The 144,179-nt window shown below is 35.7% G+C and overlaps 3 protein-coding genes across 4 annotated transcripts in view; 1 reads left to right on the top strand and 2 right to left on the bottom strand.

The window, feature by feature from the left end:
* Positions 1-20,272: 20,272 nt before the first annotated feature.
* Positions 20,273-87,461, bottom strand: LOC145671879 (putative sodium-coupled neutral amino acid transporter 11). 2 transcript variants are annotated; one of them, XM_081741108.1, is made up of 9 exons: positions 87,241-87,461; positions 57,334-57,399; positions 53,011-53,095; positions 45,016-45,225; positions 38,583-38,826; positions 33,178-33,248; positions 32,642-32,803; positions 23,474-23,721; positions 20,273-20,944 (listed from the first exon to the last, which is right to left on the bottom strand). In XM_081741108.1, exons 1-9 carry the CDS (start codon positions 87,307-87,309, stop codon positions 20,675-20,677), a joined length of 1,425 nt encoding a protein of 474 aa, XP_081597234.1. In that variant the 5' UTR covers positions 87,310-87,461; the 3' UTR covers positions 20,273-20,674. The 2 variants fall into 2 exon arrangements, with proteins under 2 accessions (XP_081597234.1, XP_081597233.1); XM_081741107.1 differs by having other exon boundaries at positions 87,223-87,461.
* A 9,982-nt stretch (positions 87,462-97,443) lies between these two features.
* On the bottom strand, positions 97,444-105,786 carry LOC145671563 (uncharacterized). Its single transcript, XM_081740751.1, has 3 exons — positions 103,728-105,786; positions 102,582-103,379; positions 97,444-97,451 (listed from the first exon to the last, which is right to left on the bottom strand). The coding sequence occupies exons 1-3, from the start codon at positions 105,784-105,786 to the stop codon at positions 97,444-97,446; spliced, it is 2,865 nt and encodes a 954-aa protein (XP_081596877.1).
* Positions 105,787-123,447: 17,661 nt separating this feature from the next.
* The window catches only part of LOC145671147 (potassium/sodium hyperpolarization-activated cyclic nucleotide-gated channel 2-like), a 169,344-nt gene continuing 148,612 nt past the window's right edge, over positions 123,448-144,179 (top strand). Inside the window, exon 1 of the mRNA XM_081739968.1 lies at positions 123,448-123,644. Coding sequence (XP_081596094.1) covers positions 123,599-123,644 — 46 coding nt within the window. The 5' untranslated portion in view covers positions 123,448-123,598. The remainder of the gene's footprint in view (positions 123,645-144,179) is intronic.

Raw genomic sequence — 144,179 nt, forward strand, 5'->3', positions numbered from 1 at the left:
ATTTTGCTGGTATATGTACAAGGAAACAAACGATTTGTAAGTTACGAGGGCTTCGACTCAAGTTCTATTGATTATTTCAATAATCTTCAACATACATCAATAAATAATAGCTGCCAGAAAAAAAACAGACATTTGAAAAAAAACATGAAAAAGAACGATGTTTTTTATTGAAAAAAAACTTCACAGAAAAAAAACCGTTTTTTTACAACACTAGTTCAGACTACGATCTGGTGAAACGTGTTAATGATGGAATGCAATCCATTTGCCCGTTCACAACCGAAGTCGGTAAAGAGTTTCCAAAACTGTATTGCGAAAACAGTTTATCGAATTGTGACTGACAAGCAGGGTCCCATCAGAAATTATGTGCCAAAAATGCTGACAGTCGCTTACAGAGAGCAAGGAATGACGTCGTTTGCACGTTATTTTTTGGTCCGTTGAGGAATGACTTCTTACATATTGGGTATGAAACGTGGATATCGTATGCCACCAAGAAATCGAAGCAGCAATCAATGCAACGGCGACATTCTGATTTTCCTGAAGTGAGGAAATTCAAACAAACACCATCAGTTCACAAAATAATGGCAACCATATCTTGGGACCAAAAGGGTGTGATTCTTGTAACCAGGGCGAACAATTACAGCAGATGTGTAGAGCCAAACACTGAATAATCTGAGATATGCCATCCAAGATCGGCGGATAGGAATGCTACGCTCTCGAATTATGATCCATGACAACGCCCGCCTACACACAGCTGCTCGCACTGTTGAGATAATTCAAAGATTTCAATGGGAACTATTCAATCATCCCACTTACAAGCCTGACCTTGAACCAGCGATTTCTTTCTTTTTGTTCGCCTGAAAAAGTGGCTAGCATCGAAGAGTTTCAATGACAAGAGTTTTTTTTTTTTTTTTTTTTTTTTTTTAACTGGCTGCTATCAGATGGCAGATATTTATACACAGGATATATAAAAGCTTGTACACTTCTGGTCTCAAAATGTGGGACTTACCTTCCAGAAACTTAAGTTCAGAAAGTTGAATCTAGATTCTTACATCCCTCGGATCATCTTACAAGGAAAATATACTATCTGGACAGACTCCAAGTAAATATTTAAGTCGCATGTAGAAGAAAATCATAAAATATGACAGAAAAGAAGATTAAAAACTACAAGATATGAGATTAAAGCCTGTGGAAAGTACACCGTCAACAGAACTATAACAGAAACAAACGTAAAAGATCAATAGTCATGTGGTCTAGTGGATAATGTAATGGATTCACATGTTGATGTTTAATTTTAACATGCGTTCGAATCCTGGCTAGGCATTTTTTTCTTTTTGTAAATAAAGAATTTGCATTTACTGGCATAGGGTATTCATGATTGAATGCAAGAAATTTACAAATATATATTACGACTATGCGATATAGTACATTAGAACATATATATTAAACAAAATCATATCTCCCTCTCCTCTTATCTGTAACATTTACTCCGGTAGGTCCATATTCGATTCCCGGCGGGAGCTCATGTGGTTCGGATTCCACGTTAAATATTATGTCCAGGTCTTATATAACCTCGGTGTTGAAAGAGATGCTAAACCCCAATACACCACAGGCTAATGTTTACTCAAACAGAAAGCAATGGGGAAAGATGATCATCCTTGAAACTAATTCGCGCAAGCACAGGCGTCATTTCTGGCGGGCAATTGCCCCCTCCTGAGTTTGAGATTATATATATTTTTAATCAATAGCATAATAAATATACTAATGAAAAACTTAAAACTATCTATAGTGGGGAGTTTCCCTGCCCCAAAAACCTGACACTACTATTGTGAGCAAGAGGAATTATTGTGTAAAAAAATAAATAAATAAATAAATAAAAATAAATAAATAAATAAAAAATAAACAGTAGCTAAATTTTATCAATACTAACAAAAGTGTCCTTTCTGCGTACAGGAAGATGTAACAAATATAAACCCGGATATTTGAATATTGTAGAAATTGTCCTCCTTTTCCATTTGAATGGATTTTTTAAAATGCTCAATCACGTATTTTTAATTAATAGACTATACCGCAGAGCACGCCCCCAACTTAAGCAAATCCTAATATTGAATACATTTGTAATAACTAGTATGGGCCACTTCTTTTCGATACTACTGTCACCAGTAAAGTGTTACCAGGTATTGTTTCATGAATTTGTGAACTAGTTGGATAACGAGGAACTAACACTTGATTCGTGCCAGCAAGATGGGGCAATATTGCCACATGTCTAAAGCGAGTATGGCAGTGGTAGAATCATTTTTCCCCTGGCAGTGATTTCCAAAGGACTATGACCCCAAGGTCACCTGACTTGCCCCTGATTTGCAAAACAATGTGTATAAGTAGAAACCACACACTACCGACGAGTTACGTGAGAACATCCGCCAATGAAATCCAATACTCTGCCAGCAATATTCACGAACATGCAGCGTCGTGTTGAACTCTTTATACACGTGGGGGAAAGTCACTTCCAGCACCTCTTGTAATGTACTATCATTTTTCAACCACAAAGGTATGTCATGTACAAATTTAGTGTCATATCCTTTTTTATTAAGATTTTTATAACACTCTTCCCAGGACCCCTTACGAGCGGGACATGCGTACTCTCTAAATCGAAGAATTCTAGTGCGAAAACTTTTCTTTCTTTTACACTAATCTCCTCCACTTCGACTGTTATTAATTTTGCACCCTGGTACAAATTCCTTTGCCTTCAGGAAACACTACGAACATAAAGCAATAAAGCCACTTATATGATCTAACTAGATGGGGATCAATGGAAATCTTAAAAGACCAATAAATATTTGTAATCATTTATACATACACTATACATATATTAACAGCAAAAGTTCACAACTTACAATATATATATATTTTAGTGGAATAAATTTTACATAGTTATAAATATACACGAATAAACATAGAAAAACATTAACATTATTGTCTTTAGAACCTGAACAGTTTTATTGAAACATCATCAAGTATCATGCATACAATCTGTGTCAAATACATACGCCTCAAATGTTCACAAAATTGATACAAATTCGGTATGTCTGATAGTAAATTTCTTTCTTTTACTCAAAATTATTTTAACAAGCACATTCGTTACTTTATAAACAAACAATTGTACGAATTTAAAATAATAATATCTCTAGATGAAGTAAAGTAGCGAATGTAGTATGTTATGTGATTTTCAAATATATATATATTTATATTCAGAAAGGAGATTTATGGATACATTTGTACTAATTGCTTCGTCACAGTTTCTTGTTTTCCTTAAATGTATCCCAAACTTATTTATTTTTAATTCATTAGTAACAATGCATAGTAATCAAAATAATGTTAAGATATAAACTGTGCTTGTAAGAACAAGAAATTTCAGCTTTTTTAGTGTATTGGACGAATTGGAAAGATTACTACTGTTTCTCCTCGTATAAGTTCGTATTCTCTAGAATACTGTTAATTTTAAATTGACAAACATAAAAAAGAGAGGACAGACATTAGAAATGGATACATTCCAAATTATCCATGTGCAGCGCAACCTTACTTCTTTTTGTGAAAAATAAAAACAATCACCGAGTGAAAAATATTCGACCGGAAATCAAACTGAAGTCTCCGGCTTATGGTACTAGTACATGAACCACTACTTTGTTCGGTCCGCCTCCTGACCAGTCAAACATTTTTCACTGTTGAAGTGTGTACTCTTCCTAGTGGATGTAGTACTTATAGAGGAGATACAGTTTAAGAAAAAAAAAAAAAAAAAAAAAGATTGTTTCCTTCATTTACCATAGAGAATATATCGTTAGGAAAAACCTGTTGTTTCCTCCACCTACCAAAAAGGATGTAGTGTCAGAAAACGTCAGCTGATTCCTCCATTTACCATTGACGATATAGTATGAGCAAGTTTGTTACTTCTGCCATTTAAAATATCACGTTTTTTTTAATACCCCAAGACAACACAGATACCGAACTTTGTCTTTTTGTAACTTCTAACTACTTCACTCTTCATGATCTCAAACTATAATAATTTTCCATTTTTAGTGATTATTTATATAAGGAGTGGAAATGAAGTAGATTGTGATTAAAGATACTACTATTCCAGTACGGAGTAACAGTAGCTACTACTACTACATATCTCAATAAATATTCCACCGATATAAGGCTCAGACATTTTACGATAGTAAATAAATAAAAAAATCAGATCCTTGAAGTTTTTCTATGGATGAAAAAGTAAAATATATTGGGTAATTTGTCTCGGAATAGCTATGAATACTGTTGGTTTAGTTTGTGCTTTTCAGCACCACGAATATATGATTTGTTGAATTGATGTTTAGTGTTCCTTTTAGCAGTGAGGCTATATGCGACTGGACTTCCAGTTAGCATGGGATCCGAATCACACGAGCTTTCGCCGGGAATTCAATTTGGGTCTCTAGCTCAAAGGGCGTTTACGCTAACCATATAGCTAAAAGTGAACTCTCCGATGATATACAATATGCAGATTTATAGTTTATATGACAGTATTTCATTCACAATTAACCCATGTTTACCGCACTAAACGCCAGAATAACAATTAGCCACGAGGAAAGGAATACATACCGTACATAGGATTTGTTTTTGTGTACTTGATATTTGCAGTTTTTGTACGTTTACTGTATAAACTGACATAATATATAGATCATCGTTGTCATTCTGGATATTCAATTCATAACGCAATTATTAAGAAAAGTTCTCATATATTCAAGGTTTCCACAAATTACTGTAAATTGTTTTCCCTGACAAAGGTTTACCTATTTCCCAGACAAAAGTTTGATTTTTCCACTTTCTCGTATCCCAGTAGTTTAGTTAGTGTCTTTCCTTTAGTTTAAGTGACTCCCTATGAAATGGGTCTACCTAGGAAACATGCGTGACCAAATATTTAACATACTTAATTTTTAATCGGTCTACGAGATACGGAATTATACATGAACAGACAACATAGACAGTATTAAGACTATTAGTTGTTGACTATTAGAATTAGGAGTTTCGTGGTCTAGCTCCGATATCACTGGATCCTAATGAAATTCATAAGAAACCACCATAATTTTTCAAGCAAAAAGTAAATCAGCAAAATTGATGCAGTTATATCGAAATTGTGTGAGATCATACACATAAAGGGCATGGGGAAAACACTCGTAACATTCATTTTAAAACCAAGTGAATTGTTTGGAGAAAAACAATGATATTCATTTCAGCTGAATTGTGGAAAGAGTTCACAAGTTTGTAACAGCATGTTCACCATGCTGTTGTATCTAACTTGAACTGTTTTCACAACCCAACTCTCATAAGTGCTATCATTTTTCTGCAACCAATTCGCTCGTTTTTGAAATCAGAGTTACTATTGTTTTCCCCCATACCCTTCAATTTTGATATGAACACTGTCAGTCGTTGAGGAGCTTCATGGTCTAGTTCCGAAGATTATTGTTAGGTCCTTATGAAATTTATGCGGAACCACCGGAAAAGAATAAACTTTCAAAAAACGGTGAACCTATGTCGAAATTATAAGTGAACAAACATACAATATATTATATATATACGAGGGGCGTACTGTATAATGATTTGAGTTTTCTTTTCTTGTTCCAGGTGCAGTGTACTATTGGAGTTGAGAAGGCAGTCACAGGCATCTAGGTCCTTCATCCACCAAAATTGAGTGTCACTGGCAACGGGGACGACAGCAGTGCCATATGCAGCCCATTTTTTTGAATTTTTCTGAGTGTTTCTAACAGACAACATGGAAGGTGATTATGGAGGACAGCGCTGGACGTCATGGTTCCTGTGGAAATAGGGTGTGGCCGCCACTGAAACCCTACGCGATCTGTGGCAGTGTGCGGAGAGCATACAGCGTCGCAATGAACAGTGTACAACTGGATAGAAGGTTGAAAAATGTGTAGCACCTCGATATAGAGGAGGAACAGTTCTGGAAGGAAAGTGGCAATGACAACGTGAGCCATCATCGCTCTGGTGGAGAGGACCATTCAAGAGAACAAATGAAACGTATGTTTATATTATATAGAGAAAACTTTTTTTGTTAAATTGGAAAGGCGTATGTATTTCATACTTCAGCTCAGGAGATCAAAGACACTACGCTGTCTACGTTAAGGGATTCAAGATGCTGTAGCTCAACTGACTTCAGAGTAAAGAAACCTAATCACAAAATCATGGCACAACACATCTTATTATATCTTAATGCATCTGTAACCTATTATTCTACATTATTGTGTTGCATGATCTCTAAATCACAAATAACTTTACTGCTTCAAAGTTGCCTTCATTATCTAGAACGACTACTTTGTTACCCTGACAAAAATCAAATCCCTGATATTCCTTTATTTTCCAGGTCTGTGGGGAACCCTGTTAACTCAGAAAACCCAGAACACCAAAATGACGGTACAAAAGTAAAATACAAATTAACCTGTCCTTCCACCAAAAGAAAAAGGAATTCACTTCAAAGAACATATTACTTCTAACTTTACTTAACGTGATGCTACGACAAATTAGGTAAATTATGCTTTACACAAAAGTAGTTCTAAAATAAAGTACTAAAATTAGATTGTGCACGAAGTATATATTCAGTGGAAACATCAATATGAAACTACCAGATTATTCTTAGGATTACAGATGCCTCTAAAAGCTATCGTGTCCTAACGTTCAATCATGGTCAGCTAGGAATGTATGCATTCTCATAGCATCAATTAACTGGTTATCAGAGAATATGAAAATACTTAAAAGTATATCCCGTATACAAACATCAACCACCCAACATAAAAACACTTAGACCATGAATATAACATGGAATAATGCACTCTACGTTTCCATTCATTTGGAGAGCATGAATCCCTGACTTTTCGACAAGCTTCCGTAGTCATGATTTCCAGATTTTCAGGTTTATATATAACGTCAAAAAGCAACTATATTTTTCGGGGCTAGGGGGTTCCTCATCTACTATGCATGTATATTATATATATGCCTCTTATAAAATACCTCTTACCAAACAGCTGGGTAAGGCAAAAAGGGAAATGTGTTCTGAGAATAAAGATCCATTTCTTAAAATTCCCTGACTTATTTTTTTCAGCTTTCCATGAAGTTCCTTGACTTCTCCAGGTTTTCCAGGTCAGTGAAACCCTGAGACTTTAGCAGTTTCGAGTTTTATTAATGCTAGTTGCTACGAGCAAAACAATGAATACTTTTGTTCAGAATAAAATTGCAGTACGTATTCTGCTGATAAATTCTATGTTTAAAACTGCAAGTCATTAAAGATCTATATTTCATGTTATAACTTCGAGGATTAAAATTTATATCATACCTTTCTAGAAAAGGTACTTGACATCACAAAAGTGAAGACAGTTTTGAAGCCATTACGAACAAAACTGGAGATCAGGTTCCTGCTACTGAATTTATTTTTTTCTTTTTAAATAAATCAATTGTTCACTGGGGTCGAATTGAAAGTACAATTGCGGGGACTAAACCTTGTAAGAACCTAGCAAAAGGTGAAATATTATTTAGTTGTATTGTAATTGCTGCGTACGAAAAGAACAAACGTATTAAACGTGATCAATAAAGTATATCATGTAACGGATTCTGTGTGTTCACTTTTATTTTTGTCCCCAGTTTACCAGCTATTTTATCATACACAGTAAATGTAGTTAAGTTCCAGATATACGTTTACACGATTACTTTTAGACTTCCAAACTATGCTGTGTGCGTAAGTGTTAGAGGTCTTACAGCAGACTTGGTCCGCCAATCCGCCCCTCCGTCTGTCGACAGGTATCAAAGCGAAAACCGTAAGAAATAACTCGATGCGGTTTTTTGCAATCCATTCAGCATTTTAAGGCAAGCACCATGACTCCTGAACACATTACTGAAACCGGAAGTCATTCTACTTTAATTACTTCTGGTTTTAATAATGATTTCCAGAGGAAGAATGGTACGAGATATCAGATGCAGTTTTCTGGAATCGATTCATGTCCCAAAAATATATTCTTAACCCTATACACCCTATGCTTAACCCTGAAAAAAATATCTTCCTTATTAACCTTATATTCAAACCGGAAGTGGTTCAAATTAACCATTCCCGGTTTCAATACTCATTTCCATAGAGCAAAGACGAGGATAGCTAAATGTGGTTATTTGCAATCGATGCAGCATCCAAGGGTAGATCCCCTCTCTTCCATTAAGTCTATTAAAACAAAGTAATTCAAATTAGTCATTTCCGGGGTTTCAACGTTTATCGCCACAGAACGAAAACGGCAACAGATAACGAAAAGCGGCTTTTGCAAATGATTCAGCGTCTCAAGACAACGTACCATGACTATCCCAAACGCACTACCAAAACCGGAAGTGGTTCAAATTTAACAATACTTCTACTTTCCATATTGATTTCCGTACAGCAAAAACTGTAGGAGATATCGAGATGCAGTTTTTGCAATCGATTCAACTTCCCAAGAGTAGGTTCTATCTCCTCCCTTAACCACTTCCGGTTTCACAATTTATCGTCATAGAACAAAAACAGTATAACATAGCAAGTAATGGCTTTTTGATTGATTTTGCGTCCGAGGAATAAGTTCTATCTTTAATTTTATTAATCTATTGCAACCAGTACTGCTTGAACTTTGAGTATTGAATTCTCATAGTTCGGAAGTCTACTGTAGTTTCACACTGTGAAACGAAGCTCACTTGTTATTTTTCTATGGGATGAATCACTATCTAGTTTGTCACTGAATTTTCTTAGCAGCTGTGTTCTTATGGAAGCTAATTACATTGTATTAAGTCCCGAATTTTAAAGAATGAAACAATAAATCAGAATATATTTTACCAAATGTTTAATACTCAAGAATATTTACCATAATATATCATTGTATACTATTGTCCTGCTCGTATACATGAATCACCTCTGTTAACTACTATTACATATGTTGTTCTTAAATAAAATAATCAATACCCAGAGTGTTATATTCCAGTAAATACAGAATTTCCACCTTTTCTAAGCTAAAATATATATATGTGTGTGGTTTAATTTATTTGGTTGTTTTGTTTGACTAGCTACAGTCATACACAGAAAAAACAACATACAGAGAATATCACAATATACATTCAAACATGACAAATAAATAATAGTTATGATATGTTTTTGTTTCAACACGTGGTAAATTAAACAGCCAATAACTGTCATGAAAAAAAAATTACCTTTCTAACAGCATCTAAATACATTCAATTTTAATCTTCAACAGCAACAGAGTTCCAATATTATCTACGTAGGAACAGTTTTTTCATAATATACTACCAATAGTTGTACATTAACAGAATTAGGTACCGTAAGCTCAATAAATGAATATCTATCACAAAGATTTAATAATGGCAGGAAACAATATACACATGCTAAAACGAATAAAAGGCATCTGGAGCATTACACAACACGGCGTGAGAAATATCCTAATCAACGCAGATACTTTTAATCAAAGGTATGCACATGTAACAAATCACAATATCATTTGATTGACAAACTGCTAATTCGAAACATTATAAGGAACCTGCCTGATGGCCCAGATTTTGGAAAGTTTGTCACAAACATAACAAATGATCATCAATGGCTTTACAAAACTAAATATGGTTTCAGAATATACATAAAATTATTTACATATTATCAAGATTTAAACAAATAGTTATTAATAATATATAAAGCTACATGGACTGATTGACTCATTGCCATACTTCCGGTACTTCCGGTTGACGTGGAAAGTTGAAATTTGGCATGCTTAATCTTGAGAGAAATCAACAGGAAAACTGTCAAAAGTATAAGTTTCACATTTTCACGAGGTAAAAACGGGAGATGGAAAAATGCTTCATGTTATTTAAATAGTTTTTTTTTTTTTTTGGTTAAGAGGAGAGAGAGGGGGGGGGGAGGATCTCATGTTTTAGGTAACTGGAATTGAAATAAAAACTTGAAATTCAGTATGCTTGTGGTTTTTGATAGTGTTATCTATTTTTTTTTTTTTTTTTTTTTTATTTAGCGGAGTTTAATTGGGAAGTGAGAACCCTTCCATGTTATTTAAATGGGACAGCTTCTGTACCCCATAATTATTAGGCACTTCCGGTACGACTACAATGCTGAAATATTGAGTATTTGTAGCCTTCCGGGACTAATCCATAGAAAAAATGCCGAAAATGAATATTTTTAGTTTCTATGGCGTGTAAGGAGCATAAAAATTTTTTCCATATTATTGAAATTGAACAAAAACGTTTTAGGTTCTTCAAATTGGAATTAAAACTCAAAGTTTGGCATGCTCGTAGATTTTTAAGAGTAACAAACAAGAAAATCGTCAAAAATAAAGATATTCTGTTTTAGAGATTCTAGTTCTTTTTTTTTTTTTTTTTTTAGCGGTTTCTATGATTATTTTTTTTAATCGATTCAATGTATTGAAATATGAAATATTGATCTTACCAAAATGATACATGACATGTGCATTTGCTTGGTAGAGCGCTTGGTTTCATTTGTTTGGCACCTACATACCCCAGTTGATTCAAATGGCGGCCATTTGAAAATATAAAAGATCCATAACTTCCTTGATATTGATGCTAAGAGAAAAATGAAAAGTGTTTCTTAATTCTTGTAAGGATCTCTGTAACTTTTGTTTCGATACATGTTTTTTTTTGCATTTTCAATGCTAAATTTAAAACATCCCTAACTTCCTTACTAATGACTGTAGAGAAAAAATGTAAAAAATTGTTTTAACAAAAAAGCAGAAATTGTAGCAAAAAGCAACTCGCAGCGAGGCCGAGCAAACGCGAAGGTCTGAGGACGAACCAGCAACTAGCCGAAGGCTATTCTAAATATATTTCATAAAGAAGATTTTGTTATTACTACACAAGTTGAACAATATTTACTAAACATTTTATTCAAGTGGTTGAAAAATCTAAGACTGTAAAACTCTTATTTCAATTGAGTAACTGAAAATTATTATTATTATTATTATTATTATTATTATTATTATTATTATTATTTTAAACATACGGTAACTATCAACATTTACATACAAATTACAGTATTAGGACGACCATACACTAGCAACTAATAGCCTATGAATTCACTGGAATTGATATGGCTGAAAAGTTTCAAAAATTACGGTTAATAGAATTATTTATATATTTATGATTCAAAAATGACTATACGTTCGGACTATTCGTCCAAGATTTATATTTTTCTTGCGTAAATACCGAATAACTACTTACAGAAGCTATAGGGAACATATTTCTAAGAAAGTGACTTATCTTAATAATCATTTGTAATACCCTGTAATAACTAGATTCCCGGTGACACAGTAATAAGAACTGTGCTGATTACGTTTCCGGGAAGAAAAAAATATTCAATTAAAGTGATAAATACGGAGGCACCAGATAGGCCACTTTTAAGGAATGACTAGTTTTCTCTACACTCAACACTTGTAAGAACCCTACATTCAACATAACACCTCCAACCCCTATAGAAAAACAACCATAACTTAAATTGGTACGGCAGGTTAGGAAATTAATACATCCCTTATAAACGTTACAAAAGTTCCAGAAATCATATTCATTCCAAATGTAGAAAAATTAATTATAAAAATAATTTAAATTTTTACTTACGAAGAAAATTGCAGCAAATTATTTGAAAAGACTAAATATTTATACAGCAATTCAAGACAACGAATATTATGTTCATCTTTGACGAATGCAAACCTTAACTTGAAATAAAATAAAACACAATGTAACTAAAGATTCGAAGTTATTGATTCCAATGGGAAAGAATAAAAATAATTGACTAATGAGTAACAAAATAAGTTCTTTAAATACAATCAGTAATTTGCATTAACCTATATCATAATAACTGAGTCTTACAAGTAACTTGGCCACTGACATTGTTTTAATTAATTGACTGATGGAGGTTTAATGGGAAAGTCACTAACATTCTTTTAAGGATACACAGAGATAGCAGTATCTGAAGGTAAATTCCCTTGCTTACACATACTTTCTTTTATTGCCAAGTTAGTTGTATCAAAATCTATCAAAACGCGTACTGAAGTTCAATCTTTTGGGTGAAATATAGGATATCAGACAAAATCACGAGTCTATAGATAAGATTTTGAATTTCGATTTAGACATAGTAATTTATTTATTGAACAAATTCCCAGATACAGCATAACTTTGCCATTTTACACAGGGACATGCTAATAAAAGAAAGAAAGAAAAAAAAAAAAAGACAACAACGACAACATAGAAAAAAAGTGTGTAAAAGTAAAACTATTCCGTCAAAACTCGTTTAATTGCTCTTTCAAACACTTGGTAGCTCGAAAAAATGTCCACATCAGTTGTTACTTGATCATAACAGTTTGGTATTCTATAAAAAAGAGACCTATGTATAATAGCCAACCTAGGACGGGCAAGATGGAATAGGTGGGTATTCTGGGTGATGCGGGAACGGACACGTAAGGATAGTTCCTGAAATAATATTTCCGATCTTAAGTTTCCATTAACTATTTTATGTAGATACTTCAGGTCAGAGATAATTCTGCGTACTTCAGGAGTCTGAATATTAAGATGTAATTACAATACCCATACAATACCATTAACAAATCTGAGTACTTTTGAGCGAAATATTAGTCCATGTGGTTTCTGAGTACACAAAAAGCAAATATGGACAAAGATTTACGTCAAAGTTTATTTTATAAATATAAAACAGAATTAAAATTTCAGATTCTTTAAATAGTTCGCTGACCACGTAAAATAAATATAAAATAGAATATTTACAAAGAAGGGTATCGCTATTACACATGTACCCGCACCTTAAATATGGAATCAAATCTTTACTCATCTTTACATGTTCACATTGTACTAAAAATAAACATAAGAATGTAATAGAATATTTTCCCGATTACTAGTTCCACGGTCCACATGTAGATATTCAGCTATTGCCCATGAAACTAGGGTTAACACAAATTTTGGAAAAAATCAACATTACTCAAACTTTACTCAGTATTTTTTTTTTAAAATATGATAGGAAGTAAAAAAAATCAAGGTTAATTATTTCATTATATTCTGATAGAGTACGTAGTCGGTAAGGCGCCTAAATACCAACTGAGTGATTCGAGTTCGATACCCAGTGAGGTGTTTTTCTTTCTTTCTTTTTCGCTCTACTCTCGTCCTAATGCCGCTAAGAGGTTCATTCAGCCTCTGCAAAATGGGTACTTAGAGGGGTGAATATGGACTACATTACCTGTATATACAGAAATCTAAAATAAAATGTGGAGTCTTACCTTCATCCAAAGCTTAGGATTCATTTGGCCTGTTCCGAATGAAGGGTAGATCTTTCTATAATCTAATTATTACATTTATACAGTGAGATTATGCGATATTGATTTTGAGTTTTACAATCCTCTTTTCTCTTATAAGCAGCCTATCCACATTTTCATGGGCAGTAGCCATATACATTGCATAGTATGTCTCATTCACAGTTTCCTTTTTTTTCTTGATAGCTACTGATATGTTTGTTATGAATGTATTTGCAAACAATCGTATGCTATCTTACACGATTGCATAATCACACAATAAGCGTTACAATAATTGTGCATATTTTATCAAACAACATTATTATTATTATTATTATTATTATTATTATTATTATTATTATTATTATTATTATTATTATTATTATTATTATCATCTTAATAGAATCTCAACACCATGTCAGATGAAACAGCATGATACTCGATTAAAATTATCACAATCACATTCATTGAAACTGACAATAGAATTCCATGTGTAAATCTAGACTTAAATCAATAATCTCAGCATTGTTCATATGATAACTCCTGGAATTCGAAGACCTGCACCACGCTCAATTTGTACGTTGGCTAGTTCATAACTTGCCATATCCACTACCTGGAGAGATTTTGTATATACTCTTCTACGCCAGCAGTCTAATCAATTTTCTTTAAGTTATGAAACATTATTTTGGAAACATTATCATGGAATTAACACAATAACAAATGAACAAAAATTTTAATTACTGTTAAGATTCTGAATGGACTATCTTCAATTATATTTTCATAACAATGGAGATTATACTTTGTAATTTAGAGAGTCTGCACCATTACACATCTGTGCAAAATAAGACCAATCCTGATCAAGAGGCATCAGATTCCTGAACACGAGGTATTATATATATATAGTACGTATCAGTCCATGGAATGTATTAGATAAATTGGTTAACTGCCTAATATAACAATGCTTTCTGCGACTGATATTACTTTAGAAGACAAAGCTTCATTATCGATTATTTAAAAAATAGAAGTTTGTGCGTTATATATATATCATATTTTTTGACCACAAAAATTACTAACTGTTACAGAGAAATTGCTGTTTTTTTTTTTTTTTCTGTTCTCAAATCAGAACAAATACTTTCTGTTTGCTCCTCCACGTTATCAGTTTATTATAATAAAATAATTTCTGGACTAATTCTATATATATATATTTTTTAAAAGGACTAAATTCACCATTTAAAATTTCAATACGAATTTCATTGTATACTCCCTGATCACCGTAACACGCTTACACAGAGCTGCCAGCTCCCAACAAGTGTGCACGCTTTCCAAGTTCCGCAAATAAATCTATTATTGTGTTTCAACTTTCGTCCAGCTTTATTGCAAAACAGCTTCGCTACGTACAGAATTATTGGTTTCAACAATTAACAAATGTAACATTTGAAATTATACACCACAGAACCTCAATTTATATTATGCAGCAGTCGAGTTCACGTTTGGCATCAACTGATGACGGTATTGCTAAACTCCCAGATAGACATCAGCATTCAGCAGATGAACATTGTGTTATGGTGGAAAGAACGAACAGCATGTTACAACAATATCAAAAAACACATAACATTATTAAGATTTTTCCGTATGGGATATAAATGATATGTTTTATTTGAATTGAATATTATCATGACAATAAAATTGATATAAAACAACAGCGTTAATTAGCATATGCCACGTTATTTTCATTCACATTCCAATCTCTTTGACAACAGAACCTAAGATCCCGCACATCAATGCCGTATTAGGTTTATTTGTATTTATTTTCAGCCAAAGAGCACTTCACACAAAAACGAATTACGTGTTATGTAACCAGTTCATAAAATATGAATATACGGAGACACGATGTTTCAATGGTAAATCGCTCTTTGGTACTTAACTCGCTACTGGTTTGATTCTACTTCGTGTGCGCTTGTGGTGCATAACGTGTCTGGATTTTATCAGAATTTTCCTGTTTATTCTCACACTCTAAATTCCACTAAATTCTTCGAAAATCATTTATTTTCTATTACCATTTATATTCGTTACATAACCATCGAATATTACTCTGAATATCGAATTTCATTTCATAATTTTTTAAATTCATATGTGATTTACGAAAAAGGACCAATCATAGGTATCAAATGTGTCATTGAACACAGCACAAAATCCCCGCAAGCCAGTCAGGACAGTACAGAGCAGTTTGATTACTTATTATAAATATATCTAAATATCCCCAATCATGGAAACATTACTTCGTTTTGAAGTTTTTGCTTGATTTCTGTTTTCTTTGCCTTGTACTATATGGGTCCAGGAATATGTTCACAGGGTTAAACCACACGACAAAGTGACATTTAAAAACTTTTACGTGGATATTTTATCGTAAGAATTTCCGAAAGACTGAACATTGTGAACAATAAGCTTTGGCAATTGGAAAAATTAACGTATTTACATGTCACTCCAATTGGTATTAATCAACTTTTATATTTATGCAATCTACATAAGGAAATCACGGTAATATTGAAGAGATGGATTAAAGTTCTTGAATTGGACTAGATAGAAGTTGTTCAGTAATCATTCATCTGTTCTGAATGTTAGGAGAAAGTTTACGAGTGCTCAAAGTTTTATTTATTTATTTTTCTGTCTAGCTGTCATGACTTATTGACAATCGATTGTATGATGGAATATATGTAGCATATGACTTTTAGCACGATCGAAAATTGTTTATAAGCTTACGTGCATGATCTAGAAGATCGCAGAAAAAAGTTATACAGTGAAACCCCCTTAACGGACACCTCTATAATACGGACATAACTTTTTGTCCCGGCAAAATTATATGTTCCCTTATGGAACAAAACCCTCCCTTTTACGGACACTCTCCGATACGGACGAGGACAGTTCTTTTTTCCCCAGACGTTTCAATAACCTCTTCATAACGGACAAAAATTATTCTCAGTTCTGCGATATAAAATTCCTCACAAGTATATCTATCATGAAGTCTAGACCTGGTGCATCGTAAGACAGAACAGCTTCAAGCTGAATTTGAAATAATTCTTTTTTCTGCCCGCAATAAATTGCTTTCTGGTGGAAATCCTAGGAAACCTTTAATACCTTCGTGCAGGGTCAGTTCGTATGGCCCAGAATTCTATGCGAACAATCTTCTCTTCCCTAACAAATTTAATCCTTTTGCCTCTGGGCCTTCCATCTTTCTCGACAATTTCATAGATAAAAAACAACCATTGTTTTACAATAACTTTTTCAATGAGCAATGTTTCCTCTCTTAAATTTTTAGAAAGCAACATTTTTCTTTTACTTATGATACTGGAACAAGTCTGGGTTGGAATTTTCCCGGCTTCTTTTTTTATTTTCTCTAAGAAAGTATTCTTTGTGATTGGGGCTGGATCAATAAAAATATGCACTCCCACATGCCTTTTCATTCATTCCGCCAACGAAGATACCGCGTCAGTACACAAACACACACACATTTCTTCTGCAACCTTACTGTGGATTCTCAGAGGATACTTGCTAATAAGTTTTATTACCCTTGTAGAGGAAAAAGTATGCATTTTTCATTAAACAAATAAGAGTTTAGCCGATTATTTGGTTCCTAACGCATCTTTTCAGAAGGTTCTGAGAATTTGAAATAAATGAGGAATGCTTACAGGGTGATGACATGTACTTAAGAAAATAAACATACCCGCATTATCTTTTGCAGTACCGGTATACAAATATATTAACACATCCCACAGCAATAATATTATTTAACAAATGAATTTCTCCATCCCTCCCAGTAATTCAAGTACGTACTAAATAGAGTATTTGCATACCGTTGTGAGATTAAATTTCTATAACCTCTGTGTAACGGACACCTCTCAATAACGGACAACAATTCATGTCCCATTGGTGTCCGTTATTCCGAGGTTTCACTGTATTTGGTAAGTTAGTGTAATAGCAGTTCTGAATGTTTTTCAATAAAGAGGTCGAGATGTTACGCAATTACATATTTCCGCCTAAAGTTAAAGTCATTGAAAGTTTTTATGAGTTCAGTGGCTGCTACATTCCACAAATGAGCAATTGGTGCTGGTAGCAAAAATGTTTTCAACAGGCAATATTAATCTGCTGTAAAATAAGAACTAATAAAACCAGAATCATGGCTGTTCTACCTATATCCGCAGGAAAGTATTTCCTGCAAACCTCAAATCATTATCTCAGACTAGAAGTTCCTTGAATGCAATATCTTCAGTCGAAACAAACTTGCACATGATAGAGGTGACCACATTGCTGTAGGCGCATTGATCGACGTGAGAGAAGCGCTCCAGTTCAAACGTCAACTCGATTGCCGCACACAGATATATACATTATCTAATACAATAATCAAGTACAAGAGCAACACAGTTTAATATATACTAATTTATATTTCTTTGTCAATTCGTTTTGTTCCCTTTACACATTTTATTGTTCTCATGAAAACTAATTTCCTTGCAATAAGTTTATGTTATCTTCGTAGATCACCTCTCTATTTAACGTCTTCATTAAATGCCTGTCAAATTCAGAATAGCAAATACAGATTTATCTTTAAGTACTAAGTACACCATTATATAGTCAGAAAGTTACATGAATAAAAATGTAAAATTGGGTAAACTGACTTGAGAAATGCAAGTTTCTTACACACAATTACCGTCAATTTACAACGAGATCGAACTTTACAAGATTTGGAATGTGTAAAAATATGACTAGTATATGATATAAAAAAACTCGTAATTAAAAAATAAATAAAAAACATCAAATTACAAAGGATTTTTTTCAACTGCAATAGGAATTTTGAAGCTCATGTTACTTCATTCCTTTTTTGCTTGCTCAAATAAATGGTTATTAAAAAAATCAACTTATAACCAAATTTAACTGGGAAATGCACATCCAAAATATCGGATTTTTCCAAAATGATAATCATTTACATAAATATATTGTAGAATCATCATAAATTACTCCAGTTTATACCCAACATTATATACGAGGATGGCAAAACATAACACTTCTTGGTCATTTTCTGACTTTTTGTTTCGGCAGTTGGTTACACTGAGATCTATATGCTAGAAAAACTTGATATGGACTTAATTAACATTTCCCTATCTAGCAGGATATATATAAGATTTTAATTTGCTTTCTTGTAAAATATCCTATCATGGTTTGGCATCCTTGTATAGATATAGTGTCCTTAACTTTTCAGGAAAGATACTAAGGAACAAAAAGGAACTTTGAAGCGTGAACGTGAACGGCAACGTGAATGCAGTTCAATGCTGAACACAAATAACAAATACCGAAACATTAGAATCTAAAACTCTTAAGAGTTCTCAAAGCGTGAATTCTTGTAACAGTGCCCAGATTGCAGTTCTCATTATTTCCATATAACGATACGAACTTTTTATTTCATTAATTATCTCATTTTGAACTTTTCAAAATTTCATAAACAATAGAATGAAAGTCTCGTTTGAAAAACCATGCAAACTAATGTTCTAAATATAGTACAGTTGACCAATTTACTGATTTTCAATTTCCAAAATAATAGTTACTCTCTACTCTAATTTTAAATACCGTAATACTATTCAACATATAAAAATAGTACTAGAGAAAATATATTGCTCATTATGCATTTTTCACCTAGAATTTCTTACTCTGTAGTTGGTGTGGTGATATGAGGGTTTTGATGTTTAATTCATGCAAATTCTCAAGAATTAAAAAGTTGAGTTCTCAGTGAAGGCTACCATTAAATGTTACTTCAAGTATCAATTCGTCTTAAGTTCTTGACTTTTAGTTTAACAGAAATAATAACTGACAAATTCAAAAAAATCATATATTTAAAACAAAACTCTTACGAAATTTAATGGAATCGTTCCCTCGTCTCCCGTCTTACTTACATAGTAATATCAACCATTACAAAGTACAGAGTCTGCTTTCTGATTGTTCAATAGAAGATATACAACTATACAATAGTAAGACTATTCATGGCTTTGGATTAATTGTTTTAACAAAAGAGACACTGACCAAAGGTTAAAGAATTTAAACTCTGTTATAACAACATTTATATATATGTCTGTATTTTCATTAATTTAGATCGTGTCTGAAGAAGGATATGCTAGATATCCGAAACAGTTACAAATTATAATTTAAAATAAAGTAAAATTTTAAGCTTTGGTCAGTGTCTCTTTTGTTAAAACTATACAATGTATTGAAGAAGGAATAGATCGCTATACTTACGAAGTTTTATCATTCAGGAATAAAAACTACTCCAAATTGATAATATTAATCAAAACTAAGAAAAAGAAACTTGCGCAGATAATCTAAGTAGGCTCCACGTCACAGAAACAGCCCACAATGAACGCTTGTAAGTTGTTACCCGAAGACAGGTACTGTATTGCTCATGCCTTTCCACAGTATGAGAGGATACAGACGTTATAGTAAAGTGTACAAGTAGTAAAATTTAATTACTATAGATCTAACAAGGAAGCTGCACCTACGATCACTTTCCTTTGTAATTAATTATGAATATTTACAAAGTTTTATCTCTGAATACGATAGAGGCGAAATAACATTTTCTACTGAGTCAGAATCATACTTGATCACCTATGCGCTAATACACATTCGATTGGTATAAGAAAAAATATTTCAAAATAAACTGGGAACTGAAGGTAATTTTTAATATACTGAATAACATTTAAAAAATAGGACTTATTCTATTATCTATACAACACTCTTAACACTAATTTACAATTCTTATAACTACCAAAAAACAATAGAAACAAGAAAATAAATACTATATATATATATATATATATATATATATATATATATATATATATATATATATATATATATATGCACATTTTTTGCATAAAATTAAACTATAGGATATTTCTCAAATAATACAAGTCAATACAAAAATAAAAACTTTTTTTTTCAGAAGGATGTTCGTTCTATCACAGAACATTAAATAGCAGAAACATTCCATCAAAATTATACATCTTTGGTATAATTTTTCATTTGCATAAATGCGAATACTTATCACTTCATATACATGTATATATATATATCACAAGGCATTGTGCATACACACACACACCATGTATTTACCTATCTATTATATATAAATAAACATCCATAAATGCAAATGTAGATCACAATTTCAAGGTCACATGAAAGATTATATATATTTTACACTGGGAAGATAAAGAATTTGTCATGTTTACAACGTAACTATATACTTTTCTGTTTAAAGAAGATCCCTTAGTTTAAATTCTGTAAAGAGATGAATTATAGTTAGTAATATTATACAAATTATCTGTGTCTAAACAGTAAGGCATTGGACGTCCATGGCTGCATTGACTCACCTGATCAAAGTTCAAAATTAACATAGTAATACCTATGACGGCTACTAATATACCAAAGATTACGGTTGCTAGGGCTGGCAACTTACGTCCAGAAACCCAAGATCCTTCTTCTAACTTACAGTAGCAAAGCGCTGGTAAGATATAAGCTAGAGGAACAGCGGCTAACACTCCCTACAACAAAAGAATAAAAATATTATTAACATTTCAAAGTATACAGAACAAGAATAGACAGTTTGAGTACAAAAACAGTTCCTGGTTTGGAAAGGGTATAATTAATACCAAAAGTACTATTCCGCTCAAACTTTGACGGAAATTACATAAACTCCTAAAGTTTTTGGTGATATTGATTGGATGGTGGATTGGATTGGATGGTGATTTGGTGGATGTGCGGGAAACATTGAGACGATAATCCAGCTCTCCAAATACATGTTATGAAACGTATCCGGTGTAACAAAGTTTATAGCTGGACTAATGCATTCCTGAAGATCTGGTTTACGTACCTCCATTAACCACAACCCTGAATAATCTTCATGGGCGCACCAGTACAGGTATAAACTCCATAGAACCCCGGTTACGTTTCAGAAGGTGCGGTTGAAGCTGGATTCTTATCTTGATGTTTTCTGCGTAACAGGTGATATTAGAGTTATACCCTTTTCGAAACCAGGGACTGTTTTTACGCTTACCCAGTATAAACTAAAAATATATACAACTAAAATATTTGCATTTAAAGTTATTCTATAAAATTAATAACTACTTTCATTCCATCATTGTCTGTTAACACTATGTTCCATTGTTTTTGTTGCACCGTACAAAAATAATCTGTTCGACAAAGGTATCTGTTCGACATGCTGCTCAGCTTCATCGCAAATAATGCCAGAGAGTAGCGCTATCTTTACCTAAAAAGTTACCTACTCAAAGCAACATACCGTAATCGTTTCTGTTGGGTAATTTATAGCACTGATGTAAAGGTCGGTGGAAAGCTTAGTATGTAGTAGGATATTTAGCTTCCTCTGCTACATTCATTTTCTCCCCTCAATTTGCTTTCATTTAATAGAAATCTAAATAGTGACCATCAAGACTTAATATTTGTTATTCTTCAAGTTATCGTTTCTTATCGCGATTTATACTGGTCAAAGGAGATGCCATGACTCTAATGATAGTTCTCATGCCTAAGTGCCGAGTTCATGTGGAAAATACGAGCTCGATTGTCGGTGGGAGCTTACATGATTAGTGTACCAATTAAACTGTACGCCCGTATCTTAAGTAGTTTCAGTACTGGAAAAGAACATTAAAATTGAAGTGAACGAAAGGTAGTTTGAAAACTAGCTTCATTTGTAGTATAACGTAAAATAATCAGACATTCTAGTAAATGAATTAATGGACCCCAGATTTTTAAAATTAGCTCCAATCTTATAAGAGAACATTTCGAATTGAATGGATCAAAATATTTATTCATTCAAGGTGATTCCAAATATAGATACGAGACAATTTTACGTTGAAAATGTTAATTGATAGAAGCAGAGTACCAAGACATTCGCCTAGTAGGACTAAAGGAAAATCTCAGCCAGGATAGCCGGCCGCGGAATTCGAACGTGGCATATCCTTATCATGAAACAAGATCACTAACAATCCATATACGCTGCTCGTAAATACAAGCACGACAAGTGCCCTGGAACAAATTTTAAGCAAATAAGCATAATGTTCCGTGGTCCGTAATATAAAATTTAGAAGCATAGATGAACTGAGGATATAGTCATATATATATATTGCAATATCCCACGTGGTATTGTGTACAAACAACACTTTACGCTTGTTTATAAACACCACCACATGGTTTTACGTCAAGATACTACGCACCACGTGGATCCACTACAACTAACAGACGACGGACTTCTGGCTCCTCCCACGAAGCAGACGACGACATCGGAGCAGCTGCGACATCACCGTCTGGGGACCTATAAATTCGGCAGCCGACAGTGGACCAGTACCAGTTCTCTGGTGTACCTCCTACTGTTTGCTTCGGAACTTTAGGAGTAACCTAACCCCAAGCCTCTAGTCTGCTTCGGGATTCACTTGGCTAAACCTGCTTCGGGGCTCTGTCGGGAATCCTATCCCCAATTGCTTAGCCTGCTTCGGGGCTTTGTAACCACTAACCTCCTCACTGCTTGCCACGGAGCTTTGGGGAAATCTTCGCCACTCTGCCTAGCCTGCTACGGGGCTTTGTGGAGATTCTGTCTGCGACCTCTCGGTCAAAGGACTATCTGTTTCTAACCTCACAAGTATAGAGAAAATATCTTTGTAATATTTCTGTAAAATAAGTTTTTTTAGTGAATTTTACAATAAAAGGCTGGTAGTGGGAGTCGATTCCGGACACTTTTTATTACCTCGCTCTACCTACATCCTATGTGGGACAGAGTTTTACAATATAATATCTATGTGTCTATACGAGGTCCATACAATTTCCTTAGTTAGCAATTAGCAATTTCATCTACTTAAATTTACGGCTACACAATCATTATTTAAGTTGAAACAAGAAATTATTATTTACCATGTTAACTAATGAACTTAAGCATTTATAAAACACTTTATTATTTACCATGTTAACTAATGAACTTAAGCATTTATAAAACACTATCTCAAAATGTAGTATTTTATTCATTCCAAATAGTCAAGAAAATACGATAAATCGCTTTTACTTACATTTAGTTCCAAAACAATTCCCAAGCAGTCTGTGGTCATCGATATAAGATAAGTCAAAATTATAATAAACAGTGTTACTCCAGTGTGGCGGTACCAAGTATCTTGCAAATGTAAAAGAACAGTGTTTTCCAAAACTTCTCGACAGACGAAACATTCGATTGGATATGTGAGCAGAATGGTAGTGCAAAACATGACTCTTCCAACATTCATTAGATCATCATTCCAACAATAGTTCTCCATTAAGTCTCCTGTAACATGACATTTGATAGCAAATTTAAGTCATTTAACTTAAAAGTCATTTAAGAGCAAACTTACTGTTACATGACATTTAACAGCATACTTTGTCAGTTGACTAAAAGAGTGATAAATAAATTTATATAAATAAATACTATGTTTAGATCTACAGGAGAAGTTTCCATTGAAAAAAGCCTTAGAAGATACTCATAATACTCGATTAAATTAATAGTTTATACTTTGCTTGAAATATCATGAAACTATTTCGCACTTCTGAAATACTTAAAATTTACTACAAACAGGTTAGACTAATAATATTAAAGCGTATGAGTAAGCTAATTAATTTAATTTTACTCATACGCTTTAATATTATTGCTCGGTTACATGTGCCGGGTATTCTCAATCTACACGAAGGTATGTTTTTGGCGTCCTCCTTAGCTTCATCTGTACCAAATTGTGGTAATCACATGTAGACCATTGCATTTATTTTTGGAAGAGTATGAAAATAATTTGTGAAATAATAATTATTTTTGAACATTAGTTGTAAAAGATGCTGACATTGTTGTGTGAAAAATTACATTTACATTATACATTTAAAGTTACATTTCATTTATCCCTTGATGTTTAATATTTATTTCTGACATCTACAGAAATGTGTTCTTTATATTAAGTACTTAATTTCACGTTTAAAATATTCAAATTCCAACGTATTTAAACTTATTTTGCAACAGATTTATTTAGAAAACTGAAGATTTGGAACAATTTTATAACATCAATTTCCTGAACGTAACCGGAGGTTACATATTATTTGATATGGCAAAGCAATTGGAATTCAATCTACGAAGATTAGTTAAAACATTGTGTATTATTCTTCATTTGTTTGCTATGATACATATATACCGTGTTCTAAATAATAGTATTAATATTTATTAAGGCTGTTGCTACCTCTTTGTCAAGTCGAGTTTTCCCATATCTAATAACATTGGAACTTTTTTCGAATTTTTCTCAGTAAGCAATGAACAAATCCCTACAAAAATTTGCATGGAGTCAGGTCAATAATAAAGGATTAATTATATGAGCTTATAATTTTACTAAAAGCCTCCAATTAAGTTATTCATTCCCCCTTTTTTTCATGTGAAGATTTGCAACAGTGCGATCTCTCCTTCTTCCTGATTGTGTTAGCAGCGTGCGAGAAATTCGGGCTAGCCATTTAAAACAGGTTTTAAAACTCTGTCCATAACGCATCTGCGGAATGAATGTTTCTAGCCCTGTCGCCTTTTTCGAGGACAGATTTATGGCACTCAGGAAGAGTGGGCGCTCTATTTTCTTTGCTGAACCTATTGCTTTTAGTATATTCGTCCAGTCTTATTGGAAGTTTTTGTGGTTACTTTCAAACCTAGCAAGGTGCCTCTTGCATCTCGTGTATTTCAAAGTCTTAGATTTAGTGATTGGTTATATAAATATAAATTAACAGACGGCTGTGATACCATATCAATCTCCTGTGTGAAATATTATTATTATTATTATTATTATTATTATTATTATTATTATTATTATTATTATTATTATTATTATTATTATTATTATTATTATTATTATTATAGGGAATCCGTAGAACAAGAGCCTGTAAGGAGCAGGGAATCTCGGTGCGGCTTTGACACTAGTAACCTAGTTAAAATGTGAGGTCACCACATCGGTTCTCCCTTGCCGGTAATGCTCGTTTCCCTGCCGCCTTTAGCGTGGGAGATCCTTATTCGATTCCCGGCGGGAGCTCATGTGGTTCGGAATCCACGTTAATCAGTAGTTTCGTTTCATATAGCCTCGCTGCTGAAAGGGACGTTAAAATCAATTCATTGTTTCCGTGCTGACACCAGCTGGGTTTTCACATTGAATACACTAGCGCTCTTTCACTTTTGTAACCTCACGGAAACAGGTAAACCAGTTAAGGTAGCATTTTGGACTAATAATTATAATATGTATCGCTTTAACAACTTTGAATACTATTATAGAATTTTTATGCTAAATAGTACGCATATGGTAAAAAAAAAAAATGATAAGAAAATTTAGAAATAAACCTTCTTTTGTTACACAAATTTGTTCTTAGCGTGAATGCTGTCGAATTCTATTCCTAGTGATGACAAATTTTTCAGTATTGATTCAGTATCGCGAATCAATTGGGAAATTGAGTAACTGACCACACATTACCCTTCTTACAGAGCGCATTTGTAGGAGAAAGTGAACTATAGTATCAGGGATTTTTTTATTACACAAGAAAGACATCTATACATAATGAAATAGGTACTTTTAATGTAGATACAAATATTTTCTATTATTATAACTTTTCGAAATATGAATATGGATTTATTTCTTGGTTACAGGATATAGTGTAACATGATAATAATAACCTTGAAACTTACGCATTCTACACATGGAATATTTATTTCCAAACAGTGGAAGTGAAATTTCATATAAGTATATCACTTGGAACTCGCCCCTGTGATCTTCGAACCACTCTATCCCACTCCCGGCCTTGTGGCATGGTGCATTATCTTGTCGAAAAATGCCACTACCGTTGGGAAACATGGTCGTCATGAAGGGGTGTACGTAGTCTGCAAACAGTGTGACGCCTGGGCCGTTGTGGTCCCTTGCTCGAGCTCCACTAGACACATGGATGCTCCCAGAAATTGGTTTCAAAACTGTTTCTGAGTGAATACTTTCTTCAAAATAATATTACAAATTATAGAAAGATTTTCGAGACATTAGAGTCGAGTCGAGATTTTTACGAGCAGTCTCGACTCGACTAGTGTCTCGAATCGGAAATTCGAGTCGAGAAATAAGTTTGTCTCGACTCGTCTCGAATTTTACAAAGTGTGTCTCGACTCGAATTCGATTCGAGATTCGAGACATGTCTCGACTCGTGCGCATCCCTAGCTAGTGCCGTTTATAGCTTGTTTCGAGTGTTATTTATGAATACAGTTAGGGTAAACTTTCTGCTTAAGTACAAGGAAGCCCGTTGGGGATGATTTGAACGTGGCAAGTATATAACATGCTATTACCCAGAAATCACATCTATGGTACATTCTTTTTTCAAAGTTTCATTTCTTCCGCGTATAACGCTACATGCAAATAAGATCTCTGGTTCAAGGAAAATTCGAAACACCATCTAAGTAGCAAAGTACGTAAAGCAGCGATCCCTACTGTGAAACATTTAAACTTTTGATAGATAACCAACAAGGAGCTATGCTGTTATTTTTTTTATTTCGTTTTGTAATATGAACTGGCCCTTATTTGTTATAAATTTCCTGAGTTTTCCAGACGGAATTGTCTTTCCATAAGAAAATAATAGGTTATCTAAAGCTCAATGAATCCATTTCAACTGGAATACAAAATTATTTGCAATGTCGTATAATATTGGTAACGTTATGTTCAAAAATCACTTACAGTTGACATAGAAACCAAGGAACACTACTAGCGTCTCTCGTATTTTTGGGAGAATTAGTTTTAATGAGCAGCTTTTCCCTCTTTCTACCTTTGATTTATTGACCTTTGAAAACAACAGTAATAGATGTTCTTCTCGTACAAGGTTTTTAAGAGATGAAGAAAATATTATACCGTGTGCCCAATATAAACGTAAATAGGAGCCCAAAGGTAAGGAACACCCGAAAATGAGACTGCTTCAATGCGGCCGAATTCCAAGATAGATAGATAATCAATTTACACGGTAGCATGTAATCCATGTCTTGATCAATGAGAAAATGAAACTTCTACAAAACTAAGGTCAAGTTGGGTAAATGGCCAATTTTAGGGTTACCATATTCTGAAATGTCAAAATGTGAGCATACTTCTACGTGTACTCCCCTCCTTACCTGGGTAATATGCGGAAAGCTTATACTAAACACAATAGTAAGAAGTAGAGTCCCGGTGTGACTAGATTTAGCCATGTTCAAGACAACGAAACAATTTGGTCAGAAAATGTATGTGGATGGAAATTTTAACTCTCAAAATGCTGACATGTCTGTAAAAATGCTAATGTATGGTAACCTTACCCAACGTACTTAGAAATGTGGGCAAATTAACAGTTTTATTTCTGTAATATGAAATCTGTGGTAGTTTCCATTAAGTTTCTTGGAGTTTAATTAGTATAAAAGTGCGGATTTTTTTTTTTTTTAAATAGTATACGAAGTTGTGACTATAACTGCAAAGGCAGTTATGTATACTTATGCAGTAATTTATATTATGCATTTAAAATTTGTTTCAGGTGGAAAGAAAAGACAAAGAACAGTTACCGGATACAGATATAGTGATTATACATAAAAATCTGCTCCTAGAAACGCTTTAGTAAATAACGTTGTTCAATATAGATTTTCTAATGGAGTTATGAATAACCATTTTTGGACAATTTTAGAGTGCTAAACACGAAAATAGCACTGAAAAAGCGAGATTAGTTTTTGTTTTGAATCGTTGCGGAGAAAAGGGTGAATCTAAAAATTACACTATTCTCCAAACTTTAGTAGGTATTGTGTAACGGAGACATAAGCAGACATTATTGGATAAGGGTGCTGAAGACGAAAATGGCAAAGGGGTATCTTGTTTTGATGTTACAGAGAAAAGGGAGAAAATGGAAATAATGGAAGGTTTATGTATTTTTCCGACTTTCATGTGGGAACTTCACAAATTCTGCACATTTTTCAAAGCCACGCATATTATGGCCTTTGTATTATTTTTGTGTGTTTTGTATGACTTTATTCAAAAAAGTTATAATAATAATAATAAAGTGATATTCGCTTTCGTATACACTAAAGGTATCTTTATTAAATAGAGACAGTTCGCTTCTAATTGCTTACAACTGTCTATCCATGAACGGGAGAAAAGCTAATGTAAAAGAAGAATGGATTTGTTCTCATTGTTTTTATTTCTTTTTTTCTGCTTTCAGCAAAGAAAACGTACTCCAACAACTCCTCACTGAAATGCCATAAATATGTCATTCTTGAAAAGGGTCCCCTCGCAGCTGTGGACAATGTTAAACCTCAAAGTAACCCTCCGCAACCCGCTAGAAGAGAGAACCGAGTGTCGTCAATGCGTTGTTGCGAATCTTCACATGATAAAAAGGGGGAATGAATAACTTAATTGGAGGCTTTTAGTAAAATTATAAGCTCATATAATTAATCCTTTATTATTGACCTGACTCCATGCAAATTTTTGTAGGTATTTGTTCATTGCTTACTGAGAAAAATTCGAAAAAAGTTCCAATGTTATTAGATAGGGGAAAATTCGACTTGACAAAGAGGTAGCAACAGCTTTAATGTAGCTTTATTTATGTTAGGCTATACATCCTCCGAACATATATATAATAATATGTGCGCTACAGAGTTTATAGGCCTGGCATGTCTTCAATATTTTTGTCCATCTATTGACTTATCCTTCTGTAAAAACATTACTAAAAACGTGCCATATTAAATATCTTTTGATTTTCTTGTCACATTTAAAATATTTAATTTCGATTATGTTGTAATTATTTTCGAATGAATTAACTAGCTTTATATAAAATAATCAAATCAGAAATATTTCACATACTATTTGGCATCCTACAGGGTGGTCCGTAAGTGGGCGTACCCCCCTTTAGATTCAATAGTATAGTGTTAGTTATGGTAGAATGTCTGTACACAGTTACCTTGAAGTCTTAAGAGTCATAAACATCAGTATGATCACCATCCATGTCAAAACCAGCTGAATTCTACGCCAAGTTCTCGCAGATGTTTTGTGGAAATACTCCGGAGTCACGAGGATGAAGAAGTGTTCCACAGCTGCTCCTAATTCCCGCGTTGTGTGATATCGAATGTTTCTTACTTGTTGCTTTATGAAACCCCAGAGAGCATTGTCTGGTGTCAGATCGGGACTTGGAGGCCAGGCAAAGGAAGCTGGTGAAGATTCACAACCTTCCAATCCAGCGGCCAGGAAACATCTGATTCAGGTAATTGCGCACGTGAATCGCAAAGTGCGCTGGTGCTCTATCCTACTGTATCACAACAATGTCTTTGATACCATTCTCTTCCAGTTAAGGCACCAACCATTCATTAAGCATCTCCAAGTAAGAATGTCCATTAACATTGTCTTCGAAGAAGTAAGGCCCAAAAATGTGTGTTGCACTCATTCCAGCCCACACCATTACGTGTGGTGAGTTTCTCTCCATCTCTTTGTAAAACCGAGGGTTTTCCTTACACCACATTACAACGTTCCGATAATGCATACTCCGGTAGACAGCACACATGTCTGTGAAAAGGACTGCACCTCGGGATCGTTTGGAAGGGAACGCCTTAAGGAGAGTTCTGCATGCCTCTTTCCGTGCATCCATGTCGGCGTCACTCAGTTCATTCACATGCATTGGACGATAAACCTTCAATTTTAGATTTTTTTGTGCCTCATCATGGTGGTTCGAGGAATATCAAGCTCTGAAGACCTTTTACGTGTTCATTTTGAAGGCGACTGCTGCACTGATGCTTCCACTTCACGGCACGTTTCCCCCGTTTTATCGGTCGACTGCCTGGGGTAAGGACTTTCACACTGCCGGTAGCAAATGCACGTTTTCCCCAACCGCAACACTGTTGCTTTTCTTGGTGGATTAATACCAAAGCAGTCTGTAAATTTCGCTGTAACACTTTCCATGGTGTCACCTATGTAACGCCTTTCGTGAAGCCAAACCGCAACAACTAATCTTTGATCACACATTGTTGATTACTTTAACTTCACTGCAAATAACTGTTACCAAGCAGAAAACAACAGAAAACATGGATAGCAATGTTACCAAACAAATGTGGGTAAAACCTAAAACCGTCAGAAAACACCACTTAGGGGTACGCCCACTTCCTGACCACTTCCACCGTATGTATTTATCAACTGACTTGTATATTTCATCACGTGACTAGTGAAAAGCCTGTTCTGTTTATAAGTTCTTGTAAACCTTTTGAGAAACAGAAATTACAAGAACTTGTGAAATGAAGAATGTGGGAGGAAACGGGAGAACCCCGAGAAAACCCACGCACACGGTGCTTGTCTACCACAAGGTTCACTTGGCGGGAGCAGGGTTTGAACCCGGGACCCCATGCACCAGAGGTGAACGCTCTACCAATGAGCCACCGCGGCCCCGACATCAATCTGGGTAAGACAATAAGCCTATTACAATGAGCAACTTTATTTACATTTTAAAAAAAAAATCAACAATTACAATAGCTACATAAAAAAAGGTATCTGCACCGGTGTTTCAAAAGAATATATTGCATCTCTCTTCCAGTATACTTCAGATAATAGGACTTGCTAATACTGAAAAATTTGAAGGCACAACTGAAACATAAATAGCGACATTTTTATAACTCGTGTTAGCATCTACAAGTAACTTATAGATTGCAGAATATTTGATATTGTTGTATTTTAACATAAATTAGTGAATTAACAAATTAGGAACACAATAACGTCAATACAATAATTATAAATTAAAATATACTCTTTGTGCACAATATTTTATCATACTTGGTCAAGTTTCTTTCCGAGTTTTTTGAAGATTGCTGGTTTCAAAGTAAAAATGAAAATGAAATCTTTCAGTTCAAAGTCCCATTACGCCTTTTAGGGTAAGGGAGACATATGATTAAAGCAAGTGAATGATGAAGAATTGGTGGTCTGAGAATATGGGAGAAAACTGGAGTACCTCAAGAAAACTCACGGCAACGATGTTGTCCAGCACAGACAAACTTCCTTGGCCAGAGATAGAACCAGGGACCCCACGCACCAGATGTAAGTGCTCTACCACGACTCACCGTGTCCCCCTGTTTTCAAAGTAAATGAGGAAAACTGTTTTTTTACATTTTCGACCAATCCAGAATACAAAAGGAACACTCATCCATTTTCGTCCCACAGATTCTTTCTGCTTGCTATTAAAGCCGACTGCTTAATATCCTTCAACTACTTTCTAATGTTATTATCCCTATATTGTTTTTTTTTTTTCCTTCTCTTATACATGAACTGTACTACTTGATGCAAGTTTTTATTTAATTTAATTAATTTTCCAACGAAGATTGTAAGCCTCACGAAACAGATTCCAAATGTTCGACTTTATAGTGTAATGGCACAAGTAAAATGCAAATATTGAGTCCCTAAAATGATTCTTTGAAGATCTTAAAAGAAAGCCAATTATTTTCTTTTATATGTTGTAAAATGCAGAAAATTATGAAGATTTTAATTTTCAACAAAGACTTGATGTTGGGACTAATGGAATCAAATTCATAGATTGATCTCTGTAAAGAATGAGCGTATATCATCATGTCTATATCTGGAAAAACTTTGTTTTAATTACATTTTTAACTTTTAGCCAAGAACAGCGAAAGGGAATATTACATACCTAATATGTTGGTTTGACCGTAGATCTTGACCTCGAGCTGTTTTTTTTTCTTTCTTTTTTTCTTTTTTTTTCTTTTTTTTTTCTCCTCCTCCACTTCAAGAGAAGATTCTGATATTTTAGTAATGACAAATTCATGTATTCCAACGCCAGATCTAATGATACAGAAGTGTTCATATCTAACTTTTGAATAATTAGCACTGAACGCGGAAATAATTTTATCCCTAACCAGGATATTACTGTAAACTAGATGAGAACATAGGAGCTGTACAGTTATTTTACTATCTCTTTTGACAGCACATATCCTGAAAACAAAATTTATGCGTGAAAGTGTAGATCGGATGATGAACGTAGTTCTTTATGTACTAGTTTAAATGTTTTCCTGGGTAGAAATGAAAACAAATTCAGAAGTTTAATTTAAAGTGTAATGAAATTATACTGCGAATTACAGTAATATCCTCTTCCATCAAGAACAACTTTTCCCTATATTTTCCAATGTTGTACTTTTAGAGTTATTTCCAGTTCATCTAAAAATAAAATCGTTTTACCTTGCGAATATCCTGTGAATGTGCTGTATCCAGCTACACCGAACAGCAAAGCTACTACTAAGGAAGTAAGCACTGAAGCATGTGTGACTGTGTTCCAACGCTGTTGATTTGGGTGCTCAATAGATCCATAGATCAAAAATGTGTTATGGTGACACATAAATGCTGCAAATAAATAACATACTGTATGTAAAACTATAATTTTAAAAAAATTAAATGCAGGTATTTAAAATATTAGCTGAGCACTTAACATTTAAGAGAGCATAAAATATAGTACTATTCCTAAATTGTAGTTTTGTTTTTAATTAGTACAGAGCCCAGATCTGTACAGATCTAACAGAGAGAGAGAAAGAGAGAAACTTAAAATCTTGAACGAAAGAACATTTTTATGTCAGCTATTAGCTACTGACCAACATTTCAAAACTTGTTAACCCACTAACCCCTAAATGATCCAAGGTCACTAAGATCTGAAAACGATATTTACTGTCTACTTCATATCTTAATAACAGAGGGACTTTAATTCCTTGAATGAAACTTACCAAAAGCCATTATACCCATCGCTGGGAGAACTTCTGTGTTCGCAAAACTCCATGCATCATCTGACTGCGGCCTTGAAAGAAAACAACAGTAACATGTGTTAAATTAAGTTTTCAAAGCAATGTTACGCAGTATATTCATAAAGATCAGCAATCAAAGGATCATTATAGCCTATACAACGTATTATACATATACACACCTACACTAGTCTAATGAAACATCATTTCTTAGTTCGATTGTAAACAGATATTCACGTTTGTATTTTCATTTATTTAAGAAAAAAGTTTAGTTTGTTTTTGTACATATGTAAATTACATATATTCAATTACATAAAATAAAACTTGATCTATTATTGCAAAAATTAGGAATACTGAGATAAACTGGCAGAATAACTTCACTGCAAGTATTAACAAATGTGACTTTACAACACACATGCCTCGTTTATGATTTTAAAAATGATCTACAGAAAAACAAAATTACAAATAAGCGTACATAGAAGCAACGATTGCGTTTAAAAAAAAAAATGCGATTTTTTCTTCACGTCTTGTGAACATAAATTACTTGCTCTTCCCGCCAGTTTAGCGGCTAGTTTGTGCGCCTTTGGTGTACGAGGTACCGGGTTCAATTCTTGGTGAAAGCCTTAAAGATCGAACGCATTACGATGGTTCGAATTCCAACTTAAACTCTAGGTCCATGTTTCATACAGCCTCGGTGTTGAAAAGGGACGCCATACTTCAACAAACAATATTAACTCTCACAATCTCGTTTCACCTTGTTTCTCATTACTGTTCTACTGAACCCTTTGCATTTCCTTTATAAATTCGATTCATCTGGGTTTAATTACAGATGGAAGTCTATATAATTCGATACCATGTTTAACTACAAATAAACAAATGTTTTTGCCTCAGGCACTTACACGTACAATAAATCTGATATTGACCAAAAAAAAAAAATTATACCCAATATATATATTTTGCCAACATACTATATATATACGAAATAAAAAGAAATCTGTCTAGGCTTAATATAATATAAATCACCAGCACTGAACCTTATTTACAGAACGTAAAACAATGCAGAAAAATAAAATATCGTGCACAAATTATAAATTTCCACGACAAGCATTTCTTGCAATAAGAAGACATCTCGTGAATCTACTAATAGAAGTTGTCGAATGCAGAAGGGTGTTGATATTGGAAGCACGCTCAAAAACATTCTCTTCGTTTCTCACCTTCCTTGAGCTACTTGAATAAATCATACCCAGTATTTCTGAACTTCATGCTATATTCAAAAGGACCTATATAATGCAGTATTGAAAAACCTTGCTTCTAGGAACAACTTTGTTCTCTTCTTGATGCCATGAGATTTGGCTTGCAAACTATTCAAAAAACTTACATTTAAGACTATTTGTGCAGTACAAACTTATGTCGACAAAAATATTTACCTAAAGTCACAAAAGTAATCTAACTCTCAGTCCCAATTTTGTAGAAAATCTGGATACTCATATGTAATGAGCATCTCGAAGCGAAATTTGATGGTTTGCAACGTCTGATATATATATATTTTATATAAGATCGCAGGATGTCGGATTGCGGTATGACGAGTTGGATATCGCCAAACGCCGCTGAATGGTGTTAGTGTATCGGAAAGTGATAGATATATATATGCCTGTATGTTAGCAAGGACTCGGTTGATTGTATAAAACAATACAAACATAAATCAAATACACTTACTTTTTTCCGTTACGAGTTTAAACTTAGTCACACAGGAGAGACGGCCAAGAACATCAATAGAGTATTTAGACCTGACACAGGGACTGAACGAATCATACAGTGATAGTTTAAAAAAAAAAACGATCCTGCAATATACCCTTTGAAAGCGAACTGCGTTGATATTTATCAGCAGTTATCGAAAAGCACTGCGAACCCTACGGGGCTCAACCTCATCCTAAATTTTTCTCCCCTGCCATAGTGCAACCAAGGTGAAATAATCACGAGTTTTCATGTACATTTTAGAATTAAACATTTTGTTTCCAAAGAAGACAAAATAATTCAGCACTTCATGGCAGGGATGAAAACTCCTTTTGTTGGATTGAGAATTTCAACAGTTATATTATTAAAGTTTGACTATTATGTACTGATGGAAACCCATTGCTGACTGATGCTGGGAATCCATATGCATCTTAATTAGGATTGGCCCTTTCAGAATATGCATCACATTCCGCCATTCTGGATTCAAAGGAGCGAAGTGTTACTTGTAACATCACCAGACTTAGTGCAAATACTACTTTACAATAGTACGCTTCTTCTCAAGGTGACGAACACAAGCCTTCGCTCTCCAACCTAATTTTCACTGTAGGGCGCGGCAAAGATGCGGAAGTGGAATTGCAGACCAGACTGATTGATAGGCTTTCCAAAGGATCGGTGGTGTGGTGGGACGTCTTCGTGCGAGTTTCCACTTCAGCAAGCCAAAGAAGTCCACTGAAGATGCACTTGGGAACTTCAAAGGGATAAATTAGGAAGTGATAACAGACACCAGTCTAACTCTTTATTCGGTGAAAAGTACGCCACTTGACTTCGAGTGATGTGACTGAATGGGGGGTTTGAGGATTTTACAAGAGTGCCATAACCTCCGTCTGGAAGTGGGCTGCAATTATCTGGCCTTAAAATGAACACGATAAGATTGGCAACTACCCGCAGGTAAAAAAAACTACGCACCACCATCTGAAAAGTTCTCACGACATGTGCTGACAAACTCGAAATAGTGGCCCTTCGCATCAGTTGAGGAATAAAAAAATGACCCTAAGCTTATTGGTATAATCGAAGTAAATCCAAACTTCATCAAGAGTGACATCTCATTGCTATCTTTCACATGCAATATACTGTACGTGTGATTATCGTGCATTTGTGAATCTCTCTAGAACATACATGGGTGCTAACTTGTGACGTTTCTTCAGGCCTAAATTCAAAGTGCTTATTAACTAGCTGTACTCTGCGACAAATTACATCTCGCGGCAAGATGGCATTGGGTGGGTGGGGAATTAGTTTCCATGAGGACAGTTATAGTCCTCAAAAGTGGTTTACAGTGCCTACCGTCATGTACATTTCATGCCTTTGTCTTAGTATCTGGTGCCGGTGATTTTACAGCATTAGATAACCCTTTCCAATGTACGCCTGGTGATATTATCTCTTCTAATAGCACATACTTTGACAGTCAATGCTGCACTTTACGTTACATAGGAAAATGCACATACTCTCTTTTCCCAAAATGGCATTACTTGCACTCATGATAACCACTTCCACAAGCACTACCCTTACCTCACTACGTTACAAAAACGTTACACTTCCCTGCGGGAGTTCATGTGGTTTGGATTCCACGTTAACCAGTAGGTCCCGTCTCATATAGCCTCGCTGCTGGAAGGGAGGTTAAACTCAAAATCAACTAAAGAAATGTTACTTATACATTGTACCCGTGAACAACTGAAATTTATGGTCTCTAAAGCGAATCAACCCTTCGTAGGATAGTAAATAAGAGTAATCCCAACATAGTGCCCATTGAACGTCTCAAATATCGACAGGGCGTTCAAAAAACTTGCATAAGACCATATCTTCATAGCACGAACAGCTCCAAGCTGCCACATAAGCAACTATTCGAGCAAGTATACGGTCGGGCTGAATGTCTGTCTGGGGATATTGGATGGTACGCTTGCTATAGATTTGGACAGACCTGGGCAATAGTCGTTAATGAGGTCCAGCCGGCAGTCAGGCGCCGTCACACTATCCCATATACGCACTGCAGGTATAATGACGCGCATTATCCTGGTGGAAGATAGGGCTTCACTAAGTGTTTAGGTAAGGTCGCTCGGCAAGATTAGAAACGTCATGAATATACGACGCACGAATCATATTGCTCTGCCTGGAAACCAGGTAGGAGTTTGTGTATCAGGGAAGTGTAACCCATTGCCTCTATGCCAAAATGCTGTGAGAGTCCATATGGCGCTGCAATTTGAAATTTCCCGCTCACCTGCGTGTCCAGGAACATGCATACAACAGTTACGGTGTTCGAAACAGAAATGACTCATCGTCACATACCAGTACTCTCCGTTTGTCTCACCACTTTAGTCTTTCCCGACACCACCCAAGATATTCTGGGCGATCAACACGTGTCAGAGGCGATCGTACGAGAGATACGAAAGAAAATATATCTATCCCCAATAACCAATTGCCTGGAGTTCGTACGCTCACATGGCAGGTAGGAGAGCGGTCGCCAGTCAGTTACGGCGGTGAAAATGACCCTTCTGTCGGAGATCCATCGTGCGTCGCAAGGGTATTAGGGAACTTTTCCTGTAGGAACTTTCCGCCTCCCACCGTGTACACTATCGATGAACCACGGACGAAGGCGGTAATTGTGTTACCCCACTACAGCTACTTAATTGCATAATATAAGTTCACTAACGATATCTTAACATTACAAACACAATCTGTGGTCCACACACAACTATACTCGTCGTGAAGCCCTACGACCTTCGAACTACAGTTTGTCCTCTGCGATAGCTAGTGTGTTGAGACCTCTGCTGGTAGTCACTCATTCTGCTGCGCAAATCGTTTGAATCGACTGATGTGGACAAGTTGTTCTTAAATGAATGAAAAGATAAATAAATCAGTATACATATGAGTTATGCAGCAACTCAATCGAAAAATCTAGTCTTTGCTTCCATACTGAGTTCCACAATACCCATTTACAAAAACACAATCTTCCGAATAATTTCTATGCACATACAGTCTTATTGACTGATTTGGAGGCTGGTATCCGCTGTTTTTTTTTTTTTTTTTTTTTAAACACTTTTTCTTCTCTTGGGTACACTTTTAAATTAGTAGAAGAACAAATACCCAATACAGATTCCTTCGTAGGAGAGCAAATACCCAACACAGACTCGTATTTATTGAATTAACTTTCCCCTTTCACAATTTTAAACGGAGTATTGCAAGGGATAAACTTAAAGCTAAGATCAGTTGTCATTCTATTGGCAGTTGATTTCAATGACAGTACTATCATTTATATCGAATGTTGGCCTAGTTAGAACTAGAACCCATTTAACACCCTTCGATGCAAGCACACACAGCGACCTAGCCAGGCGTCATGCAGTTTCTTATTAGAAATAAAGAGAAGCTTGTCGAAATTTGTCCATACCGAAGTTTGACGTTAGAATCTCTCATCAGTCCAACATGCATATTTCCTTCCTCTTGACATTTTCGGTTTCGTGCTTCAGAAATGGCGTTGATCAATAAACCAATGCAAAGCGTAAGCAGGAGTACAATCAATCTACCTTTACATGCAGTTAGGAAGCCAAGCTTATAGAAGTCACACTGCATGCAGTAAATAAATGTAAAAAACGAAAGTTACTTACACAACGGTCCTCATGGGACCAATCCGAATGAAGATGAAAACAAGAATGAAACAGACGAAAATGAGAGAAGTAAAGGAAACTTTTGCAAGGCGGGCAATATTTCGATAAAGAGAAAGAGGAATAGTTAAGAAGAGAGTAGCTAGACCAACAACAACTTCTCTATGAGCAAGGAAACTTTGACCAAGCAACCGGATCAACACTTTTGTCACAGTATCTCCAACGATTATGTTGTAGCTAACCATAGCTGCAAGAAAGAGCGTGAAATTGAAATCACATTAAATAGTAATAAACTTTACATCTATAACATTTTGTATCAAGAATAGAAGTGCTTGAATGTTATTTGCTTATGCTACAACTGAAGCGTCTTTCATAAAACAAGTATAGCAGTGATGTGAAACTTTACTTCTACATAATTAGCGTTTGAAAAAAAAAAAAAAAAAAAATTCAAAAATCGCAATGTACTAATTAATAAAGGTTACTAACAAGGGAACATTCCAATTTTGTGAATTCAATTGCTGAAAATGACTGCTAGCACTGGATTCAGCACCAAAAGAAACAGAAAATTCGAGTATTTAGTGGCAGACTGTATACAGGGTGGGAGATAAGTGAGGTCAAAGTGCTGCCCTCATGTCTAGAAATGCCATGTTAATTTTGAAACTAGTAGAGGCATTGAGATCAAATGTTGGATATGAGGAATGCACGTAGAGATCCACTGAATAGGTGTAATGTGAACCATGGAAAGCCGCCATGTTGGAACTAGCGCAAGAAGAATATCCGGGAAAGGGGTCATGTGACAAATGGCTCTTGTCGCACACCGTCTATTGAAATTGTGACCAATACAGTTTGAGACCTCTGTAACAGGAAGTGTTCCATGTTATGGCAATGTAGCAATACTGTCGTAAAGGTGATGTGAATAAGGAACAATCACAAAACGTCCCGATCCACCCAATATTCGTTCACATGCTGGCAAAAGTGCAAATATGACCAAAGTCAACCTGAAAGAGTTCATGACTGACGTTTTCTGGCCTGCTGTACAGTAGATAAAACTGTTGCTTCTTGTTGATTCATGGAGAACCAATAAAGATGAAGAGTTGGTGCAGAAACCGGATAATGTTGAACTTACCAGACTCCTAATCCCTGATGGTTGTAAGTCATTCACACAACCGTTGTATGTGTTCTTTCGTCCGTACAAGAAGTTCGTAAAATATATAACAGACACCGTTTTTCTGTCATTTGACTTCAAAATATGACAACCGGACAACTTCATTAACTTGCAATCACTCACCATTTTCAGTCTACAGCACCAAGGTTCTAAGTTATGATTAGATACTCTTTCTACAAAACTGAATTTTTGCGAACAGCACCTGGCACATTCATGACACCTGCCGACTACTGCTTCAATTTCAATACCAACAACAGCTGTGACGAGCCCGATTGTCCATCTTTCTTTTTTTCAAATGGGTCCACTGTTGTCTTAATTTTTGTATCAACCACAAAATCATTCTTAAGATCCATAACAGTTGCAATCAAACAGAGGTCTCAAACCGTATTGGCTACTATTGATATCAATAGACGGTGTGCGTCAAGAGTCAATGTTACATGGCCCCTTTCCCGGATATTCTTCTTGCGCTAGTTCCAATATGGCGGCTTTTCAGATGTCCCCAATGATTCATATTACGCCTATTAAATGGAGCTCTACATGCATTTCTCATATCCAACATTTGATCTCAATCCTTCAACTCATTTCAAAATTAACATGGCATTTCTAGACATTTTCTATGTTCTATCTTCACACTTTGCCCTCACTTATCTCCCACCCTGTATACGGTCTGCCACTAAACACTCTCTTTTTCTCTGTTTCTTTTGATGCTGAATCCAGTTGTAGCAATCAGTTTCAGCAATTGAATTCACCAAATTGGAATGTTCCCTTGTGAGCTGCATAAATGACAGGACGAGGATAAAACCTCACGCGAAGTTTAAGAAATGGAGAAAACTAACTTTATTTGCAAACTTAACAACTGACGTACGAGGAACATACCACTTATTGAGGCGAAATTGACAATGAAATATATTCTCATTAAACTGTTCATTATGACACTAACAGGACGCGAATATACAGTACGGTTAATGAAATTTAGCCAAAAATTTTCATTAACTCTTAAATATTAATTCCTGGTTAACTAAAATATTGTTCAAAGATAAAATTTACATCAATCGATAGGTCACATCAAGCTGAACAAAATAATATGTTTGAGAGGAAATTATCATGCGTAGTTAAAAAAAAGCCGAAAAAAAATTTTGTAGTGCTAAAAATTATAGTTTTCAATAATAATTTACGGTTTCTATTTTCCTGGAGGAAATTGCTATTTATTTATGTACTTTATATGTAGCAAAATATACTATCATGTAGCAGATTGTATTTGTCGTATGCTTTTTTTCTAACGGTGACACATCTACTCCTTTATCCCAAAGCAGAATGGTTTTCAAGAACATACGTAAAACACGACAAACATACGTTTATACGATCACATGTCTGGGAAGATTCTATAAAATAAGAAAAATTATTTTATGTAACGTAAATCAAGTGTTCCGATATCAAAATTATTGTTAGTTTCGGCAAATCACGCACTGATTTTATACAATAACCCTCATGATGCAGATTTTTAGTTTAATAAGTATTCTGCTTACAGCACTTAACATTCATATATTGTTTTAACTGAGACCCGTTTTAAAATTAACAGAAAAAGAAAAATGTTACTTGAATTTCCACAGATATTTCTTAAAAGCCATAAAAAGCATCGGCACCAAAATATTTCTTTAAAATCGTTTCACTTTTCGTGGATTAGCAGGAACTGATCCTCTCAAACTTTACGTTGCAGGCATTGAAAACTATTATCAACTGTTTACTTTGATGCTTGATGATTTCCATCCCGTTAAGCTAACGTCTCTCTCTCAATATATAAAGTAAGCAAGAGGCTTATAATAACGCGTCACAAAAGAAATTAACTTCTTTGTCAAGAGTTTGTACTTCGCACATTTTAAAATAAAATCAAAAGATCATGCCAAGATGTGATCTTCATATATTGCGTTTAAAAAACTTGCGTAGAAAGTCTTAAATAGTGGTATACAGGTGTTCGTTCGTTTATGTCCTAAAGCAATCCAATGATTTGCTGTAAGCCACACAATCATCCTAATGACTGTATTTGTGTAATATTTGAATTAAATACGAAAAATAATCTAGCAAAAGCAATTTCTACCACATGATTCCAATTTCGAAACTTCCGACCAAAATAATAAGACTTTATCCACCGCAAATCCTGAAGATTTGTCGTCAGAATCCGATTATGGAAATTTACAATCTTTCAAAATTATGTATTAGTCTCAACCAAAATAACACTTTTAAGTCTCTAAAGAATGAGAGAAGTCCACAATTTTGTGCGTAGACGAAGTGTTACTCTTCACAATTTGTACGAAAGCTTAGAAACAAATCACTGTAGGTGTTACATAACGTTACGTATTAAATTTTGTCGATGTTTACTACTAATATCTGGTGGGAGAAGTATGAAAAACTTTAAATTTACGCGAAATGAAGTATAATTAATAGCATATTTATAGTTAAGAAAAAAAAAATCATTTTTGAGTTATATATGCAAATTTCTTCCTGCTTTTTAATACAGTCATATAGTCAAAATATTTGAGGATTTCGACATGTTAATGAAGTATGACACAAAGATTAGAACTGCACTGTTTTTTCTCCTCATATATCTTATTGACACATTTTAGCATAAAAATATTTCTTCACGTTTTACACAAATCTGTATTGGTAAGATAGAAATAGCTACTTAGAATGGACACATCCCCTCCTACATTAATAAAATAAAACTAATTATAAAACTGCAAGTATTTATTAGTACTATACTGAAAGATTTTTAAAAAATGTAATCCACATAGAGCATTTTTGAAGATATGCAATGTATGGCATTAATTCTGTGTGTTTCTCAGAAAATGAAACGACACTTTAGTAGAAGTCATATGCAACAACACGCAAATAGTAGTTATTCCTGCTAAGAATTACACATACAACTAATGCAACGTTAGTAAATGTTAATGGGCTTTGTTAATGTTAGTACAGAGTAACAAACTAAGAAACAACACAGAAAATATACAAAAATCACAAAGGTTTACAAGTTACTAACAACTAGAGAAGCCTATATTATGTTTTATTATTATCATTTATCTTTTAACAAATTATGCTTTGTTTAAATTTGTTTTTTAACAAATAATAGATCGCAAACCAATATGAAATAATAATTTTTCTAAATATCCTATTTTTAGACTATTTGTTAATCATATATGTAAATTTCTTTCAAATGAATGGGCTGGAATCAAATACTTTTTATCAATGTTATAAATTATCTGTGACAGTAAACTGCGTGTTTGTGATAGCGCAAAGTTTATACAAGTATACACTAATGCAATTACAACAAACTAATGCTTAAGAATGACAAACGCGTCACCTATGTTACTTTCAGTTTCTTCATCTGACCTGCACCAATTTGAAAAGATTAATTGCAAGTTTTATGCGAGCCTGAAGATTTTCTTATCAAACAGGATCTTTTACAATTCAAAATTCAATTGAGCGTGCAGAAGTTTTTCTCAAATGAAGCGATGGTAAACTGCTGTGGTTCGAAGTGGCCACTGACCATGAAATCACAAATTTTACAGACTGTAATACAATTTTTCTGTGTCTTATCGAACCGCAATTATAACAGGTCATCCCATAAGTAATGTAGTTTTTAGGTGACAGCTACAGTGACGCAATTTGACAAGTTAACAATGAAGTAGACGTTACGTGCCATAGTTGTGTCATATAAGGCACTTCATTGTGCAGCAGTGTTTAGAACGGTCTACTCCACGTTCTGAAATTGTGGTTTGTGTTTGGTCATGGCAGCGTCTGAAGACCGCATACGGTATGTCATGCTGTATGAACTTCACCGGGAACATTCAATCAGCACGGCGGTACAAAACATCAAAGCCGTATATGGTCAGGGTGCTGCAGATAACCGGAAGTGCTAAAAGTGATTCCAGAGGTTTCGGACTAGGGATACCATCTCACCAATAAGCCACGAGAAGGAAGACCTGTGCAGCTTGCTGTAAATTACTTGTATAATAACTAAAATGGGGTGCAGACATTGCAAAACCACACTCAAGAATTGTAACCATCATTCTACTTACAGATTTCTGTAATTCCTGAATCTTTAAATTTCCAAGCTTTCGACTCTCCCCTGGAGTCTTGGTTACGGAGGTTAAAAACAGGAAGAAAAAGAAACATCAAGGAATAACACGAAATGGACTTGCCAAGGGGAAGAGCTGTGTGTACAAAAAAACACGTTGTCAAGTGCGTCAGCGATCTGCAGATGATGTTGAAGCAAACTCAGTCAATTTGTCTCAGGCGGAGTCAATTTGTGCGCCTTTCCTGTTTTTTGTTGGAAGGTTGCCAACTCATCTTATTTTTATTGTCATGCCAATGATGTGAAATTTTTTTAATAACCGCATCCCATTCGTCACATAGCCATCCCTTGTCTAGATTTAATTTTATTTTTTTAAATGAATAAATAAACTGTCAAAAACCAGTCTCTCTACTTCATTTCTAGCTTCAAATAAATTTTTTGAATTTTCTAACCTGTGTTGCGTTTCTTTTAAATGTTTTGATAAACCTGACGCCGGATTTTCCGCTTTCGAATATCTAATATGTTTCTTTACTCGGCCTTTTAAATTTCCTATATAACTCTGCCTATATAACTCTCTTGGGAACTGCATTTTATTTCGTAAATATCAGATTTTTCATTGGAATCCGTGTAATAACTTTTAAATTGGGAGATGTTCTTTCTTAAAGTTTTAGATGGTTTTAAAGCTGTACGAAAACCATATTGTGTATAGATTCTATTTAATGCAGTTGTCAATCTGGAAAAAATAGGCAATTTAATCCATTTTTTGTCCTTTACCTTGGTTTAAGGTTTATCGAAAAAAAAGAAAAAAAAACTTAAATTCCTTTTAACCTGATTATACCAATTATTTAATAATGAAGCTGGGTACCCGTTCAGACTACCCAGTTTCATCAGGTATTGAATCTCTGTTGGTAAATCTGTTTTTAAGGAAGTAAGACATATGGCTCTTTTTGTGTGCCTTACAATTCCTGACTTGAAAAATGCCTTAGGTAAATAAGAGAATGAAATTATCAATAATAATAATAATAATAATAATAATAATAATAATAATAATAATAATAATAATAATAATAATCAGCAGCAGCAGCAGCACCATCATGATGTTGGCATCATCATTTCAGTCAACTTCTCCCGGTTTATACTATAGTTTTACAATCCTGATTCCTCGTACATTGATAATCATTTTCATAAACTAGAAAACTTACCTATGAATGGATAAATGAATTGCAGAATGGACAATAATACAAAACCAATCCGTCCAAAGGAGGCCTCCATTAGTCCTTGATAAGAAAATGAACCACACAGATGACCACCTCGAACCATCAATACTAGCGAATAATCTGTTACTAGTGCTACCAGCAACAACAAAAGTAGACCCAAACCAAAACCAGCTTGATATAAAGCGTAAGGCATTCCTGTGAAATGAAACAAATATGTTAAGACTAATGTTTATATATTTTTTAACAAACGTACGTTTGTTAGTACCTTTTATTTATTTATTTATTTATTTACTATTGAAAAATTCTTACTTTTCACAATTCAGTTGTATTACCCATTCTCCCTCTTAACCGCGGTGGCTCAGTGGTAGAGCCTTCACCCTGGTGCTTGGGGTCTAGAGATTGGCAGTGGGAGTATTCCCGGTGGGAAGGAATATAAAAATGGGAATATTTCCGGGTTTTTTCCCTGACACATAAATTACCGGGAAGGAATTTATTTCCATTTCTTTACTTTATCTCCCAAATTATAGGAACCATGTGACTAACTTTTTTATTTTAATTTATTATTATTTATTTCTATATTTTAAATAATTTGGAGGTTTAAAAAAGTTAAGTTTTTTGACAGTAATTTCTACAACTAATAATATATTTTAAGTTCCATTTCCACTAAAGAGTAGCAAAGTACTAATTTACAAATGATGAAGAGGAACCAGTTTGTAAAGTAATAAAGAAATTATGTAGAAATAGAGATGAAGTACTGTTAATACACCCGAATCACCGTTAGTAATAGACGTCGATCTGTCTCTTGTCTCTGACTTGAATAGCTGAAAAGATGATCGGACTTCTCTTACATGTGAATTAACGTATGAAATTTCGAGAAATAGGTAGGAAGAAAGGTCGTGTGTGGCAATGTTACGTGCAAAATTATAAAACTAAGTCAGTATCCTGCAAATATTGTGAACATAAATATGTATGCGCAAATTTGTCTTCTGAGACATGGTGAGACATGTGTCTTCTGACAGTTACCAAACCTAATTTTTTATAACATTTAAAAATTTAATATGTTTATAATATCAGTATTAGAGACAATTTTAAAAAATCCACTTACATATAAATTTAAACTGTTTAGCTTTGTAAATGTATGTGGACTTACTATACCAATTTTTCCATATATTTACTTGCATAGAACATATTGTAAGTAAATATACATTTATGCGTACTCTATAAATATAATAAAATATTAATAAAATAACATAATCCTCTGGACATAATAGTAATAATATATGGCGATAAGAAACGAATTTACCTTTGAAATCATAATATAGTAATAGAATTAAATTTTCTTTGTGTCTGTAAATAAATTCCGGGAATTTTCCCGGGATTCCCATTTTTGGGAATCTTCCCGGGAATTTTCCCGAAAAATATCTTCCCGGGAATTTACCCATCACTACTGGGGTCCCGGGTTCGATCCCAGCCCCTACCAAGTGAACTTTGTGGTGGACAAACACCGTGTGCGTGGGTTTCCTCGGGGTTCTCCCGTTTCCTCCCACTTTCTTCATTCCACCATTTCATTCATTGCTCATCACCACCGTCTCCTTTAGCCTAATCGGCATAACCGTGGGACGTAAAACTCAAAGATTTCATTTCATTTTTTCTCCCTCTTAACTCAAAAGTTGAAATAAGGAATTGTAACAATTATATCCGAATGTAATATGTATGATCGACGTAAGCATAGAAAAAAAATATATGGATAAGCATCTTTTACGTGCGCAGTGGGAATCAGTTTTGATAATCTGCACGGCGAAAGAACCAATTAACGTTGTATTGAGTTGCAAGGAGTTAACGCTGCCATCGGTTTTCACTCGTGGCTTAGTGAGTTGTCACAGTAATCAGCATATTTTCATATGCTACGCTTGTTCGTGAGTAATAAATTCACTGCTGGAAGATCCAACAGAAAATAAACCCTACTCGTTTGTTTGGTATTGTAGCCACTACCAAATTAAAAGCAACCATTTCTGTTTCTTGGACTACTGTATCTCGGTTTGGACATTAATCTTCCTTCTCATTTTTTTGTCTGTGAACACTACGACTCCTTCACAAAATACCAGTCAACGGTAAGGTTCAAAGCTTCCACACAGCTAAAGTTAAGTCGGAAAGTAGTTCTGAGTCGTGAAGCAAGAGGTGCTACAGTACCTTCCATGTTGAAAATATCCCACTCCCGGAAAATGTATTAGGTACCGCATACCGGAAGTGGTTAATTCCGATACCGATCACTTTCTTTCGTCAAGACAAGTTGATTGATATATATTTTGCGTGTGTGCAATCGATGGACATACTTCACCCTTGAAAACTGTTATTCCCATATCCGCAATTGTGAAACTAAGAATAGAACCAATTAAAGTATATCTTTATATAAGACCAAAAAATAGACTTGCTTACGAATACATACGAATTAGACTATTAGTTTACCAAAAACAATAGGAAACAAAATAATATTCTGTAGTTCTCCAGAATATTTTTTCTTCTACATAGCAAGTTTATAATTTATTCAATTAAAGACAACAATTAATTATGGTAATAGTTTTCTATTTGGTTACGATAATGAAACAAGTAGCAGTGTCATGTGTTCACCATGTAAAGAAGTTTTGTTTGTATGGCGTGATATTTTCTTTATTATTTAAACCGCAAGTGATAAGTTTATACCATTTTCGGTTTTAACAGAGATTAGAGTGGAAATGGAAACTGCACCGATCGCTTTCTTTCAAGATGAGTTAATTGATATATATGTTGCATGTATGCAATCGTTCGGAAAAAAAAAAACCGGAAACTGCATTAGTATACCAGAAGTGGTTGACCGGAGGAGACCAAATCCGGTACCGATCGTTTTTTCCTCAAGATGAGTTAATTGAGATACATGTTGCATGTGTACAATCACTGGAAATATCCCACCCTTAAAAACTGCATTATTTCCATGGATATTAGTTTTAAAGATATATTAAATTTTCTTCTTCATACACAATAAAAAACTATATTATATATATATATATATACAATGTAAATCAATATATTAATTGAAAAAAAAATGAAATGAAATCTTTGAGTTTTACGTCCCACGATTATGCCGGTTAGGCTAAAGGAGACGGTGATTATGAGAAATGAATGAAATGGTGGAATGAAGAAAGTGGGAGGAAACGGGAGAACCCCGAGAAAACCCACGCACACGGTGTTTGTCCACCACAAAGTTCACTTAGTAGGGGCTGGGATCGAACCCGGAACCCCGAGCACCAGAGGTGAACGCTCTACCACTGAGCCACAATATATTAATTGAAAAAATAATAATAATAATAATTAACTTACGTGCAATAATGTTTATCATTTTACTTTTTCACCCTAAAAGTTCCTATTAGGTCAGAAAGCCTTTCTAAATGATCTTCAGAAAGCAGTATCATACTCAACGTGCAAATTTGGAAGGTTTTTCGTCTGACGACCTATTTATTGAAGTTTTGTCTACAACGATATTGTCTATCTTTGTAAATACTTTCTGAGTATTGTTTATAGTTACGGGCAAAAGTGTTATTTTGAAGGCACAAGCACTTAAGAAGAAGGAAGATATAATTTAAATGTTTGTATCTTATTAATATATTTCTTAATTTGGTTGCTATGACTACTTTTTTATCTTTTTGGATGTCGCTGTCATGGCAATTGAGAAAGACAGAATACAACGAAGTGCCATATTGTGTAGATTGATTGTATGATATTGTAATGTAACAATACGATATATTTTGAAAGTGAAAATATATGTTCTAAAGTGAATAACTGTATTGTGCAATCCAGAATAATTTCGTAATCCGTAAATATACATTAGTAACCAGGGAAAGTAACCTTAGCAAAAATAATTAACGTTACATATTTTTATGGTGCCGAAACCGGGAAACCTTGAGATTAGTCAGAAGTTTAGTAAACTATCTCATCACGGATTACATTTTACTGCGTAATAAAAGAAAGATTTATAGAAAAGCAAAAATGAGTACCATTACAGAAGTTGAAGATGTCATTATTCCAGCTATGAAGACTTCAACGAATGTAGTTGATCTTTTACGACAGCTTGGATAGCAGATGAATTCCATGACACAGCAGATGGATTCCAGATTCCAACACGTGACACAGCAAATAGGACAGCAAATGGATTCCAAGTTGGATACTAGATTGGAACAAGTGGCACAACAGGTGGCACAGCAAATAGGACAGCAGATGGATTCCAGATTGGAACAAGTAACATAGCAGATAATACCAAATTGGAAATAGCCAACAACAGGATGGAACAACTTATTCATAGCTTTGCAGTAGTGAAAAGTACTGTTGATGTAGTTGAAACGCAAGTAAACGAACATACAAACCAAATTCGAACACTACAAGAAGAGATTCATTCCATCAAAGAGAAAATCAGTACGGCCCAGTGTAATCCTGAACCTACCCTCAACGTTGTGTATGAAGAACATAGGAGACCTGAGTCAAGACCCTGTGAAGAAGACAACAACTCATCAGAAGTCTATTCTGAAAGGGGAGATACCATCTCAAATATTGAGGACGCAGAAAGAATACCACGTCGCAAGAACCGTACACACGTAAAACCCCGACATCTAAGGTAATTTAATAATAATAATAATAATAATAATAATAATAATAATAATAATAATAATAATAATAATAATAATAATAATAATAATAATAATAGTCGCGTGAAATTCAGTGAAATAAGATCATTAACTAAATTCAGCGGCAGATCTGAAGACATAACAGCGAGTACATTTTTAGAGAAATTTGAGAAAGAGTGTGAATTAATTGGAATAGATAAAGCTAACTTTCTCAAAATCTTACCACATTTTTGTTACCACCTTGTTCGGTATGGTACAAAGCAATCAGAGGTAGTCTGCGTAATTTTCCGATTTTAAAAATGCGTTGTTAGCAAATTTCGAGAACGATTTTATGTTAGCAGACTGGGATGCCCAAATTAGAAACCGATGTTCTGATTCTAAAGTAGACAAAAGCCTTACAGATTTTATAATCTCTGCGTATAATGACTTGACACAGATCAATCCATATCAGCAGGAATCACGTTATTATCGCAACAATAAGAATATTATTACCGTTTAGGTTACAGCAAGTACATCTCTTCGCAATGTATTAATTTTAATCACTTAATAATGATAGTCCAAAAATTATGAAAGTCAGACTAGACTGCAAGGTAATAATAACAGAAATCAAGCTAATTATCTTCCTATTCGAAATATCAATGCTAGAGAAGACTGTAATCATATAAGAGGTAATGTCAGACTTTCTCGTACTGGCAATACGACCGAACCTAATTTCAGAAGAAACAGAAATAATAATCGTACCATTTTTAGGAATAATGAAATAATCGAGCTAATTTTTCACGAACTGCCAGATTTCGTAGTAACTACATAGATGACAGAAATTTTCAAAATAGGAACCGAAGATCTGGTGAAGTAAATAACATACAGGACTTTACTCAAGATTGTGCTATTCAATGCAACTTAATCGAATCTTTTGATAATGTAACTTGAGCTAAAGTTATGGCGTCTGCCAAAACATATTAAATTAATTCTTGTTTTGTTTCACCTTGAATATTGTTGATTTCATTTGTAATTCGTACTTCTGAATTGTATGCAATTACATCTATGCATCAATACAAACATTATCTACCAAGATATGCTAACTATGCCCGAATAAGTGAAATACGTTAAGTTGTATTTTAATTCACACCAACTTTATTGTTAACGAGTATAAATGACACTGAGTTAAAGAGTCTATTTAGGACCTAAAAATAACCAACAAATTTGTCATATTTTGAATATGCCTTTCTCGTCGGTAATTTTATAGAATTAAAAGAAAATTGATTACTAAATAAATATAAAAATGATGAGATAAAATGAGAATAATATATTATTTTATGGATTGTAATTTTTATATATACGAAGGCTATTCAAAAAGTAAGGCAACTGTAGTATATGAAATGTCTAACGGTCCAGGATTCTTTAATTGTAATCCATTTAAAGGAGTCCCATAGTTCGAGAGCCATTATACAACGATATTGTCTATCTTTATAAATACTTTCTGAGTATTGTTTATAAAGGGTGGTCCAACTACAATGCACGATGTTAATTATGTGTCACACCGTAACGTCAAGGTTTTTGCCCAACTTAATTTGACATTTCTTTGTTTCAGGGTTTGGCAAATTCAACCATGGAGAGGTACACAATTGAGCAACGCGTGAAGATTATTGAAGCCTTTTACGAAAATGGACGTTCAAATCAAAATGCATTTCGTGCACTTCGTGATGTTTTTGGTCAGCATAATCGACCAAATGTGTCAACAATCGGGAGAATTGTGCGCAAATTTCAGAAAACAGGGTCTGTAGGAAATGTGAAGACAGCTGTGCATGCTGGCCAAGTTCGTTCTGCAAAAAACATTGCTGCTGTTCGCGATAGTGTGGCAGAAGAGCCGTCAACCTCGACTCGTCGTCGTGCCCAACAATTGAACATCTCACGAACATCACTGATGCGAATTTTGAAGAAAGGTTTGAATTTACACGCTTACAAGGTTCAATTGACTCAAGAGCTGAAGCCTACTGACCATTTTCAGCGTCGTCAATACGCCGAATGGTTGGTTGAACAGACACAAGTGAATGGTGACTTCACAAAGAAAATCATCTTCAGCGACGAGGCACACTTTCACCTCAGTGGATTCGTTAACAGGCAGAATTGCCGCATTTGGGCAAATGAGAATCCATGAGTGATTGTTGAAAAGCCAATGTATCCACAAAGAGTGACTCTTTGGTGCGAGTTATGGGCTGGCGGCATCATCGGGCCGTACTTTTTTGAAAATGAGGTCGGCCAAGCAGTTACCGTGACTGGTGTTTGCTATCGCGAGATGATAACGGGCTTCTTGTGGCCAGAAATTGAGGATATGGAGCTGGACGATATGTGGTTCCAACAGGATGGTGCCACGTGCCACACAGCCAACGAAATATTGGCTCTTTTGCGCGAAAAATTCAATGGCCGTGTAGTCTCACGTGGTGGCAATGTTAACTGGCCGCCACGATCATGTGATTTGACACCATTGGACTTTTTTCTGTGGGGATATTTAAAAGAAAAAGGGTACGTCAATAAGCCAAGAACAATTCAAGAGCTAAAGGATGCGATAATTCGGCACATTAATGATATTGAACCTCAATTATGTCTCAGAGTCATTGAAAATATGGACCATCGGATAGAAGTCTGCCACCGAAGCCGTGGCGAGCATTTGGCCGATACTTTGTTTCACACATAATTGTCATAGATTCTTCTATCATAATAAAAAATATTAAGATTATTCTCTGAAAACTTTGCGTTTTGTTTACAATTAACATCGTGCATTGTAGTTGGACCACCCTTTAGTTACAGGCAAAAGTGTTATTTTGAAGGCACAAGCAGTTAAGAAGGAGGAGGAAGATAAAGATATAATTTAAATGTTTGTATCTTATTAATATATTTGTTAATTTGGTTGCTATGGCGATTTGTTTATCTTTTTGGATGTCGTTGTCATGGCAATTGAGAAAGACAGAATACAACAAAGTGCCATATTGTGTAGATTGATTGTATGATATTGTAATGTAACAATACGATATATTTTGAAAGTGAAAAAATATGTTCTAAAGTGAATAACTGTGTTGTGCAATCTAGAATAATTTCGTAATCCGTTAGTAACTAGGGAAAGTAACGTAACGAAAAATAATTAACGTTATATATCCTACTATTCCGTAAAATATCCGATTCTTTCCACCCTGTACTCTGTGTTTCCTACGAGGTAATACTGAGCTCTATGATGCATCGATGAGACGCACAAGTCGGAATTAAGACAAGTACTTTTCGTATATTTCTATAATAAATGTTTAATCCTAACATGCCTATTACTAGTGCTTACCTATAACTCCACTCCCGATTATGGAGTTGATAAAATTGAAGCTCGCAAGTGGCAAACTACTTGTCTGCTTCCCATCCATATCCATCTATAATTACAAAGAATTTCTTTCATTTAAGTCAGTTCAAACATTCTATGTATTATATCTTCATAATGAACGTAAACTTAATCGTATTTATGATTATACAGCCTCAGCCAAAAGTATTGAGCACCCTACAAAGTTTGCAAGTGTGCGAGAACCATAGCAGTAAATAATCCCTGTTATATAGGAAGTATTTTGTCGGCATTTACAAAAGGGAAAAATAATGACCCACGTCAAAGCTACGAATAAAGTACCTATGTGATACAATGTGTAATTTTGAACGTTTCCTATTTATTTTGCAAGTCGCTACTTTCGCTCGTTGTGGACACATCCTGTGATCTAGTGTGCTTTTGGTGCTTCGATCTGTGACACGTAGGGTTATTGTTTCAATGCCTAAAAGAAACTAACTGAGTATAGACAAATGTGTGCAGATACAAGTTTTGCAGGAGCAACGGACATCGCAGGTACAGATTTCGAAAACTGTGGAATGTTCGCTCTGATCTGTACAATGTGCTACTGAGCGATTCGCCATGACCGGATCACATGCTAATAGGCCCAGCACCGGGCGCAAACGAATCACGACAGACCGTGAGAACCGATAGATAATGAGAGTCGTTAAAAATAGGAAGAAACCGTCATCAGACCTCGCTGTTAAGTTGTCAGAAGGTTTCAATAAAACAATATCTGCTCGAACCACTCGTAGACAGCTTCAAGCAGCTGGTTTCAAAGGTTGTAAAGCCAGGACGAAGCCATGGCTATCCAACAAGAATAAAAAGGCACGATATGACTGGGCTCTAAAACACCGAAGTTTTACCGAACAAGATTGGTTAAACATCGTGTTGTCCGACGATGTCAAACTTTCAGGTAAGTTAGTCAATTTGATGTTCTATCAACTGTTAAAAATTTGATTCGAAACTTAAATGTATTAACAACAAACAATAATGCGTGAAGTCTGTACAATATTTTTCCCATTTCAGATTTTTGGTACAACGGGTGTGATCTATGTTCGTCGCCGGGTAGGCGAGGAATGCCGACTGTGAAGCACGGCGGCAGCGTTATGATCTGGGGCTGCATGAGTGCTACTGGAGTGGGACAAATGTTCGTGTGTAAAGGTCGTATGAACTCGAGACAATATATAAACAATCTCGAATCTTCATTACTGTCCTTTTTTATATCACTTTTGGCGATACAAATATGAAGGGCATTAAGTTCCAACAGGATAATGCAACCTGTCAAAGCTGCTCGCACAATGGCTTGCTTGGTTTTGGGAAAATGGTTTTGAGCTCCTGGATTGGTCTGCCCAATCACCGGACCTGAACCCCATTGAACATTTATAGATTTTCTTAAAGCACAACGTCAGGCGTCACACAATTACTCCCACAGAAGATTAAAGAATCGTTTGCGCCTAGAGTGGAACGCTACAAGTCCCGAATATTATAAGAAGCTTGTAGGCTCTCTATCAAAAATAATTTCTGTTGTAATTAAGGCAAATGGTGAGACCACTAAATATTAAGTTTTTGTGCTTAATACACATTATAAATCTATACAAGTTGTTTCCATTTCGTTTCATTACTTATTCTTCCTACAGTTCAAAGTTAACCTGGATGCTCAATACTTTTGGCCAAGACTGTAGAAGATAGTTTCAGGTTTACGGTAACGAATTTGATAGAAGCACGGAGAAACACGCCCAAGAAGTTACTGAAGGTAGTATGTTGAATTGTAGGGAGTGCCATTCTGGTCACAGCGAATGTTATAACTATTGATACAATTTTTTGACATGCAACAATTTCAGTCCATAAAACTGCATAGAGGAACTTGGATCTAGAGCAGCGACTTTAAAGTTAATAACCTGTAAGTAGTGATGTGAGGTGGAAAATTTTCCGTTCTAAACAAGTATCAGTAATCAAGTAACAATTCCTTATTAACTATAAAATTTATTGACCTCATGCACAGAAATGTTAAAAAGTAGATCGTTTAAGAAGTCTGAAAATTTTCATGGCTTAGATTTCCGGTACTGCGTAGGAAGAAGTGAAAATTTTTCGTGAATCGAAAAATTTTCTGTTGTGTATGGAAAAATTGAAAAACTTTTTATAAGTCGGAAAATCTTCATCATTTTGAAGCAAAAAGTAAAACAACTTTTTATGAATCGGAAAGTTTTATTTCTCTGTTGAAACAAATGAAAGGAATTTTCATGGATCGGAAACTTTTCATTACGATGTAGAAACAAGTGGAAAAACTCTTCTTAACCCGGACAATTTTTAATATTACGTATAGTGATGCTAGGTAGAAAATTTTCCATTACATTTAACTGCATATTCAGCTGTAAAATTGAATTCCTGCAGAGGAAAGTTAGACAGCAACAAATTATAATTTTCCAATTACCTTCGGGAACCAGAAAATATTTTGAGTTCGCAAGTAAATACTTACATAGTGTTTCTCTCTGTGTGTAAAGTTTAGGGAACATAAATCGAGTTCGCAAAATACAAATATTCCATCCCATTTTTAAAATGTTACAACAAAGCGAAAAGAAAGCTTTGTGAATTTATCAATTATTTCAAAACCAGAAAATTCCACTAGTATTTCTTCACACATACGTCTGCCTATGTAATGAAATAACTACATAAAACATAGGTTTCATTTCCTTATGAAGATTATGTTTGTAACAGAAAATAAGAAGAAATGCTTTGATTTTATTGTGTTTAAAGCTATGAGAAAACATCGTCTTACGCGTATTAAATTAACGAAATATGATTTTTTGAGATCAAAGATGAATTCTGAGGGAAGAATATATTGGTCTTCGAAACATTTTTGCAGAAATGAAGAATCGTTAGATTTTAACTTCATGAAACTTTTTTCAGACAATATTTATTACAAATAAATTTTACGGCGAAACAACGATGTAGGAATAGGCCTAAGAGGAGCATGTTTTTTATGAATCGGAAAATTTTCAGTTTCAAAACTTTCCGGAAAATTTACATCACTGCCTGTAAGGGTTGAGAGAAGGTATACTGTTATGTGTAAGTGGTCATATTTCAAAAATTAAAGCCTGTCAATGTCCATACATTTTACGTAAGACCTTATTAATTATTATTTAACCCCAAAGGTTTTAAAATACCAGATTTGGAACTTTCAGTATTGCCAGGATATTGTAAACAATCATATCAACTCAGAAGTAGTAAAATGCACCTCGAAGGCTACTTTTGATCAGAAATATTTTCATTATACAGTGAAACATCCCTTAACGGAACGAAGTTTTTTTTATTTATTTATTTTTACCGGCAAAATATACACTATTACAGAACATAACCCTCCTTTCTACGGACGCCCTTACATGCAGACAGAAAATCTTTCCTCCAAACATTTTAGTAACGTCTTCAGAACAGACAAATTATTTTCAGCTCATATTATTTAGCACAGAAAATATCTTCTGCAATTTGAAAATAAATCTGTGATGGTACACCAAATTTCGAATAGAAACAAATGTTCTTTGCAATACACTGCAGCAATTATTAGACTTTTTCTCTCGAGAAATTTATATACCGTTAAGACGGGTGAACTCAATCTATCTTTTCAGTATTTAAAATTAATGTTGCATCTTAATCCAACATTTACTTTTAGTGTAGCCAGTTTGCGAATTAAGGGTTTCACGAAGGAATGAAGTACCTGAGGAGAAAATTACCATACATACAGTAACCCATACACTATTTTACAGAACATGCGCATATAAACACATCTTCCAGTGATACTTTTGTTTCTTTCTTTACAGAGAACATTTCTTTGTTATCCTATTAGTGATTCAAACGCTGAGTACAGTATTTCGATATTAGCCTACATTTGCATTTATAACATGTATTTCCTGCATACTGTACGCAATTATCACATGAGCTGTGATTAACCCAATATCTATGTAACCATTCTGTAATGGACGCACGTCCATTCATGAACAAATAATCAAGTCCCATCGGCGTTCGTTCTTCGGAGGTTTTACATATTATATACTATATTTTTTTCATTTACTTGTTAAGTTCCATGATATTTTATTCCACCTAAATCCTTAAAATCGTGGCTGACCAGGATATGCAAATGATTTAAAAAATCGTAGTAGAAATTTAAAATTACAACACAGAACTAACAGGCAGGCGACATAAGAAATATATTTAAGCGGTTAGTTCCGAGATTTATTTTTTTAAGCGTATATATATATAAAGAAGAATATTGAAACAAAATTATTGACTTAAACTTACGGATATTAGCTCTTTTGTATCCTCCATTACTGGTGAACCTGATGCATCTCCTTGTGCCACAGATCTCTGAAAGCAAAAAAGTAAAAATGGCTGTAAAATTTATAAAATAATCGTCAAATAATTCAGGAACAAATTAATTTGTGGACTGTGTTATACCTGAAATAATAAACCCAATTTTACATTTTGTAAGGTCCGTAAATGCAATAATATTGTTTCGAAAATATAGCGGCCTAGAATGCACGAATTACTGATCTGAACCATTTTTGGTATAAGGTTAGCCTAGGAATGTTTCTTTATATATATTTATTATGGTGCGGTGAGTAAAGCGAGATACGCAATGGAGGGAGCCCGAAATTCGAACTTAGTACCACGCACAAATGGTCTGATCATTTGGAGAACTTTTGTTAAAAGATAGTCCTTTAACCTTTGAAAATTTACTTGAATTTATTTTGGCGCAAGGAACAAAGGAGATACCTGACAGGCAACTTAAAATTCAAATTCAATAGTATCTTGCACACACTTTGTGCGATTTTGCATATTCTTGGTACAAGAATGGAGCGGGAAAGTTGATACGTGTAAACGTTCATGTTAGCGTGGGAGTCAAGAGTTGTCCTAAAAACTCCACATTCAGCATCATCATGTAAAACAGACTAACATGATTTGCTTCCATCACCTGGTTCCAACTCAAAGTAAGCACGTCTCTTATGCCTAGATGTTCGAAGGGATATTTTACGTAGGTAAATTCCAAACAAAATAAATAAAACCCAGTAAGTATTATTTCTGCTTTCTGCAATAGAAAAACATTCTATATTATAAATATCTTTCTGTTTTCACCATTTGCACAGCATGATTTAAATGTAATTTCAATATGCTAAAGCTACAATACATTCTATACACGGTACGTGACGTTTGGGCGCGGTGGTTTGGGCACCGCCGTTTGGGCACTGGACGTTTGGGCGCGAGTTAAATTAAAAAGTCATTATGTTAGGCGCTGAGTACTAAGTTCGAATCAAGATATCACAGGTGTCTACTGTAGTGGAAGTCCTTGAATTATACTAGATTTTGTTTTACATACTAGAAATACTGGAATTTCAAAATTCTAAAAACTGAATTAACAATTAAATTTTGTAAATTTAAGTTTCAATCAAAGTTAAGTGTGCTTTTTATTTGATAACTTTTCAAGCCAAAGATAAGTAGACCAGACTAGATATGATTGATTACATTGCATACATAGTGAGCCTATTCCTTAAAAAACTTAAAGCAGGCCTTCTACTGTAGTTATGCAATAAGTGTGAATGCCAAACACATTTCTAGTGGCTTAATGACCAATATATGTACACTTAACTATAATTTTTCACTTTGAAATCGTTTTTTTTTTTTTTTCCTTTCGCCACTTTCTTTAATGCAGATTAAATGATTACAATAGGACGAAAAAAAAAAGTGTGTTAAGTTTTGATTTTTATATTGGAATGTTAATTAAAAAAAGTGATACCAGAAATACGGCATACTGCAGTTCCTAAACTCAATGTCAGACACCCTGTATGCGAAATATCTTTCCCTCAACTCGATTAGGATTTAGGATTTTTAGATTTCTGGGCTCTCGGCATCTAAGGCCATTTAACTCATCGCGTTTAAGGGAGCACACTATCCGGGGAAAGGGAAGGAAGGAAGCGGCCTGGACCTATAAATTAGGTACCACCCCGGCATTTGCCTGGTGTGAATGAGGAAAACCCAGGAAACCCAGGAAAACCTCATTCAGGGTGGCTGGCCTGAAAGAGCGTGTTACACTTTTTCGAGCGAGTGCCCCCACCGGGAATCGAACCCGGGACCGCTCGCACCGAAGGCGAGAGTGTTAGTGACTATGCTACGCGGGGCCACTTCCCTCAACTCGAGTGCGCGGAAATCTTTTAATGGTAGTTCTTTATTGGACTTAAGGAACAGAAGAGTTTGGCAAACGTAATACGAAAGAAAACAAATTTTACTATTCATAAATATGTAATTATTAACTTTTTAAAACATACAAAAATTAAATCAATATGGTTTAATTAACATTAAGAAAATTATTAACAGTTCGTCTGATTCCTTCATTTCCTAGCTTTCTTATATAATACAAAAATTAAATCAACATTAGGTCAGAAGTACAAGAATCGTGAACAAGCGAAAACTCAATCCATGACAAGGTTAGGCAACAAAGGCCACAAACGCATTAAACTATTTAATTTAGATCAATAAATAAGATAGAGAGAAAATATACAGATAAATGAGGTGAGATAAAGATAGAAGTGTAGGAAATGTATATATCTTGATTCGCGCTTAGTTTTCAGTGCCTAGCTTACTTTATATGTCGTAAATTGTGATTTTTACTATGTACCTCGCGCCCAAACGTCTGGCGCCTAAACGGCTTTGCGCCCAAACGGCAGCGCCGAAACGTCCGCGCCCAAACGTCCTGTCCCGTTCTATACACGCTATTCTAGTAGCCAGCGCGCCCTTTTCGATTCTCGGTTGGAGCACATCGAAATTTGCACCTATTATGGTACAGTGATACCTGTCAACTTGGCTACCTCTCTAAGTTGGCCACCTGCTTATCTTGGCCTACTTCGTCTTGAACCTGCATTTTTCCATACGACATTCGTTACTTATTACTCTATAAGTTGGCCACCTGTCTATCTTGGAAGTTGGCCACACTGAAGCAATGTTTACCCTATAATTGATGATAATGATAAATTTACCTGTGTATCTTGGCCACGCAAAATACAGTTTTGTTATTTTTCTTAACTCTCGAATTCCCATATGAGAGGCAGATGTTCTGTATTTGTGACTGGACACAAAGAAGCATGATTCGCACGATTTGTTCTTGGAGGTCAATAGCCAGAACACTACCCTCATAAAGGGGTAGTGAAGGAAGGTGTGAATAAGAAAAAGCACGTACAGGAATTCAGGAAATGGTTTTACGTATTTGTTTACCCTGTCTGTTTTGGTAAAACCATTAGCTATATCAACTCCTCTCATCAGTGGGAAGCTTGAGTAATTCCGCAAAATTCTCAAGGTTAAAACTAACCATCTCAATTGTCAACTATTGGCACCTGTCGGATTCTCAAAAGATGGCGGAGTTTTTGAGATATGAATTCCCTGAAGATTTTCTCAAAACATCTTTTGCTCCGAGGGAAACACTTCTAGCTCATTAACAAGAGGTAGTTAACTACAATATTAGAATGTGCATATCTGCCAAAAAGAATAAAACAAATGCGTCTAGAATTAACCATCATTCAGTAACAACTGAAAAGAAGCCATATAAACTACATATGAATTTCTCAATTTATAACTTAGCTTTTCTTGTTTTCAATCTGCATAACTCGGTGTGCTATAATATCAATTTCAATAAACTGCGTACATACGCTTCTATTTCATGGTTGTTTGTGTTATTGTGTTTTCAATCCGAATAATCCAATGTACCAGACTAGTTTTCAGGAAGAGAAAGGTATGCACATATATTAAACATACGTACTATAGTAATATTTTCTAGTACTGTATATTTTTATGATTACTCTATATATATTATTTATAAGTAGCTGTCGTGCCACTGCTTATTAAAATTTTACAATCAAGTAATACTAGAAATCCTATTCTAAAAATACACAAATCACACTTATTTTCTGCAAGTTGGCCACCTGTCTAAGTTGGCCACTTTTCGATGGAACCGATGGTGGCCAACATAGACAGGTTTCACTGTAATTCGGATTTCACCTAAATTTGAGTCTAGCGCAAGCTCTGAATATTGCTTCGTAGACTCGTTAATGGCACTCATTTTAAGGATTAAAAAGGTAACGAACTAAATGTTATATGAAATGCAACTATTGTTATTATTATTTACTTAACATGTTTTCATTGATCGTTTATTTATTTATTAAAAGGTAGATGACTGGGCATAAGTCTGGAACAGGGATGTGAAGTAGGAAGAATGGTAGGTGTGTAACTACATCCTATTAATCGTAATGATCAATAACAGCTTCGGCTCCGTACTTTATGTTTTCCAATACGAAAAAAAAAAAAAAAAAAAAATCTCCAGAAAGGAAAGAACCCACCTCCATGTTACCACTCTAGCAGTGAAGTGAAGACATAATTAAACTGCCAGGAAGCATCAAAACTGTTTGGAGAGGATTCTACTCCCCGGATAGACACAAGGTAAGTATGTTTTTCTAAGTTATTTAATATTAACAATATAGCTATAATCAGAAAATATTATTTCAATAAAATTTGATGTTTCATTTGCAAATGCATTAACAAAATTAGGAATAAAGTGATCCGAGGAAGAATAAAGTAGAAAAATGCAAGAAAATAGGCTTAATGGTTTGGGCATGCAAGAAAATCTTTGGAATAAGTGGTTTACCAAGTGGATGCTATAGAACTAAGTGGGAAACGAGCGCGAGTCATATCCAAGGCATATTCAGATATTGCGAAGGATGATATGGTGTAGTGTGGTAACACAGCTGATATGACAAGATAAAGATGGAGGACAGTGTTTCGTAAAACCGACTGCAGCTAACTGGGAAAAGGTATAGATGAAAAGACTTGGAATGACTTTAGTGTATAAGTTTGTATTGCTACAAATGACCTTAGCACTGCCTTAGAAATGTTAAGAAACTTCGAGGATTACCTTACGAAGAGTAGATCTATACTAATATTGTGAACACCACAATTAAATTTTAATAACAAGATCACAAGTGATATTATAACAAGAATACATGCATTTAGCGGATGTGAATTGTACGAATAATGTAACACATATTCGTGACGAAAACGAGATTAAAAGCAAGATTATGAACTACACACACGGGGCCGCGGTGTTTCAGTGGTACACCGTGGGGTCTAGTTCATTCCCAGCTCGTGGCAAGTGGACCATGTGATGAAACATCGTGTGCGTGGGTTTTCTCGCGTTTCCTTCCACTTACTTCATTCATTATCATCATTGCTTCCCTTAGCATTCATGCATTCTAATAGAACGTTAAACTAAAAAGTATACCCACTAAGTAACAATCTGTGCGGCAAAAAAATCCATGCCAATAAAAATGAATGTAACAATGTTTGTCCGCGAACTTCTCGACAGCGGGACCGATTTTGACTATTTTTAGTACATGAGTTAAACCCGCGGTCTTGCTTAGATAGTTACCCATTTTCGACATGGGTGTAAGATGGGAACGGGATGAAATGCGAAAAATAATCGAAAACTACCAATACCAGTGTTCAATATTTAGTTTTCGGGTCGCAGATATGAATACTGATTCGTATCATACCGATTTCGGCGGAAGGAAGGTGCTTAACTCGAATTAAAACTTGAGTGCTGTTTGTATTGCACTTTAAAGTCTTCTTTTATATAAAAATTGCATTGGAAATGGATATTAAATCCCAATGAATGAACTAATCACTCAACTTAATACAGTGCGTCGTTGAAAAGTGTAGTATCAAGTATACGTTAAGTCAGGATTTCCTAATATAAGATTCTCTAAAAAGCATTGAGCATTTGGAGGTCAAAATTTATTGTCATTTGAAAATAACATTATGAAACCGCATATTCACCATTTTATTCGATGATGTTCTGTCAGAGTTCCGGATACATGAAAATCCCGCCAAATATAAAACTTCTGTTGTTTCTGGTATTAAAAAAATGTGGAAAGTAATATTTACCAGCTTCATTTCAAACTAACTTAACATCATTCAGAGACTCCAGTAGAGACTGAAACAAATGATAGTATGGCAGTGACAAGTCCGGCTTATACGGTGAATGCATTAAAACATCCCAGCTAAGATCTCGCAGCTTCTGACGGTCGTTGGCGTTGTCAGCACGGTATACAACACGCTTTCTGTTGAGAAGTTTCGGGCCCTTCTTTGTAATGGTTAGTAGCACTCGCGGTTATCCACGGTGAAAGTCCCCATCTGTGAAACTTAAACCTTACACATTTCACCAGAAAAATTCACTAGGATATGGGCCACCTTCTACGAGTCACTACAAACTAGTACTGCATCTTATCCGATTTAGTGGAAGGAGAAATTGGTTAGCGCCGGCGTGCATCCTTACGGAGAGGACATGTTAGCGACGATAAGAGTGTTAACGAGAAATTGTTTCTAATGTTAGTGTCGCATTTCTGCACGTGGAAATTCCATATTATTGTGTTACATGTATTCTTGGTATAGAGTAAGAAGGGTAAAATGGTCCGTTGTTGGTTATCGACATGTCACTTTAGGGTCATTCCACGTCAACTCAACACAGTCGTCCAGACTGACCTGTTTGGATTTCGATGAATTTTGATACAGTTGTTGGCCTCATAGACCTATGGAAAAATATCAAATTATAGGTCTCTTGCTCGATTGGTTCCTAAGTTATTTAATTTTGAAATTAGAAAATTTCGAGAAAATTGGACGCGTTTTGAAATCTTTAATGAAGTGCAAAGCAGCAACCAATTAAGATACAGACAGAGTGGTAGCGTTTTTTTTTAATCAAAAAATTTGAAATTTTTAAAATTATATTTTTCAGAAAGTGACAATTTTAAAATTTTGAACAAATTCTCAAAATAAGTTTATAATGTCTGTTTACACCACCCAAAGTATTGTTCTGGGATTTCCATGGAATCAGGAGTTACAGTGCATAACTCTCAGACATATTCAGGGAAAAAATGCAAAATATGTACATATTGCTTTGAAAAAAATTAAATTAGAAAATTGATTAAATTGAAAAAAAAAAAAATTAAATATTCACACTTTTATCACTATCTCTGATGACGCCTTGAATTGCTGGAATTTCTCCACATTTTTTCCCTTCCTTTTCTGGTAAATTATATGTTCGACCAGTTGTTGTGACTGGATTGACTGTGCATATCACATCTGCAGTAGGAATCCACAGTATATCAGGTGCTGTAGGAAAGGAAAATGAAGGCGATGGTCCTGAAGGGTGTAGGAAAGACACTTGTATCATCTGTTGTTCTTCATCTTTGGTCAGAACATGGATCATCCACCACCTGTCACCGTAGATGGAAGTTACATATCCATTTATATCACTAAAGGCAACCCCCTTTCCGTCAGTTGTTACAGAATAGATGGTTGTAATGGTTGAATTGGAAAATAATTTAACATTTACCTTTGCCTCACCCTGTAGGGGTATGAAAGCATGGAATTGTTGTGAACCTGGAATAGCTATAGCTTTACTGTATCGGTTGACCATTTGTTCTGCAGTTGCAATGTATTCCTCAAGGCTTACTTACGTGAAGTCTATATTAGCGATACTCTTGTCAGCCCATTCAAATAGTTGCCTGGGAGTTGCTATTTGGTCTTGATATGGCCTTTGAAGGCTTGCCCTAGCTGCCAGTCTTTTTAACTGTTCCCCCAAGCCCATCACATGGGCCCTTTCCATGAGCTGTGGCTGCAAAATGCCATTTAGCTTCAACTCCGAAGTCTTCTTTATGATGACACAGGTTGATTTTTATTTTCTCTTTTCTCTGTTTTTTTTTTATTATTTTTATACTGGGCAGCCAACCCAGTATAAAAATAATAAATACAATAGTATTAGTACATTTTACTAGGAATTTATAGTATTAGTATTAGTACATTCTGAATATTAGTACATTCTAGTACATAGTATTAGTACATTCTGAAGAATAGTACATTTTACTAGGAAATGATTCAAACTTTGATTTCAGGAACTGAATTAATTTTGTCTGGAATAGGTAAACAGCAGTAGTGTTATGGTGGAGGCAATTCGATACGATTACGTAATTGAAGTGTTTTAATCCATCCTTTTTAAAATACACAACAAAAGTGTGAATTGTGGCCTGTATATTTGACCAGTGGTATGACTGTGCTTCATCTTGCAAAACAAATGAGTTAACTTTCAGAAAAATCACAAATAATAATCACCTCTGTGTCCAGTAAGTGTTCCTTCAAATTACTCAAAAAAGAATTCTGTTGTTTAGCGATGAAGTCATGACGAAGTAGTGCAGGTAGCCTCTCACGAAATAAGTCCACAAATTCGAGAACTTTTTTTTTTTTTTTTTTTTTTTTGAGTATTTCCAAGTTACACCTATCGACAGAGATCCACTGACGGAAGGTAAGTGTCTCAATCCCTTTTTCATCAAATGCCTGCTCCAAAATCGATCTGGTACTGTTTGCACCTGAGCATGAAACACATTTTGAAAAGTATCAGTCTACAGAAGCTGGACTACAAACCATCATCTGTAGACAGTCCTTGTATGTAGTTATCTTACCGCTAGTAATTTATTTCATTCTGCTGTTTTCTATCGTGAGCTTTACATTTTGATGTGTGATGCTGTAATGTGAGGAGGTAGAGTTATGGTAGAGCATGAGATAAAAATATGTATAAATAATATATGCAAATGAATTGATTTGAATACTATGCAAAATAATGTATTAATTATGGAAAGTCGGCAGAGCAAAGAATTGAATTCGGTAGAGCAAAAATGTAAAACAAGTGATACATTGATTAACCGAACAAAATGAATTTACTAAAAAGTTAAATTTTTGATGAGACTAAATTACAGGGTCCTCCTGTGGGAAAAAAAAAAAGCTATCTGCAGAAAAATGGAAAATTGATTGACAGTTACAAGAGAGCCGTTTGGCATTGTAGTTGAAGATAAAAAAACTTACTTCGGTTTAGCATCAAGTCATTTCACAACAAAATTTTATTCAGTTTTCCAGTAGTTCACCTCTAACATGCTAAGGCTCGCAGTCAGGGGCGGTCTTAGGATTTTAATTTTGGGTAGGCTTCTTCCCTCGCGTATGGATACATATGCATATTTGATTGATTAATGACAATACGAAATTACTTTTACAGTAGTGGTTGATGCTGTTTATTAATTATTTACCATTAATATAAAAAGTGGAAAATATATTTACTTTTTATTGTATCTTTTAGTGTTTACACATTTTTCAAAATTTTTGGACAGGCCCGTGCCTACCCGGCCTACCCGCTAAAACCGCCACTGCTCACAGTACGTAAAAGGTGCCACACTTCACATCCTCAAGACAACGACGCGTAAGATGGCCCTTATAGCCTAATATCTGAGCTTTTGATTTGATTGAAACTACAGTACAAAAATCATACTGATATCAATATTGATATTCTGTATAGTTGCTATTTACATTGACAATATAAATATGAAAATATAAGTATATATGATACTATTTCATATAGTATAAAATCTATCTATATTATAAAATTGAAAGTAACCATGTTTGTGACTCTTAATCTCTTGAACCGCCCGACAGATTTTGATCAAATTTTCAACGTAGATGCAGTTCTGACCTGGAAGTGTTTTTAGCTTTTTTTTTTTTTTTTTTTTTTTTTTTTTTGACGGTAGAACTTAGGAGGGTGATAGAATCAATACTATCGCCCACACACACACACACACCTAACAACAACATAAGTGTTATTGTTTATCATGTCTTGCTGGTTCAAGACAACACCAAAACAGCTGGAAGAGAAACATGTTGCTAAAACTGTTAACATAGCTGACAAGATCTCTTGGAGTAGAAAGAACGCACATGAGTTTCACTTGGATGGACAGCTTTAATTGACTCACAAGCACACGTTAAATATTGTATACACTTTTTGGTACACGAATGAGAAAAAAAAAAAATGTTGAAATTTTGAATGTTTTCGCCGAAATTCTTTTATATAGGCCTTTAAATTTTGAAATGTTCGTGCACGTTATTTATCTGATGTCACCATTGGTTGTCCTTCCTGGTTCCTTTGTGCTCCTGTGTTGACTCCATCTCCTGTGTTCCCTCGGTGGCCTCGCTTCTCCCATTAACGAGACGTGCGTCCCTCATTGGTCTCGTCTCTTCCCATTGACGAGACGTTTTGTTGATCTGGTAGATTGCCACAACGACCTTCTTCACTGCAATATAGCTTTCTTACTGCTATAACGAGTCCTTCTTGCAGTAAGAAGCTAGTACTTTGAGAACATATTTGCTTTTCCCAGGTTCTTTACCCCGGTGCACATCTTCTATTCTTGTTATGGTAGTCGAGATGCGTATTTTCCTAACTACCGCGATCCAGCCTGGTAAATGGCTTAAATGCGTCTAACTAACTTCATCCTCTTTATAATAAAAAGGAATATGACACTGTAATCGTGTTAGTCCGTGAAACTGTCGTGAATCTTGATTGCAGTTTCTTTTCAATAAAAATAAATAAACTTTAGCGCACGTGGTACAAGTATTACAACACTGATGAACTTTTATAAAGTTTTCTGAAATGTCTTGATCAAACAAGATCAATCAACTGAAACTATCAGTTGCCTGTAAGCACTTTCCAGTATACAGCACATAATGGCTGTAGCTAATATAGCTTTGCACACCGCGAACCGACCACGAACAGTACAACTGTACTTCTCGAAGTTACAATAGCGAATCTGCACGAGATTCCCCTCATTGTCTTCTTAACACAACACTTGTTGTTGCCAAAGTTTGGGGCTCGCCTCAAAGCTGCCTCTTTTCTTATGATGGGGGTGTTTCCGTGAGACAGGGTTTTCACCACAGGTCGTTGGCCTGCTTAACCTAATTACTACACCTTGCTTGTTTTACACGTTAATAGCACAAATATGTAACTTTATATTTGAATTTCGACAGTTTCACCATTGTCTGCAAGAATAAACCTTTCTAGTGATATGTAACACTTCCTATATCTTGATTAAATAAATACAGAAATTAAATAGAAACACTATGTATAAGCTTGTAAGTTGAGTTCTCCGCACTCTCTCTCCAGGCTAAGCACGTGCTGCCTCCTGGTGGGTTTTCTGAAAGGTATCTAACCGGCATGAGGAGTTTTTGTAATTTGTTGTAATCACCAAATTTTTTATGCTTTTGGGTAAACTAAACATTTGTTTTCATGAGACACATTAATAAAAGTAATTATATATATATATATATATATATATATATATATATATATATATATATATATATATATACACTTTATTATCATATGCAGTGCTGCCATTGCGTCGTTAAATAATTATAAATGATTTTGTTGTGTTCAATGCTGATTTTCTACCCAGGACTAGGGCTGTGCGATATCGAAATTTTTCTGATATCGATATCGAATAGATATATCGATATCAGCATCCAATATTGATATCGACAACATCAAATGTGGATATTCAACATATTGATTGGTCTTGAATATTCATGTTGATGTAGACAATCTGGTCTCAAAACGTTTCAATGGCGGATATCTCAGAATACTGTTATTCACAGAAAACAGATTTGTGTACCTTCTAATCCACCACTATTTCCTCAGAAAAATTTAATAAAAATAGTCATTTAATTTCTTTCCCAGCTATCATATTTGTCGTCATTGCGGAAATAATGAGAGTGAAACAGGGTAACATAGAATATACGTGTTTTATTTGTGTGTAGGTGTTTATTTCATGTATGTGCACGTGTTGTGGTATGCATTTCAGAGAGAGAGGGGGAGAGAGAAGTTTTTTCTATAACATAACACGTGCGTGCGTTGTATTTTAAGTTCACCCACAAACAATACTTGATCCAGATATGGACGACAGGGGCCGCGGTGGCTTTGTAATAGAGCGTTCACCTCTGGTGCATGAGGTCCCGGGTTCAAACCCTGGTCCCGCCAAGTGAACTTTGTGGTGGACAAACAGCGTTGCGTGGGTTTCCTTGGGGTTCTCCCGTTTCCTCTCACTTTCTTCATTCATTTCTCATTATCACTGTCTCCTTTAGCCTAACCGGCATAAGCGCGGGACGTGAAACTCAAAAATTTCATTTCATTTCAGAGATGGACGAATGACGTACCCGATCAACAAAAACAAAATCGGGGAATTCCCGTTTCTCTTTTGTGCTAAACATTTGATGTCTTACTGCAACAGGAAATCGATGTGTATCTTTCAGTGCCATCTAGACAGTGGTGCTATTCAGCCGGTTCGCTAGAACAGGTTGTTAATATATTTCAAGTCTGCTAAACCGTTTGTTATACCCAGACATAACAGTAAATTTTACCGTTATACCAAAGAACGAGCAAGTTTCAGTTTGTTTAGCTTTGTTCTTAGAAATTCTTACAGCTACAGGGTTAGATATATGATCTCTCAGAACAAGGTATAAGCGATTTTTTCTTAATTTCAAATGGGCTGGTTAGATATCAAGAATGAAAACTGGGATCACATCAGTGCAGTGGTGAAGGTTATTTACATTTGAAACGCATACATACCATTATCAACAATTGTTGAACCATTGCCACGTTAAGGTGTTTCCAATACTTCTTGACAAACATCTATTTTGGATAATTCGTTTCCAAGATATTCGCAATGCTACCTAATTTCGTCACAACACTTTATATTAGGTTGCTGTGTAGGTCTCTACTTGTCACTTGTGGCATCCAGTGAAAAATTTGTTTTTGTCTATCTTATATGATTTGCTTCCTAAGAGAGAGGGAGAGAGACATCTTTCTATGTATCCATCTACTATCTCTTTCTCATATATATAACCAGTTGTTAGAAAATTAGAATAGCACCCCTCCCTACAGATATGGAAGAAAACCTCCTTCACTGGAGGAAATCTCATGATAGTGATTTTCTAAAATGAGCTCTTCTGGCTCGTAAGTGTTTGTGTAGGTACCAGCGTTCTATCGGAAAGAGTATTTAGTTGTGGATGCAATATCGTAACTGATGCTCATACTTCACTTACTGCAGAACATTCGAAACAACTAATTTTCTTTCCATGAATAAAAAAGCTCGTTCCTAAATAGCAGTGTCATGAACTTCAATGCATCATACATTTTTAGTTGAAAACTCAGTGCTAATAGGCATATTTCTAAACAAGACAATTATTATTAATTTTTTTCCTGCGTGTGTATGTGTTCTAAGTTCATCCGTTGGCTTTACAAATTTAACACTTGGACTTATTCTTTTGTAGTGTTCTATTTTAATATTCAATTAAAAAACACGTGATCAATCGAGATCTCTTTCATATTATTATTACATTGATAATCTTTTGTATTAAAGAGCTTTACGCAAAGACGTGACATCTCCCACATGAACTGGAGAGGTTTCTTGTTACTGGTTTTGTGCAAACTCATATCTAAAAGTGCTGATGTTTTCATTACATTTAGGATGAAGCTTACGTCTTATACCATTATTCAGTTTTGCTTATGAAATCAATTTAGAGAGGTTCTAAGTCATTCCTAATAATAGTGCACCTAATAATGCATATTCTAATACTTAAATCCAAAGAAATAGAGAAGTGTTGATACTACCTAAACAGAATATGTAGGTCTGTGTAGTGAAATGACAGAATGGAGATTTTTGTTTGTTTTAGTGGGCTGATTTATGTGGCTCAACTTACATCTAGTAACCACATACAAATAAACGGAAAATTACTACTTTGAAAAGAAAACTAGTAAATTCTTGTTTCCCTGTCTGTTTAGATGTAAGCACAAGCAGCACAAACATTAATTGTAGTGAGCATATCAACTTGACTCGGTTAAGGAATGCAGCCATGTTAATGATGAGAAATATTTTGAAGGGCATAGTTCCCCGGCTCAGCACTGGTTTTGGCTTAATCTTTGAAAGGAACATCATTTCTGCCCAATACAATTCTTGCACAAGTTTGGTTTGATTCGGTGAAGAAGTGCAGCCGATAATGTAAGTTACATATACAATATTTAGGTGGATTAAGTAGACGTAGAAATATCCCTACCCCACTATCTACCCCACTTCCCTGCCGATTTGGACTATCTTCAAAAGGAACCAAATTTTTAACCCATTCTAATCCTGTGTAAATTTGGTTTCATTCTGTTAAGAAATGAAGTCAACAAAGAAAATTAAATATTAACATGGAATGTTGGGAGGGCATAGTTCCCAAGCCCTACATTAACTTAACTCATGAAACGGGGCGTTTTTCTGCCTCATACGAGTATCGTGCAGTTTGGTTTCATTCGGTTAAGAAATGCAAATGCAGCTGCTATCGCGGGTCTACAGTATATATATATATATATATATATATATATATATATATATATATATATATATATATATATATATATATATATATATATATAGAGAGAGAGAGAGAGAGAGAGAGAGAGGCCTATAGCAAAACCCGCCGCGATTTTTTCGAGGCAGTGTCAAACACCAATTTCGAATATCGACAATATCAATATCGAATATTGATATCGACAACATTGATATCAATATTAAATATAGTTATCGACGATATCGGAAATCTATATCGACATATCGCACAGCCCTACCCAGGACACTGTCTGCTTAGGCATGATCTATGTCGCTATTACAGGTAGCATGCATCTCTTCCAACTTAAACTGCTGAAGTTGTCACCACAAATTGAAATAAGCCTTAATACGACTAACCTATACTACATGCAGCTATTACGGGAAATTCAAGAAAACTTTTACATTAATAAAGAATTATTTGCGGAAGCATATTTACAAAGAGGGGTGAAGGCTTCTAGGAGGAATAGCTCCCTCTCTATATCTCTCATACAAAGCAGCTAGGAAGTTCAAAATTATAGATCCGCCCTGACTGGCAAAAGAAAATGTTACAAACCAAGCTAACGTGGATATATGTATGAAAACTGGACAGTTTCGTACTTTTGGACACTTCTTTGTATTGAGGATTCTCGCATGTATCCATGAACTTCTGCAGTACTCTTGTAACAATAGCTGCTCCAGACATCAGGTCTCCACGTTACAATGTTTCCTACCATAGCAATATTGTCGATCATTCTTTCTGTATTGCTTCAGGTATCCCAGATGCAGCCATGAGTACTTATAACTTGGATGTTACAGATAGCAACTATGCTCCATATGCTTCGATTCAGGAGTACTGTTCTCGCACAGGACAAAGACTCTTGTCTTTAAACTTTTTTTTTCTACGCTGCGCTTTCAGAGAGAGAGACTTGAAACTTCATATAGATTAAGAAATAATATATACTAGTTAGCGTAAAGCATTACATTGAATCTATATTGGAATTAATATTCATCATTAATAAAGTATTAGCTTATTTACATCCTTCACACAATTATCATTTACATACAACATAATAACACCTACATAAATCAATCTAAATCTAAATTATTGCTTCCACAACTAATCCTGTATTTTAAATACCTATACCTATAATTAAACTATCAATATGCAAATTATGTAATTACCCTATATGTAAATTAACGAAAATATTAATATGCAAAATATATTTAAATACGATATTGTATGCTCGATACAATGCACACACAGACTAAATGTGTACCACTCTTACCAGCAAAAAACAGTTTTTGGGCCTCAATTCCGCAAATTTGGATAAACCCACCTTGAGTGGGAACTTTTCTTTGAACAGTTTGTAGGTTTCCTGTAAACTACAAAACATCCGTCTTTTCGATACTTTAACTTTAGTACCTGTGTTGTCTACCACAGAAATGTAGTCCTTAATTCCTGGCATCAATCGACTGACTTCGTCACTTGCATAAAAGTCTGACACAGTTAACAGTTTCCGTTGGTAGGTCTTCTCCGGGTTTCATGTCAGGGCTCGACAAGACACTTTTTTCTTTCAAAAGTGTCTTCGTTTGTCTTACAATGTAGTTGGGGGCCTGAAATTCCTGCATTATACTTCTTATACTTCAATTATCGGGCACAGAGTTCAGTAACATAACCTTCTTTTTTCTACTACTGCAGCTTACATATATCTTTTTGACATGTTTTAGGAAATCACATTCAGTGTCACTGTCTTCATTGGTAGAAGGTGCATTCCGCAATTTCCTATTCACTGCAACCTGATCTTTACTGCTTTCTCCTGCGAGTATGACCTGTAACCAACCTTCCTTTTATCCACAGGTGACTGTCCCATCCCTAATAGAGAACTGTTTAGAGATTGAAGTGCCTCTGTTGTATTTGAATAAGGTAAATCACAAAAATCTGCATCTTCCTGACTGCTGCCAGGTAGATGAGAAGCGGTATCTTGATCTTTCAAATTGGAAAGCTTCTTCCTGCAACTAGCACACACTTTAGAATTGTCACCTGTTCCTGGCATCAAGGCACACATCCACTGGGTCACAGGTCTGAATCCTTTCCTAACGTGTGAATGGTTAGGTTTATTAAAAGGATTAAAACAATTCAAACTCTGTCTCCTGTCTGAAGGATCCATTCTGCAGATTTGTAATACAGAACTCACTAGGACCAATCACTGAACACAATGCAATCACATGAATCAACTACTATCTTTCAGGTCTGGAGCTCCACTGTCCACTGACTAATTACAGTCGAGTACGATTGGAACAAGCAGTTCATAATCAGGTGCGGATATGCATAAACTTGTCCAGACTTACCATTGCAAATTCTGCAAAGGAGAGAAACTTAAGTCTTAAACAGTGGCAGTTATTGGACGTTAAAAGTGTGTGTGTGAGGGAAGAAGGGGGGGGGGACAAGGCAATGTATCAATGTTAGTTTTCCTGGTTGTTCCTAACACTTTGTATCACGAAAAGTTATATAACTCATAGGATTCTATCTTTTTCAGTTAAAATACTATATAGCGTATTTCATATGTTATTCAGTAAATTGACAAGAGCAACGCAAGTACATACTAGCCCTTTGTACTCTTATACAACGAAGGTGTAAGAAGAGATTTGATTCCTTCCTCATGAACATCTTAAAATTCTGCCTGGAGAATTGTGTGATCAGATTATTTAATAGATCTAATAATTTGGAAAACAAAAATAGAAAAGATAATATTAATCATAGTAATGAACAATGAGGCTTGTTTTGTACAAGTTATATTGAAACTGGGGATTAATAAACAACTTAATTTTTAATTCCACACATGCCATTAAATGTATGTCATTCTCTTAGAAAATGAAAAACAGTAAATACAAGCATATGCTACGACATTTAAAGAAATACGTCAATTGCAATACTAATTGCTTTGAATTGAAATTAAAACGCAATTCCTGTAGCTTTCTCAACTCCACGGGAAGACAAATAACCAATACGTACTTACGCAACGGCAAATATCATATGACACCATTTTTTCTATGAACCAATCTATCTATTAAAATGCTACAATACCAACAAAAGCGCCTGAGCTCCGACTTATAACTTTTGATTTCAAACGTTTGATTTACGGTTATTTGTGATTTCACGTGTACAACGAAGACAAATATTTTAAAGTATGAGTACCAGGGTTGGCTGGTTTAAACCAGCTGGTTTTTTTCAAAAACTGATTTAAACCAAAAAACAAAAAAATGTTCGTAAAAGTGTAAGTGTTTGTAAAATCTTGATGAACACACATTTGTGGGTTATCACGTTTCACTCCCGTATATTATTCGTATTATATTCAGACCTAAATTCCCCATTCATTACTCAAAAAGATTATACATACAAAAGCAACTTTTTTTTTATAAGTTTATAAATGTTTATTTTGTGAATTTTGTAGTTGTTATTGTTATTTAATTGCAATCGAAGAAAAATTCTAAATATTGTTTCGTTTCAATGTTTACTATTGATAAAATATATCGAAAATGCCGTACTTTTTGTGTGTGTGTGTGGGGGGGGGGTTATACAGACCCCACGAGAGGTATTTAGTGAAATAAGTATCTTTGGTATCTATTTATGTATAAATGATTGATTGATTGAAAGGGTTTATATGGGCGCGTCGACATCGAGGTCTTTTGCACCCTTCTCTGACAGGAAAAATGAAGTACCCAAGAACAAAAAAGCATAGTATCACAGATATAATAAAGTAAAACCAAAGTCTGGAGTACGTAAAAGGTGTTCGGTCATTTATGAATTAAAATGTCATAGCATTCAAGAAATGTGCAAACTCGATACACAAACACAAGGACGGGTTAGTACACAACAGCATGTTAATCTTCTCTGCCGGGGCAGCTCGACAATAGGTGCACACACGTGGGGCAGCCCATAATTAGTAATGAATATGACAGTGCAGTAAAGAAGATAAAAGCAAGGAAATGCTATGACAAGCATAAAACCACCATGAAAAAACACAAACGGTAGATAAAAGCAGAAATAAATTAATTAAAAGAAATGTGAGAAATGCACTCACAGATCACGCAAGACGTGCAAAAGCTGCAAGTAGGTGAAAACTTGCTGGATCATCTGGACATCATCTCCAAGCAAGGTAGACAGATCAGCTGGTAAGCCAAGGCGGGCTCGCTGAGGAGCAAGAGGAACACATTCCACAAAAAAGTGGCGGATGGTCAGGAATGCACCACACTGGGTGCAGGAAGGCGGGTTCTGACGACGTAACAGGTAGCCATGGGTCAGATGGCTGTGCCCGATACGTAATCGTGCCAATCGTCGTTCTTCCAGTCTTGAAGGACGAGAACTCGTGGCCCAAACACCAAGTCGCGGCTTGACAGCATGCAATTTATTCTGAAGGTGCTCATCCCAATTTGTCTGCCAGCGCTGAAGGATACTCAGGTCCTGTAAGGGCAGCTTCTTTGGCAACACGGTCAGCACGCTCGTTCCCTGGAATACCAGCATGGCCAGGCACCCAACAAAATTGGACATCGCAACCTGCAAGTCGTAAGGAATGGCAAGAGAGTAGAATTTGCTGAACTATACGGTGCACATATGACACATCCGTGAGACTATGTAAAGCGCTGCTGGAGTCAGAGCACAGGAGAACATGTCGGAGATGGCGTCGACGAATATAATGCAGAGTCCCCAGAATAGCAACCAATTCAGCAGTGAACACAGTGGAAGTAGGATGGAGCTTCAAGCCAGCGCTATGATCATCCGTGACGAAGGCACAGCCAACAGAATCTTTATGCTTCGAACCATCCGTGTAGAAGACAGCGTAGGTACGGTACGCATCCAGAAAAGAGAAGAACTCCTGACAAAATTGTTGATTGCTGGTAACAGACTTCTTAAATTGCGTTAGATGAAAGCTGACAACTGGTGGAAGAACTGTCCATGGAGGAATGGGCAGGAGGCCCAATGGATAGATGGCAGGGACATCGAGTCCAAGAGAAGCCCCAAGGTCTATAGCACGAATGCCAAAAGGCCGGGTAGCAGTAGGTCGTGCTTGATATCTGTCATAGCGAGCACCAGCCTCAAGGGCAAAGGCCGAAGGATGGTCAGGTACGGCACGGATATGAATGCAATAGCGCAGGAGCAGGCAGTCCCAACGGTGGGAAAGAGATGGTTCATGAGCCTCGACATAGAGACTAGGAATAGGGCTAGTTCGGAAAGCTCCAAGCACCAAACGAAGGCCAAGATGATGAACAGAATCCAGATGACGTAGGATGGAAGGTCGAGCAGAACCATATGCAACACAGCTATAATCCAATTGGGAGCGGATGAGGCTACGATATAGACGCAACATCACCACACGGTCAGCACCCCACGAAAGATGGGACACCAAACGTAGTAAGTTCATGGAGTGGAGACAGCGGTACTTCAGGTCTCGAACGTGAACAGCCCAGGTAAGTCGTCGGTCAAACTCCAAGCCCAGAAAACGAACATGATCCACATAGGACAATCGAGAACAGCCAAGGAACAGCTCAGGATCATAGGCACAGTGACGAAGGCGACAAAAATGTACGCAGTGTGTTTTGGTGAGAGAAAAGCTGAAACCAGTAGTGGTAGACCATCGGTGAAGGCGGTTGAGCGCTAACTGCAACTGGCGAGTAACTGTACGGAGATCACGTAAGCGACAGTAGATAGTAAAGTCATCCACATAAAGCAATCCATGAACAGAAGGGGAGAGCTGCGACATCACACTGTTGACTACAACAGCAAACAATGTGACACTCAACACACTACCCTGTGGAACGCCATTCTCTTGTGGAAACGGAACAGAAAGAGTAGCTCCAAGCTTGACTCTAAAAGAACGTTGTTGGAGAAAATTCTGGATGAAGAGAGCCAAGTGGCCACGTAAGCCCCAGAGATGGAGTTGCCGCAAAATGCCATATCGCCAAGCGGTGTCAAAGGCCTTTTCAAGGTCAAAGAAGATTGCTATTAGATGTTCTTGATGACGAAATGCATCCTGAATATCACTTTCAAGATGCGCCAAATGATCAGTAGTGGAACGGAAGCGCCGAAAGCCACACTGAAGATTGGAAATGAGGCCATGGTGTTCAAGAAACCAGACTAAGCGGTTATTGATCATCTTCTCCAAAATTTTACACAGACAGCTAGTCAAGGCGATCGGGCGGTAGCTTCCACTGGACGTGGCAGGTTTAGCAGGCTTCAAAATAGGAATAATGTATGCTTCACGCCAGGCAGCGGGGAAGGAGTCTTCAAGCCAGATGCGATTGTACAATTCGCGGCAAAAAACCTGCAACATGAGGATGTAAGTTTATTGTGAAACTACGCCTAACAGCACAGGGAATGAACATAACGTCTAAGTGGAATTAATCACGCCAGCATAATCCTCGGCCTCCTCCCGTGCACATTTATTTTGGAACAAAAGACTTCGTCATTTCACAATAAACTTATATGCTCATGTTGCAGGTTTTTTGCCGCGCATTGTACAAGTCAAGAAGATGTTGCTTGTCATCGTCAGGCAGGTGCCGTGTCCTTCGTAGAATCCAAAACAGCAGCAAGTTCAGCAGTAGTAAAAGGCAGATTATAAGCTTCAGCGGTTGCAGAGCGGAACTGAAGTGGCGTACGTTCGGTGCGTTTTTTATAAGTGAGGAATCCAGCTGAGTAGTGAGTAGAACTGGATACATCCGCAAAATGACGACCTAATGCAGCAGCAATTCTGTCCTGATCAGTGACCATTACACCATCGATAATAAGGGATGGAACCGCAACGGAGGAAACATGTCCCTGTAGACGACGAATTTGCGACCAGACCGCTGTCATGGAGCTGCCAGCAGTAAGAGAAGAAACATAAGTGCGCCAGCTATGACGCTTAGCTTGCCTAATCAGATAGCGGGCTCGAGCACGAAGAAGACGAAAATGAGCCAAGTTATCAGCTGTAGGAGCACGATGAAAAGTACGTAGTGCTCGACGTCGGGCCAGAATAGCGTCACGAATCTCCTCAGACCACCAGGGAACGGTGCGTTTACACCGGGAACCAGCATAGATAGGAATAGAGTCGTGTGCAGCTGCCAGGATACTCTGCTGAAAGGCCTCACAATGACCATCAACAGTAAAACGAGGTTCTAAAGTGAAATGAAAAGTGGCGGAAAAATGATCCCAGTCTGCTCGACGTAGATTATAGGAAGTGAACGGAGCAGAATGGATGAGCGGAAGACCATGCACAAGAATAGGAATGGGCACCAAGTTGAGGACTGCAAATGGAGAGGTCCAAATGAGAGTAGGTACCAGTAGCAGTAGTAAAATGTGTGGGACTGCCATCATTGAGGAGGAATGAGTTTATGTTGTCAAGGAAAGTGACAATCTCTTGACCTCGCGGCTCAGTACGAGGAGAGCCCCACAGTGCATGGTAGGAGTTAAAGTTACCCACAAACAGAAATGGGGATGGAAGCTGTTGGGCAATCTGTTCAAGATCGACAGCAGTAAAGACGTCATGACGCGTAAGGTAGATACAACAAAAAGTAACAGGTTGTCTTAAGAAGACACGAACAGCTATAAGCTGGAAAGCACTATTCACATGGATGAGAGCAGAATGGTAAGTATCAGAGACCCCGATTGCTACACCACCTGCTGCACGACCTGCAGTAAGCTGATCATGACGATATACAGTGTAACCAGAGAGAACTGAGTTGCTAGTAGAGGTAAAATGCGTTTCCTGAAGACAGAATATGGTAGGATGAAACAATGTCAATAACTGCTTAAATTCCTCGTAGTGAGTGGAATAGCCATTTAAATTCCATTGAAGAAGAGACATGTTAAACGAGCATCGAGAACAAGAAGCGAGGTACTGCGTTTGCTTTTTTCATGGCCTTCCACAAGGGTAAAATTATCGAGCTGCTCCTCCACCATATCATTCATAAGAGACTCGTCATCACTAGGTGGACTACGTGACGTATGCTTCTGTTTCTTCGCCCCAGGTGGGCTAGAAGACTGGGTGCGTGAAGATTTCTTCGATGCCTTGGTAGAAGCTGTGGAGGAGGGAGAGGCAGTCTTGAAATTTTGAGCCTGGAGCTGTTTTTTCCGTTCCTTCTTAGTGAGGGGTTTGGTAGGAGGCTGGCTGTTTGACTGCTTCAAAAACTGGGTTATGGAGTGATTAGGGGCAGACGAGAAAGAGCCAGCTGCCGGAGCGGCAGCAGGCTGAGAAGCAGGAATTGGCTTAACGATTCGTGGAGGCGAATGATCATTCAATGGAAGCTTAGGCTGCGAAGCGGATGATGATCGGTGCTTCGTGCGGGATAGTCCTGGGTTCACAGAAGAAGCAGTGGTACGGGACGCCTTGGAAGAGACTGGCGAACTGGGAACCTCAACGTTAGTTTGGGTAGCAGAATTGACTGTCTGAGTACCTTGTGATCTGCTGGTCTTTAGAAGGGAAGAGAAACTGGTGCCGAAGTTGACTTTTGGCTGTAGCCTTCGTTTAGCCTCAGCGGCAGAGATCTTCTCGATTACCATCAATTCACGGATCTTCTTCTCAGCCATAAAATTAGGACAGTCACGTGACCAAGCTGGGTGGTCACCTTTACAATTAGTGCACTTCGATGGGGCCGGACCATGAGCTGCAGAACTACAATTGCCACAGATGGCAGAGGCATGACAAGAAGGGGCTGAGTGGCCAAAATGTTGGCAATTAAAGCACCGTAAGGGTAGTGGTATATACGGGCGGACCTTCAAACGGTGGTAAGCAACGTTCAAATGCGTTGGAAGGTCAGGTAGAGCGAAAGTAATGATATAGGAATCCGTGGGCTGTACTGTACCATTTCTCTTCGTAGTAATTCGATGGACGTCTGTCACATGGCTATCCGTAAGTTCGGCACATATTTCCGCCTCTGGTAACTCTCTCAAATCGAAGCATGTGATGACTCCTTTGCTAGTGTTTAACTGCCGATGAGGCTCAACCAGAATAGGAACAGGTCCTAACTGCGTACTAGCTAGAAGTAATTGTGATTGTTTGTCTGTTGTCGTTTGTACAAGGAGCGTCCCATTCCGTAATTTACGAATATGTCCAGGAGGAAACGTTCCTGTGGCAATGTGATGAAGTTGACGATGAACTATAAATGGCGACAATTTACTTAATGCTCCAACAGTGTCAGTTGATGTCTTTAATAATTAAATATCTTGGTGCAAGACCAAGCTTTTCCTCTCTCTCTCTATCCTGGGTGGGTGGTTGATGCGTAGCCATAACTTAAGAAAGCCCAAAATCCTCTCAGCTTCCCCGTCATGGTTCGAAGCGGCCAAAGAGGCTGGCAGGTCCTACCTGCATGACCCTTGTCAGCAAGCTAAGCTGTGACACCAAGTCAAAATGACAAGGAGGCAGAGCCACTTGCACCGCGACTGATTGGTACTTTTGAGAGGACCCACGTCCCACCGTGTAAGGGGAGGAACCAATGGTTCATTGGAGATTCCCGCACCGCAGACTCCCAGCATTCCCTTTCAGGGCATCACTCCTTCCGGTCCTGCTGGGTGCGCATGCGCTGCACTCCTCCGTCCCACGGCCCCGGGTCCAGCGTCATCCAAGAAAATCAAAACCAGTCCATAGCAAGGTTGTCTTCTACAAAGAGCAGTCCATATCCGAGGCTTATATTTTTAACGACGCTCGATCGCAGGTTTTAAATGCCGGGTGCTCGGCCCGGCACAACCCCCAACCTGGAGGACCAGTGGCTGATTGCAGTTCCGAAGAACTGGGCGATGGGGGCGCCACATCCCGACGCCGATATTAGGGGCAGACGAGATAGAGCCAGCTGCCGGAGCGGCAGGAGGCTGAGAAGCAGGAATTGGCTTAACGATTCGTGGAGGCGAATGATCATTCAATGGAAGCTTAGGCTGCGAAGCGGATGATGATCGGTGCTTCGTGCGGGATAGTCCTGGGTTCACAGAAGAAGCAGTGGTACGGAACGCCTTGGAAGAGACTGGCGCACTGGGAACCTCAACGTCAGTCTGGGTAGCAGAATTGACTGTCTGAGTACCTTGTGATCTGCTGGTCTTTAGAAGGGAAGAGAAACTGGTGCCGAAGGTAACTTTTGGCTGTAGCCTTCGTTTAGCCTCAGCTGCGGAGATCTTCTCGATTACCATTAGTTCACGGATCTTCTTCTCAGCCATAAAATTAGGACAGTCACGTGACCAAGCTGGGTGGCCACCTTTACAATTAGCGCACTTCGATGGGGCCGGACCATGAGCTGCGGAACTACAATTGCCACAGATGGCAGAGGCATGACAAGAAGGGGCTGAGTGGCCAAAATGTTGGCAGTTAAAGCACCGTAAGGTAGTGGTATGTACGGGCGGACCTTCAAACGGTGGTAAGCAACGTTCAAATGCGTTGGAAGGTCAGGTAGAGCAAAAGTTATGATATAGGAATCTGTGCGCTGTACTGTACCATTTCTCTTCGTAGTAATTCGATGGACGTCTGTCACATGGCTATCCGTAAGTTCGGCACATATTTCCGCCTCTGGTAACTCTCTCAAATCGAAGCATTTGATGACTCCTTTGCTAGTATTTAACTGCCGATGAGGCTCAACCAGAATAGGAACAGGCCCTAGCTGAGTACTAGCTAAAAGTAATTGAGATTGTTTTTCTGATGTCGTTTGAACAAGTAGCGTCCCATTCCGTAATTTACGAATATGTCCAGGAGGAAACGTTCCTGTGGCTATATGATGAAGCTGACGATGAACTATAAAGGGTGACAATTTACTTAAGGCTCCAACTGTGTCAGTTGATCTGTCTTTGATAATTAAATATCTTGGTGCAAGACCAAGCTTTTCCTCTCTCTCTCTATCCTGGGTGGGTGGTTGATACGAAGCCATAACTGAAGAAAGCCCAAAATCCCCTCAGCTTCCCCGTCGTGGTTCGAAGCGGCCAACGAGGCTGGCAGGTCCTACCTGCATGACCCTTGTCAGCAAGCTAAGCTGTGACACCAAGTCAAAAGGACAAGGAGGCAGAGCCACTTGCACCGCCGACTGATTGGTACTTTTGAGAGGACCCACGTCCCACCGTGTAAGGGGAGGGACCAATGGTTCATTGGAGATTCCCGCACCGCAGACTCCCAGCATTCCCTTTCAGGGCATCACTCCTTCCGGTCCTGCTGGGTGCGCATGCGCTGCACTCCTCCGTTCCACGGCCCCGGGTCCAGCGTCATCCAAGAAAATCCAAAAGCAAAACCAGTCCACAGCAAGGTTGTCTTCTAGAAAGAGCAGTCCATATCCGAGGCTTATATTTTTTTAACGACACTCGATCGCAGGTTTTAAATGCCGGGTGATCGGCCCGGCACAACCCCCAACCTGGAGGACCAGTGGCTGATTGCAGTTCCGAAGAACTGGGCGATGGGGGCGCCACATCCCGACGTCGTTATGTATAAATGAGTCTGAGCCAAAGTGGACTCAAATAATTCGTATCTTTATTCACTTTTCTTATTGATATGCAGATTAAGTCGGTGTATTTCTTTAATTTGGACCAATAAAAGTCGTTGTTAACTAACTTGAACTAAATTAGTTCTTCTGTACTCTGTAGTACTTTGAAATTGTTCATATGTAATTCTGTGTAATGGTTTCACTTGTGCAACTGTTTATCTTTTTGTCCTTCTGAAATGACTCTTGACATTTATATTAAGAAGCATGTAAAGATCAGTACAACGTATTTTTTTTTATCAGGATTCCTTCGTGAGTCGGCAGACGTATCGCATTTGTGGCCACTTAGTCCTGGTTCCGAGTTCAAATGGAGGACAATTTCTCTAGGATGAAACAGTTTTTATTCCGCTTTAAGCTTATGTGACCCCTTCCAGCATAACCCGGTTGTTGCATAATAACATCAAGGCGAAACAAACTTATTTCTGTCCATATATGATATGAATATATAGAGCAAATTGTTTAAACCATAAAAACCTGGTGTAAACCAAAAAAATATGGTTTAAACCAAAAAACCGTTTTTTTTTTTTTAAATAAAAACCATGGTTTTTGCCAACCCTGATGAGTACTTTAAATAAATTTCTTAAAAAGATCTTTTCAATTATGTTTATCCTTTTAAACTATTGTTCAAAGCCTTTGCATTTTAATAAGCCTTCTCCAAAATAAAAGTAAATGAATTGTGCTGTAATCTCTGCAGTTTTTTAAACTATACTTTTGTGGCATATCCTTTCGACAGTGAGATCTTGGAAACTACAGGTTCTAGAAAGATGACGTTTCCACTGATGGATTGCAAATTTTGCGTAGATTGTCCAGTTCTACCTCAATATTTAAAAAACATGGCTATTATTTCTTTATTACATTTTCACGGGTGCACTGGAAGTATCAAAATTTAAAAAAAAAACTAAATCATAATCTATTATATATTCCAACACCACATAATTGTATATAGGGGTTGCATATTTCTCAGGCGTTTGTTTCATGGCTAAATTATAATGAAAAACGAAGGATAACCATTTCTCTAGACCACGTTGAATCTTTATTGTTTGGAGTGTTTTGCCCAATGAACACTAAATATCACCGACATTATAATTGATTGTATGTGTAATGTATGAGCTTATTTTAAAATATATAAAACGATAATCATGCCTGTTGTTTTGTATGGTTGCGAAACATGGTCACTTACTCGGAAGGAAGAACATAGATTGAAAGTATTTGAAAACAAGATCCTGAGACGAATATTAGGACTCAAGAGAAACGGGAATAGGGAATGGCGGAATCTACATAACGAGGAACTACATAATTTATACGGTTTACCCAACTTTGTTAGGGTCATCAAATCTAAGAGGCTCACGTGGGCAGATCGTGCAGCCAGGATGAAAGAAAGAATAAACGCTTACAAAATCTTAACTCGGAGACCAGTCGGAAAACGACCATTAGGAAGACCTTGACGCAGATGAGAGGACAATATTAAGATGGATCTCGGAGAAATAAGAATACAAGTAGAAACTGGATCCAATTGGCTAAGGATAGAAGTCAGTGGAGAGCTTTTGTGAGCGCGGCATTGAACCTCCGGGTTCCATAGACCATAGAGTCAGTTAGTTAGTTTATGTATTTGCTTATTACATACTGTATGGAAAAAGAAAGAAAACACTGATCATACATGAATTAAAAACTTCAACAGGAATAGGCTCAAATCTTGCAAGCGGCGCGAGATATTTAAAAAGTAATCGAAAAAAGTCTCCCCTTTACGGTATCTCTTGCCGATTTTTAACAAGACGTCCTTCACTTGTGTCTGCAAAGGAACATGTACAGATGTGAGGAATAACAAGGAGATTCATGCTCATATATGAATGATGCGCTGTGTAGAGAGCTCAGGCTCAGCTAGTAATAGATACAAAAACTTTACATTCCCAAATAAAACTATATGCATTAAGAGATCACTTCAGAAAGTAGGGGACAACTGCCCCCTCTTACCCCCCTAATCGCCGCCCGTGGTTTGAAGAAGAGAATAGGTACCTTTCTTCTAACTTGATGATCAATAGTAAATTTGATGAGTAAGTTATAAAAGTGTAAATATTATACTATTTTTTGTTAAAAAGCAATATGCACATATTTCGCATTTTTCCTGAATATGTGTGAGAGTTACGCATTATAACTCCTAATCCCGTGGAGATCCCAGAACAAAACTTTGGGTGATGTAAGGAGACATTATGAACTTATTTTGAGAATTTTTTCAAAATCTTAAAATTCACTTTTTGAAAACTATAATTTGGAAAAATTTTAAAAAATGGATTATTTTTTTTCAAAATAACCCCTACCAAGTAGCATCTCATATGAAAGCTCATTGAAAGAGCTTTTAAACGATACCACTCTCATGTCTATATCTTAATTGATTGCTGATCTGCAATTCATTAAAGATTTCAAAAAGTGTCCAATTTTCTCGAAATTTTCAAATTTCAAAGTTAAATAACTTAAGAACCAATGGAGCAAGAGACGTAAAATTTAATACTTTTCCATAGGTCTATGAAGCCAACAACTGTACCAAATATTTTTAGAATCTGAGATGTCAAGTGCGAATTTCCTCTGAAATTGTGTTTAATTGACGTGAAATGACCCATTACTATTCTTACATAAGGTACAGATAATACACATTACATATAGATAGGATCTTCACCAACATTGCAAAATATTACAGACATGATTAATGAATAAACTGTGACATTAATACGGTACCGATAAATATTACGAGGATATGAATGTAGTAAGTTTTGCACCAGTGTTCTGAACAATTACCACAAATTGTGGTGTAGTTTTGCAGGACCACATTTGGAAGATTTGCAGGTAAAATTGAAAACTTTGAATGAAAAGACATACTTAAAAAAAAAAAAAAAAAAAAAAAAAAAAAATCTGCAGGTGACAAAATTAAATACAAAGTAATACAGCTATATTTTAGGTGACAGAAGCGTAGGGTTACTAGTAGTAAATCATTACAAGTGCTTTACAACGGATAAAATAAGTGAGTGCGCATGAAAGATCGACCGTATTAAACGCTCTTTCCACCGGCAGTAGTTTTGCGCAGTGTATAGGTGCTGTAATTTACAAGTGGAGCGTTACTCGTATGAAGCCATGATAACTGCTATTGAAACTCGTATCATTGTCAAAACTCACTTCTTTCGGCATTTTTTCCTAAGTTGGACGTCCGCTTTCACCACGTTTTTTCGCTGTCATCTTTTTTCTACATTTTCTGCAATTTGTTATTAGGTTCATTGGTCCATGTTCCAAAAAAACCTAACCTAATATATCGTTATATTGTGTAATCAAACGAAAATCAATGGAAAGAAGTGGAGAAATTGCAAATAGCGTGTGGAAAAAGTTACTGGACTCCCTTAACGGAACATTCACCGGTTCATTAATCTGTGCTCTTTACAAACTTTAAAAGATCTTGCTCGTTATCAACGTATTACACCACAAATGTTAAAACCGTTAGTTCACAGTCCTTGTACATCCGGCAAGTTGATAACAAAAATGCTTGCTACTTCCCCACAATGCAACTGTTCGGTTACCTTGCGCCAAGTAGTTCCCCCCGCTTGCCGTATAGTCCCATGTTTATATATAGCCGCTTATATATAACAAACAGATTTTTCAAGACCCTTATATATTACCAAACGCACAAACGATCAAATTATCTATATATTCCCTGTAAATTCTCAAAAGTTTGCTGGAAATGGACGTCCAACTTTGGAACTTAACCCCTCCTTCCCACTACTCATTTATACGTATACCCATCATCGCTGACGAGTCTGCCCCCTTCGAATGCACCTTTTTGTATTATCGCACGAGTCCATCAGCTTCGCCATGCCCTGACTCGGTTACATAGCATTCGTTTTTTTGTGGCCACATAGCACTGGCTGGATTTCTTTTTTCACTGTAGTTTTTTATTCCATACATTCGGAAGTCGTATTTATACGCAAATCGTAAAAGAATTGCAATTTATCAACAAATACTTCTGATATCACCCTTAAATTTTATATACGTCAAATTAGATATTTTCATATCGCCTACCTCGAATCTTTTAGGGGACAATAAGAAGGATATTAGTTAAAAGAATTATATTTTTTAAACAAATATTTCGGGTGGTGCGCAAAAGTAAACCTGCGCGCAAATGGTGATCATATATTATTAATGCTACTTTATATGCTTTCAGCTTGAGGTATGAAGTAGTATGCATGGAAATGACATCATTGGCTCCTACTTCCTACCTGGATTTATAGTATCACTAATAAATTTTTCACCTACTTAGCACCAAGATCTTTAATTTATAACAAAAGCAGTGCTATATACTGTGTGCATATAAGTTTGTTTACTTTACTTGGGCACTTGCGATCCTGGGTTACTTTACCTGTTGATCAGCTCCCACCTGTTTCTGTCCATCCAAAATGTAACTCCTTTCGTCTACTTCCGCCTTAGGAGAACCAACTACACCCATTTTGACTGAAGTTATGATATATAAAATCAACCAGCCTTACGTCAGTAAAAATCTACGCCTTAGCTTCTAGTGCCAAGCTTATTGAATACAACTAACAGCTGCTCGCTACGCTACTCTACTCGTCTGCAATTGCAATGAGCAGAACGTATGTTCCACATCAGGGTTGCCACACTTGAGACTCGCGATGATGCCAAATACGGGTCTGAATTACGCTAGATTTTGTAAATTATGCCAGATTTTCAAATTATCTTTCTAACTAACGCATGTCACGTGCACGTGGATGCTTCTTACTGTTGCACTACGTATAAAAATGATTTTATTTGATGTAAAAGTGGTAATGGAACACATAAGAAACGCAGATCACGGTGTATTCACACTTCATGTTGGAGTGTGAATACAACATGATCTGGGTTTCTTGCGTGTTCTATTACCACTTGTAAATGTAATAAAATCATTTTTATACGTAGTGCAACAGTAGGAAGTATCCACGCGCACAGAAGATGATGAGGTCCCGTTATATACTATTACCCTAACTAATTTTAAAGACCCGCCCGTACTTATCTTCATTATTTTAATGAAGAGTTTCAACTGTATTCACGTACCAAGCTAATATGACGCTGTCAGGAATGATAATCAAATAAATTGGCAAATGGCACATTATAGGGGAGGAAGGTCGAATTTATTTTTTATGAATGGATAACACTTTAAGAAATATATACACAACATGCCACTTCCGACACAGGCCTGAATCATTTCTTTTAGTGTATTACTAGCTGTCCCCTGACGTTCATATCCCTCCGCTCTCAAGTTGTAAATTGAAAGGGACAGAAACTTTCCAGATAACCAAACATTCAGGTTTTAGTTTATAGTAATAAAACTATGGGTAAGTAAATGTTTTGTAGAGTCATGTTTTGCTATTTTTGAACATTTCTCTGAATTCAACAACAAATTACAACCGCGGAAATACTGACAGGTCTCATTGTTCCAACCATCGCTTCAACTAAGAAGAATAATTCCCGACGGTCCTTGAACCATCAAAATTTTTGTTCTTTTTCTGCTCATCAGAGGGAAGAATGAAATTATAATAGATTTGGCCAAGATGCTAAAGTCAATATGCTGAATGCTGTGCTGTGAATTATGCTAGATCTAGTACTAAGATGCTAGATATGGCTTCACTGTTCCACATTCACGTTGTTGCCAAGTCCATATATAAACCGATTGCGAAACGCAAAGTTTGCAAGAATCCCATTCTTTTTTTTTCTTCTTCTTTCTTGCAATGGTCTACCCAGGATGTAGCGAGGGCTAGTATGGAATGTTTATTTCAGCGCTAGCCATAATTTGCAATTTCGTCTGCGATAAACAAGAAAGCAATATATATATATTACAACTTTCCCATTGCGTTGCTGCACAAGAAATTTATCGAAGACTGGTAAGGAATCCTGCCCCTGGGGATTAATTCCGTATCATGTTTCCCAAAAGTTTAGGAGTATAATGCAACGTGAAAACTGTTGGTCCCATTGACCCAGTCGAAAGCTTTTAGTCACTCGATGAAGCACAAACACAACTGTTTCTTTACGTCAAGAACCCGTTTTAATAATTCTCATCAACTCAATAGCATCTATGCTGCCTTTTCCTTTTCGGAATCAAAATTGATTAATCTTCAACATCTCTTCTAACACAATTTCTATTCGCTTGTTCAATATATGTACAATAATCTTTTTTTTTCTAGTGTGGAAATTAAGGTTAATGGCTCTGTGATCACTGCACTTCTTGACTTGCTTTTTCTTGGATAATGCAACCATTGTAACATCAAGGAAATCCTTTGGCCATTCTCCACTCAGGTAGATCTTGTTGAAAAGTGAAGTCAGTACTTTCATTCATTATTTCCTTATTCCTTGAGCAAATCTGTGGTATGTCGTCGTGTCTTTTGGCCTTCTTCCTTTCCACATCTTTGATGTCTTGTACTACTTCACACTCAAAGGCTTTTATGCAGAATGAGGACTCAAAGGTCCTTATGCAGAGTCGTTTTGACGTCTGATTAACACCATACTACGAGGCTGACTAACGGATGGTTATCAAAATTGTATTCAGAGATTCTGATTAAGACGTAATATGGGACTAAGTTAATCACAAGTGACTAATTAATCTAGAGGAGAGACTAATCTTTTACCCACGGTTTAGCGTGCGACACAACATTTCCTCTTCCACTTCCACTTCTGGGGGGGAGGAGACGCTCCCCCTCCTATGTTCCAGCACCGATAACATGGGGTGTAGTAAGAAAGGTAAGTGCACGGGGTAAATTACATAGAAGGTTAGCTTAGTTTAGGAAGTCATGTAGCGTAGATAAAGATAATGGGGGCTGCTATCAGTGATTACAGATCAAGGTTATTAAGAAGAAGAAGCTGAAGGAGATGATAAATCACTGTGGAATTGTTGATAGATAGAATGGTGCACACCAGCATGGGACCATAACCAAGTAAAGAGTGCAAGGAAGAAAGAAACACTGGTCGGTAATGCTGGGTGTATGTACAGGCATAGATTAGATGATTCAAGGTACCTAGATCTTCCTGGCAGTAGCAGAGTGGATTATCCCGTAGTCCCTGACGATATTTTTGCACTGGAGTCTGTGCGGTGTTGAGTCGAAGTCTGGTGAACAACACATGATGAGCATGAGTCCATTTAGGGTGATAGATAAAAGAACGCGTGGTAAGATTAGTTTCTATTCGCCAGTAATATTTACGTGGTCCACCTCGAGCTTGATGTTGATAGTTCCGCCATTCGCTCTGCTGTTGTTCTCCAAGTGTTGGGATAAATGATGTAGCCGGTAACTTCACCGTTACAGGCGCTAATAAAGCTTCTTGTTTACCAAATTGGTCGGCCTCTTCATTACCTGGTATCATTTTATGAGCTGGTAAATGTATGAAAGTTACCTGTAGTCCTTTGCTTTGTATTTGACATACCTGTTGTAGAATATTGAACAGAATCCAGTTGGAATGAGCTGGTTGGGCTGTGAGAAGAAGACGACGAAGAACACCCTTACTGTCACTACAAATACAGCTAACAGGTGGTTGGAGACATAACACACGTTGCAATGCGGCTCGAATAGCGAACGCTTCGGCCATGTTGATTGATGTGTGGGCAGGCAATGCCTGATGAAAGCGCCAATTGTAATGCGGTATAAATACGCCAATGCCCAACTTCGATTGTCCAGCCTTGACCTGTTTAGAAGCATCCGTATAAATTAGTAAAGCGTCTGCATGGTGTTGGTTAATATAGTCTTCCCATAAATGGGATGTTAGAGAGCGGGGAGCGTTATTTAGCCAGTGGGGCGAAAGAGATGGAAATTCTACTTGCGTAGAAGTGATGTGCGTGGTGTATGAGGATTGGTAGGATGGGAGTTTAGGCGTGCGGTAGATAAAATTCAGCCATTGTTTTACACGAATAGCATACATACATAGGCAGCTGGCGATGATAGGGTAGGGTTTTGCTTCGGTTAGTAGCATATAGGAGTTGTGTTTTGCGGATGCTGGGTGACGTTGTAATTGCCATACGGTTCAAGATGAAAAGTTTAGCTACATGAAAAGCTTGGATATTGTATGGAATGATACCTGCTTCTTCCAGAAATGCCCTGTTGGGTGAGTTTCGAGGTTGCCGAAGTATTGAACGGAGTCCTTGCACTTGTAATCGAACACACAGTTCACTGAGACGCCGAGGTAGTGGAGAAAGAGCTGGGCAGCCATATAGAAGCCTTGATTCCAAACACTGGCGAAATATACATAACTGTGGTCTAATATCCAATCCCCATCTCTTGGCACTGAGTCCGCTGATAAGGTTAAGAACGGGTTGTACTTTGGTGTTAAGTGTGTCGAGATGTGCTTTCCAAAAGAGTCGAGAATCCAATGTCACTCCGAGGTAATGGAGATGAGGAACAGGCGAGAGTTGGGCATCTTGAAGTATTAGTGGCGGAGCGATTGTGCGCCTTTTCCGGGTGAAGATGATGTACTAACTCTTACGCCAGTTTACACTAAGGCCATGATCTCTGCACCAGTGTTGTAGGTTGTCTTTGGCTGGTCGAAGTTTATTGGCACCATGGATCACTGTGGAGGTTGGAATATATAACAAGAAATCATCGGCGAACTGATTTACTCTGACCAACGCTCGAAGCTGCCTATGAAGCGAGATGGTGAATAGATTAAATAGAAGCGGGCAAAGAGGAGAACCCTGTGGCAACCCTTGAGTTACTATCCTCGGGTCTGTATAACGGTGACCAACACGCACTGACACTTGACGGTGTATGAGCCAATTATGGATGAAGCGGAGGTATCCAGCTGGAATCTTAAGTGAAAATAACCCTTGGATGAGCACATCCAAGGGTACACTATCGTACGCTCGTGCGAGGTTAACATGAACTGCCGTAAGATATTCCCTCCGTTGAAAAGTACTTCATATGTCGGTGACGAGACTAGTAAGAGCGTCGTGTTTGCTGCGAGATCGGCGGAACCCGTCGAGGGTTGGGGGAAATATATCGTAATACTCTGCCCACCACATAAGACGTTGTAGGAGAATCTTCTCAAAAATTTTAGAGATGCAGGGCAATAATGTAATCGGTCGGTAGCTGCTAGGGTCCCAGAGGGCACATTAGGTTTCGGAACTGGTACAACAAGGTGGTATTTCCAGGACTGCGGTACGTGTGAAGTTTGAAGTACGCTGTTGTACAGTTGCAGCAGGTAGTTGAAACCGCTGGCAGGAAGCAGTTGAAGGTGACGAAACTTGATTCCATCAACACCAGGTGAGGTAGAAGGAGAACTCTGAAGCACTCGTTGAATCTCTGTGGCTGTAATCGGAAGTAAAGGAGGATCCTTATCAGAAGGGGCCAAGCAGTGCTGCAGGTTTTGCCGAGCCGGTAATGGAGTGGCCGGAGTGACCATCGCATGAAACGAAGTAAGCCATTCTTCATTAAGTACCGTTGGTGGAGACCTCTGAATGTACCCTTGATATAGTTCCATAAACGTCGAGGTGTGGTGGAGAGAGTTAGAGTACGGCAAAACTGTATCCAGTGAGCCTTTTTCTTGGAAGCTGGTGTTCGTCAAAATTTGGCATGGGTTTCCTGACATCTAAGGTAAGTTTCTCGGGATCGACTTCGCAGGTACTCCAGTTGACAACTCTGGACTAAGAATGGTGATGTCAGGAGTACTGGGTCTGGCCTGAAGAGATGGCAGCCTAGTAGGAGTACCGTCATTTGCTAATAGATAAGTACATTGGCGGAGAGCCGTAAGCAGGTCCGTACCAGCCGTGTTGGTAACTGCATTGCCCCACAGAGGGCTCTTCGTGTTAGGATCTCCTCCGATGACAGTGGAGAGTGGGAATTGGTGAAACAAACGGTTCCAGTAAACGGTAGGAATAGGGTATTCCGGAGGTGAATAAACATTGATGAAATTTATATCTCCTAAACATATACCTTGTAGTTGCGTATGGTTAGACGATAAAGGTGGTATCCCAGTGAGGAGAGTATATGGAAATCCACGTCGAATCCCCAGAGCGATACCGCCGTATTGATCCAGTCGGTCTTCCTGTATTAGGCGATAACCTGGGATGCGTAGTCGAAAATGATGAAACGACCAGACCTCTTGAAGTAGGAGTATGGTTGGTTGAAAAATAGCACACAGTCGTTGTAAAGCCATTTGCTTGCCCTGTGCTTGATGAATGTTCCACTGTAACATGGTAATTACACTTGTTCCCGCCATCCTAGGATGTGTGAAATTGTGGTAAGCGCAGGTTCCAGGTCACTATCATTAAGAAGACTGGTACTCACTAGTTGTTGAAACAACACAGTTCGAATGGCTTTGTATTGATTTTTGAGAACAGTGGTAGAAGTGTCCTTAAGTGTGCAATCTGGTATTTTAGGTTCAGAATGAAATTGGCGCACTACATCTCGTAACGGTTCTCTGCGTGCACGAGTAGAAGAAGCTGGTGGGGTAGTTGAAGAGGCAGATAAGGGAGAAGTCCCCGAAGAGAATAGACCTTTGCGCCTCTTGGAGGAAGAAGGTTCTTGCAACGAACCAAGCTGTGCGTCACGATCCGCTGGTATACTGGAAGTAGTCATGGATCGAGCAGGGCGTCTCGACGATGTAGGTGATGGGCGCTCTGCACCGGGAATTGTTCCAGTAGAACGAGTAGCTAAACTAGATGTGGTATCGGAACGAGGTGAAGCCTGTACCGTTCGAGCGTAGGTGGCTTGCCTTGGGTGTAATTTTCGTGCTTCATTGTAAGATAACTTGGATTTAACCATAATTTCTTGTAGTTTTTGTTGGTGTTGGCGTTCTGCACAAGTAGGATCATCAGCCACGTGGGATGCACCACAATGAAGGCAGATCGTAGGGTTAGAGCATTGATCAGAGGTATGGCCCTGACCACACTGACGACATCTGGCGGCTGATTTGCAAGTTTTGGCGATGTGCCCGTATCGGTAACATTTGCGGCATACTTTTGCTAACGGTACATAAGGTGTAACTGAAACGGCAAAAATATAACTTACACTCGATTGGAAGTATTTGGCTGTCAAAAGTGAGGACGATGTACCGGTGGGAAGACGAGTCGGCTGTACCGGCGGGTCAGTAGGTATGTTAGAAGCATCTGATCCTTGTACTACTGTAGTGATCGGATTGCGGGCCATACGTTCTATTCTCCGTGCATGTACAACAGGAGTTCCAGCACACTGTATATCAGCGAGTAGATCTTCCATCGAAACGTCGACAGGCACTCCTTTAATAACACCCATGGTAGTAACTGCATAGTTAGGTATATACGCCGTCCAACATTGTTGTTTGAGAATATCATTGTTAAGCAAAGCATTAGCGTGGGTAGCACTGTCACAGGTTGCCTTTATTAAATTGCGCCCGATGATGTCAAAACTGGTGATTCCTGTCACTTTGGATTTAAAGAGAGCACCTCCTAAAGCCATGGGATGAGTTTTACCCACAGGCTTGGAATAATCTTTTGCAGTGATGTGCACTACATAAGGAGCCAGATGATGAGATTTGTAGGTAATGTAAGGCAGAGCAGCCACAGGAGAAGAGGATGGATCAGTGGTAATGGTGACTTCCATAGCCGGACTTGGAGGCTGCTGCAATTCTGATATAGGTAAATCCAGTATCAAGGGGTCAGGCTGAGAGCCAGATGGTGAAATCAATGGCTTTCCACCCGATTGGGCGGCCATGTTGAATAATTGCCCCCAAGGAGGCAAATATAGTATCACTAAACACGACACACAGTGAAAATAACACAAACACTAATCACAGCACAAGTAACAAACGGAAAGTCGGTGTAATAGGAGAATTCGAAGATTATTCGAGGACAGGTACCGATCGCCACCAGGTCTAACTCGTGAATCACACAACATTTCGTATTTCGTAATTCATGTATTTTCATTTTTACAGACTACGCATGCGCTCATCTACTTTTCCGTAGTTGCCACATTTATTTACTCACCGATATATTGGGGTTCTTTAAGTTAATCATACTCAAATCATAATTTATTTTTACTCAAAGTGGACTCTGAATACCAAAAAGTGCACCTTCCTTAGTAAAGAGTTAGTATTCTTACTAACTAGACTGTGACTAATCTTCGATTAACGAATTTTCTCTGAATACCGCCCAAATATTCTAATCATACAGACATAATGGGCGGTATTCAGAGAAAATTCGTTAATCGAAGGTTAGTCACAGTCTAGTTAGTAAGAATACTAACTCTTTACTAAGGAAGGTGCAGTTTTTGGTATTCAGGGTCTACTTTGAGTAAAACTAAAATGATGATTTGGGTATAATTAACTTATAGTAATGTGAGTTGTGAGTAAAATAAATGTGCCAACTACGGAAAAGTAGACGAGCGCATGCATAGTCTGTAAAAATGAAAATACATGAATTACGAAATACGAAATGTACCGCACGCTAAACCGCGGGTAAAAGATTAGTTTCTGATCTAGATTAATTAGTCACATAAGATTAACTTCGTCCAATATTACGTCCTAATCAGAGTCTATGAATACAATTTTGATAACCATCCGTTAGTCAACCCCGTAGTATGGCGCTAATCAGACGTCAAAACGACTCTGCATAAGGCCCAATATATACAGTATTTACGGTATATTTTTTATTTTCGCCCTTTTTAAAATGTATATTTAGACTTCATTTACTCAGATCAGTGCCGGATTTACGTATAAGCTAAAGAAGCTATAGCTTAGAGCTCCAGTCGCCCCCCCCTCAAAAAAAAAAAAAACAAAGAAAAAACTTATTATAATGCAATTTCCAAATAAGAAGTAGCAAATAAGATAAAACGTAGATACAACAATGGTGTTTTGTATTGTTATGTACTAGGCTTTTATGAAACAAATAATAGCGCTCTATTTCTGTCTCACTTGAATGAGGTCCCTATTATCCAAGCCTACTTATAATGGAGACCCCGTTTCTCAGCTCTGTTTGTAATGGGTCCTTGTTACCATTTAGATATCCATTACAGACGTGGAAAATTATTACCAATTTTTTAAAATTCATATAAATTTGTGGATTTATTATATTTCCTAAATTTCTTGATGAGAGCTAGTCATTTGTGAGACACCACATGACAATGTTAGTACTGATGAACATTTATAAGTTGTGTACGAATTCTTAAGTAATAATTGATCATTTAATCTGACACAACATGAGGACACGTGGTTTCGAGACTAGAATATTTGAATGGAGGAAAAGCCCAGGGGGCAAGTAAACTCGTCTTCGGAGATAAAATTGCTGATAATGTTCAGTTAAAAGCCTTTCTTGATAGGAAAAAGACTTGCAGGAACATAACTACTGGTTCATGGAATATTTTTTATATATGTATGGTGGTTCAAGTGTGATTTTTTGTTTGCTTGAAGAGGACTGTTGGAATTGTTCTGAACTATGGTTTTGGAGCAATGGATAAGAGAAAAGATATTTTGCCAAAGAAACGAGCGACAGTTTTTACTCTCTTGAATTTGAAAAGCATGTCCAAGTTAGAGATTAACAGAAACGTAGGGATAGTGCATCGTATGTTACAAGATTTGCACCAAACTTAAGCTGTGGGAATGAACTGTCACCAAAACGTAAAGGTGCCTGCGGCCGAAACTCACTGCTATCAGCCTATGCAGACGCATTGCTGGTAAGGGAATCAAGAAAAATCATCGAGCAAGTTCAACACAACTACATGGAATGCTCGCAAATGCTGGTGTCCATGTTTCATCGAGAATTGCTCGTCGCCGATTGTTTAAGAAAGATTGAAACCTAGGCGTCCCAGCAAGAAACAAAAACTTATTTCGGCGATGGTGAAGAAACGATATCAGTGAGCCAGAGATCATCAGGATTGGACTGTAGATGATTGTGGAAAGATAGGTTAATATTTAATTTGTCATTTGAATGTAATAATACATCATTTAAGATTGCAAATGTACACGATGTCTGTATTGTTGGTTAGTAAACGAACTTTAATGTGATTCATGTGAACTTCAGTAATTTTAAAGTAATTAAAACGTTGTCATTTGTCCATACGTTGTATTTAGAGATGGGACCATAATTCCTGTAGAAGAGGAGAACTTCCAGTATGTGAGGAAAACCAAAGGCGAAGCCTTTAGGGCAGATTGTGTAAGACAAAGTGTGAAATATCCAACACGAGTGATGGTATGCAGCTGCATTAGTGTGAAAGGAATGGAACGTTTTTATGTAGTAGAAGAAAACATAAAAGCAGGGCAATATCAAAAAGTGATCACAGAACATCTTTTGCCACAGTTGCGTCAATGGTTTCCATCCGGGGACCCGAGTTTTATGCATGATGGTGCGCCGTGCCACCTTGCTAAGGCTGTTTCCAAGACGTTGGAACAGAAAGTGTCAGAGTCCTTCCGTGGCCAGGAAACAACCCAAAAATGAACCCCATAGAGTCTTTGTGGGCCTTCCTGAAGAAAAAAGTTACGGAGCAGCATCCAACTTCAAGAAACCAGCCGATAGAAGTGGTGAATAATGTATGGTACGGTGATCCAGAAATGAAAAACTTCTGCTGTATACTTTAATAAACAAAGTGCCAAAGCGAATCCAGGCACTACGTCTAGTCCAAGGTTTCCATACAATGTACTAAAATACTGTAACAGTACGTAGAATGTAATGAAATAGAAAATTATTCATATATTAACACGTATTCTTTCTTTAATTTGTAATTTTCTTTAATTTTCGCAAGAAAATCCTAAAATTGCTAATTATTTGTCCACATCTGTAGGTCCATAAATTAGCACATAGCATATATTCAAACCTAAACAACGGCAACACAACATTTTGTATCTGAGAAATGAAGCTTGACGTATAAAGGGCCCCTAAAGCTTCTCATATATAGGTCCACTTTCAATAGCTTAGGGCCCCATGAAACCTATATCCGACATTGACTCAGATTATTATTTCTTCGAAAAGTTGCTTCTATAGGCATTTTAGGCATTGAAACTTCATCGTCTATTCCAGATGACACATGTTCACAAGAGTTCGGGGGGGGGGGGAAGTCCCAGCATGCTTTCGTTTGTTCTTGAAATTCGTAATCACATTAGGATCTCGTGGAGGTGTCCTATCTACAATCGATAATCAAAACGGAAAGTGCAGATTTATCTGCTTCCTGGTGCACATTTATTTAGGTGAAGAGCCAGTGCAAAAGAAATGAAATCTTTGAGTTTTACGTCCCACGGTTATGCCGGTTAGGCTAAAGGAGACGGTGATGATGAGTAATGAATGAAATGGTGGAATGAAGAAAGTGGGAGGAAACGGGAGAACCCCGAGAAAACCCACGCACACGGCCAGTGCAAAAGATATACATAGGTTATATCCTTGTCAATCCGTCCTGATTCGTGCTAGGTAGGCCAATGCGACTCGACCCGAGCCGTGCTATTCAGTGCGAAAACACCTTGGGCCTTGTGCAGAGTCGTTTTGACGTCTGATTAATGACCTACTACGGGGTTGACTAACAGATAGTTATCAATAGTGTATTTCGAGTCTCTGATTAGGACGTAGTAATCGACGGAGTTCATTACATATGACTAGTTAATCTAGAGCAGAGGGTACCCTTTTAGCCACGGTTTAGCTTGTGCGACACACAGGGGTGTAGCCAGCAGGTTTCAGTAGGAGGGGCCCGTCGTTTTTGAAGGGGGGCCAGCTACAATGTGTAAAATAAAAAAAAATGTGTTGCAGCTAGGGTTTTTAAAACCAGAAAAAACTGGAAAAATTTGGTTTCCTTCCCGAAAATTAAAAATAGTCCTTCTTAAGATTATTATTATTATTAATTTATTATTTATTAATTTATTGTTTTTTCTTCATAAATTATATTCCAGGTATTTTTATTATGTTAAACCAAGAACTACTGTCCCGGAACAAACAATATACCTTTGTGCATAACTATTTCAATACAGAGAACCTATCTATAAAGGTAACTAAGAAAGTTCTATCGCTTTCTCACCCACCACCTCCGAACATTCATATGTCACCCAAGACATACCTGGAAGATCAAAAATAGTCCCCATAAGAATCGACGACCTTTTGCCAACGTTCTGGAAGGCCAAGGATTCCATCTCGGTTGAACTTGATGGGCCGTGAAGCAAAGAAGGTATCAAGTGCATTTTGCACCTCTACTAGGGATTTGAACTGGCGTCCTCTAAGGTGATCGTCTAAAAAATGGAACAGGTAATAATCGAACCGTGCAATATTCCGGAAGTATAGTGGATACAATAGTATTTCCCATCGAAGGCGTAATATGGTGTCCCGGGTCATCCTAGGCACGTAGGGCTTAGAGTTGTCCTGTAACAGAAGGACCCCTTTGTGATTCCGAAGTTTGGCTCCAAAGTTTTAAGTTTTTCCTGAACATGGCTCAACTGCTGACAGTACACAGTTGTATTGATGCTGTGACCAGCTGGTAGCAGTTCCCAATGCACGAAGCCGCGAGCAGTTCATCAAACACACAGGAGGACCTTCTTCTGGTGCAATGTTTCGGCTGCTTTGGAAGCGGTTCATGGGATGCTAACCAATGATGACGGCGCCGTGGAACTTCGTACAGGACTGACTTCTCATCATATTTCAACACCCTGCCCAGAAATGCCTCTTTTTTCAGACGAGACAGCGAAAAAACACAGGTGTCTGCTCGCGTTGCTTTCTGGCCCGGAGTCAATTCATGTGGATCCATTGACCCAACTTGTACTGTGTGGTCAGGAAGTGGGTTAGTTCCAATAGTATAGTTTAGTTATGGTAGAACGTCTGTACACAGTTACCTTGAAGTCTTTAAGACTCATAAACATCGGCATGATCACCATCCATATCGTAACACAGCTGAATTCTACACCAAGTTCTCGCAGATGTTTTGCGGAGATACTTGGAGTCACGAGGGTGAAGGAGTGTTCCATAGCTGCTCGTAATTCCTGCGTTGTGATATCTAGTGTTTCTTACTTATTGCTTTATGAAAACCCCAGAGAGCATGCAATCTAATGCCAAGCAAGTCACCAAACAAATGTGGGTAAAACCTAAAACCGTAAGAAAACACCAATTAGGGGTACGCCCACTTCCAGACCATGCCGTAGTGTTTCCTCAGTTGATGAAGGTGCTGCCGAATGGTTTCTCCACCCACACTGAATTTCAGTTCCAGTTCCTCACATGTTTGGTCACTGTTAGTAGGAAGGGAGAGAAAACATGAGGATTTTAATGAACTTTTCCCTAATTAAGGATTAATTAAGCCGTATTTACTGGCCCGTATGGCCATATTTTGGTACTAAACGAAAGGGTTAACCCGGAATATAAGAATACTTTTGCATATTAATTAGGTAAAACTAGGTCATTTTAATATTTGTGCATATTAATTAGGTAAAACTAGATCATTTTTAATGATATGCATGAAAACTAGAGCTTTTTAAGTGGGCGTGGCATTTTGATATCATTTTAATTGGAGCATAATTTTTTAATTATTCATAGCATGCTAATGTATGCAAATTTACCTGAATCCTGATTAATATTAATTTTTGTTAACCCTTTAACTATTTTATTGACCGGGGTATTATATACTATAATACATGTATAAATAAATAAATATAATATTTACTTACCAATGACGTCACCACATCCTTTGGAGAATCACATTGAACGAACTGCTCCGATTCTTTACGAAGAACGGTGATACCGGAACCGGATTTACGATTCCGAAATATTTATTGTAGAGAAATTTATAAGACTAGCACATTAAGTATTATTAAAAGAGGTAAAAGTATATGTACTATTGTCAAATATTTGATATGATATAGTATATGTATTCTTCCTTTATCTTATATTGAATACACATACTTATTGGATGTTTATTGAATATATATGCATAATACTTAATTAAAATGAAAGAGCGTCACATAAAGTATTATTAAAGCATGTAAAACGTATATGTATGATCGTTGAATACTTGATATGACGCAGTATATGTATTCTTCCTTTATCTTATATAGAATACACATACTTATTGATATGATATCTATTATTGGATGTATGGGAATAAAACACATTATTAAAATTGATACTATTTATTGTGTTGTTCATTGTTTAAATACAATATTGAAATTTTCAACAACAAAAAATCAATAATTTTAGTTTTTCATTAGTATATTTTTACATTATTTATATTTTCAAACATATATTTACATGAATTACTTTTCATTAATTGTAGTTTTTTTCATGCATTTGCAACGGTGGTACTTTTATTTGTATATTTCCTATAATTGTTGTTTTATTTGCGTATTTACAATATTGATATTTTTCAATTCTATATTTTCAATATTAATGTTTTCATTTACATATTTACAATTTACATATTTACAATTTACATATTTACAATATTTACAAAACACTATTTACAATATACACTTTAATATCAGAATAATACGTGAAAATCTATTTGCAATATATAAAAATTAGGTGAAAATCTTATTTGCAAAATACTATATTGTTTACAAAAGTGGGTGCGGTACAGCGTAGGTGATATAGGGATGATCAGTACTTGCGAGCGTAAAAGGAATCTTATAGTTTAGAATATTTATATGCTATATCCAGGTTGAGATAACGAAAATGTGTGATTACCCTAGATGTTTTCATACCATTTACACTAATATTTACATGTGCTAAATAAATAATTATATACAAACGCACACACACTCACACAACGCATTACAGGACAGGACTTTGGCTTCGATAACCATAAGGGATAGTACGATAGTCGGTAATACTGTCAGGGTTTAAACGCTGTCTCTTGTTATTTACTTTACGGTGAGTTTTTGTCTCAGGTCGTGATACAATGCTAAACCCAGTTTTACGCACAATCCTCCCTGGGAAGTTTAACTCTTTTTTCTCAATGTCATCGCGAACTAAATCATAAAAATGTTCAAAATTAATTTCTTCCCGCGTTCTACTGTCCAAAGTGATTCCCCTAATTTTATATACATAATCAAAATTCCCCGTCCCAATTTCTTTTAAACGGTACGCGTAATTTTTAGCCCCTAAGCCAATGAACATGTCAATTTCCCACCCTTCTGGAACTTCATTAGTTAGCTCTCCCAAGTAGGATCCGGTTGTAAGCTTGGGCTTGGCATCACGTCTTTGGACATACATAATGCTGTCCGTGTCACAATATAAAACATTGTTTGGTCCTGCTGCCGTCAATAGGTCATGAAGCCGAAGCCTTGCCCATGATGTAATAAACGCGGCAAGTACGACATTCGAGAACTTCCACGGTTTGTTTTCGTTCTCGATGTCCTTGTATGTGACAATCAAGTGTTCGTCACCAAGGGGCGTTACAGTTTGCACTTCATATTGCGGCGCCAATAGGTATGTAAAAAATGTTTCTGGATTGTCAACAATTTTTGTCTGCGGTAAGTCTGTTCTCTGACCCCATTTTCCATACAGCGAATTGAGGAATATCTTAGCGATATACCTCAATCCCGGGTTCGATTCAATGTTTTCTTCTGTTAACTGTATGCCTTCATGGGCATAATAGTCTGCAATATATTTTTGCTGGTCTCCTTTGCTTTGACAGTGAGCAGGAAAACCTGAGGCTTCCTGCTTCATTTTTAGGAAGGAATTCACGTAGTCTTTAAACAGACTATTTGAATTATCCTCCTCGCCGCCAACCAGGTTAAATTCCCAAATTTCTATAATTTGCAGTATTTTGTATCCGGCTTGTATTGCTTTGTGAAGTTCGGGGGTGCAGAATGTACCAGTAATACTCCTGTCCTTATCGCAGTGCATGCAATTGTTGACATTTTCCTCCTCCATACATGTCTGGCACAGTCCGAAAAGTAATCGTCCGCCACCCACATATGGAAGAATCGGAAAATACAAATCATTTGGAGGCATGATGGTGCATTTGACTAACCCATGGATACTTTCCACGTCTGGAAAGTCTGGCCCCTTGTGTATTTTTGGCATACCTACTGGCAGCGGCTTATTAGCCATTACCCACGGGTAGAGACTTGTAACATCCAGATATTGAATGCTTTCCTCATCAGTGCATTCATACAACGCGTTGAAACATTCTGTGCGACCACCATTAAATGCATGCTTGGGGATCAAATGATCGACAATATCCCTACATTGAGTTCGAATGAACTCTTGAATGGACTTGTCTTTCTTCACCTGATCATCCCATTGGCATTCCCACATTTCAATGACATTAAGTCCTCGGCTACGTAGGTAATTTAATTTAATGATGGTTGCCTCATAACGTTGTTGCATAATTGCATGATGAGACGAGGATTCGTCAAGTTGTTCGTGACGTAATTCAGGATAACATGATTTACACGAGTGCCAGTAACATCCCATGAACTCAAAGACAGTCTTACTAGATGGTTCATATCCATCGACCTTATATTTCCCAAATCTTCTTTCGGTGCCATTTTCCGCAGACTGAATTTCAGTACCTCTTGTTTTCTTTAAATACCGCAACCATTGAAGTGCTTTTACACTTTGCTGATCGCGATAATCAAATCCAAGAGGTGGAATCACACCAATTGAATCTTTAGGTAAATATAGGGTACAATAGACATGCATAGCAAGACTGGCTATTGTGCTTGAAGAAATGAAACACTGGATACCGCCAGTTTTCTCTTCGATCAGGTCTGAGAATTTTATGACACCCTCAGCTAAAATTCTTACGTCATTACGACAGTACGCGAGCATCTCTTTTTGGAGATCATACTCCTCGCCACTTGCAGCACGTTCTTGGTGCCAGGCGATTAACTGTCTTTTTTCTTCGGGGGACAAACTGTCGGGATCAAAATACTTAAGATCCGGAATTTTGCCTATGTAATTTTGATTAGCGGGTGTATTAAATAAATATGGAAAAGATCCCTTCCTTAAATTACCGCGCAAGCCTAAAGTATTCGGGAGTTTTGATAACCTAACTCCCATGTAAAGATAACTATCTCGAAACACAATATGACCGTTCCCGACTTTCAACTCAGTAATCTTTTGCCCCGTCATTGTTAGATTTACAGAAACATGCTCGGTCTCTATAAGATATTTAGCTACAAAATGGATGTCATAACGACTCCCATTATGTGATAACACAATGACCTTCTCAAACTCTCGACGAGGTGTTAGCACAAACTTAACAAACCCATCTAGAGTTTTAAAAGAAAACTCACGATTTCCATTTTCATCCCCGCATGTTTGACATAACTCATCCAATGTGTTATCCTTGCACGAGTGACAAATTACCTGTGCACACACAAGATTTACCTCATGCTCTTGTTCCCCATTAGCATTCATATCCAGTAGCATAGTCTCTACGTCGAATATTATATACAAATACTTTTCAACCCGGGTAAGGCTTTGATTCTGAACATAACAAGTATGGTTTCGATCTACATGCATATTGCATGGTTTACACAACCGCTCACCACACTTGTGCTCAGATTTGCGACGCCTTAAATCAAACAATACGCCACAATCGTTACAAACCTTGACTAAGTCGCATACACTCTTGCCACTTTTTGATACATCTTTATGATTGCTGAAACACTCATTCGATGAAAACAATCTATTGCAATCACTACATTCGCGTTTAATGTCAGAGGTAGATAATTCGTGATACTTATCACAATACATGCACTTGGATTCACATTTGTGATAAATACCAGACTTATTATACCCCTGCAAACAATGTTCGCAAAAACCATCTGTTCCCAAAAGTTTACGAACGCTTCCAATTAATTGATAATGCGCATCTTCAAACAATAAATATATTTGCTTTCCACCCTTTATACCCGGATATAGCACATGGAATTCCCGACTATTAAGCTTCCTTTCAAAGACAATAATTTGGTACTTGGATGTGAGGTGGTTTTGAATTTTCTTTACGTCTTCGAGAGTACATCCGTTTTGCGCGCTAGCTTCAATTCCTAATTTTATGCATAATTTTATAGCTTTCCTTAATAAACGTTCAGGATTCTTTTTCAATTCATATACTTGATGATGATTTTGATCAGCCCTTGCCATCCCAAGAATTACACTTTTTGGGAGACAATATACATCCTTCTCCATAGTAACCAATTTATCTTCTAAAAATTCACCCAATGGTGCATATTTTGCAATGGTTCGACTCCGTCTTTTACCTCTTCCCTTTCGGAGATGCACACTATGCACCTTAAAGGTGACGTCACCTCCAATTAGGAACTCCTCATTACTGTTGAGGGTGTTTTCTACTACGGAGAGGAGGGCCTCCGGGTTCAATTGCGATTTTTTGCGCCAAGGCAAATAGATAGGCTTATTTAACTTCGAGGCAGTGCTCTCGATAGTCATTCCTACAAAGGTGTTCTGATCAACATCCTTTAATGTATGGGCCAATACGAAATCAAACAAATCTCGTACGTGTTTTTCCGGGTCTTCGATTCCATTACTACCCATACACTTAATGGTTACTTCCTTTCCCTTAATTCCAAAGTACGCATAATTACGGAATGCACTCTTCACAACTTGAAACTTTGACACACCCGTACCAAACATTGTCATAGGTGATTCTTCAGAACTCGGGCCAGCCAAGTTCACAGGTTCACCTAATAGCTCGCCAGCGATTTCCGCAGACAACCCACTAGTTTTACCTGATGAAATCAACTGTTTGAGCTTACCGCAAGCCTGATTTTTTATATCACCCACGCGAAAGAACCCTGTCCAATAAAGGTCGGTAATATCGGCAGCAGTTTCACACCCCGCCAAAATAAGTTGCTGAGCAATCCCATAGTGCTTAAATAATGCTTGCAACAGTCGATTATATTGCACATTACGTACACGCACCCCCATAGAATGATATTTTTCAACTACACGTTTCCATGTATAATATGTAATATCTGGAGCGTCATATCCACAACGGTCCTGAATGGCCAACAGATCATTGAGTTCCTTAAGATTTTGTATGAGCGCCATCTGTAACCACAATATTATATTCCTCTATAAGAATATATATAAAATACTATCTTCCTAAGTTACACCAGTATATTTGTAAAATAATATTAGATTAACACTATATATTGATATTCAGTACACTGTACTAAAAAGATAGTTAATAATTCCTCTTGTAAATGATATTATCTCGTAACTTTTATAGTTACCGATGATCCAGCTGAAAGTTTATCGGCAATTACACTAATACTTTCCGATAAGTATATTGATAAATTTTCCGTAACTTTTGAAATTTACCATAGATATTCTTCTAAGATTATCGGCAAATCCTTAAACACTTTCCAGTAAATGTAATTTATAATCTAATGTAATAAAATTTTCTTCAAGTTAATTGATCCACGCAACGTACAGGCAGAAACGTCTTCACTGTTTCACTGATTCTTCAATACTGACTGCCTGCGCAATTCGACCTCTCTTATATACATGTAGACTATTACAAATTCCAAGAACTCCACACGAAGTTTCCCGAAGATTGTCAAGGTGTTCGAAAATCAGCTTACTGATAATTCTTCTTGAAGTTTGGTAACTAGAATTTTATGATATGATCCGCAATGTGTTTACCGAAGATATACTTCAAAGTTTAACGGTAAATCCTTCACTACTTTCCGCCAAAACAATTTACAATATCCCGTAATAAACTGTTGATCACAACACGGAGACTGCAATCAGGGACGTCTTTACCGTACAAATTCTTCTGCTATACTGACCGCCGCGCAATTTTCCCGCCGTTATATAGACTTAGTTATTACAAATTCCAAGAATTCTACCCAATTCCAAGAATACAACACGAAGTTTGCCGAAAATTGCCGAAGATTCCCGATATTTTCTAAAATAGCAATCCTATACTAACACTGCTTATTGGTGATTAAATGTTTATCCACTCAGTTTCCGATAACACTAAATGACAAAATCCTGTAATTTTTATCTAGCTGTTGTATGTTTACAATTATAACTCGTAGTGTTCAATCAAAAACGTCTTCACCCTAACAGTGCTTCTTCTAAATTGAGGCCGCGCCGATTTCGCACGCTTTATATAGGCGCGTAACGTACTCTCGTACCCAGACGCATTCAGTTTGTAATCTCGTACCCAGACGCATTCAGTTTGTAATCTCGTACCCAGGTGCATTCAGTTTGTAATTTCGTACGCAAATGCGTTAAAGAAAAATCTCGTATCCATACCCGTTACAATCTTGTGTTTATCACATGATAAACTAGTAATTATTATAACTTGTAACTTAAACGATAATCAAATATTAATTTCATAAAATAAATGTTTTTTTCAAACGTATAACTAACAACATGTATAACAGAAACAATTTATTAAGAAGTTCACAGCGTAGCTGTTCTACCGAGTATGCTTTGGCATACGAATCAATAAATAATTAGTATTTTTGAATTTTTCAGTATGCTGACACGAAGTGTTCGAATCATTTTAACAACGAGTATGCTTTGGCATACGAAGTACTACATAAGCTGAGTTTTCGTAGAAAGCGATTCATTAAAAAGATACGAAAGAATAAATTTATATTCTTCCAACGCTGTTGTTCGTAAAACTTCTACAAGAAGCGTAGAAACCGATTCATTAAAAATTAGAAGTTTTTGTAACAATCGATATATTTACAGGTTCACAGCGTAGCTGTTCTACCGAGTATGCTTTGGCATACGAATCAATAAATAATTAGTATTTTTGAATTTTTCAGTATGCTGACACGAAGTGTTCGAATCATTTTAACAACGAGTATGCTTTGGCATACGAAGTACTACATAAGCTGAGTTTTCGTAGAAAGCGATTCATTAAAAAGATACGAAAGAATAAATAATTAATATTCTCCCAACTGTGTTGTTCGTAAAACTTCTACAAGAATCGTACCAATTAAAATTGCGTAGCAAACACAAACAAAAGAAGAAAGAAAGAAAATAGAATAAAGTTAGTTATCTAGTTAAAATATAAAAAGAAAATAGAATTAGTACCAAACAGAGACAACAGAAGAAAGAAAGAAAAATAAAATCAGGTTAGTTATCTAGTTAGTTAGTTAAAATATAAAGATCATGAAAAAAATTAGCAGCAAACACAAACAGAAGAAAAGAAAGAAAAATAAAAGAAAAGAAAATAGCATAGCATAGCATGGTAAGAAAATATAAAAAGAAAGAAAACATTTTAAAAAGGAAAAAGTTTAATACCAAACACAAACAAAAGAAGAAAGAAAAATAGAATCAGGTTAGTTATCTAGTTAGTTAAAATATAAAAAGAAAATAGAAATAGTAGCAATCAGAAACAACAGAAGAAAGAAAGAAAAATAAAATCAAGTTAGTTATCTAGTTAAAATATAAAAATATAGAAAAGAATTACTACCAAACACAAAAAACAGAAAAAAGAAAATAAAATCAGGTTGGTTATCTAGTTAGTTAGTTAAAATATAAATAGCATAGAAAAGAATTACTACCAAACAGAAACAACAGAAGAAAAGAAAGAAAAATAGAATGAGGTTAGTTATCTAGTTAGTTAAAATATAAATAGCATAGAAAAGAATTACTACCAAACACAAACAGAAGAAAGAAAAATAGAATAAAAGAAAAGAAAACCAAGATCGTCAATTATTACAAATCACTTCAAGAAAATAACAAACAGAAAAAGTATAACAAAAGAATTAATAGGAATAGTATAGAAAAATAGCAGAGATTAAATGAACTTAAAACCAAATAAAAAGGTTAGAAAAATATAATTCCTTTAAAAGAAATTATTTGTCAGTTCATACTCAAAGAGTGTTCTGAATTTGCAAAGCAAGTGAAATATTTATTGGATCACGCTGTATAATTTTATTGGATCCCAACATTTTATCAACAAGTTTGTGTAACAAACGATAGAATACATAAACAGAGTTTCTGAAAGGATTTTTAATGTATTCACAATCATAGATTGTTCCGAGTTTCCATAGGAAACGTACCAATTAAATTTGTAAAAAAGCAGCAATAAAGGAATGCATCATGAAACAAAGTAACACACATATTAAATATTTTTGTGATAATGTAGTTTTATGATACAATTTTAAATTCTATTTTAATATATTTTGTAATGCATGATTTATTTATTACTAAAAAGTTAATCACTTGTAATGTTAGTCTTCATTAAGTAACTGTTAATGATACTTTTATCTTCTAGTTTGATAGCCAGTTATATTCTAACTGATAAAATTAAGAATGTCTTGTAGTATTAAACTTTACAAATTTCTAATTTACTTGTAGCGATACTTTGAAATTGTTATACGTATAAGGAATGTATTTACATTATACTAAATTAAAAAATACAAGTTTAAAAAACGAAGATGCAATTTTAAAACAAAAATGCAAAACATAAAATTAAAAATGTAGAAATGTAAACTAAAAAGGTGAGTTCATAAAATGAAAATCTAATTTTCAAAATTAAAAAATACAATTCGCGAAAATGAAAATGCAAATTTTCAAAATTTAAAATAAAAGTTAAAAGCGAAAATGCATTTTCAAAACAAAATGCATAATGGAAACTTAAAATTAAATTTGCGAAATTAAAAGTGTAACTTTGAAAAATAAAAATGTTTTGAAAAAGTTTTTCTGCGCATGTTCATCAAACTATGTTAATTGTAAAATTCAATTCTTCATAATTATGTTATTTTGTGTACTTAAACCTTTTATATATTCTTTATATTTGTTTTTTCATTAGGTTAAAATCTTGATATTTTTTTTATTAATTCATCTATGTAACAAAATATTTTCTGTTTATTAACAACTTTTAAAGTTTGACAAAAAAAACGTGTATGAACACTTACCGCCGCTGGGCAGACAGGAAAAACCTTATCTAAATGTTCTTAGATGGTGTTACCCGAGTGTGGTAAATTCACAGTTGATGAAACACGTGAATGCTGTAATAATAAAGAAACAATATTACTTTGCATGAAAATTATATTTCAGAATGTAAATTTTGAAAATCTATATTACTAAACTATATGTTTGGAAGATAATTTTTATGTAATGAAAGTATTTCATACATTAAATGCGTGCTGTCGAAATTTTTGGTATGCGTTTAACTTACACGTAACATGTAATGAAAATATTTTTCTTGTAATTGTATATTTAAAATTAATTTGCATGTAATGAAAGTATATGATGCGAACATTTAACTATGTTGCATGCTACAATTTTTAAAGGAATGCATGTTAAAAAATATTTAAGCATGACAAAACTTCAAATCAGAAATAAAAATTTAAATGGCTGTTAACAACTGCATGCTGAAAGTTATTGATGACAAAATTTCAAAGCAGAACAAAAAATTAAACTGCTGTTGACAGCTGTATGCTGAATAAACTTAAATGTATATTGTGAACAAAAAAAATAAATTCAAAGAAAGATGTATTCAAGAAAAATACAAGCACGAAACAATTTTCATGACAAAAACTGTTGTAAATGGAAACATGTTACAAAGTTTATGCTGCGCAAAACAAATGCATGATCTTAAAAATAACTGACGCTAATAAAAATAATTTGAAAGTAATCTGCATGCTACAAACTTTGTTACAAAAATAATTCATGTGAAAAAAAATTTCTTAAGCACAAACTATTAAGTAAGTCGTCAATGATACTTACTTTTCTTCTGTGAACTTTGATACTTTGGAATTCTGAATTCCGTTCCAGTTTCTACTTAGCAGTTGTTTTAAATCTCCAATTATTTGCTCTGAAAGAAAGAAACATTACTAAGTAATACTTGTAATTTATTTTCCTAATATTTTTTATGAATTGTTTCTTATTTTTATTCTCTCATTTTCATTAAAGAAAATTCGTCTTATTTTTCTTGCGTGTTATTTCAAATAACACATACTCCGTAGAGCAGCTATGCTGTGAATATTTAAATGTTCAATGAAGCTAACTTAACCTAACTGAAGCTAACCTTTCTTTCTTTCTATTTCTACTTGTTCTTCCAATGTTCTTTCTTAGATGTTTGACTATTTGTACTTGGTCTTTCAATGTTCCTTTCATAACTTTGACGGATCGTTTTCAGTGAAATCTCCTTACTTATTGGATCGTTTTCAAAGAAAACTCCGAGGAACTATGTTCAGAAAACACTAATTATTTATTCTCTCGTCTGTTAGACAAACTCATTTTTTAAAATTTTAAAGAGCAAATTTCATTTGAGAACTTGTAAATAAATCGCTTCCATAGGAATTTTAGATAGTTCGTTTTACTACGTAAACTCTATTTATTTATTTATTTATTTATTGGGTCGTATCTTTTATTCTCTCGTATTATTAACAGATTCGTTTTCTACGAAATCTCATAAAGAGAAACTTGTTTCGAAAATACTATTGTGTGTGATCCTACTAATTATTTATATTCTCCTAATAAATTAGACGGAAGAGCAACATAGTTGCGAAAGAAGAAAAATGCTAAGAAACATACCTTTGGTAGCAGAAAGATATCCTGTTCCTCTGGTACTTCTGATGGTCAGTTATAATAGTTCCACAAAGGGTAACCTAAAATATAACATAACATGTGTTAGAACATATGTAATACTAAGAATATCTATGTAGTATACACTATAGTATATAATCTTATACCTTACTACGTGCGTATATAATATGTATAATTATACTATACACTATCTTATATGTTAGTATACAATATGCCTAATGCGTATATATAAATTGAAAGAATGCTGTGATCAGTAACATTTTATTAACTGGATCTAAAGATATATTTCTAAAGTGGGTATAAGAATATAGCTTACATTTGTTTTTATATAAGATGAGATTAGAATGAACTAGTTTTTTCAGTAGTTTATATATAATGATAGTTTCAAATAGGAGTATTACAGAATACGAAGCTAACAGAAAACAGTAGGGGAGGAGCCAAGCAATCGGAGTATATGTCAGTAGGCACAGGTGATGTCAATGAAATTTTATGTAAGTTCCGAGTGTTCTAATGAGAGACCTAAATGAAACCATTATAAAAATTTTACGAATACTTAGAGTACAAAGAATACTAAGAGAAAGTTAGAAAAGAAGACATAAGAAGGAAACATAATTTATACACAGAAACAAAAGCATGCATAAAGACAGATGACTAAACCTAAGAAAGAAACTTGAGTTATACACAAAAACAGAAAAAAACAAGAAAAGTTACAAGCATTAATAGAAACATAGAAGACATAGGATAGCTGGACAAAGAAGATAGGCGATAAGAAATAGCTTGGGTTAGGTTAAAGAACAGAATAAAATAGCAGGCATGCATGTTAAGAAATACCATTAGTAAATTGGTTAGGGATTCAGCCAAGTAGTAGTAGTAGTAGTAGTAGTAGTAGTTAATATGAGATAAAGGTATCTAATAATAGGATTGATAACAGACATAGAATAGCAAACAAGGGGCAAAAAGCTTTTCAAATAGATTAAGATTAGTTCAGGATAAGAACATTCCAAGAAAAATCAAGTATGAGGTTCATATTGGCTAATTATCAAATAACGAAGCCTAGAAACTTTACTTAGTTGCATTTATAAGAAAAAAGCAAGCAGAAAAAGGCACAAAGAATATATTGAGTAGCAAGCACAACTAAAAAGTAATAAGTTACATTAAGAAGAATGAAGCGTGCAATCAAGGACACTATTATCAAAACCTTAAATTAATTCAAAATAAATTATTCAGGCCATCTAGGTTAGATCATACCAAAAGCATCAAATACGAGTCAAAGAATCAACATGAGATCACTAAGAGAAACAAGCAAAAAAATCTATCAAGAACTACGAATGACGAGAGACAAATAATACCAAGCACAGAAATAAGTTAGAGCATCTTGAAAACCAATGTAAAGGCATACTACTAATAAAAAAGAGAATCAGGAAAAAGTTAACTGAAAATACAGATAAAGATTATTTAGAAGGCCAAGTGTCAAAATTAGGGTAGATTAAATTGTAGTAGCTTAAGGTTCCATAAAGTTGTGAAACTCAACTTCTGTGAAACTCTTCATTCTATAGAAAGAAATACATACATAAAAGTGAAAACAAATAGAGGATACGTAAAGAGAGAAACATACAGATACTAGACAAGGAGAGAGAGAAAGACTCAAAACAAGTAGAAAAGGAAGATAACATACAAACTACAGCTATATATATGTGTAAAGAGAGAGAGAGAGAGAAAAGAGGAAGAGAGAGATAGAGAGAGATACCCAAAACAAGTAGAAAAGGAAGTCAAAATATAAACTACAGATACTCAAATCAGGGAGAGAGAGAGAGACTCAAAACAATCAGAAAGGAAGACATACAAACTACAGATATATGTAAAAAGGGAGAGATAGAGAGAAAAGAGGAAGAGAGAGAGAGAGAGAGAGATAATCAAAAACAATCAGAAAGGAGGCCAACATACAAACTACAGATATATGTAAAAAGGGAGAGAGAGAGAAAAGAGGAAGAGATAGAGAGATTCAAAACAAGCAGAAAGGAAGCCAAAATACAAACTACAGATATATGTAAAGAGGGAGAGAGAGAGAAAAGAGGGATAGAGAGAGAGAGAGAGAGAGAGATAGATACTCAAGCAATCAGAAACAGTAACAGAAAGTAAAAGCAAGCAGAGAGGGAGAAATTTTGCTTAGGCATGCAAGCAAAGGTGTGCATTACAAAAGGAAGAAAGTAGGTCATTCGACGTATGCTAAGTCAGTTACATTAGGAAAGCCTAGATCTTAGAAAATGTAAATTTATTTATATTTATTACCGTCAAGCAGTATTGGATATCAACCAGTGACTAACAAATCAAAGTGGCAATTCGTTAAATTAAGTTTTCGTTCAGAGTTGGAAGTGAGAAAAATAAGTGTTGTATAGCAGCGTCAAGTGATGTTTCAGTTGAGGATCAATTACTATAAAAAGCAAACCGGGAATAATATAAATTAAATTTAGTTCGCGTTAGGAAATAAAATCAGGAACAATAGTGGTTAACAGAAAATGAAGATTTATAGGCATGAAATCATATAAGGAAAATATTTATCATCATGTGCGACAATGAAGGAGAATTATATTACTCAACAAGTAAAGATAGGTTAGGTTATGTTAAATTAGGAAAATAAGTTAAAAATCAGTTAAACATACACTACTAATTTAAACAAAAGGAAAAATAAACTATCTAAAAGCCTAGTTGAAAAGACAGCAATTACGTACATCAAATCAGGACATAAGTTAGGTAAAGTTTAGTTAGAAGTCAAAAAATAGTAATGTCAAAGTAAGACAAAGGGTACATGTAATATCAAGAGGAAAAATTCAAATTCATAGAAAACGACAGTTGGATACCATGTCGTACCAGCCATATGCTTATTCTGACATATTCAATAATTAGTGTAAGTCAACGTCACCTCTTTATGTTTATTGATATTACAAAAATATTTCCCTTGTTATGCTTCTTCATTTGTGTCTTAATTTTATGTAAGGATTAAGTTTTTAGTGTCAAGTAACATTTCCTTATCATCAAATTCTCATTTGGTTGCTATACTAAAACAGGAATCCAACACTTCGTAACATTTCCTTATAATCACAGTAATCTATTTTCTCCATACTCACATTTCGTAAAAGTCCTTGCAACACAAACTGAATCATTGATACAACTGTTATACCATTCTATGTAGTATACGAACATGGATATCATTTGTTAACTCCCTCCCCATAGTGTTTTCGCCCCTAAATCTAGTATTCTTTCTTTATACTAGGAATACCTAAAATAATAAAGTATTAATTGCAATTAGGCTTGTTACCATTACAAACCAAAAGCAGTCAAAATAAGTATAAAGCGCGTCATACTTTTAACTCGCTATATAGTGAAAGAATTCTTTAATAAAGATTCATAATACTGATAGCATCCTACTTTTTAATCATGAACAACCAGTCACAGAAACTTCTGAAAAAGCCAAGCAAACGTTTGACTGGTGCTAATTAGAAACCGTAAGTCAATAAAGTGTGTTATTCATAAACAATTTCTTAAGATTTTTAGCAATCAATAAAAGCTTCATGGGCACCCGGAAAATAAAATAATATGTACTACCATGCTAAAAGAGGATAAGGTAGAAGGTAAATCAGTAAAAAGAAGACCAATAAATAATATCTAGATGCAGTCAGCAAAAAGAGCAAAGCTCGTGAAAAAAATATATTTGTTATTCTCCATACCCACATTTTGCAATATGTATGGTGCATCAATTAATATACTTTTCCCCTCGCGGCGCTAGGTCAATAGTTAAATCAAAAATAGAAATCCCTTCGTTTGAACTCTACATCCATTTGTCCCGCACCATACACCTATATTCTCCACACCCACATTTGAAAGATTTGTCTTATATCCAGTAATTACCATGTATCTCCCCCCTAGAAGAACGCATAAATCCGACAATTACTAGATTAGATCTTGCTATCTTTAATTTTGGATTCCTACATTTTTTAAAATCAATCCTTATTTCATGTTCAATACATCTCTTTATCAAAGAAATGAATTACTTTCCAATATACACGCCCCCCGTCAAAATACCGCTAGCACCGTATTTCCATCTCATATGAGTAAGAACTCTGTTGATTCCCTGCTCTAACAATTACTTAATAATTCAGTTCAATGCAAACTATCGCGGGTCTCTGAGGAATTACCAAACCTCTTACGTGCAGTGGGATAGGGAAGGAGGGCAGAGGGGCCGGCTGCCTCCCCAAAGAGGTCCGACAGCGTACTTTGGTACTTTGACGTTTGTAATTTTTTATATATTTTTATGTTTATATATATTTTTTGTTTGTAATGTTACTATATGTAACTATAACATCACTTGCCCCCCCCCCAAACACACATCCTGGCTACGCTACTGCTTACGTATACCGCAAACAAATAATAGCTCCCAAAATGCATTATTAAATTAATTTCCATTGCAACCAAGTGTCCGTTTTTCCTCTCGTGAATTTTTTTCCCTCCTTAGCATTGCTTAAAGGAGTATATACGTACACTATTTTCCAATAATGACTTGCACACAATAATTTAATTGATTTTTACTTTATAAAATCCGTCTCTTCTCCTCCGTCCTCCTGCCTTTGATACACTCAAAAAGTGTAAATACCTTTCAAGTCAAACTTCCTATGTTTCTTTCATAATATAGCAACGTAGCTATAATAGTATTAATACTTATTCTAATTAGTTCAGCTTAGTTACTATACAGAATAAAAAAAAACTTTTATCCATTCGTTCTCCTCCCGATCTTCCAAAGAAAAATGTACAGAAATTCAGTTTTAGTTAGCTTGACTAATCTATCATCGTCTCAAAAGAAATACATTTATTATTCAGGATTTAATGAAGGACGGGGTAATGCCCAAATAACACAATATTCTTCTTGCCAAACAAGTAAGATAATCCTACAATTCCTGCTCCTGTTATACATTACCTTTACTCTCCATACAATAAACAAAGAAGGAACCCCCTCTCAACAAAAATTTCTAAGTAAACAAAGTACTACAGTTGATATTATTCAAATTTTCATCCCAACCTCAATATCTCTTCTAAATCATGTAGCCAAGCTATACAAAATGTTCCACATCTAAATAATTTAGTCAAGAACAATAAAACAATATTATTTTTTAGAAAACCCGAAATTATGACATTAAAACTTTGCAATGCAGCGTTGTGCTGATACAGTACGTAGCCTAAAATACATTTTCACGGCATATTACTTAAAAAAAAAATTTCACATCCTACCAAATCATATTAAAATGGAAAATAATACTATAGATATTAGCAATAAGTTTCTGTCTTCCTCTTTTATCTCTTTGTCTCATTCATTGTAAACAAGTAGGCGGATTAAAATTTTGAGGCCCCCCAATCTTACGAATAATTCCAGTGCGTAAATTTTCTTTGTTGTTTCATAGGCTTATCAAAACTATACTATAATATTTTAATGTGCTCCGAGATTACAATAATTACATTCATTATTAACAGTTCAGTGCATGTATATAGTGTAACACGCAAATGCCAGATACAAACACCCAATCGCAAACAAAAGTATCGCTAGTGAAAAAAGACTTAGCTATAGTAATACCACAAGCGGAAAAAATACCATCTGTCTAAAACCTATAATACTTAATTAGCATTAAAAAAATATATCTGGGGTGTCCCTGGAGCCTTGGGATTCGGAGCCTGGCTCTGTTCCTAATTGTAGGATCACACTTTTTAAGCATATCATTTTCATTGATTTTCAAATGACACGCAATAATGTCTACTACGCTTTTCTCTTTCCAATTATTCTTCTCATATAAAGCAGGCCATAATCCAATTTCTCTATTACGCTTAATGATTTTATACACCACTACAATAAGCAGCATTTACTACAGATGTCACGAATAAAATATACTATGTGTATCCGTTATAATAGTGTTCTTACAGTGTGATTCTCAAAAAAAAAAAAAAAAAAAAAAAGTATCTGACAGTTCCAAACAATGCCATACTCTATCTAAAATACATTCTATAGTATGTTCTCACTTTCAACAATATAGTAAGGGGCAAAAAAATGTACAAACATAAATAAATTCCTCCCCCCTCAGATTTTGAAAATTCAATTACAAATATAAGAAACCTAAAATTTTCACTTCTGTTTCCTCTCGTAAATCGTATATTGTTGCTAAAAAAGAGGCATTACTCCTGTCTACAATTAGTTTCAAGAATAAGCACTAAAAATTTTAGACCTGTGTACAGCAGGCAAAAAGTTTCCAGCAGCGGCGGCTCTTGAGGGCACAATTCTAAGAAGCCAGTGTTTCTTTAAGTAACACAACACCGGCTAAAGCCAGTGTTTCTCAAACATCGGCTAAAAACTATGTGCTTCGCAAACTATGGTCCTCATATATAAATACAATTTAGGTCCACGTCTCATATAGCTTAGCTGCTGAACGTTAAGATAAACTGAAATTAGATCAAGTAACACTTATTGTACACAAACATAGCTACCATTCCCAGCAATAGTTCAAATCTCAAGATATGTGATATAACTTTGTAAATATAGGTCCACGTTTCATATAGGCCTATCTTACGTATTGCACAACTCTTAACGCCCGTCTATTTGATGTCAAAAATTAATTCTTACTGATACAAATAACCGGTATGCTAAATATATATTTTCCAACATTATATCTATTGTAGTTCTCAGTCTAAGCAGTCACAAATTCCAATCGCAAAATCAACCAAAACTATAAAAAATATTTCAGCCTTCTTGTATTTACACTACGCAAATGTTGGGATGGTTCTAGGTCAGTTCCATAATCATTTCTTCCCTCCTCAAATACTATATTCAACAAACCGCCTTTCTCCATATACATAAAGACTGTATCTAAATCGTAGTATATTTAAGTTAATGTGGAATCTTAATTCTGCAATATCCTAACATTGAAACTTAACTAAATTAATAAAAATAATAACTTACCTTACTGGTTCAAATATGGACCTGCCAATAAAGGCAGAATACCTATGATGATGATGATGACTGGTTCAAACTTCAGTCCTGAGACACAAGTATTTACAAACAGCAAAAACACAGCTTCACACGCACACATAAACAAAAATAATCTTCTGACTTTCACAATCCAGTCTTATATAAGGAAACGGAAAGAAAGAAAAAAAATCCTATACCGTTCTTCAAAGAAACAAAGGGAGTATACAACTTGATCCAGTCTCAACTTCAAAACATCAATTTAACACAACCCCCTGCCTTTCCTGACAAAACAAGACATAGCAAGTTAATAATGCAATACAAAAAAAAAAAAAAAAAAATGAAAGTCCCACTAAAAAAGAAAAAAGTGGGCGCGCAAAAGGTAAAAAATCCTGTTCTTCCTTAAAGTGAGCAAAAATAAAACATGCTTCCAACTAAAAAAGCTGAGAAAAAAATAGGGACAACAAACAATACTTAAATATAACTTTTCTCCTTCTTTTCGTCCCTTAGTGATCCAAAGGTTTACAATAGGGTCCAACAGCTACCTTAATTCCCGCCAATCATTTTCCAAAAGTAATTCACAGCCTGTTATTTCGTTTCCAAGGTAACTTGAGGTGAGTTATTATTCAACATTTTTTTATTCCCACCTCTTCTCTCTTTCTTCTTTCAGAGAACGTTTCCCAAAACAAAAAGGGACGAGTAAAATTTCTTTATGACTCTCATATGCGTACAAAAAAAACCCGTAAAAAGAGGCAATGTGTAACCTTAGTTTATCGTTCAAATACTTCAAAGAAGTCATATTTCTTCAATGGAAGGGTCTCATATCAGTAAAAAATGCAGCGTCCCTAAACTGCCTTTTCTCACAGTACACAAAAAACAGGAATCCTAAATGTTGGAATTCCCGTTAGACTTTACTTAAAAAATATGTTGCCTACCCATAATACCTAAGATAATACGCACTTTCTCCAGATGAGCAAAATAACTTCAAATTGCTGTGTCCATTCAAACTAAAAATAACATATTACGAGATTTACGTCAAACGGTACTCTCAATTATTTCTTCAAGGACTCGGTAAAAAGGAAAAGAAATTCTTTGCATTTTCTAAAATATTTCTCAAACAATATAACCGATTGCCATTCTCCAATCAAAACTCTAGTGAGTCTTAAAAAATAAAAATAAAAATAAAAATAAAAAATGTAACTGTGTTCCTCGCGCCTTATTGTAAAACAATCAAATTCTTCAAAATTCTTTCGCAGCTACACGGTTCCAAATCATGAAACCAACAATATATTTTCATCAAATACATGTCACATATGTTCCAATACTTGGAATTTCATCTGTGTACTCTCTCTCACGGACTTGTCAAAACAAGCAAAAATAAGCTTTCTATTCTTCAGCGGTCAAGTAGACCTGATGCTACATGACTTTATGAAGCTACATTAAGTTCTAAGAACACCGTTCCCCCCTCTAAAGCTCTCCCTATATCCGTACAAGTGTCAATCAATAACATGGTTCCATTATTTTCCAAGGTTGTCGGCATACCCTTTATCCTCTCGTCCACACACAAAAAAGTGTTCCCATTCATGTTTCCATGTAATTCAAAAAAATGCCGAAAGAGGGCCTATCATCCTCAACCTTTTTACTCTCCGACGGCAAAAATCTTTGGATTCGGTAAGTTTTACGTAACATAAAATGAAAAACATCTAGTTTTAACAAGCAAATCTTTCCTTCTTTTAAAAATAGATGGTAGTACTGTTCTTTTCAGCCTTTTTTATAATATATTTCAATCAAGTAAAGAATAATTACGGAATAATTTATTTTCTACTTTATTATATAATATTAAAATCCACAGAAAAATTCAGTGATTAAATAAAATGTCAAATGTACTCAAACAAAAATAAGAAAATAAAGTAAGCATAGGTATAGGATCCAACATTACAAATAAATTTGCAACAAGTAGAGTGTGAGCTATTGCGAACATGTACATTTTATCCAAAAAAAAAAAAAACTCCGCGATCGCGAGTCCGGTTCCGGTATCACCGTTCTTCGTAAAGAATCGGAGCAGTTCGTTCAATGTGATTCTCCAAAGGATGTGGTGACGTCATCGGTAAGTAAATATTATATTTATTTATTTATACATGTATTATAGCATATAAAACCCCGGTCAATAAAATAGTTAAAGGGTTAACAAAAAATTAATATTAATCAGGATTCAGGTAAATTTGCATACATTAGCATGCTATGAATAATTAAAAAAATTATGCTCCAATTAAAATGATATCAAAATGCCACGCCCACTTAAAATGCTCTAGTTTTCATGCATATCATTAAAAATGATCTAGTTTTACCTAATTAATATGCAAAAATATTAAAATGACCTAGTTTTACCTAATTAATATGCAAAAATATTCTTATATTCCGGGTTAACCCTTTCGTTTAGTACCAAAATATGGCCATACGGGCCAGTAAATACGGCTTAATTAATCCTTAATTAGGGAAAAGTTCATTAAAATCCTCATGTTTTCTCTCCCTTCCTACTACTGTTCACCTCAATTGCTGCCTGAAGATCTTCATTTCGTACATGTGTTGGTCTTCCGGCACGTGGTGCGTCTTCGAGTATTTCGCCACCGTCCTTAAATTTGTTAAACCACCGCTGCACTGTCTGCGTAGTCACGACACCCACACCAAAGGCCACTGTAGCGCCATTTGACCCCAGTTTAATGTCGTACAGGGTACACGCTCTGTGGTGGTTCCGTGTACACTCTATCCTTACGCAAGTTCACGGTGTAATTGATCTGCCACAACCAGGTAGTATGTTGGATATACCAACATCAACAACTGGCCTTTGCCTTATCTGCATTCGCATTCAACTCACGGTGTGCGGGCCAATTGAACACAGACCTCCTCAGAAAGCGACAGAACTCTTTTGGTTACATAAGACTGATTTCCTTGAAATTACACTTAATTTCTTTAAGATTTCCCGACAAAAATATTTATTTATTATTCGTGACTAAAAAACACAATTACTTTATTAACAGCTATATCTCACTTCCTGTTTTACATGAAGTAGCATTTTAAAAAAGCGAATGAAATCCAAACTGAAAAACTGAATAAAAAAGTTTTTCACAAAATTTAACATCTGATAAAAAATGTTTTTTTAAACACTAATTAGAGCATATAAATAATATAATGTATTTACAATTTATTTCAGTACTATTGTTTTATGGTAGTATTTATGCACCTTGTTAAAACGTTTGTCTTCAAACTGTCAAATACAAATCGCCGTAAATTGTGTAATCTGCTGTCACAAAAAAGTATACCATACTATTTTCCGATCGCTATAAGAAAGAGATACCATACTATTTTTCGATCGGTATGATAAAATACTATTTTGCCGTAAATTATTAATTATATATAAACTTTGTTATTTTTAAATGACTGAATCGAGGTAATCTCACGATGATATTTTAAAAGCTGGTCATTTGGGAGGCGGCAGGAAAGCATTTGGGGGGCCTGGCCCCGAAGGGCCCCCCGTGGCTACACCCTGGCGACACATTTCGGATTTCGTATGTCATTTATCTCCATTTTTACCAAGGATTTTATAAATAGAGGATCTGCCCATATGTATCGTCATCCTATTAAATCGATGAAGCCAAAAAACAACCGAGCATCGGCACGTCTGATTAGCTACTCTCGTTTCCACCATCGTCTGATTTTCTACTTTCGTTTCCGCCATGATTGTTGTCTCAAAACATTGCGATCCTATTGGGCGGAGTGGGCAGAGTAGGGGTGGCGAAAGTGTGACATATGGTTTTAAGATTTTGTTGTAAGGGCAGATCCTCTATTTTATAAGATCCTTGATTTTTACAGACTACGCATGGGCACATCTCTTTTCCGTAGTTGCCACATTTATTTTTCTCACCTGATGCATTGGGTTATATTAGTTAATCATACCCAAATCAATTTTTTAGTTGTACTCAAAGTAGACTCTGAATACCAAAAAGTACACCTTCCTTACTGAAGTGCTAGTATGACATTAACTAGTCGGTGACTAACTATTGATTAGCGAATTCTCTCTGAATAGCACCCCTTCTTTTGTAACACAAATTTTCAGTTGTATTATAAATCTGTGGGTACACTGTGGGCAGGCGCCAAGAAAATAAGAATCTTGAAAACATTATTATCCAATGAGTGTCAAGCAGGCCCGTATCCAGGGGGATCTAGGGAGTGCCCCCCCTAAATTTTTGCTGCTCCCCTAAAATTTTCACGGTAGGCTTGCAAATGAACTATAATATGGTGATGAATTATAATATGGTAGGATCGGCCCCGTGTAACTTCAGCCGGGCCCCCCTACATTTTTGGGCTGGCTACCGGCCTGGTGTCAAGATTCTAATTTTTGAACAATTATTTCTGGTATCGCTCCCCAATGTTACCTGTTTCAAGGGAGGTGTCAGCATGCACTAACGAAAGAAGAACGTGGAAGGTATGAGAATCCTACCGTATTCCCGCGAAGAAATATGAGCTTTACTACTATAAAAATTTGTCCCCCTATTCTGAATTTGCATTACGTATATGGCCAAGATTTTAATAGAACAGAAAGATAAAATTCAAATTCAACCTGAATCATACATAAAAAACTGAAATCGATTAGCTATAGAACTTCCTAAGTTTTCAATGTTGCTATATTTTGTCGGTCAATGTTCCGTTAAGGTGGTCCAGTGTCTTTGACACCACTTCTTTCTATTGATTTTCGTTTGATTACATAATATAACTTTATATTATGTTAGGTCAGGTCAGGTCAGGTTAGGTTAGCTTAGGTCAGGTTAGGTAAGGTTAGCTTAAGGGGGTCCAGTGTAGTTCTGGACCCCCTTAACGGAACATGGACCTATTTTGTCTCTGTTGACTATATTCTACCTCGTATTTCTGGCAACCTAAAAATAAGGAAAACATGAAAATGAAACGATAACTTGGAAAAGGAAGGAAATATGGCTAAATTACCTTGGAGGCTAGGCATTAATGTAAATGGAAATTAAATAAGTAAGAAAGAAATAGAAAAAATCAAAGATTTTCTAGAGTTTTGGTGGAAAAAGAAAATGGAAAATGTTAAACGAGGGAAAAAAGGAAGTACATGTTCATTTTTTCTCTATTTTTTCACAAACTAAACTTCAAAAGAAAAGGAAGAAAAATACCTTGAACCTTAAACCTTAAATCAACACTAATGCAGTTCATTTTCTATTTGGAATTGGGTTGGATTTCGAAAGAAATATTTGTATTTTTGTCCACTTTTATAAAAGAAATTTCACTTTACCTTTTCATCGTAGTTTATGATTTGAATTAATGGTGCTGCTTACGTTCTACCGTTACATTGTTAAAATGTGGGAAGGTATTTTTAATTAAAATTACATAACATAATAATAAATTCTGTAGATATATTTTCTGTGACACGACTGGTAGGATCATTATTGTTGATAATATGTTAATACAGTACAAGATATGAGACTTCTGTTTATCCATCCATGTGTAATTTTATTTTGAAATGCCAGAATTTAGTTCTTAATATAATTTATCATTCTTAAAACAATTAATTTTTAAAATTATAATTCGAAATAATTATAATAAACGGTTAACCTTCCGGTGATAGTGACCATGGATTAGATCCTCAGGAACTTGCTTTCAATGGTAGGGGAGTGGGGGGACATTGGTACACGGGGCACATATGGGCAACTCTTTACTTTGGGCAAGGCAGTGATATGCTGTCTGTTAATATTATTCACGGGTTGTCACCGATTCTTTGTTGTTCCTTATTCGCGTAGATATTCGTCGCTAATGTCGTTGCCGTTCCTGATACACAGTATTGCCAAGCGAGCGCCAGCGAGTGAAGGCGGGTTAGAGCCCCGCAGGGCACGTTATTTTCTGTCTTTCGTTCTTGGGAATTATTTCACAGATTAAACCTGTTGCATATAAGTTATTAGGACATAAAATTGAATATAATTTATACGAAAAAGACTTTTATGCATTGCAAGAGTTGTAACGTCCAAATATTCACCACAAATTTATAGCCGTATCGACATAAACAAAAAAAAAAAGTGTGGAGCAGGAAACCACTTTACATAAAAGTCAAAAGAGGCTCAGTGACGACATACGAACTGGACGAGCGGTTTGGGTCAGTAGCCTACCAATTTCTGATTGGTAGGCTACTGACCCAAACCGCTCGTCCAGTTCGTGTGTGTTCAAACCCTGTAGGAAGTATTCGTTTTGTTTTTTTTTTCCTTAAAAGTGAGTTCCCACTTTCATCAGAGGATTGAGAACATTTCTTTGAATAAATCTTTGGCAAATACTTTTTTCTCAAATTCGATTAGAAGCTAACATTATATGAATTGCAAATCTAAAACCCACAGCTGAGAACAAAATAATAAGTATGTTCAATATTTCATAATTATTCTTTGATTTGTAATGAAAAATTAATTTTAAGCATTGACGATTTCAGAAGATTCTCCCCGGGGCATGGTCAATATATGAATGAGAGAAAACTGATAAAACATTATTAGTCCACTTTGAGCATGATCGAAGATAACTTATGGCCACGAAGGGGGAAATTTATGTCGACAGGGTCTCAAATCCTCCCACAGGTCATGCCCTGAAATCATCACTGTTTGAAAGTTTTCTTAACAAATAGAATATTACATTTATTTCTCGTTCTACGTTTTGAAATGGAAAAATCATAATTTGAAAGAGAATTATAATACGATAAGCATAAAGGTTTATCGAACTAATAAAGTAAATATTCTTATGTAAATTATCGATTTCTAATCGGATTAAAACTCGAATATTCGTTTGCATTGCACTTTGAAGTAAATCATCTCTCTATATAATTCTTACTGGAAAGCATGTTTAACTCCAATCACTTAATCAATATTTTTAATAATATATTTTATTGTAATACTTTTACTATTGAATGTCGTATGCACTTCATTTCCCAAAGCAAAACCTCGCAAATTTATAGTGGACTAGTAAATATTATAAAATAATTTATCATTTAGTTTACGTAAATACTGTATCGCCCGATTTGAAACTTCGTACTTTCACTAATAATAATAATAATAATAATAATAATAATAAAATCATACCCATATCTTTATCAGAATTTCAGGCTTAGTCAATAAATGAATTCAACGGGTTCTCTATTCGAGGTTCTATTTAATCGAATCCGACAGAAATACGAAGAGGAACCTTGAGAACAGGTAAAAGAAAAAAGTTGCTTTGGTGGAACTGGAAATAACTTTTAAGAGTTCTTTACAATTTACAGACAAATGCCTTAGACACCTTCCCTTTTCTTTAAGTTAACTGATTCACCGAACGTATCTGACTAACTTGTCTCTATTTTCTACTCGGTTATACACATTTTACAATCATTTCCATTAACCATGACCGACAGGAACACGTATACAAAAACATCTAGAAGAATTAAAATTTCAAACTTCACGACCGGGATTCGAACCCGGGACCCCGTACATCCAACGCACACGTGCTAGCCACTAGATCAGTGGGAAGAGCGAAATGTAGTATGTAGTGTCTGAAGTTTATACCTATTTTGCCCTGATATAATATGTCTGTTAATGTTTTTATTTTTACACTATTCGTTACTTTGAGGAATGATATATATGTTATTCATATGGGGTCTATTACGTATTCATCCATAAATATTATATAAATTATCAGAATCATTCATGGTCTTCCATGGAAATTCACTGATGCATGCACAGTAGACAGTGTAATTGGAAGGTGAGTTCAATAGAGATTATATATTTCGCTGACATTGTTTAATAGCTATGTGGAGGAGCTAGCGAAAACGAGCCTACCTAATGAAGATGGAATTTTGATAGGAGATAGAATGATGATGTATACGTTTGGGGTTTATATGGTTGTTATTGCAGAATCTAAAAATAAAATTAATAAGATGTAGAAAATTTGAGAAAGGCTTGTGAAGAATATGGGATGAAAATAAATGTTAGAAAGACAAAATCTATGGTGATTGAAACGAAGCGATCGGGAAAAAAGAACAGGTGACTAGTTTTTGATATCTGAGTAGCATTATTAGTGATGATATGAAATGCTTTCGTGAAATAAAAAGAAGGATAGAAATGGCGAAAGAAGCCTTTAGGATGAAGAAAATACTATTTTGTGGGACCTTGAATAGAGTTGAAAAAAGACTCATAAAATGCTTCGTGTACTGTATTTTACTGTACTTATAGGACAGAAACATGGATATTACGCAAAAGTGATGAAAAACATTTAAAGGCTTTCGAAATATGTGCGTGGAGAAGAATGGGGAGAAATAGCTGGGTCGAGAGGGAAACGAATGAGAGGGTGTTAGAAATGGAAGGAGAAAAATATTATTAAGAAGAGGAAGAGAAAATGGTTGGGGTATTTGTTAAGAAGAAACTATCATGAGGGATGTGCTAGAGGGTATGGTGGCAGGAAAGAGAGGTAGGAGACGGATTGGACTATATAGAAACAGAATTAGGCTATTGGAGATATTGAAACAGAAAAATCGTATGTGAAGATGGAGAGGTTAATAGAAGATCGTGGAACATGGCAGCTTCTCTGCTGCGGTAAGTGACGCGCTGGTAATGGCGAAATACTACTGATATAATGATGATGATACACGGTAGAAACAGAAAGATCCACTTTACTGTCATTGCTAATACGAATCACAATGCAAATTTCTACAGGCTGCTAAAATGTCTCGCTCTAAAGGCTATAGAAAACTATCTGTTACTATGCGAGGGGAAATCATAGGTCGAGCAACAATGGGACAAACTGCCATTCAAATAGCTAGAAATATTTGTTGTGACGAGAAAACAGTGAAGAAATTGATTTAGCGGTATGAAGAAGGTGGTGAATATTTCATATCTCGGCCAAGAAGTGGCAATAATAATAATAATAATAATAATAATAATAATAATAATAATAATAATCTAAGAAATTTATTTTTATTTCCAGCAAGATTTTTGCATACCCTCCTAGTGCAGTATTATGTTTTTAAACGGTCATTATAAAATTCTCAAGCTACATTTTAAAAGACATTATAAGTGGTGCTTTATTATTTATTTATTTCACAATTCATTTCTGCCAGAGCTTTCGCCCTCTTATTCCATCTTCATGCTTACTCAGGAGGAAGCTTCGCGTCCCCAGGTTGGGAACTACTGCTTTCCATTAAGAAATTCTGACAACCTGTTATAAATTTGCATTCTGACTAATATCAGTAAACTGCATTCTTCTGTTTCTACTGCGCATGAACCAGTGAATTTCCATGGAAGATTATGAATAATTCTGGGACGAATATGTAATATAACATATATCAATAACATATATCATTCCTCAGAGTAACGAATACGGTAAACATTAAAAATCAATAGACATATACAGCAGGCTGAAATAGGTATAAACTTCAGACACTACATAATACATTTCACTCGCTCTTCCCGCTGGTCTACTGGCTAGCACTTATGCCTAGGGTGTATGGATACCGGGTTCGGTTCCCGGTGGGAGAAGTTAGGAATTTTAACTGTCCTACCTAGGTAGATGCTTTTGTGTTCGTGTTCTTGTCGTTCAAGGTTAATGGAAATGATTGTAAAACGTGTATAACCGAGTAGAAAATAGAGACAAGTTACTCAGATACGTTCGGTGAATCAGTTAACTTATACAAAAGGAAAAAGTGTTTAAGTCACTTGTCTGTAAATTGTAAAAGAACTCTTAAAAATTAGTTCCAGTTCCACCAAAGCAATTTTTTTCTTTTACCTCGAAGTTTCTCTTTGTATTTCTATCGGATTCGATTAAATAGAACTTCGAATAAAGACTACGTTGAATTTATTTATTGACTAAGCCTGAAATTCTGATAAAGATATGACTATGATATTATTATTATTATTATTATTATTATTATTATTATTATTATTATTATTATTATTATTATTATTATTATTATTATTATTATTATTATTATTATTATTTCACTAGTCCACTATACATTTGCGAGGTTTTGCTTTGGGAAATCAAGCGTATACAACATTGATAGTAAAAATATTACAGTAAATATATATTATTAAAAATATTGATTAAGTGATTGGAGTTAAACATGCTTTCCAGTAAGAATTATATAGAGAGATGATTCACTTTAAAGTGCGATACAAATGAATATTCGAGTTTTAATCCGATTAAAAATCGATAATTTACATAAGAATATTTACTTTATTAGTTCGATAAATCTTTATGCTTATCGTATTATAATTCTCTTTCAAATTATGATTTTTCCATTTCAAAACGTAGAACGAGAAATAAATGTAATATTCTATTTGTTAAGAAAATTTTCAAACAGTGATGATTTCAGGGCATGACCTGTGGGAGGATTTGAGACCCTGTCGACATAAATTTCCCCCTTCGTGGCCATAAGTTATCTTCGATCATGCTCAAAGTGGACTAATAATGTTTTATCAGTTTTTTCTCATTCATATATTGACCATGCCCCGGGGAGAATCTTCTGAAATCGTCAATGCTTATAATTAATTTTTCATTACAAATCAAAAAATAATTATGAAATATTGAACATACTTAATATTTTGTTCTCAGCTGTGGATTTTAGATTTGCAATTCATATAATGTTAGCTTCTAATCGAATTTGAGAAAACAAGTATTTGCCAAAGATTTATTCAAAGAAATGTTCTCAATCCTCTGATGAAAGTGAGAACTCACTCTTAAGAAAGGTAAAAAACTAATACTTCCTACAGGGTTTGAACACGTAAACTTATGATTGATAGATTATGGACCCAAACCGCTCGTCCAGTTCGTATATCGTCACTGATCCTCTTTTGACTTTTATGTAAAGTGGTTTCCTGCTCCACACTTTTTTGTTTATGTCGATACGACTATAAGTTCGTGGTGAATATTTGGACGTTACAACTCTTGCAATGCATAAAAGTCTTTTTCATATAAATTATATTCAATTTTATGTCCCAATAACTTATATACAACAGGTTTAATCTGTGAAATGATTGGGGTTGAAATGATCGTAAATGTTTTCATAGTTCGGAGCCTGGATATGCAAACCCGCTTAACGTGGGGATTTACTTCTCTGAAATTTGGTACGAGGTAGATATTTTTCCGAGATTTTGGTACGAGATTCAATTATTTCGAATAGAAAAAGAAAACGGGGAAATTTTTGGAAATCATTTACAGAATGCACAACATTTTTGTTGTTGATGTTGCATATAGTGGTACAGTCGAGGAGATACTCAATTTTTTCACTATTAAAATCAAACACAACACAAATGAACGGTTTTGAAATACCGGTACCTCCAATTTCATCAATGTTTTACTCCAATATAAGTTTCACATTATATAACAAAATTTTCCATTAGGGAATGTTAGAATGAATTAGGTAGAACAATGTGATAGGATGAGCTAAGCTTGACAGATGGGAGACTTCAACTCAATATTATTTTTGAAACTACTCCAAGGAAAGAAATTTTGTGTAACTAATCTTAACATCATTATTACAAAACTCTTGTGAGCAAGATAGTAACATATACAGGGTAGAGACCTGCACGGGCCGAATGTTTCGGCCCGAGCCCAATCCAGCCCGAATGTACCTAGGCCCGGCCCAGCCCGGGCCCGAAAAGTTTTGGAGATTTTCGGTCCGAGCCCGGCCCGGCCCGATAAGTTTTTAAAATTCTTGGACCAAGCCCGGCCCGGGCCCGATAAATTTTAAAAGTTTTTGGCCAGACCCTCGCCCGATAAATTTTTAAAAAATTTAGCTCGAGCCCCAATCTTTCTCAAAATTTTGTATTAAACTTGACCTAACCCTCAGAAACATTTTCTAAACTGGTTGACAATCTGACGCTTGCCTCCCGAATGGTATCATTGTCTCCTAGAACTTTGCCTGTCATCGAGACAACAAAAACTCCATTTCCTGTAACAAAAATCTAACTTAATTGATTTTAGCATAAAGTGACGATGGCAATATTGTTTAGCGACAAGCAATTTGGGTTCAGTGAAGATCAAGGTCAGAGCTCAATTTACTGCGCAATGCCTGCAATCCTCTATAGTGAAAGTGGAGCCGCTAAGCAACACAAACTGTAAATAGCTATTGCATTCTTTGTAACATTTTTCACGAGCACACTTCTTCAACGTTTGGCTTTATTCTAATTATCGTTTAAGGAAAGTCAATAATTATTAAAGAATTGCAATTAATCGGCCCCAGCCCGGCCCGATCTGAAGAGAAATCAGTGTCGGCCGGCCCAAGCCCGGCCCGGCCCAAAGAAATAACAGAGTCGGCCCGTCCAAGCCCGGCCCGCGGGCCGGGCAAGGCTTCGGGCCTCGGGCTGAGCCCGGCCCGTGCACGTCTCTAATACAGGGTGTCCCAAACGTAATGGCGAAAAATGAAACCACAAATTACTGGCACCAAAACAAGAAAAATGTTTATATGACATATGGTCAGGAAATGAACAGGGACGGAGCTAGACAGCATCGAATATGGGGGGAAGGAACTTCACACCTGCCAGTGGAATAATGATAGAAGATAGGAAGGGGATCAGAAAGACATAAAAATTATATCAACTTGATATGTTAAACTCATGTTACATATCTGAGCCAGAGATTCCCAATACGTTATTTAGGGATTCCCCGAATCTCTGTACGACAGGGCTAATGAAACGGTGCAGTAAAGATGGAAACCATACAGAAAAAAAGTGATTGCACGTACATGTACGATGAGAGTCAAAGCGAAGATCACTTAGCATAGTTGCATAATCTCAGGGGACAATGGAGAGTGGTATGCCAGATAGAAATTTGCAGAGAGAGTGTAGAAATAAAAACAAGTGTAACTAGTTGTGCCATGTAATGAAATAACACGCAGAATCCACAACGACATACTGTATTTGTATCTTAGTATCTTACACAGAGTAGCACTACAAGCTACTAGGTCACACGTGCTAATAATAAACGCAGCTACAAAAGATGTTTAAAGGGCTGTCCTCCCACCTATGCAAAGTTCTAATCTTGAGTTTCGAATGCATTCCATCACTCCCGGTGTGTTTCGTAACGGTTTTGTAAATTCCCTAAGTATGAAGTTTCTTTCCCCCACATTCGAAGTTGTCTAACTCCGCCCCTGTTCACTTCCAGACTACATGTCACATAAGCTTTTTTCTTGTTTTTGTGCCAGGAATCTGTGGTTTTATTTTACACCAGCATTTTTGGGACTTTTATACAGCATCCTATAAGCAAACACCTAAATGGTTTGTCGCATGTCTATAAATATGTTTTTGTAGGAACATAATTTGATAACGAATTCGCCCGATATTTCTTATAATGTTAGTATGTGTATAATCGACAAAGACATGTATGTGGCAAATTTCATGTCAAAAGAGCGGTAAATAAGAACAATAGAACGAAAATAAAATGTTCTTGTCCATTTAGCAACATTTTGTTTTACTCATTCTAATTTTCGTGTTTGTAATTCTTTTCCTATGAAACTGGCCACAAATATACATTTCCCGATCATACACAATGTATCAGTATTAAAAGTACCCTGCAAAATCATTATCAAATTATATTCTGACAAGACAATTATACATATGCGACAATCATTTTGGACATGAGTGTACCTTTAGAATATATTGGGCGCTAAGGAGTTATGGTACAGTCCAAGGATTACTATTCACACCATTTTCTCCGAAATTCAGAGTTAGAGAAGAAAAAAATAGCATCAATTCCCTTCAGGTCGCCTATAGAGTAAATACGAATTCAAAACAAATCACATGCCATGTCACCTATAAAAAATCAAATATATCTTACTTGTAGTCCAGTCAAATTAGACAAAAAAAGCTAAACCCAGAAAAAAAACATAAGTTGAAATTTTGCACATATCTTTGGGAAGGTGTATATAACAACATACTAAAAGTCCTGAAATATCCGGTGACGGGTTTGGTAGCCATATTGGAAAATGGCCGCCAAAGTGTGTTTTTTCAAGATAATAACTGGTTCTCACTTTAATAGTTATAACTCACGTTGTATTTGCACTATTGGTGCTATGTTTACTTGCTATGTTTATTGGTGCTATGTTGCACTATTGGTGCTATGTTTACATACATCAGGGATTACACTTACCAGTTTACTTCACATGCGGGAAGTAACGGAGGGATTTCCTTTTAAAAATCCCCAAAATTTCCCTTCTTCCAATTAGTTTATATATATATATATATACATATATATATATATATATATATATATATATATATATATATATATATATATATATATATATATATATATATATATATATATATTAGCCCAGAAAAAATCATAACAAGCTGAAATTTTCACATACCTTTGGGAAGGTGAATATAACAACATAAAGAGACTCCTGAAATATGCGGTGACGGGTTTGGACGCCATATTGGAAATTGGCCGCCAAATAGTGATTTTTAATGATAATTACTACTATGATTATATTGTAAGTCTTCAAAATTCAGAAAGATTGCTGGATGCTTATCCCAACACTATTCACAAACGGACAAATCGCAACTTTTAAAAATGCGTATGTAATAAATTTTAAAAAAATATATGAACCATGGCAACAATTGCAAAGTGCCAGTTGGAATCTTAAAACATACGGTGAAAATTAGGAGTGTTGCCAATTTGGGAAAATTTACTATTAAAATGAGGTGTCACGTGCTATGGTTTTCATTTTTCAAACTTCACTTTAATTCAAAATGCGGATTTCAAGATGGCTGCCGTCAAGGATACCCTTATCGTATCACTTCTCTCTAGGCATAACATGTATTACCGAAGCTTTTATCCACTTATTATCATTAATACGAGGGTTAGAAGCAGAGGTAAGGGACTTACGCACGTAGTAAGTATAAATAATTAATATCCTATAACTCTTCCCCAAATGGGCGAACCTTAAAACTAACTTCACCATTGTCTTCCTGATTAAATTCTAGCTCGAAGTTATGTATCATATTACCCTATTCCCATTTAAAAAAAAAAAAAAAAAAAAAACTTGACCTTAATTCAATTCTAGACTTGGCGGATTTCTAGATGGCTGCCGCCATAGTCATACCTACCATAATACTTCCCCTAGGCCTTTAATGTATCTACATGGTTATTTTTTCACTAATGCTCGGTTTACAAAGGGTAGTAAGGAACTTCTACAATAATCTCTAATAAGCATATCACAACTCTTAAAAATTATAAAAAATAGAAAACGCACATGCAAAATTATAAAAATATCTGTCATCACAAATAATACATACATGTCCTCTATCAGCAAAAAAAAAAAAAAAAATCATTGAAATCGGAGCCGGACAATCGGGTGATGTCCCTTATAAGGTCGGTCCTGTTTATAAATATTGGTCATTTCTTTTCTATCATTATGATCCCAATGAATCTTGGAAGCTATATTTTGCGTATTATGTTGTCTTTAATGTAAGTTTAATTGCTACTCTCACAAGACGAGATTGCCAACTGATTAAGAAAATAATAATCAGAAGAAGGTAAAGTGTGAGAATTAAAAAAAAAATCCCTCCGTTACTTTCCGCATATGTAGTAGACTGGTAAGTGTCTGTAAGCGTAGTTCTTTGTTATTAAAATGAAGTAAAAATAACATCAATAGTGCAAATACAACTTTGAGTTATAGCTATTAAAGTGAAAAACAGTTATTATCTTTAAAAACCATTATTTAGGAGCCATTTTCCAATATGGCGGCCAAACCCGTCACCGGGTATTTCAGGACTTTTAATATGTTATATATACACCTTTCCTTAGCTTGTTATATATTTTTTCTGGGTTAATATATAGGAAAACTAACCGGAAGAAGAAGAATTTTATTGATTTTTAAAAAGAAATCCCTCCGTTACTTCCCACATATGCAGTAAATTGGTAAATGTGATGCATGGTCTCTAAGCCTAATCCTTTGTTATTTTAATGAAGTAAAAATAATATAAATAGTGCAGATACAACGTGAGTTATAGCTATTAAAGTGAGAACCAATTATTACTTTTTTTTTAAGAAAAAAGGCGGTTTGGAAGCAATTTTCCAATCTGGCGGCCAAACCCGTCATCAAGGGCGCCGATCCTGAGAGGCCAGGGAAGCCCAGCCCCCCAAAATCCATGTGAGACTACTTATTGTATTTGTGAATATACAATATTTGGCATAATGTTAGTGCAATTTGTCTTAAAATCCTCATATATGCCTTCTGCATCTGAATGCCCCCTCCCCAAACTTACAGAGAAATCAACGCCCTTGCCGGTCATCGGATTTTTTAGGACCTTTAGTATGTTGTTATATACACCTTCCCAAAGATTGTGCAAAATTTCAGCTTGTTACGATTTTTTTTTCGGGTTAATGAATGTGCACGAGCAAAAGTGCATTCACACTTCCAATTTTCACATCCTGCAACGTTAGACAACCAACAATACTCTTAAGGTTGGTTGGTTGAGAACAACACAAGGCATTCTACAAGTGCTCTAGTTTGTTTGAAATATGTCAGTGTAGCAAACAGCAAAAAAATGAAAAGTATCCATGCCCCTCCAACGAATAAAAAATCAGGTAGAGCGATTGATCTACAAAGCGATTGATATCATAAAAAAGTTACAAAGAAATCTTATCTAACCTTAGACATACCAAGGAAAAATCAATGTTGGTCAAACATTCATTTTATTTCACACGTTACAGTATTTTGTAAAATCTCTGAATATTTTACATTATTCGTTTTAACGTTATCTTCAGTTTCGTCACTTATCAGTTTTAATCTCTAGTAAAACTTTATGAAAGAATATCAGGTCAAGGTGATTTGATTCCTACTTTGTTTTGCGAGAATATTTTTTATCAGCAAAACCATCTTAGTTCTTATTTTTTAAATGTATTATTATTATTATTTTTCAATACACATTAAAGCAAACAAGAATATTTTCTGAAGTTATATTACTAGTTTCCAGTGTATTCGGAAAGTGAAAAAAACGAGAAAGAAAAAGGAAGACAATCTAAGAAGTTAAAAATAAAATATGCAGTGTGTGTCAGTTCAATTTTCGAAAACCATTGCATTAGTAGAAAACATGTTACGTGTTTCAAACATGACAAATAGTAATATTTTGTGTGCACATAACATGAATTTGTGTAATTTAATCTCCAATTAATGACACACGCATGTTTTTATTAGAAGCATATACGATATCAAAATTATACAAGTTCTCTCTTGTAATACGCCGTAATATATCATTCACTGTCCCTTGCTATGTTCTAAATAATCGAGAACTAATTTCGTGAAGAAGAATAAACAAAAATGAACTAAAACACAATCAAATATGAATATCGATGAATGTTTCGGATAATATTTCAATTGAGATGTCTCCACTCTCTCTTTGTCTCGGTTAACATGTGTATAATTCTTGCATCTCATCTGTAGTTGGAGAACTTTGAGTAAGGAGAAGTTATCATATTACTTGCAAGAACAAATTAATTTTAAAAGTAAATTGATTTAGAGTGGATTTGAACCTGTGACCCCACGATTTCTAACCTGGTTCCTATGATACTTCGACTAATCTTTCACTACTGCCGTAGTCTCCTAACTTGAGAGTAGTGTCGGAGGGAGGGAGAAATGATGGTCGGAGGGAGAAAAAATGGAAACAAAAGTTTCATTTAAAAAAAACAACAGAGATAAACAGAAACTTTCGTTTTGCCGAATGAAGGTTTAAGAAGCCAAGTCTCGGTTAAGTTAACCCTTTTGAAGAAATCTTGAGTGTAACACAATATTTCTTTTCTATGATAGAAACCTGTGAGTCTTTGTAGGTATGCGATTAATTACGCTGAAATCTAAAAGAAGCGTCTTGAGTGGTAACATAATTCATTATTATCTGTGAAGAGATTTTTTTGTCGCGGGTCTACATTGTTTAGCCCTTCTTGGAATCACTGTTATGAACAATCAGTCCATACACTACGCATCCATTCGTAATTTAATTGTTTAACAAAGCTTTTCAAGTAGGAAATATGAATAAAATAGATATTTACATGTATTTTACTGTTGTAGTTCACACAAGCTGTAATAAGATAAAAAAGAAATCAGAACAAATCTTCATAGCCTAGCACTTAACGTTGATACAAGAAAAGTATTACAACTAGTCCCAGATATTATGTTTGATACAGAAACTTCTGTTGTGTATTGTTGGGGAAGTGGATATCTTACTTAACCACTGAAATAGCCATTAGGTGCCTTGGGTTCGAATCTCTGCCACTTCTGGTTTATGATTCTTTTTTCTAATGCTTGTTAAAGAAAAGAGTCATAAATGAAAGGCAACACTTCAATCATTTTGATTTAGAGCTAACCACGGGATTTTGTGGAGAGGGTCTGGACCTCCAGAACACACCTCTTCAGCTATCCAGATTTTAAACGAAACCGTTCCACTAAAATTTCATGTAGAAAGTATTCTATTGTACGTTTAAGAAAAATAACTGTAATAGAAATAACTGAATATCACTGAAAAATAAGGTATATAATAAACTAACTTTTATGATATGCACAAGTAATTGTAAGTTCTTTGCTACAAAAATACCCACTCAGACCATAATTTGATAAGCTCAGAAATACAAAGTAACAAAATAGCGTTTAAGATTCAGTCTACCGAGCACTTGTTACTTAAAGAATGGACATACACTATTTTGGGGAATCAAGATAAGACGAGAAGTATTTACGACACTTTCGTCTCGTCTCGTTTCTCGCCTCTAAAGCAAGACGATAATTTGAGTTAGCCTTGTCCCATCTCGAAAGTATAATGTTCATTCTCGTCTCGATTTTGTTTGTTTTGTTTGAGAAAAGAACACTAAACAAAACCGCAATATTCTTGCCAAATGTCATGTTTCTGCTTGTAATTGTATGACCTCAGCGATAATAAGCTCCTAACTTTTAATCTTCTAAGTGATGATAATTATAATAATTATTACTATTATTATACTAGAAGATTTTGTAGTTCTAGTATCGAAATATCCGAGCATTCAAAATCTGAAAGTAAAGAAATCGTGTCATCGCCAATCAATCGCCACCAAAAATTCTAAAGTAAAAAGAAATACTTGCCCTCCGTTTATCCGATCCGACGACCTTTACATTACTAGCTGACCACTGAACCACGATCACTATACAATAAAAGATTTGTCCTTAGTGTGTTCACGTTAGGTTTCTTTGCCTCCGGTTACAAAGTTCTACGTTATTTTTCTTTGTTTCGGAAGGTCTCTCGTATTTCTTTTAAGATGATGTAATTAAATAATCTTTGGAGAGTTTATATTAATAACTTGAGTTGTTCTAAAACCTTTGGTTCTCAATTTTGTATCTTATCCACACCTAACTATATATATGGCAGATTTTTAATTCTCATATTCTGCATTTGCTATCAAAGCATTCCCCATACCTGGTCAAGGACTTATGTCCGCCAGTAAACAAACGTTTGTTCGACTAGTATTGAAGCACACGGATCACGTGGTCAACTCCAAATTTAAATTGTTGAAATGTTGCCTTTGTATGTGCTTTTTAACAAGCATTAGAAAAAAGGAATCAAGAGCTGTGGCGGAGATTCGAACGGAAGACACCTAATGGTTCACCCAACGACACACAGAAGAATTTTCTGTATCAAACATGATATCACGGACTAGTTGTAAAACTTTTGTTTTATTAACGTTAAGTGCTAAGTATGAAGATTGTTCTGATTTTTTAAATTTTTACAGCTAGTCTAAACTGCAACATTAAAATAAATGTAAATAACTATTTCATTCATATTTACTATTTAAATAGTGTTGTTAAACATAACTAAATTACGAATGGATGCGTATTGTATGGACTGATTGTTCATAACAGATTCCAGGAAGGTTTAAACAATGCAGACCCGCGACAAACATCTTTTTGACAGATAGTACTGTATTATTTTACCACACACGACGCTTCTTTTAAATTTCAGCGTAATTAATTAAATACCTACCAAGATACACAGGTTTCTATGGTAGAAAAGAAATATTGTGTCACACTCAAAATTTCTTCAAAAGGGTTGAGTTAACCGAGACTTGGCCAATTAAACTTTCATTCGGCAAAACGAAAGTTTCTGTTTATTTATTTCTATTATTCTTTTAAAATCAAAGTTTCTTTTCCGTTCTTTCTCTCTCCGACCATTATTTCATAACAGAACTCTCAAGTTGTGAGACTACGGCAGTAGTGAAATTATAGTGTAGGTGCTGTGGTTGTATGTTAGAAATTCGGTGGTCTTAGGTTCAAATCCGCTCTTAGTCAATACTTTTAAATTTAATTTGTTCTTGCAGGGTGTATGATGACTTCTTACTCGTTCTCCATTTAGGGATGAGATGTAAGAATTATGAACAAATTAACCGATAGAGTTGAGATATCTCCAATTGGAATATTATCCGAAACATTTATCGATATTCGTATTTGATTATGTTTTAGTTCATTTTTCTTTATTCTTCTTTACGAAATTACAGTTCTGGATTACTTAGAATATAGCAAGGGATAGTGAATGATATATTACGGCGTATTACAAGAGATAACTCGTATTATTTTGATATCGTATATACTTCTAATAAATATATGCTTGTTTATTATTAATTGGAGATTAAATTACACAAACTCATGTTATGTGCACACAAAATATGACTATTTGTCATATTTAAAATATATGATGCAATGGTTTTCGCAAATTGAACTGACGCACTGCACATCTTGTTTTTACTTTCTTAGGTTCTTTCTTTTTCTTTTTCCGTTGTATTTCTTTTTCTTTTCTGTTTCGTTTCCGAGCACACTGGAAACCAGTAATATAACACCAAAAATATTCTTGTTTGCTTTAATGTGTAAATGAAAAATAATAATAATACATTTTAAAAAAATAAAAGATAGGATGGTTTTCCTGGTAAAAAAATATTCTCGCAAAACAAAGATGGAGGTCAAAATACCTCGACCTGGTATTTTTCATAAAGTTTTTGTAGAGATTAAGCTTTGGCTAGCTGGCGGCCGACGGCCTCGCATCTCTTAGTTATCAGTCTTTGCATCAAGAGTAAATTTTGTGCATTTGCTCTTTAATCACATTTCCTGAATTTGGCACAGCTAGGGGCTTCGCCCCCTGATCTCCACGTTTACTCGGCCTACGGCCTCGCACCTTTTAAATCCACAAGTCTACCAAATTTCAAGTTTTTTCCTTTTTCAACTATCTAAAAGATAAGATTTTGTATCCTAAGAAAACGCCCATTTTAAATAACATGGGGATTTCTTCATCCCCCTTTAGATCCCTTAAAAATAAAAATATTCACTTTTGGAAATTTTCCTGTACGTTAGTCCTGGAAGGCTACACTCTTACGAAATTTCATCATTTTAGTCCTGCCGGAAGTCCCTAAACATTTTGAGGCGCAGAAGATGTCCCGTATAAATAACATGGGGAAGATTTTTCAGGTCCCCATAAAACCACTCTACGGTTGGAAATTTTTATTTTTAGCGATTTACTTAGTTAACGCTAACGAAAACGTATAAGAATACCGAATTTCAAGTTTTTATTTAATTCCAAGTACCTAAAATATGAGATTATAAGTCCAAAAATAGGTCCATTTAAATAACATGGGGAATTTCTTCACCTCTCCTTTAGATCCCCTAAAAATTAAAAATATTCACTTTTGGCAGTTTTTCTGTTGGTTAGTCCCGAAAAGCTACAATCATGTCAAATTTAATCATTGTAACCCTACAGGAAGTGCCTAATAATTTGGGGGTGTAAAAGGTGTTCCATATAAATAACATGGGAAAGATTTTTCAGTTCTCTATAAAACCACTCTAAAGTTGTATTTTTTATTTTTACTGACTTACTTAGATAGTGCTAACGAAAACGTACAAGCATACCGAATTTCAAGTTTTTATTCCAATTCTAAGTACCTAAAATATGAGATTAAAAGGCCCATTTAAATAACATGGGGAAATTCTTCATCCCCTCTTTAGACCCCCTAAAAATTAAAAATATTCACTTTTAGCAATTTTCCTGTCGGTTAGTTCCGGAAAGCTACAATCATGCCAAATTTAATCATTGTAGCCCTAGTGAAAGTGCTCAATAATTTATGTCAGCTCATGTATTAGTCCACCAGCGAACGAGTGCGGGCGGCCGATTTTGGAACTAAAATACAAACAACAGTGTTTCTAACCGGATCACTTGTAATTAATCTATCACAGTTGTTTTTGCCCTGTTCATAATAAACCACTTCAAGCATATGTTCAAGTTAAGACAAACACAATTTCAAAAGTTATGGAATTTATTTTCAGAACATTTTAAGGGACTGCAAAAAAAAAAGTACATACACCCTCCATATTAATATGACAATAACTTGCGAATAAACTAACCTCAGTGTTGTACAAAGGAACACTGAGGACTTCGTAGCATTAGAGTGTAAGGAATTCCTAATTCATCTGTTAACGAAACCTCGAAGTTCATCTTTGTGAATCAAAGTTATACTTTGGCAACTGCGCTTTCATTGTTTAAAGCAAGTTCTATTGTGTAGTTTTGAGATAAGGCGTCTTCGAAATTGCTACCAATTTGGACCATGTGATCGATCGATTGACAGTACCTTCAGTAACAAATTTGCATTGAGATCATTTTCGGATGTGCTGCAAAAGACTGGTGAGAGAGAAACTAATAATCTAATCGCCTCCGAAGGAGATTTGGATCCGCCCCTAATTAAGAAGGTAGATAAAGATAACTTTCTCTTATATTTAACCCAGGCACGTAGCCAAGGGGTGGGTCCGGGGGGTCCGGACCCCCCTTCGAGACCAGAAATAAAAGAAATAAGGAAGAATGAAACAAAAAGAAACAAGAAATAGGAAGAATCAGGTTAAAAATACAAAAGCTAAAAATAAAAATAATTTGTCGTTATCGCTTCTCTGCAGTATCAAACATTTTATTTCAGAAACAGTTTTCTACTGTTCCTTTAACTTGTAATTTGGAACAGACAGCAGTTGACAGAATAATAAAAACAAAACGTTATGTGGAAAGAAAGTTCTAGTAACATTTGATTCAACAGAGAAAGGAACCCAGATATTATAAAATATTTTACAAGACATTATTGGATACGTACTTTTTTTAATTGTTGAGGTCATAATGAAAAAGATGAACAGAAGAAGGAACGTAGATATGGTAAAATATTTTTTTAAATCTCTTTCTTTGGGGGGCGCGCGGTGGCTCAGTGGTAGAGCGTTCACCTCCGGTGTTTGGGATCCCTGGTTCGATACCAGCTCGCGCCGTGTGGACTTTGTGGTGGACAAACACCGTGCTCGTGGGTTTTCTCGGGGTTCTCCCGTTTCCTCCCACTTTCTTCATCCCACCCTTTCATTCATCTATCATCATCACCGTCTTTAGCCTAACCGGCATAAGCGTGGGACGTAAAACTCAAAGATTTCATTTCATTTTTTCTTTATACGTAGTTTGTTACTAAAATACTTACTAACATGTCCTAATTTTAAAGTCTTAATAAACTAATATATGTTGCTATTAAAATAGTTTAAATTGATCAAGCCCCTGATGTGATAACAATATTTCATGTCAAATCCCTCCCCCCTTCATTACGAAATCCTGACTAAACGAACCAATGTATGTTACCAGTAAAATAGTTTAGAATAATCGAACTCTGGTGTGATAACCACAGTATTTCATGTTTCGAACCCCCCCCCTATTACGAAATCCTGGCTACGTGCCTGTCTAACCTGTCATTATTTAGCATGGTTTGGTAATTTAAAAATCCAGTATTTCTATCATATTTTGAAAAAAAAAATATTTAAAAGAAATCAACCCAATGTTACATTGAGGCGGTAGGGGAGCGATTAAAATTTAAAGTGGGGAGCCTGACAATTGATTTCTTATAGCTCGTGAAATTCAGAAAAAATGAATTTCATATTAAAAAAGAAATACAAAATACATTTTCAGGGTAACTCTTACATTCATTATGTTATTATAAAGTTAATGGTACTTTTGAAATTGATTAGAGTGAATAGATATGTATTTAAGTAACAAAACCACTTTTTTTCAAAATATCAAGTTAGAAGAACGAAGTTTGTCTTCCACTGCTATCTCATTGCTCAAAGATACCAGCGATGAAACAATTGGCCGGAAATCTACGTAGCACATTTTAGTACTTACACTTGAAATAAAAATACAGCTGTTTAAAGACGATTGATTACCTTTGTCTTTGAATTTCATATGTGTACACAGGATTTGTTAAACAAGACCGTACATCTGATATGTTTGAACTATATGCAACTTATACTCACGGGCTAGACTCAGTCTTCTGAAGTCAATCGACAAATGGTTACGTATTACAGACACAAAGACAACACTAGGCTCCCAAGTTTCAAAATTATATTGTGTATGAAATAATTCTGAAATAATTATATTGTGTATGAGATAATAGAACTAATTCTTTGTCACAAGAGACCTAGGGTCTGAAAGAAATTCAGAGGGAGTTCAAAGGAAATTTCTATACTCATAAATAAAACTTGTGAATTTATTGTGCATTGAACCAATGATATTTATGCTTACATTACCCATACGCTGATGTTTTATCGATACTTTTATTTCACATTTACCAAAAGGCTGGATTACGATTATAATCCTAAAAGAAAGATACATTGTAATCAGGTTTTACAAGGCAATCCCGAAAGACAAGCTATCCAATCCCGTAGCCCTTTAAAAAATTAAGGAAAATTTCTTCTTCACTTCCTTTTCTCCCAAAGGGTTCACATTCATCGAAAAGATGAAATGAAATTTCTTTAGTTAAACGTCCCATGATTATGCTCTTTATGCTAGAGGAGACAGATGATTAATGAAAGTGAAAGATTGTAAAATTAATTGTTGGGCTCTCACAGAACCACGTACAACAAAGACACATGCGCTAGCCAATAGACCACCGAAGAGAACTTCCACAGTTCTCGAGTGGAAACGTATCGGAATTCTTTCTTGGCTACAACTCAAGAAAATAATTTAGTTGTCAATCGATAGACCTACATTAAAACAAATACAAGCATCGCGAGCCTTAACTTGATTTAAACTTACAGTTACAAGATATTGCGCAAGTATCTAAGCTACCAACCCATAATTAATATTTTAGTCATTACATCTTATTACTGAGTTTTACAGGTTTCTACTGTTTTATAATGAAATCAAATAAAATGTAATCATTTTTTAAAATATATAATCTGCTTAATATACGGTAGAAACTCACTAGTATGCTATCTTGTTCTTAAATTGTTAATTTCCATGCATATGCCATTATCCACAATACATCTGCATTACTGCAGGATAACCATTACTGCATTCAATAACAACTATATAATTTATGGAGTTCTTTATTAAGCGAAACAGATTAGGCTACTTATAACATGTAAACTGCAACTTTTGAAAATCGTTGGATACACTGCAGAGTGACGCTCTCCGTTCCCCTGTCCCACCGCGCTTACCTAGAAACTGATGTAAACACTACACTAGCGCCCTCCACGAAAAACCGCACTAATATCCTGGTCAGGTAATAGTTTTATATATAGTTAAGATATTAAAACTGATAACTAACAAAACTGAAGGGAACGTTAAAACGAATAATGTAAAACATTCAGAGATTTTGCAAAATACTGTAACCTTTGAAATGAAATGAATGTTTGAACAACATTGATTTTTCCTTGGTATGTCTAAGGTTAAATAAAATTTCTTTGTAACTCTCTCATGAAATCAATCGCTCTGTAGATAATAAACGGTGTATTCTAACCAATTTTTTATTCGTCGCAGAAGTATGGATATTTTTCTATTTCTTTGAAGTTTGCTACATTGACATATTTCGAACAAATTAGTGCACT

The sequence above is a fragment of the Thermobia domestica genome, chromosome 15 (genome assembly GCF_964235325.1).
Source record: "Thermobia domestica chromosome 15, izTheDome1.hap1.1, whole genome shotgun sequence".
Classification (NCBI taxonomy): domain Eukaryota; kingdom Metazoa; phylum Arthropoda; class Insecta; order Zygentoma; family Lepismatidae; genus Thermobia; species Thermobia domestica.

Coding starts and splice junctions, on each gene's coding strand:
- LOC145671879 (XM_081741107.1), bottom strand. CDS start 87,309: ATGGGTGTAGTTGGTTCTCCTAAGGCGGAAGTAGACGAAAGGAGTTAC. Junction 53,096..57,333: donor ATACAAAAGAGCTAATATCC/GTAAGTTTAAGT, acceptor TTGTAATTATAG/ATGGATATGGATGGGAAGCA. Junction 45,226..53,010: donor AATCGGGAGTGGAGTTATAG/GTAAGCACTAGT, acceptor TTCATTTCACAG/GAATGCCTTACGCTTTATAT.
- LOC145671563 (XM_081740751.1), bottom strand. CDS start 105,786: ATGGCGCTCATACAAAATCTTAAGGAACTCAATGATCTGTTGGCCATT. Junction 103,380..103,727: donor GAATACTTTAGGCTTGCGCG/GTAATTTAAGGA, acceptor ATTTACCTAAAG/ATTCAATTGGTGTGATTCCA.